Source organism: Rana temporaria, chromosome 1 (assembly GCF_905171775.1).
Source record: "Rana temporaria chromosome 1, aRanTem1.1, whole genome shotgun sequence".
Lineage (NCBI taxonomy): Eukaryota > Metazoa > Chordata > Amphibia > Anura > Ranidae > Rana > Rana temporaria.
This window is the reverse complement of record NC_053489.1, coordinates 360,690,133-360,834,311: the sequence shown is the minus strand read 5'-3', so window position 1 is coordinate 360,834,311 and position 144,179 is coordinate 360,690,133. Positions and strand designations below refer to the sequence as shown.

At 44.7% G+C, this 144,179-nt stretch overlaps 1 protein-coding gene across 1 annotated transcript; it reads left to right on the top strand.

Moving 5' to 3' along the window:
- The first annotated feature begins 80,219 nt into the window (after positions 1 to 80,219).
- Positions 80,220 to 139,031, top strand: THEG (theg spermatid protein). Its single transcript, XM_040321951.1, has 6 exons — positions 80,220 to 80,311; positions 108,298 to 108,344; positions 110,481 to 110,547; positions 111,187 to 111,313; positions 119,975 to 120,158; positions 138,624 to 139,031. Exons 1-6 carry the CDS (start codon positions 80,223 to 80,225, stop codon positions 138,869 to 138,871), a joined length of 762 nt encoding a protein of 253 aa, XP_040177885.1. The 5' UTR covers positions 80,220 to 80,222; the 3' UTR covers positions 138,872 to 139,031.
- Positions 139,032 to 144,179: the final 5,148 nt, after the last annotated feature.

The following is a 144,179-nucleotide window of genomic DNA, read 5'->3' as shown; positions in this document are numbered from 1 at the left end:
TTTATTATTAATTTTTCATTTTTTTTATTTTTCATTTTTTTTCTTTCTTTAAAAAAAATTGAATTCATTTTTTTGTTATTTTTTTTATTTATTTTTTATTTTTAATTTTTTTTATATTATTCATTTTTTTTACTAGTGTTTCATCTATTTTAGGTGGAAAAATTGTTAGGTTTAGTACACCTGAAAAGGGTCATTAGCAACTGTCTAGGTGGTCGTTGAATTATGTCCTCAAATAGCAGCTGGCTACATTTTGTCTAAGACAAGAGATGGTAGGAAGCCATTTTAGCTGCTGGAATTGTGTTGTGTTTTTCTTTTGTTTGTTTTTCTTTTCATTCAGTTGGAAAGAATTCCAATATTTTGGGATTTATCCACCTGAAAGGGGGAGTAGTGCATAGATCTTACAGTACAGATAATGCATTGTTTTTTTAATGCTTAAAATTTAGAATGTTTGAGAAGCAACGTTCACATTTTTTTAATATTTTTGATTTTTTCTTGTACCATGGGGATCCATTTTAGAATGGGTTCATCCTAGAGGAATTAGGGTGTTTTGATAGTTTGTTCAGAAGTCAGGAACACTAAATTCCTGTGTTATGAGATAATATGGATAAGAATTTGATCCCGCTCTTGTGTTTAACTTCCAGAATCTTGGTGGAGCAAAATTGGAGGAACAGAGATGAAAGATGTTCATCTGCTTGGCAGTTCGTCTGTGCCATAACAGACCGAAAATTTGTTCTGATAAACGTTCAGGAGAGAAAAGTTTCAGATTAATACTTGAAATATAAGGTTTCTTTTTCTTATGGACAATTTTTGCGCTAATACTGAATCTGAAAGACTTTGCCCAACAACGAGGCGCGTGAAACATTTTGCCAAAGTCTCTCCTGTCATTTATGGATGCAAACGGACTATGAATACAAATGCAATGGGTTGGAGGTTGGGGAAGGAATATAACATATCCAATCCTTCAGAACAAGAGATGTAAAATATTTTTTTTTTATTATGGGAGGAGGAATTGAAAGAAGGATTTTTTTTTTAACCACTTGTCCACCGGGCCTATTTTGGCACTTCTCTCCTTCATGTAAAAATCACATATTTTTTTTGCTAGAAAATTAATCAGAACCCCCAAACATTATATATATTTTTTTTAGCAGACAACCTAGGAAATAAAATGGCGGTTATTGCAACTTTTTTTCTCGCACGGTATTTGCGCAATAATTTTTCAAACGCCTTTTGTTGGGAAAAAACGGTTTCATGAATTAAAAAATAACAAAACAGTAAAGTTAGCCCAATTTTTTTGTATAATGTGAAAGATGATGTTACGCCGAGTAAATAGATACCTAACATGTCATGCTTTAAAATTTCGCACAATCATGGAATGGCGCCAAACTTCGGTACTTAAAAATCTCCATAGGTGACGCTTTAACATTTTTTAGAGGTTACTATTTTCGAGTTACAGAGGAGGTCTAGTGCTAAAATTGTTGCACACGCTCTAACGCACGCGACGATACCTCACATGTGGGGATTAAATGGCGTTTACATATGCGTGCGTGTTCGCTTCTGCGCGCAAGATATTGGGGACAGGGGCGTTTTGAAAAAAATATATATTTTATTTTTATTTTACTTAATTTTTTTTATTTTTAAAAAAAAATTTGATCACTTTTATTCATATTACAAGGAATGTAAACATCCCTTGTAATAGGAATCAGTGTGACAGGTCCTCTTTATGGAGAGATGTGGGGTCAATAAGACCCCACATCTCTCCTCCAGGCTTACAAGCATGAAATTGGTGAAAAAAAATCACTGATCAAATGCCGACAGCCGCGATTGCGGCTTTGTTTACTTCCGGGTACCGGGAGTTAAGTCATAACGTCGCGCCCGGGCCTCCGACGGTCATAGAGATGACTGGTGACCATCTGGTCACCAGTCATCTCTATGCTTTCCAGGCAGCGCCTGACCGATTCACTCTCTGGGCCCCCGATGGCACGGGAGAGCCCGGAGAAGCACCGGATGGCGGCGGGAGGGGGGGACGTCCCCTCCCACTGCCTATAAGAACGATCAAGCGGTGGAACCGCCGCTTTAATTGTTCTTATCGTGCACTGAATCGGCGGCTGAAGACGGTGATATCTGAATGATGCCTGTAGCTGCAGGCATTCAGATATCACCGCACAAAGTCGAGGACGTGGACAAGTGGTTAATGTGTGACATGTATTGACATAACTGAATATGGTGCAGGTACCTAGGAGTCTGGCACCTATGCATAATAAGGTGTCTGTTGGCCTGACTAGAAGGTACCAGATGACACACCAATAGGGTGAAAACGTCCTCGTAGGGGCGATGTCTCAATCTTAGCAGTCCTATAGAGAAGCTCTTGGTTACTGGACATGTGGGAGATACACCTAATTGATGTCTTACCTGAGAGGTTGAAACCCTGCATGGGTAATGGCAGTGCAATAAACGCTGGCTACCAGGGTATAGTATGCCGTCACCACATGGCGCTTCAGCATCTTGCAGTGGTTGATAGAATCCTAGTACCCTATATGTGCTGAATATACTCTGAATCAAGTGCGGTATATTAGTAGCATGCTCCCAGAGATGTGCAGGGCACTTATCTCTGAGAGTAACCAGAAGAGGAGGGATGTATTCAGCACTATATTGGGGGGAATAGGATCCAGTGTAAAGTGGCTCAAGATTTTGTCAACCAGGGTGAGAGGTTGGTAGAGAGTGTGAGATGGTGTAGGACAGACATATGTCATTGGCTCTGGCGTGCACGCAGCAGCAGGTGGAGTTATTGACCAGCATCAAGCTGATTGTACAGTCTCTCTATAAGGGGCAGTGGCCAGTGGCGGAACTACCGCCATAGCGACCCACGCGGACGCTATGGGGCCCGCAGCCGAGTGGGGCCCGGTAGGACCGCTGATAGGCTACAGTGCAGAATTAAAAAAAAAAAAAAAAAAGTTTATTCTAAATCCCCCCCCCCTGCTCAGCCACTCCCGCTAGCTGGGGGGGGGGTGTATTGTTCCTATTTCTCAGGCCCCTCCTCTCTGATTTTTTCTGGTGTTGGGACTCGGGAGTAGAGGGACTTTTTTTCCAGTTTCGGGCGCATGTGCAGTGCATCCCGCGCCCGCTCTGCTGCTTACAGTTCCGGCCACCAGCCTGCAGCTGCCCATTTCCTTCCCTGGCGGAGTGATCTTGCTCCCCTTAGCTTAGATTGCGAGTGAGAGGCTGTGAGGTGCGCGGAGGTGGCAGGCAGCTGACAAATTCCTGAAGCAGAGGGGAAGCTGAAATTCGTGGCTGCTTCAGCACAGGAGTGCTTGGAGGTGGGTTAGTGGCGACACAGAAGGGGGAGCATGTTTGTCTGCACCCCATGAAGGTTCCTATTCAGGCTTATTCCTTATTCAGCACTGAAGTATAGGGTGACACTGACAACTGTTTCTCAATTGTGCTCCTTCTGACACATAAGTCACAGACATCAGGACGCCAGTACAAATGACATACAGGCATAGGCGTGCGCATGGGGTGTGCCTGGGCACACCCTAATGCCCAGGCACATCCATCACACCCCAGGACATTTTTCTGCCAGCAGAATCTCTATTTCGGCACCTCTGATTAATAACAATGGCTGAGCTGCTACTCTGCAATTGGGACCATCGTTTCATTGGCTGTGTAACTCTTGTGAATGCAGCCACTGATCGCGGAGTGAGCAAGCAGGTGGCCGCATTTTCCGATGCTACTTCTATAGTTCCGGCTACAGCATCCCTGATAGCTGAATATCACTCCGCTGCCTGCTGTCAGGGATGTTGTAGCTGAAACTGCAGAAGTAGCATCAGCGCTGGATTAACCCCCTGATTTTGTCATCTGATCTTTCTTATCTAAAGCAGTCCTGCCAGCTCCCACCATGGGGCTTCCGCAGCCCAGCACTGTACTTTGTCTGCAGCTGAGAAAACCATTCCAGGATCGTCCCAGGCAGAGGCAGGGGATGTAACTTTTTCCTCCCTGCTCTGCCTCCGAGTGCCCCGCCTCCCGACTTCCTCCCTGCAGTGAGGTTCGAGTCTGCCAACAATGAAGGAGACCTGCCAGGACATGGGACTCAGGAGATGTCACTGGTAAGGAGAGAGGGGGGAACAGCAGTGGCGTCACTAGGGTTGGTGTCACCCGGTGCGGTAAAACATGGTGTCACCCCCCTCTGTCTAGGCTGCCCAGCACCAAGCAGGCAGCGCACAGGCACGGGGCGCACCCCAAACCAGCCCCTGCAAATGATAGTATAGGGCAGTATAGTGGCTGGTTAGGGTATTATAGAGTGGTATAGTGGCAGGTTGGTGTAGTGGGGTGGTATAGGACAGGTTAAGGTGGTATAGGGCATGTTGGGGTGATATAGGGTAGTTTTGGGTGGTATAGGGCAAGTTAGGGTTGCATAGGGCAGGTCGGGGTGGTATAGGGCAAGTTAGGGTGGCATTGGGCAAATTAGGATGGCATGGGAAAGGTTGGGGTGGTACAGGGCAAGTTAGGGTGGCATTGGGCAGGTTGGGGTGGTATAGGGCAAGTTATGGTGGCATAGGGCAGATTGGGGTAGTACAGGGCAAGTTAGGGTGGCATGGGAAAGTTTGGGGTGGTACAGGGCAGGCTGGGGTTGTACAGGGCAGGCTGTGGTGGCACAGGGCAGGCTGGGTGGTACAGGGCAGGCTGGGGTGGTACAGGGCAGGCTGGGGTGATATAGGGCTGTTTGGGGTGGTACAAGGCAGGCTGGGGTGGCACAGAGCAGGCTGGGGTGGTACAGGGCAGGCTGGGGTGAGAGAGGTCAGGCTGAGAGAGAGAGATGGGGCTGAGAGAGAGAGAGAGAGAGAGAGAGAGAGAGAGGGGGTGGGGATGAGAGAGAGAGGTGAGACAGAGAGAGGTGAGGCTGAGAGAGAGGTGAGGCTGAGTGAGAGAGGTGAGGGAGAAAGAGAGAGGTGATGCAGAGTGAGAGATGAGGCAGAGAGAGAAAGAGAGAGGTGAGGCTGAGAGAGAGAGAGTAGTGGATAGAGAGAGGGCTGAGAGAGAGAGAGAGGGTAGTGGACAGAGAGGGGGCTGAGTTAGAGGGGCTCAGAGAAAGAGGATAGTGGACAGAGAGGGGGGCTGAGTGAGAGGGGCTCAGAGAGAGGACAGTGGACAGAGAGGGGGGCTGAGTGAGAGAGGTTGGGCTGAGAGAGAGGGGGGCTGAGAGAAAGGGTAGTGGTCAGAAGGTGGATCTGAGAGAGAGGGGGGCTGAGAAAGATGTGGGGCTGAGAGAGAGGGTGGTGGACAGAGAGGGGGCTGAGAGAGAGAGGTGGGGCTGAGAGAGAGGGTAGTGGACAGAGAGTGGGGCTGAGAGAGAGAGGGGGGGGCTCAGAGAGAGGGTAGTGGACAGGGAGGTGGATCTGAGAGAGAGGGGGGCTGAGAGAGATGTGGGGCTGAGAGAGAGGGTGGTGGACAGAGAGGGGGCTGAGAGAGAGAGGTGGGGCTAAGAGAGAGGGTAGTGAACAGAGAGTGGGGCTGAGAGAGAGAGAGGGGGGGCTCAGAGAGAGGGTAGTGGTCAGAAAGTGGATCTGAGAGAGATGTGGGGCTGAGAGAGAGAGGTGGGGGCTAAGAGAAAGGACGGCTGAGAGAGAGAGAGGACGGCTGAGAGAGAGAGAGAGAGGACGGCTGAGAGAGAGAGAGAGAGAGAGGACGGCTGAGAGAGAGAGAGAGAGAGAGAGAGAGGACGGCTGAGAGAGAGAGAGAGGACGGCTGAGAGAGAGAGAGAGAGAGGACGGCTGAGAGAGAGAGAGAGAGGACGGCTGAGAGAGAGAGAGAGGACGGCTGAGAGAGAGAGAGAGAGAGGATGGCTGAGAGAGAGAGAGAGGACGGCTGAGAGAGAGAGAGAGAGGACGGCTGAGAGAGAGAGAGAGAGAGAGAGAGAGAGAGGACGGCTGAGAGAGAGAGAGAGAGAGAGAGAGAGAGAGAGAGGACGGGAGAGAGAGAGAGAGAGGACGGCTGAGAGAGAGAGAGAGAGAGAGAGAGAGAGAGGACGGGAGAGAGAGAGAGAGAGAGAGAGAGGACGGCTGAGAGAGAGAGAGAGAGAGAGAGGACGGGAGAGAGAGAGAGAGAGGATGGCTGAGAGAGAGAGAGAGAGGATGGCTGAGAGAGAGAGAGAGGACGGCTGAGAGAGAGAGAGAGAGAGAGAGAGAGGACGGCTGAGAGAGAGAGAGAGAGAGAGAGAGAGAGGACGGGAGAGAGAGAGAGAGAGAGAGAGAGAGGACGGCTGAGAGAGAGAGAGAGAGGACGGGAGAGAGAGAGAGAGAGAGAGAGAGGACGGCTGAGAGAGAGAGAGAGAGAGGACGGGAGAGAGAGAGAGAGAGGATGGCTGAGAGAGAGAGAGAGAGGATGGCTGAGAGAGAGAGAGAGGACGGCTGAGAGAGAGAGAGAGAGAGAGAGAGAGGACGGCTGAGAGAGAGAGAGAGAGAGAGAGAGGACGGCTGAGAGAGAGAGAGAGAGGACGGTATCTGAGGATAGGTCTGTGTCCATGTATGATGCCAAGTACCTTCTTGATCTGGGAGGTGCTCTGTTGCTTCTTACAGCAGCTCCCTGGCATTACATTAGTGTCACTGGTCTGACTCTGGCTGCACCAGGGGTTGGTGCAGTAGCTACAATAATAGCCCCCAGCATAGATGGTCAGTGGCATTAGGCTATTTTAAATCCTGCAGCATGAAGGGGCTTATTAACCCTGGACACTAATTCAGCACAAGGGGGTTAAATAACACTGCCATTGATCATTAATGCAGTGGTGGCCAGTGTTAATTTACCCTTTTGTGCTTTATTAGTGGTTAGTGTTATTTAACCACTTTGTATTAGAGCATGAATGGGTTAATTAACACTGGCCACTAATGCAGCACAAAGGGGTTTATTAACTGCTACTGGTTACTAATGCATTTGAGATCAATGGTAGTGTTCATTAAGACCTCATACTGAATTAGAGGCCAGTGTCAGTACATTAACCCCTTCATGCTACACATTACTAGCTAATGGCAGTGTTAGTTAATTGAAACCCACTGACAAAACCCACCACAGTTCTCAAGACAGTAACCAGTCCAGTCAGTGCAACATTACACATACATTCTGCTCTGTATGTCACTGCTCACTTACCTGATAACAGCAACATGCAGCTCCCTCGCGGTGCCTCTCTCTTCCTGTCCCAGCCTCTGAATGACATCATGACAGAGGCGGGGACTAGAAATGATCTGTCCAGTGGAGTTCACTCCTGATAGAGAAGTGTCTGAAATAGATGTCTACTAGTGCCGAGTGTAGGAGGCACACAGGGAGCGTTCCTGCACTCAGCACCCTGTTGCAGCTCTGCAAGTGCTCTTCAGGGTCTGACTTCAGCAGTGATTTGTGTACCGATGTACATGATGTTAAACTGCCATCGGGCAGACATAAGCCGGCACACTCTCATCTCTTCACGCCCCTCCTGTCCTGCTCTTGGTGTTACCCTCTGGTGGGTGCGTCCCGTTTTGTTTTTTTCCTTTAATGTTTTTATTTTTTTTTTAGCTGACATGCCTAGCAGTGCTGGGCATGTCAGCTAAAAAAAAAAAAAATTTTTTTTTTTTTTTTTTTTTTTAAAACGGGATGGTGTCACCCCTCTAGCGGGTGTCACCCGGTGCGGGCCGCACCCCCCGCACCCCCCTAGCAACGCCTCTGGGGAACAGACTCTGGCAGTGTGTGTGCGGATGGCACTATAGCAGGCAGGCAGGGAGGGAGAGAGAGGGGATGCCCTCTCCTGCAGTGCAAGTCACACTGTGTGTGTGTGTGTGTGTGTGTGTGTGTGTGTGTGTGTGTGGAGGACCAGGAAAACTGCTGAGAAATGGGAGTCCAGCCTACTATGCTGGGATTTGTAGTTCCATTGAGGGAGGGCAATATACACACATAGAAAGTGTATCATGGACTAATGGGACTTGCAGCAAACTTTTAAAGTTTATTGTCTCTATATCTGTGGCACGCATCTTGCACCATTATGTGTATTTGTCCAGGCGTTGTGTTAGGAAAGCGAATGAATTTTCGCTTTCCTAACACTGAACCGCCTCTCAGTCAATCAGGTGCTCAGGTCTGTTACCTGTCACCTGATTGGCTGAAACGACAGGCGCTGTGATTGGATGCCTATCAGGCATCCAATCATAGCAGAGGACAGGAGAAGGCATCGAGGAGCGTGGAGGAAACCTCTGCCCCACGAGACAAGGTAAGTGCTGGGTGGGGGATGCAGACTGGCAGCATTTGATGGGCACAGTAGTGGCAATTGATGGGTACAGTGGCTGTGTTTGATGGGCACAGTGGCTGCGCTTGATGGCACCGTGACGGCAATTGATGGGCACAGTAGCTGTGTTTAATGGGCACAGTGGCTGCATTTGATGGCACCGTAATGACAATTGATGGGCACAGTAGCTGCGTTTGATGGGCACAGTGGCTGCGCTTGATGGCACCGTGACGGCAATTGATGGGCACAGTAGCTGCATTTGATGGGCACAGTGGCTTCAATTTGATGGGTTTTCTTTTCAGTTTGTTCGCAACCCCCAAAAATTTTGAGCACCAGCCGTCACTGCCCCCTTCTAGAAATACTTATTGTCTGGTTTAAAGGGGAACTCTGCAGACTCTGGGGTAAAAGGGAACTCTGATGTAAGTGGGATCTCAGTGGACTCTGTGGTAACCAGAGACCCCCTCACATCAGAGCCCCCCCCCCTTTACATCACAGTCTGAAGAGCTCCCTTTTGTGTCAGAGCCCCCCCTTACAGTGTATATAAAGGGGGACTTTGATGAAAGTGGGGACTCTGGAAATCCTGATATAAGAGGAAATGCTGGGGACTCTAGTGACCTAAGACCCCCTTATATGACAGTTCCCCTTTACACCACAGTCCACAGCATTCTTTACATCAGGTTTACCGGTCTAAAGGGGAACTCTGGGGACTCTGATGTAAAAGGGGAAACTGTGAGATAAGATGTAACACTATTGATTCTGGTGTAAGGAGGAATGCTGTGGACTCTGATGTAATGGAGGACTCAGATTTGAGGGGGGAACTGTGACATATGTAGCGATACGCAAACAAATCGCTCTTCATAGAGCATTTTAGAGGTGGCAAGGAGGTGTTGTATCGCCTCCACACCACCTGCTTTAACCCCCTGAACTCCACACTGCACACAGTTGCGGGGAGCTTGCAAAGTGCCGGCATTCACTTGACTGGGTCAAAGTCAACGGGTGCTACACCTGCTGAAAGCAAAAAGGGGTATAATTGCAGCTGCTGCATTTGCCTCTACAGCTAAAAGGTGGTAGCGGTTGAGGGGTGGTAAAAGAATGGCTCAGCATATACATACATACATATATGCGTATATATATATACATATATATATATACATACACATATATATATATATATATATATATATATATATAAATATATATACACACACGTGTGTTTGAGCTTTGGGGTGCACACCCTAATGCAATAGGCTGCGCACGCCTATGCATACAGGTGACGCTGGAGTGAGTGTATGTAGACAGAAATGTGACTGAATAAGCATGGAGGAGATCAGAAGCACCAAGATTTAACAAAGGATGAAAATGGAAAATATATAGCAATTGTTAATGCAAACTAAATGCTATCCAATGATAAAAAATAATCAAAGACAAGAATTGATGGAAGCACCAACCCACTGCCAAATTGCTGGTTTATATGAGAAATAGACACTTTCTGTCACTAATGGCATTTAAAGCGGGGGTTCACCCTATAAAAAAATTCTAACACTACATCCAGCCCAGTTCTGCAAATAAAATTACACTGACCTTTTTTTTCCGTAGTGTTAGAAATTTTTTATAGGGTGAACCCCCGCTTTAAGCAATTCTGACTTTACAACTGCCACTTCTCAGCGCTGATGAAGAGAGACTACTGCAGTCCCCGAAATGCGTTTGCTTTCCTTCATTGACTGCTGAGTCTAATAAAGACCGTTCTGGACACTTACTAGTGGGCTGGCACGTCTGTCATTTCTAATCTTTGAAGATTTATAAAAGGACCACCTGTAGGGCCACTGTATGGATGCAGAGCTGCCTGCTAAACCCTCAAACTAAACCTACGAACAAATACTAAGATCCATCTCCACTAACGCTGCTTCTACACCTAATAAAACGTCATTCAGCTGTAAGAGTATAGAAATTGTTTAATTTCCCCAATTCTTGCCTAACAAGCTTGTCTTAAGCTGGCCATACATTATACAACTTTCTTGATCAATTTCCTTTAGATTTACCTTCAACTATGTAGTGCAAGGGTCTATTTGGTTGCACACAAATTGAGAGTCTTTGATAAGATTATTATATCGTTTTGGTAAATCTTAAGGAATATTGTACAAGGAAATTGTATAATGTATGGCCAGCCTTAACCTATAAAGTGATACTGTTTTATACTGTGGCAGGTTAGCTCCCCTGAACGAATCACCATAGCTTTACGTCGGGCCGCTTTAAGTGCTGTAGCGGGCACGGGGCACGCGCCCCGTGGCACAACCGCTGGAGCCAATGCTCGTGGCTGCCACCTGCGATGCTCGCTGGCCACCCGTGACTGCTCCTGACAGAGACAGAATGGAGATCTGTCAATATAAATAGAGAGATCTCCATTCTGTCAGGGGAGAAGAGACAGATCTCCTGTTTTTACTGTTGAGGAACTCCTCCTTCAGGCAGTCCCAGCCCCCCACAGTTAGAAACACTCCCTAGGCAAAACAGTTAACCCCTTGATTGCCCCCTAGTGTTGACCTCTTCCTTGCCTGTGACATTTATACAGTAATCAGTGGTTCCAAAAAAGTGTCCAATCTGTCTGACGCAATGTCGCAGTCCCGCTAAAAATCACAGATCACCGAATTACTAGTAAGAAAAAAAAATTATGAAAAAAATGCCATAAATCTATTCCCTATGCTAAAACCTTTGCGCAAACCAATCAATATACGCTTATTGCAATTGAGGAAGAAATTCGATTTTTTGTGAGGATATTTATTATAGCAAAAATTAAAAAATATTGCTTGTTTTTTCAAAATTTACGCTTTTTTTAGGTTTACTGCGCAAAAAATAAAAACCACAGAGGTGATCAAATACCACCAAAATAAATCTCTATTTGTGGGAAAAAAAGGACATTTTGTTTGGGTACAATGTCACCACGACGCAATTCTCAGTGCCGTATCGCAAAAAATGGCCTGGTCATGAAGGGGGCAAATAACCAATATGGTTATTAAAATTTTTGTTTTGCTGTTCAAAATTAATATAAGCTGTTGCTTGGGTACTGTGCCACATGAGTGTAGTAATGTGTTGTTCAATGGCATTAGTTCATTTTTTTTTTGGAGGGGGGGCCCCATACAACATTTTGCTATGGGGCCCTGTGATTTCTAGTTACGCCCCTGGCAGTGGCCTGATGAGTTAGCATCACCGCTCAGTAAGACTTTGCAAAACAGGTCGCTTACACTAATCCAAAGTGGTAGTCGAAGGCCTGGATGGGCTGTACTGGTTTGGATTGTGAGGTTGTGCTGTATGATCCATGTACAGAAGTGCAGACTCGGCCTGTATATTTTGTGGTGTCAATGGGCTTACTGACTGGGGATTCTATCTTGTTGCATTTGTGGCTAAGTGACCCACATGTGCTCAGAGAGTATGGAAGCTGGGGGCAGGTTTATATTTCCCTCTGTTGAAAGCACGACCACGATGTCATCTGCATACCAAGTCAATACACGGTACTCTGTGTTCTGGATGGAGAGATCATTGCTGGGAAGGAAGCACCTGGGTATTATTTGGGACGTAGACAGGTGTTTCTTTGTCCTTAAGGATACCGATGTGACGTTAGTCATGAAACAAGGGTATTTCTTGAACCTAACAGTAGGTAGAGGTGCAGGATATACCCTGGGCATGGTCACTGGAATTCAATGGAATGGAATTTTGTGTTTTTTTGTCATTGTTTAAGATTTATATGTGTTGTTAGACTCAAAACTTATATAGGAAGCTCTCCTGCTTATCTATGCAAGTTGAGGGACGAATTGATGGTAGGTTCTCTTCGTACAAATTAGAGACTTTGCTGCCAATTTAGATCCCTGAGGTACCGCAGACAGGCCAAGTTGCAGTAGGAAAAACCACTGTGAGCAAGCCTGCATAATCCTGACCCGTATTTACAGTGAAGAGTTATAAGAGGTTGGGAGCGGGATATGTAATTTGATGGTTCATATATATATATATATATATATATGTGTATATATATATATATATATATATATGTATATATATATATATATATGTAGATATTATGGTAATGGGTTGATTAATGTCATGGTGTAGTGTGATAAAAGTGTATTTTAGGCTAGTAAGATGGGCAAGAAAGGCCCTCCTTGAGACTCTGTATCTGAAAGCTGGTTAATATGCTGCTTTGCGTGTGTGCTGGTGAATGTTGAGTGAATGGACACCCCTTGCCTGTACTGCACCCCTTCATGAAGATGTCAGAAAAAAGAAGAAGAAGATACAGAATGGTGACATGGAAGCCGTCAAGGAATAATTATGTTGGTGTGTCACCCAGTAGCAAAGCGACACGTCTTGGGAAACACAGCACGTTGAGACCGTTATGGACTGTTCTATAGGAGCTGGTTCTGAAGCCTATGTTAAGTGGCGTGACACAGTAAAACCATTATGGACTTTTCCATAGGAGCCGGTTCTGATTCCTATGTTGAGAGGCACAACACGGTAAAACCATTATGGGCTCTTCCACAGGAGCTGTTTCTGAAACACATGTTGGAAGACAGTTATGGACTGTTCCATAGGAGCTGTTTCTGAGATGCATGTGGAAAAACGCAATACGTTAAGACAGTTAAAGACTGTTCCAGAGGTACTGGTTCGGAAACACATGTTGGAAGTTAGTTATGGACTGTGCCATAAGAGCTGTTTCTGAGGCGCATGTTGAAGAACGCAACACATTAAAACAGTTGAGGACTGTTCGGACCATATGGACTGTTCGATGGGAGCCATGGCTGAAGAAGGGTGATATGCGCCCTTCAGGCGCAAAGCGGCATATGTTGGAGAACAATCAAAATAGTATGGGCCAAAAAGTTCCACAGATCTGGTTTTACAACAAAATGAAACCTGATCCCATGGTTTCTTTAAAGGCACAGCAGGGGGCCTGGCTCAGATGTTTAAGACAATACCCTACAAGCCAGCTGAAGGAAGACTGCCCTATGAACAAAGATTGGTCCAAAGGCAAATGGGAGGGAGTTTGAATGAGTAATGAGTGAGGTTTTGCAAAAGGGTTTTAAAAGACAGAGCTCAGCCTATTCTCTTCAAGGCAAGCCTACCATGAGGCTGTGTCTACGTCATCCTGGGACTCTGCATCTGGCGGCCATATTGGGCCTAGCCATGTGGCCAAGGCCTTCTCTATTTAACCAGTGAGGGTCACAGATAGGAGTGTTAAGTATTTATCATTATTATTATTGTTGATAAAGATTGTATCTGATATCTGTCGTTAGAATGTGATATTCCTACTTTGAAGGAATTAAATGTAACTGTTTTACTCAAATGCGTCTGTCTTTATAACTAGCATTATAGCCTAAAGCCTAATACACTCTGGTCATATATATTAGCAAACAAGGGACTCATACACTTTAATACAGATGCAATAGTTATATAGTATAGGTTACAATATAGATATATATAGCTGTAATCATGTAGGACTTACGCCGACGTATCTTCTGATACGCCGCTTAAGTTCTCGGATTGCGCCGTCGTATCTGTGTGCCTAATTCTCAATACAAGATATGCCTGAATTTTGGGTTGATCCGACCGACGTAAGTCTCCTACGTCGTCGTATCTTGGGCGCATATTTACGCTGGCCGCAAGGGGCGCTTCCATTGATTTACGCGTTGAATATGCAAATGACCGAGATACGCCGATTCACGAACGTACTTGCGCCCGTCGCTGTAATCTACGCCGTTTATGTAAGGCGTACGTCCGGCGTATAGTTATTCCACCTAAAGCAGGTGTAAGTTATGTTAGGGTATGGACGCCGGAACAGCCGTCGTATTTTACATTGTTTACGTAAGTGGTACGTGAATGGGGCTGGGCGTATGTTACGTTCACGTCGTTGCGCCGTTCGTTCGGCCCTTCATTTACATGGGGTCACGTTTCATTTTAATAGATCACACCCACTACCTCCCTACTTTGAATTAGGCGGGCTTACGCCGGCCAATTTACGTTACGCTGGCGCAACGTAGGGGGCGAGTGCTTTGTGAATACTGCTCTTGCCTCTCAAAGTTACCTCGGCGTAGCGCATATGAGATGCGCTACGCCGGCACAAAGATGCGCCGCTCTACCTGAATCCGGGTTAATTATATATATATATTATTGAATGATTTTACATCATTAAGTATTAGGGGAGGGGGCTGCTGCACATAGAAGGTTTTTTACCTTTACACATAGAATGCATGAAAGTAAAAATCCTTAAGTGTTTACAAATACTTTAACCTAATCATCCAATGGATACAGTAATCTGCTTTAGTAAACTTGAACTATGCCATCTTGTGCAATTAACTAGGTATTTCTGTCTGCATTAAATATGTCCCAAACTACAGGGTTGAGGAACTTGCGAGGTTAGGGGATAAGCATTAACTAGCAAGCCCAATAGGGGTAGCGCTACACAACCTTCCCTCTTTTTATGCTACATAAAATATAAGATGTTATTGTCAAATAACATACATTTTTCTATTAAAAAAAATGTACTTTATCAAGAAAAAAATGGACATTGCACACATCAGTTTTCAAAGAATCAATCAAAAACAGGCTTCATATAGAGAGACTTAAACTAGACACTTCACCTCAAAAATTAAAGTGTTGCTAAACCCAGGACCCTGCATTCACTAAATCTGGTCTCCTACAGTACACAGAACATAGAAATGCAATGGTTTTAGTAAATATAAACTGCTATATGCCTTTTCTCATCAGCAGTTAAAACAGTCCTGTGACTTTCATCAGTTTCCAGCAGAGCACTGGTCAAAGCTTGTAGCAGGAGATTTTATTTTCCCCTGATTGTCCTATTAGGATGCAGGACCTCTGATCCTCTGTCTGGAGTGTGCTGATCACATGTACCCTCCCAAGAAAAAAAGATTATTTTTTTTGGGCAATACACACCAAACTGAGCAGGTGTACCTTGCCCCCAAGGCTATGTTCTATCAGTATATGGTTTGGGGACTGTGATAGAAAGGGAGAATCAGAGAAGACGGGCTCAAACAGCCTTTTCACACAATGCAGAGGATTAACTCCTTAGGTTCCACAGTAAGTATAACAAGCATGCTTTACTGCAGGGATATGCAATTAGCGGACCTCCAGCTGTTGCAAAACTACAAGTCCCATCATGCCTCTGCCTCTGGGTGTCATGCTTGTGGCTGTCAGAGTCCTGCTATGCCTCATGGGATTTGTAGTTCTGCAACAGCTGGAGGTCCGCTAATTGCCTATCCCTGCTTTACTGCATATACAGACTGATTTTACCGTTGTGGGTTTAGTAACACTTTCACGGGACATTTGACCTAGATTGCATTGTAACTCTTAACTGCTAAATCCACTTGCTTTCTTTTTTGCATGCCTGAGGGGCTTGTAGAGTACTGAGGCTCACAATTTCCTTTAACAGTAAAAACCAACTATACACCTCCCCCTTCACAAATGACCAAATGACAAGTCTTTATTTTGGAGTTCAATTGCCATAGCAGCCCATTTATTTAAAATAAATAAAAAAATACAACATTGAAAAGAAACACAATCAATTACATAAAATACAGTCAATGCATAACAAATAAACATCAGATATTTCGGGTGCTCCCCATATAAAATGTATCACAATTACACAGCAAGATATATATCACCCTTTAAGCGTTACTAGTAGCAGACATTTTTCAATCTATTTTCATTCCTGTCTTCAATTTTTTACTACTTCCTTCATGCCTGACATGGCAATAATCACAACTTCCACATATTCTAACTTCAAATCTTCCTGCTTTCTGTTTACTGTCCTTCACAAATGGATTTTTTACTAGGACATTTTTCAAAAGGACATCATGTCTGTATGTAATTCTTTGATATTTCCAGCAAATTTACCAGTTTCCAGATTCATAGAAAGAAATTGGTATTGTTCTCTGCACTGCCACTCTTACATGTTCCTAAAAATTCAACCTCAGAAATCCTTTATTTATATTTGCTTTATTGTTTTGAAACAATATCTCCTGAGAACTATCTTTCTCTCTTAAATCTTCATAAAACTTTTCGTTTTGTAGCCCTATTATTGAAACCTCTTTTTTGTTTTTGAGCCTAAATCTTCCATGTCAGAACAATTTCTATGGGCTCATAGTTACTAAGTGACCGGTGTTCCCTCGATCAATAGTTTTGGATTAAAGCTATTTGTGGATAAGATGCAGTAATACACAGATGGGGTTTCCCTTACTCTAGTGATAGATAGAAATAATGATCAGTTTCATATATATGGATCAACTATAATTAATTAAGACCGTGTCCAAAAATGTGAGTGGCAAGTAATCAGATGGTGCAAATATTTATCTAAAGTGTTGTATGTAAACAAAAAACAAAAAAGTGTATATCCATATATATGAAACTTAAAAACTTAATAAAAAAGTATACAGTTAAAAAGAAGGAGCTCCAATGCTCCAGCTGGATGTGTCGGATGTGACGTGTTGTGTACCAAGTAAGTCCTACTTACGCGTTTCGTCATACGGACGTCATCTGAGGCGCCTTAATAAATATTAATAAATACCCATATGCTTAAGTGGATTCACGCTATGAGGGTTCATGTTTTGCATTAACCTTATGTGGATACCTGATTGCATGAAAAACTGCACCTTGGAGATGGTAGGAAAACAAACGTTTTTTTTTCACATCCCGTACTCGCTGAAGGGATCAAACTCTTCCTAAGACATCTGAACGCTTGGACCACATCAACGAATAAGAGGATATCCCAGCAAGGGGGACACTGAGATCTGACTACAACGCTCTCTACCCCTGCAGGGGTGAGGCGCTCTTGTAAATGCGGACACAGAAGGGAAGCACAGAAAAATGAGGGGAGCACAGAAAAGTTACATTAATTACGCAGCACAGAATCACTTTATAGACTGTCACTTTTGGATTAAACACATATCACTTTCTGGATTATGGACATGTATTTATTAATGAATTATATGTTTGAATTATGAATTTATGCATATGTTTTTAAGTTTCATATATATGGATATACACTTTTTTGGTTTTTGTTTACATACGACTTTAGATAAATATTTGCACTTGTTAGAGCATTCAGCGAGTTTAGCACCAGCTGATTACTTACCACTCACATTTTTGCACATGGTCCTAATTAATTATAGTTGATCATTATTTATTTATCACTAGAGTAAGGACAAACTCATCTGTGTATTACTCTTGAACAGCGCCATTTCCCTTTCTTTGAGTAAAAATTTTCTTGGATTTCACCTAGGTGGGATTTTTTATATAGGGAGGCAGCAGTTCACCTACATCTTAAGCGCGGAATGGCCTAGGCTATAAGAAGATTGCCAAGACCCTGAAACTGAGCTGCAGCACGGTGGCCAAAACCATGCAGCGGTTTAGCAGGACAGGTTCCACTCAGAACAGGCCTCGCCATGGTCGGTCAAAGAAGTTGAGTGCATGTGCTCAGTGTCATATCCAGTCTTTGGGAAATAGACGTATAAGTGCTGCCAGCATTGCTGGTGGGGTGGGGAGGGTCAGCCTGTCAGTGCTCAGAAACACAACTTCCACAAAGAAGTTGTGTTTTCCCTCTCCCTTCCCCGTTTGTGTGGATTTCACAGGGGATGCATGAGGACTCCATCACTGCAGCAAATCCATCAACAAGACGGTTCATTGGCCGCCGCCATAAGGTACCATTATAGTGGTGAGCAAGCTGATTGTCTACCATCTATGCAAAGGAGATTTTTAATTGTTTTTTTTAAATAAAAAATCATCTTTTGGCAACAATAAATCAATAAATGGTTCTTCTTATTGATTTTTGCCTGCTTATCTGTCCGTGCAAGACTGGCTCGAATAGCGCTTTTCCTTATGGTTGCCATTGACTGTATGCCTATGTACCAATATATCATTAATGTACCTCAGTTGCAGACAAATAAAATATTTCTTTGAACAAGCAAACAAACACTCTTGCACATAAGTGTGATGTCCAGGTGGTCTATTACTCAAGGTATGATTTCTTTGGCTTTGCTGTCCTCCAGGATAGGGGATATCCTAATAGACACAGAAAAAGTTAAAGGGGTTGTAAAGGTAATTTCTTTCCCCTAAATAGCTTCCTTTACCTTAGTGCAGTCCTCCTTCACTTATCTCATCCTTCGATTTTGCTTTTAAATGTCCTTATTTCTTCTGAGAAATCCTCACTTCCTGTTCTTCTGTCTGTAACTACACACCGTAATGCAAGGCTTTCTCCCTGGTGTGGAGAAAGCCTCTTGAGGGGGGAGGGGGCGAGCAGGAGTGTCAGGACGCCCACTAACACACAGCTCCTTTCTCTATCTGCAAAGTAGAGAGTGTCCTGACTTGCCTGCTCGCCCCCTCCCTCCTCAAGAGGTTTTCTCCACACCAGGGAGAAAGCCTTGCATTACAATGTGTAGTTACAGACAGAAGAACAGGAAGTGAGGATTTCTCAGAAGAAATAAGGACATTTAAAAGCAAAATCGAAGGATGAGGTAAGTGAAGGAGGACTGCACCAAGGTAAAGGAAGCTATTTAGGGAAATTATGTTTTACCTTTACAACCCCTTTAAGAAAGGAGGGTGTATCAGCCTAGCGCATTATCCAGCAGCAGCCCTGATGTCTTCTCCTTTGCCATCTGGAAAATGTCGGTTTCAGGACTGATTGCCAAGAATAGGTGGCTTATAATTTATAAGTTATAAAAGCTATATTTCTCCACATGTTTGTAAGTAGTTTTTAACTTAATTTGTATTAATAACTTTACTTGGGATAATGCAATAGGCTGGTGTGCCCTCTTTTCTTTACTTTAGTGGTTAATGATTCTTAAGCTATGCAAACAAAACAACCATATGGAAACGCTGTAAAAAGGGATCAAGTCTAATGTGGACAAGGATTACAAGGCAATCAAATAATTCAAAAGTCAATTTATTATTGCCATAAAATAATTTATTAAAAACAAAACAATCCTCTGTTGCATAGATGGTACAATGACACTCAGCTTGCTTGGCAATATGATAGTACCTTTACCGGCGTGCAGCACGCCAAATGACAAGAGGGTATGCTGCAGTAGATGAAATCCTTGTGGATTCTCTGTACTATGCCCGCGGTGGAAGCGAGGGGGAAACTCCTCCAGATGGATGATGGGGAGGAAGCCAAATAGAACTGATAGATGCCCGGTAAATCCGCCGGTGAATCACCCGACGGGCAAAGAGAGCGTGCTCCGATGTAAACCAGGGCTTCCCGGGCGTGAAGTCAGACGACACCAGGAAGTGTAGTCCAAAACGAGGCTTGGAGCCAAGGATGGCAATAGGCTCAAACAAACCGGAATCGAGGCTAGGCTGAAGGCTGGGCTGGCGGCTCAAAATGCAAGACAAGTGGAGGGTGGCAGGACGATGGAATGTAGAAGATGTTTAGGCTCGATTCTGGTTTGTTTGAGCCTATTGCCATCCTTGGCTCCAAGCCTCATTTTGGACTACACTTCCTGGTGTCGTCTGACGTCACGCCCAGGAAACCCTGGTTTACATCGGAGCACGCTCTCATTGCCGGTTGGGTGATTCACGGGCGGATTTACCGGGCATCTATCAGTTCTATTTGGCTTCCTCCCCATCATCCATCTGGAGGAGTTTCCCCCTCGCTTCCACCGCGGGCATAGTACAGAGGATCCACAAGATTTTCATCTACTGCAGCATACCCTCCTGTCATTTGGCATGCTGCACGCTGGCAAAGGTACTTTCATATTGCCAAGCAAGCTGAGTGTCATTGTACCATCTATGCAACGAAGGATTGTTTTGTTTTTAACAAATGATTTTATGGCAATAATAAATTGACTTTTGAATTATTTGATTTCCTTGTAATCCTTGTCCACATTAGACTTGACCCTTTTTTACAGCGCTTTTCATATGGTTGCTTTGTTTGCATATGTTGTTATCACATCTCTCCTGATGTGTTCTCCCATATAGCTGCTGATTGGGGTTTGGCAGGACTTTTTAGCATCTCTCCCATTGCTACATATATTACTGTCTTCTGGTGCCAGACTTTTTATGTTGTTTTTAATGATTCTTAAGCTGGCTATACACTATACCATTTTTATACCATTTTCTTGTACAACTTTCCTTTAGTTTTTTCAAAACCATATAATTTGAGGTCACACCTAAACACTTTCAATTTGTATACAATCAGGTGGGCCCTTGCACTACATAGTTGAAGGTAAATCTAAAGGAAATTGAACAACAAAAGTTGTATAATGTGTATCCAGCTTTACTCTGAATAGTTTAAGTCTATCAGTGGTGTAACCTAACTTTCAGTGTTAGGAGTGGACCCTTACTTTTAAATGTATTTATAAATTATATAGGGTCTGGGATTAAAAGTACAATTTCAGTTATTGCAGATGACACTAAGCTATGCAGTGGAATAGCATCCTTACAGGATGTCTCCAACTTACAAGCCAACCTCAAAGTACTGTTTAATTGGGCAACTGTGTGGCAAATTAGGTTTATTGTTTATAAATGTAGAGTTATGCACTTGGCAGCTAAAAATATGCATGTATCGTACATACTAGGGGGAGTACAACTGGCTTTGGTAGATCATAAGCTTAATAATGGCATGACCATAAACAGCAGGGAGATACTGGGACTTGAAAGTACCAATACTTAATAGCATGCAGTGCAGTGCCAAGCGGCGGTTTTATAACTAAGCAAAACCCTTTCTTGTATTAAAAGTGGTATGGACTGCAGAGAGAGTTTGCTCCTGTACAAATCATTAGTAAGACCTCATCTGGAATATGCAGTTCAAGTGACACTATAGGTTCGCATTTTTTTATTTTAAAATAACAAACATGTCAAGCTTACCGCCACTGTGCAGTTCATTTTGCACAGAGTGGCCCCCGATCCTCGACTTCTGGGGTCCCACGGCGGCTCTCGCGGCTCCTCCCCACAATAGATAACCCCCTCTGGGAAGCTCTCTCCTGAGGGGGTTACCTTGTGGGCACACTCCTGTGCCCCCCGGCGCCCGCGTCATTGGATTTGATTGACAGCAGTGGGAGCCAATGGCTGCGCTGCTATCAATTTATCCAATCAACGCCAGGACTCAGTTGAGAAGAGGACACTGGGGACACGCCGAGCAGGTGAGGCATAAGATGCATTAAGGTGAAAAAACATGAATCTTTACAACCCCTTTCAGTTTAGGGCACAAGTTCTAAAAAAGGATATGGGAAAACTAGAGAAGGGCAACCAAACTGATAAGAGGCATTGAGGAGGTCAGCTATGAGTAAAGATTAGCTAAACTGAATGTATGCTCTCTTGAGAAAAGGAGATTTGGGGTAAGGGGGGGGGGTGTTGATCAACATGTATAAATACAGAAGTGGTCCATATAGTAAACTTGGTGTACAGTTATTCACTTTAAGGTCATCACAGAGGACAAGGGGCATTCTTAATGTCTGGAGGAAAAGAGATTTAATCTTCGAATTCGGAAAGGCTTCTTTACAGCAAGAGATGTGAAAATATGAAATAAACTCCTCGGTTGATTGTTTTTAAAAAAAGGCCTGGCTTCTTTCCTAAATGCACAAAATATAACTGTATGCTAATATGTATAGGTAAAGTTGATCCAGGGAATATCCAATTGCCTCTTGGGGGATCAGGAAGGAATTTTGTTCCCCTGCTGGAGAAAATTGGATCATGCTTTGTTGTTTTTTTTGTTTACTTTCCTCTTGATCAACTGTGTTTTTTTTGTTTTGTTTTCTCTGTTGGTGTAACTGGATGGTGTAACTTGTGTCTTTTTTTAACCAGATCATTTATGTAACTAAAGAGGGCACCTGGATCACCCTGACCTTTAACTGTAGGTCCTGTGATGAGGGAATGGAAGCTACCATTGTGGACAAAGAGAAGGATGGAGGTGTAGTGGGATATCTGCCCCATCTTAGTCCCCCTTACAAGATGATAGATGTTGGTTACAACTGTAAGTAAATAGATATATCATTTATGAACACTCGTAGGCTGCCAGTTGATAACCAATAATCAGAATATGTGCTTGTGTTCTGAGCAGATATGACAGCTACAGAATGTTACACCTGTGTGTGGCAATCCACGCTGAAGAATTCAATAGTGTATCAAATGTGAACTTAGATGTCAAAAAAATCATTGTGCAGTTACAGTAAAGCGTAGAAAATTCCTTTTTTTGTGTGGACATTCCATTATTCTCTAATATTATGGCCTCGGGCCAGGGATGTTGTGAACGGGCCTATGGCTAGGGGTATAACACTATATGGTGGAAGGTTAATCCAACCATGGGTGGTCCTATACAAGAAAAGGAAGGGACTTGCACAGTTTGGTGCCAATATCTGCCCCATCTTAGTCCCCCTTACAAGATGATAGATGTTGGTTACAACTGTAAGTGAATAGATATATCATTTATGAACACTCGTAGGCTGCTAGTTGATAACCAATAATCAGTGTAATGGCAGTGGCACTTATCGTTATCCTGATGTGTGTGTGTGTGCGTACAGTAGAACCTTGGTTTGAGAGTAATTTGGTTTGAGAGCGTTTTGGAAGACAAGCTAAATTTTTTAATACATTTTGACTTGATATACAAGTGATGTCTTGATATACAAGTAGTGGCATGTCACAGGCTTCTCTAAGTGTAGTAATATGGTTACATTTAATGAAGGTACAACATTTAGCAATATATTGCTACACTTAATAGTGTCTCTCTTCTCTTTTGACACTCTGTAGCTCCTGTTGGATTTGCTAATAATCCCGTTGTGGAGGTTTCCATTTGTGGATGGACATTTTATGGTTACACAACTTATCATATTGCTATATTCTTTTTATATGGACTATAAACTGAAGGGCCTATAAATAAATGGTCGTGGAACAAATAATTTGAGTTTCCATTATTTCTTATGGGGAAATTCGCTTTGATATACAAGTGCTTTGGATTACAAGCATGTTTCTGGAATAAATTATGCTCGCAATCCAAGGTTTTACTGTACATATGTGTAAACCTATATATTGCTTACTGCAAAAGTAAAAAGTGTTCTATGCATGGAGTAGGCCCAATTTTCATTCAATCCTTGTCCTCCATTGCGGGAAGTGATCTTACAACTTCTATGAATATAACTAGGGGAGGACTGAAGGTTTCAACAAGCATGCCAGTTACCGGCACAAGGAACATTTTCATTCATTGTACTCTATGTATCATCCCTGGTGTAAATTAAAAAAAAAATCACTTGACTTAAAGGATCACTAAAGGAAAAAAAAATGTGTGCTAAAATGACTGTTTACATGGTATAGAGACAGAATAGTTAAATGATTCCTTTTAAAAACGATTGAAAAGCAATTCAATTCAATCATATATTGTACCTTGGTTTCTACTTTCGTTTCTCTGCTCTTCACTTCCTGCTTCTCTGCACTGTTCATGTGACCATAGTGCTTAGAACTACATTTCCCAGTATCCTTTGTATCATTCACACCTCCTTGCTGTTTGGGAGAAGTACAGTGTTCACATGCACACTTGTAGTCTCCAGGAGGGGGCGAGCACTTTAGTCCACACACCAGGAATCCCCTCGCTCTGCCATGCTTTTCTCACACAGACAACCAGGAAGTGGGGAGAACAAAAAAGCCATACAAGAACATCTGTGCTAAAACGAACAATGAGGGCATGAAAACAGCACTGCACTAAGGTAAAGGAAGCTATTTAGCTAATACATTTTTTCCTTTAGTGACCCTTTAAAGTAGAATTATAAGCAAATATTTTCATTTTGAATAGAGCAAGGGAGGATTATAACCCCTGTCAGATGTTTTTTTTCACCATCTGTGTTCCATTGCAGAGATTTTCCTTCACTTCCTGTCCCATAACCAAGCAAGAAGTGAAAGGAAATCCCTGCAAATTAAGGGAATTCCTTGGGGACCCCCAGGTCATTGGAACTATTGTCCTCATTGGAAGATTTACACTGTAAATGATCATTTTAACAGGACAAATAGAGAGGGTGAATCTCCCTAATGGGGGCACAGACAGCAATAAAAACTGACAAGTGTTCTAATCCCTCTCCATTCTATCGAAAACAAACAAAAAAAAAAGATTATTTTGCCAATAGTTCCATGAGCATGCTGCTGTTCCTCCCTCTCTCAGTGAGAAAGCAGCTGTGCGGTCTACTACAGAAGGCTGATATCAGGACATACTTGCTGCTAAAATATATGCAATAATTATTAAATTAATACATAGCCAGGTTGCATTGTTTTTCATTATTTGTCAGATGTTCACCTTAAAACAGATGTGATAGGGATGAAGGAGAGTACAATAATAAAACCTGATGGCACTGGGTTTGAGATTGCATACAGAATGTTATGCATACTGTACTGTCTTCATAAGTGAAATTCTAGCTCCTTTCTTTATGTGAAGTCATGTCCTATAGACTGTTGCCACCTTATGGTTTACGGGTATATTGCATATATTGCTCTGCCACAAAAAGAGAATCACTAAGGTTTTAAACATCCGTACCAAGACATATTCATCAATGTGTTAGGAATACCCATCTAGATTTAGCCAAAGTAAATATAATGTGACCAATCACAGCTGATGCCAGCGGTAACCAGGAAGTGCAGGTAATCGTCATTCCTCAGTTCACGCTGCCAGTGACAGCCAATCAGCAACTCTACTGTCAGGGGGGGGGGGGTGAGCTAATAATCAATGCATTGATTATCAGTGCAGCCCCCATAAGGCCGTGTACAGACGACCAAACATGTACGATGAAAGCGGTCCGCCGGACCGTTTTCACCGTACATGTCTGGCTGGGGATTTCTGTACGATGGCTGTACTAACCATCGTACAGAAATCCGCACGTAAACAATACGCGGGGCGTGTCCGCGGTGTCGCCGCGACGATGACGCGGCGACGTGGGCGGGCCTGCCAGTTAAATGCTTCCACTAATGCGTCAAAGTCATTCGACGCATGTGAGGGATGGCGGGCGCTCGGACATGTACGGTAGGTCTGTACAGACGACCGAACATGTCCGAGCGGGCAGGATTCCAGCGGACTGTTTTAAAACAAGTCCAGGAATATTTGTCCGCTGGGAAAAGGCCCGGCGGGCAAATGTTTGCTGGAATCTTTCACGCTCGGGCCTACACACGACCGAACATGTCTGCTGAAACTGGCCCGCGGACCAGTTTCAGCAGACATGTTTGATCGTGTGTACGGGGCCTAAGAGGTGCCCATCACAGCGGCCAATCAGTGCCCATCAGATGCCAGTCAGTTCCCATCAAAATGCCAATCAGTGCCCATCAGTAAAGCCTGTCAGTACCTCCATCAGTGCTGCCTTTCAGTGCCCTCTATTAGTGCCTATCAGTGCCGCCTACCAGTGCCCATCAGTGCTGCATATCAGTGCTGCCTATCGGTGCCCTTCAAATCTATATATTAGTGCCTCCTCATCAGTGCCCATCATTGCCCGTTATAAAATTTTATGTAGCGCCCCCTTGCTTTCAGTATGGGCACTACGCTAAAGTTAGTGGGGAATGGGAGAGTTATTTTGCTCCCATTCACAATTTGTTTAAATTGTGACTTCTGTCGTTTTAGAAATGTCCACTGGGTCAGTCTGTATTGCAGGGATGTGATACCATCCCTGGCCGGCAGTTAGCACCAGAGGGGTTCTGGCAGAGCAAGTTCTCCCCAGCAGCCAATTAGAGGAGCTTTTCTCTCGCGGGGCATGCTGGAGAGGGGTATATCTGTGACAGGGGTCATGTGTTCTAAAATCTTCGCTGAGTCCCCGTTCCAGGTGCGGCATCCACCTTCAGGGTGCGCGCATCCATGGACCCCGCCGGCGTGGCCCACCTGGCCAAAGTTGCAGACTACTTGGAACCTCATCCGGAGGTACAAGGGGACCCCAGTGACTTACTGGGTTCCCGGTTCTATTGAAAGGATCCCAGGCTGGGTGCCATTCGATTGGGGAGTCGGTTTGAGGAGGAACCGGAGGCAGGTTGTCCAACAGAGCCTGAACAAACCAATTGGGGATCTGGTGACCAGAGTACTGACAGGTATGCTTGCTGTCATCTGGTAACCAATGCAGAAAACTACTGGGAGGATTAGCTCCATTTATCCATCTAGCTCAGTTATTGTAATTGGCCTGTGGCAGAGGCCCTAGAGCCAGGTCTGTGAGAGAGGCCTGTTCCTCCCAGAAATCCTAAGTGACATCTTGGCTGCCAGGCTCTTGAGAGGGGTCTGTCCGGGGGCACTTTACCCACTCTATTTGGAGTGGCGACGAGTTACAACTTGGTACTATACAGAGCAGTACTGACTGCTACATTCAATATCCAGGCCTGATACTGCAAGGTTTTTTCTCTTTCTCTTCATAAACTTTATGTTGATGTTGGCCGTGTTGGCCTGGAGAATAAGGCATTGGAAAAAAACCTTTATTCACTGTCTGGACATTCGCTCACTGTTCTGACTCACTGCTATCACCCCTAGACATACTGCAGGGTAACTTAATACGCCGATCCCAAAACAAATCAGCGGCTCCTGCGGGGGTAACACTACACGTGGGGGCTCATCAAGGATTCGGCTGTTACCATTATCAACAACAGAAGTGAGTGATTATTTACTAAAGAGCGAAGAGTGTCCGGTGTTGTGTACTTGAACTTGTCCGGCAACGAGGGAGTTAACCTCGCATTGCTAAGCTTGGGCGTACGTGCGGCATAGCACGCGCCTACAACGTGTCCGGACAAGTTCTTCCAGGTGGGAGGAGTCACCCTCCCCTGCGTGAGATGTATAGTGTGATTTCGCGCCAAAGAGAGAAGGAGAACCGCATGGTGATGTCCGCCTTCCGACTACCGGGCGTTGCCGCCCAGAGATTGAGGCCCCCGACCACTTCACCGGGGGTCTCCAGCGCATTTATGCCGTCTGGGGTGCCTGTGACTGATACAGGCGTTCGCCTGTCTACCCAGGGACAGTTCGTCCTTCTGTCTACTGGAGGAACGGAGATGTTGGGCCTAACCTGTCCCCATTGCGGGGATCTGTCTGTGAAGATCCAACCCTTTGCCCGATGCCAGCGATGTCGGCCTACTTGTTTGTGGCCATCTCACCCACCCAGGCTCCGAAGGAGTATCGGGTGAACTTTATCACCGCCACCCTTACCGCGGAGGAGGAAGTCGTATGGTCGGAGCCCTCCCTGTCGGTGATAATCGTGGAACCAGAAGTCTGGGACCCCAATGTGATTTCAGTATCGTCCACCCTGACCCTACCTTCGGCTACCTCGCCACCTTCCTCATTGGAGGTAAGCCTTGGGGAAAACCCGGACTTAGAAGGTGTCCTATCCAGTGTGACAAGCTCATCGGACGTGCTTGTCAGGGCGAGACCATTTCGGAGACAACTGCAACTTCCACAGCAGTCTCCGTGTTGCGTGCCCCTACCGGAGAAGGATCCACTCCAGCCTCCCGCAGCTGCGGTCGAGGCCTACTTGCCCAGTGTCCCTCAGACTGGCCGGGAGACTCCGCAACAGCCAAACCCTGCGGTTCTTTGTCAGCAGAGGAGTGGCGTCTAACGGACTTTAACCTACTGCCAGATGATCCTATGATTGATGACTGTGACCATCTCCCGGAGCCGCAGAGCTCCAAAGAAATCCAGTACTTCTGATGGTACTCAAGGGGAGAAGAAACGCTCCGGCCGGAGTACACCGAGCGGGTCCCGACAGCCGTCCGTGGATGTCCCGCGTCTGACCTGGGGAGTTGGTGAGTCAAGTTTTGTGTCTGTCACTGCACTCACTACCCCCGTGCCCCTTGTGGCTCCTGCTTTGAAAAGGGCACCGGATGCTTTGGTGTTGCCGGGACGGGGAGACCCGCAGATCCTGCCTAAGTTGGCTCACTTGCAGTGCGTGGTGGCCCGGAGGGTCGCCACTGAATACGGGTATGAATACCCATATGTGCCGCCCCCTCTCCTTTACCAGATTGATCAGGAGCGGGAGGCTTGGTGCCAGGAGGCTGTCTGGTCATACTTAAAGGCACCTCATGTCTTTGTGGGTGCCGATGCAAGGCTGCCCCACCTAAAGGCCAGATTTGAAAAATGCTATCAAGATTGGAGTTGGGGTCGACACATTTACCGAGATCGGGTGGTATTGAGGTACCCCGGACAAAAAGATCAGACCTTCACCGTGCAATCTACTACCCCAAGAGGAGTCACCGTTTGGTTGCCTGACCCTTGTTTTATTACATGTAAGAAACATGCGGACTTTGCATTGTTTACTAACTCTGCAGAAGTTTTGGACGAGCACTCCCGGTTTCCCCTTTCCCCCCTGCACCTCCAGAACCCCATAAACTTCTGTGCAGAACTCTTGGGAGGGGCTGGGTTCAGTCAGAGTGGGGACCTTTGCCGACTTTAATTGCAGCAAGGAAAAATAAAAAAATGTCCATCTTTCGTGTCACTTCCATTTTGCAGTTATTTATTTTCCTCTGAAATTTGGACTGCCGCAGTACCAGCACGCTGAGCACTAGGGGCAGTGTTCTGCACCACTACTTTAAAGAAAAGGAAACTGTAAAGTTTTATTGTTTTAAAATTTCTTGCATAGAAAAGAGTATTTCTCTCACAGCACTTACACCTTAGGACTCCTTGGGAGGGAAGGAGGTTTTGTGCTCGGGCTCGAGTGCACAGCCTCACTCACTTATACATATATATTGGAGATTATTTGATAGTGCATATTGTACATTTTTTTGTATGCTTTTATAATTTTCCTATACAGGATTTCTTCTGGACCCACCTACTATCAACACTGCAGAGAATGGGCAGCTAGATAGATAGGGTTGTGTATGTTGTATGTCTTATGCCATTTTAGAATGTTGTAATACAATGTGTGAATTCTGTTCTCCCTTCTTTTCCTCCTTTTTCTATTTTTTTAGCAGGTATCAGGTCAGCATTCGGGCTTGAATGCTTTGGGACACTGGGGACAGTGTCAATGCAAGTGGGGGGAGTATGTAGCGCCCCCTTGCTTTCAGCATGGGCACTACAATAAAGTTAGTGGGGAATGGGAGAGTTATTTTGCTCCCATTCACAATTTGTTTAAATTGTGACTTCTGTCGTTTCAGAAATGTCCACTGGGTCAGTCTGTATTCCAGGGATGTGATACCATCCCTGGCCGGCAGTTGGCGCCAGAGGGGTTCTGGCAGAGCAAGTTCTCCCCAGCAGCCAATTAGAGGAGCTTTTCCCTCGCGGGGCATGCTGGGGAGGGGTATATCTGTGACAGGGGTCATGTGTTCTAAAATCTTTGCGGGGTCCCCATTCCAGGTGCGGCATCCACCTTCAGGGTGCGCGCATCCATGGACCCCGCCGGCGCAGCCCACCTGGCCAAAGTTGCAGACTACTTGGATTGACTTTTTCAATTACATTTTTACTGAGGACATGCTTGCCTCAATTGTGGCCCAGTGCGACCTTTATGCAGAACAATATATATTTAGTAACCCAAAGTCCTATTATGCCCGTCCCTTCGAGTGGAAAGCCCTAACAGTGGAGGAGTTTAAAACATTTTTGGGCCTCGTATTCTGTATGGGACTAAACCATAAAAACCAAGGCCCAGATTCACGCAGGAGATACGACGGCGTATCTCCAGATACGCAGTCGTATCTCTGAGTCTGAGGCGTCGTATCTTGGCGCCTGATTCAAAGAATCAGATACGCCAGAATTTCACTAAGATACGACCAGCGTAAGTCTCCTACGCCGTCGTATCTTAACTGCATTTTTACGCTGGCCGATAGGGGCGTGTACGCTGATTTACGCCTAGAATATGTAAATCAGCTAGATACGCCTATTCACGAACGTACGCCCGGCCGTCGCAGTACAGATATGCCGTTTACGTTAGGCTTTTTCCGGCGTAAAGTTGTCCCTGCTATATGTGGCGCAGCCAATGTTAAGTATGGACGTTGGGCCAACGTAGAATTTTCTGTTGATTACGTTGTTTGCGTAAGTCGTTCGCGAATAGGGCTGTGCGTCATTTACGTTCACGTCGAAAGCAATGGCTTTTTCCGGGTTAATTTGGAGCATGCGCACTGGGATACTTTCACGGACGGTGCATGCGCCGTTCGTAAAAAGTGTCATTTACGTGGGGTCACAATAAATTAACATAAAACACGCCCACATGTTCCACATTTGAATAAGGTGGGCTAACGCCGGCCCCTGAACTTTGCTTTGTGAATACTGCACTTGCCTGTCAAAGTTGTGGAGGCGTAGCGTAAATAGGATACGTTACGCCCGCTCACAAATACGCGCTCCCTACGTGAATCTGGGCCCAAGTACGTTCATATTGGTCATCCCGCCCCATCTACCACATGCCCATCTTTTCCTCAACAATGCCCAGGGCCAGATATCAAATGATCATGAGATTCCTACACTACAATGACAATACCCAGTGCCCTCCCCGAAATGACCCAAATGTTGATAAACTTTATAAAATTCGGCCACTACTTAGTTATTTTTCCGAAATTTCCCCCAGTTGTTTACAACGGACCAACACATATGCGTGGATGAGTCCCTTATAAAGTTTTCTGTCAGGCTGGGCATAAAACAATTTATTCCCACCAAAAGGGCCCGCTATGGGGTGAAGCTCTATAAATTGTGTGACCGAGCCACAGGGTATACGTATGCCTTCAATGTATACGAAGGAAAGGACAGCCAGCTACACCCCCCTAATTGCCCAGACTACATAGGAAGCAGCGGGAAAATTGTTTGGGAACTCCTAAACCCACTCATGGAGAAAGGCTATCACTTGTATGTGGACAATTTGTATACAAGTTTGCCCCTGTTCCGAAACCTTTTTAGAAAGAACACACCAGCATGCGGCACCGTACGGACGAACAGGAAGGGCTTTCCTCAAAGCCTCGTCACCAAGAAATTAAGAAAAGGGGAGACGGCAAGTTTACGTAATGAGGAAGTTCTGGCTGTGAAGTGGAGGGACAAAAGGGACGTGTACGTGCTTTCTACCATCCACAACAATACATTTGTTGAGATCAGCAGGAGGAATGGGCGAATCCAAAAACCAACATGTATTCAAGAATACAATAAGTTCATGGGGGGTGTCGACTTGAACGACCAAATGCTGGAACCCTACCTTTCCACAAGAAGATCATACCAATGGTATAAGAAAGATTAAATGTATTTGTTTAATTTGGCCTAATGTGCAATACTTATGTAATATATCGAAAAATCCACTCCAAGACCCAAATCCTACCTTTTCTACCAGGAGGAAATCACCACTGCCTTTTTATACCCCAGCACCCCACCAGTAAACATTCGATCCGATGTGGTTAGCCGACTCTACGAGCGCCACTTTCCAGATGAAGTCCCTCCCAGACCAACAGGCCAAAGATGCCGGGTGTGCTCCAGAGGAGGAGTGAGAAGAGACACTACTTTTTATTGTGCCCAATGCCCTTCCCAACCAGGCCTCTGCGTAGTTGGCTGTTTCCGCCGTTACCATACCTCACTAAATTATTAGTCACTTCCTGCCATTTACCTTCACACCCCTTATGCCTCTGCTTGCTCTGTAACTGACCCTGGCTTGTTATTTGACCACGCTTCTGCCTACCCATTCTGTTTATACCTCTGCCTGATCTGGAATTGACCCTGGACTGTTATTTGACCACGCTTATGCCTACCGATTCTGTTTATACCTCTGCCTGATCTAGAACTGACCCTGGACTGTTATTTGACCACGCTTATGCCTACCGATTCTGTTTATACCTCTGCCTGATCTGGAACTGACCTTGGACCGTTTGACCATTCTTTTTGCCTGCCTCTTGGACTGATATTTTACCCTGCCAGTGGACTAGTGGGATTCAGAGCACAGGGGTCTCACATATGTGAGGGGCTCCAGAATTGTTTTTCTGGATGAAGAAAACAATTGTTTTTGCTTTCTCATCCTAGATTAGGGTCTGGTTGACCAGGGGGCTTCAAAGAGATTTGGGTGGGAGAAGCCTCTACCCCTGTCCCCATTCTGTCCTGAACGAGGCCCTACTTCTGCCTGCTGCCTGTAGGACCTATGCCATCATGCCTCTGCCTGTCGCATGAACTGAACACACCACATGGACCTGCCTACTACCAGGACCAATATGGCACTGCTGACAATCTCTGCCTGCACTGACCCTGGACTGTATATGGACAGTATCCCTGCCTGCTGCCTGTACTGACTATGGACAATATCCCTGCCTGTTGCCTGGACAATTGCGTTTGCTTTTGCTGACCAAGTCCCTGCCTGCTGCCTGGACCAGTGCTATCGTCCTGTGCACAACTGCGCTACTAAAACCACAGGTACATTTTTTGTTTACCCTTTGCTTAGCAAAATGTATTTTGGGGTGTAATTCTTGGCATGTGCATGCTTTGTGTACCTAGAACACCTGTTGGTGTTCCTTGCATGTTGGGCCTCTGTATGTGGCCAGGCTGTGAAAAAGTCCCACACATGTGGTATCGCCATACCCAGGAGGAGTAGCAGAATGTATTTTGGGGTGTGATTTTTGCTATGTACATGCTATGTGTTGGCAATGTCTTATAAATGGACAACTTTGCATAAGAAAATTGCGTTTTCATTTTTTTCCCACATTTTCCAAAAACTTCTGAAAAAAATGAATCGTTCAAAAGACTCATTATGCCTCATAGATTATACGTTGGGGTGTAAGCTTTCCAAAATGGGGTCACTTTGTGGGCGTTTCCATTGTCCTGGTGCTCCAGGGCCTTCAAAAGTGTAATAGGTAGTCAACAAGTTAGATGTGTAATTTATGCTCCTAGAACACCTGATGGTGCTCCCTGCATATTGGGCCTCTGTATGTGGCCAGGCTGTGAAAAAGTCCCACACATGTGGTATTGCCATACTCAGGAGGAGTAGCAGAATGTATTTTCGGGTGTCATTTGTGGTATACACATGCCATGTGAGAGAAATAACCTATTACAATGCCAATTTTGTGAGGGGGGGGGGGGAATATTCATTTTGCAAAGAATTGTGGGAAAAAATTACAACATCAAAAACCTCATAATGCATCTTACTAAATACCTTGGAATGTCTACTTTCTAAAAATGGGTCATTTGGGGGGTCTTTGTACTTTCCTGGCGTGTTCGGGTCGCAAGAAATGAGATAGGCCACCGGTACAACAGGTGTGATCATTTTTTTATGATTTGCACCATAGCTTGTAGACTCTCTAAGGCTCCATTCACACCTAGGCGTTTTTATGCCCGACGCCCGACGCTATTGCAGCCTGCAATACGCTGGAGGGTTGATTTAACATTGTCAGCTATGGAGATGGTTCACATCTCCACGCCGAACGCCGTACGCCTGAAGCTCAAAACAAGTCCCGGACCCTTTTTTTCAGGCGGCTTTCGGCGTTCAGCATAGCCGACAATGTTTCAATCACCCCTCCGGCGTATTGTAGGCTAAAAAACGTTGCAAGTCACGGGACAAAACGCTGCAATTTGTCGCGGCAAATAACGGTACAATACGCCGCGTTAAGTGTGTGAATGCAGCCTAACTTTCACAAAGAGCAAATAATATCCACTAATTTGGGTTATTTTTACCAAAGATATGTAGCAGTATAAATTGTGGCCAAAATTTATAGCGCAAAAAAATAAAAAGTCCAGAGGTGATCAAATACCACCAAAAGAAAGCTCTGTTTGTATGAAAAAAAGGACAAAAAATTCATTTGGGTACAATGTTGTATGACTGAGTAATTGACATTCAAAATGTGAGAGCGCTGAAAGCTGAAAATTGGTCCGGGCACGAAGGGGGTTTAAGTGCCCAGTAAGCAAGTGGTTAAACCTTGTGTCAAATATGATTCATCATGCACTATTGTTTACTAGTTAACAATTCAGCTATAACAAGTTACATAAAAGTAAGAGACTGACTATTAAGCATGACCTTGTATACCAGGGTAAAGCTAAGGGCAACAAAAACAAACAAACAGTCAGCATTGATTTTGCCTGTAAAGGAAATTGCACACTGTTCATTCTCACTGGGAGCATAAACTTGTTCTAAAAAAAAGGACCATAGAGTATATTATCCTCTATTACCAATTTTTTCTATTGTTCTTTTTGCCCCTAGGCGGCCCTTCCCTGCCAGCAATCTTCTGGGACACAACACAGGTCCCAGAAGATTGCTGGCCAATAGCAGAGCTCAGCGCGACTCGTGCATGCACAGTGCACGCCCGGCCGTGAAGCTGTCATGGCCGGGTGTCCACAGCAGATATGACGGCACCAAGGAGAGGGGGGGAGAGGAGCGGGGCTCCATGCGGCCGCATCGTTGAACCATAGGACAGGTGAGTGTCGGTTTATTAAAAGTCAGCAGCTATGCTTTTTGTAGCTGCTGACTTTTAATCAACTAAAAAATGGCTGGAACTCAGCTTTAAGTGAGACAGAAACATTGGTGTAGGAAGCCTAAAACTGGGTGAGGAACAGTCAAACTCTGCTACTAAAGTGAGGTTGTGGAAGACAGTTTAATGTCACAGGTCATACACCATGGCAAGACTCAGCACAGCAACAAGACACAAGGTAGTTTTACTGCATCTGCAAGGTCTCTCTCATGCAAAGATTTCAAAGCAAACTGATGTGCTGTTTAAGCTGTTTTAAAGAGGCCCAAAAAACAGGCAACACTGAGGACCAAGGAAACTTAAATAAGCAAATAAAAGACACATCATGCTTACTTCTCTTCAATATGTCCAGTAGTGCCATCAGTACAGAGTTGGCAGAAACCAGTGGGACCCAGTTACACCCATCTACTGTCTGAAGAAGTCTGGCCAGAAGTGGTCTTCATGGTAATTTATTAATGGAATTGCACCCAAAAAGCCATACTTCTGACATGGAAACAAGGTTAAGTGAGGCCTCGTACACACGGTCGATCCAAACCGATGAGAATGGTCCGACGGTACGTTTTCATCCGTTCACCGCTAAAGTGGCCTGATAGTCTGATGTGCGTACACACCATCAGTTCAAAAAACGTTCGGGTCAGAACACGGTGACGTAAAACACACAACGTGCTGAAAAAAACAAAGTTCAATGCTTCCAAGCATGCGTCGACTTGATTCTGAGCATGCGCGGGTTTTGAACCGATGCTTTTGTGTACTAACCATCGGTTTGGACCTATCGGGCAGCAGTCCATCGGTTCGATTTTAAAGCAAGTTCTAAAATTTTTGCCCGAAGGACAACGGACCAATGGGCCATACACACGGTCGGTTTGGACCGATGAAACTGGACTTCAGGCCGTTTTCATCGGTTTGGACCGACCGTGTGTACGCGGCCTGACTCAACCATGCATGAAGACCATTGGGTCTGGTATGAATATTAAAGGGAACCCCGAACCAAAATAAAAACATTTTTTAGTGGGGTCCCCCCAAATTCCATAACCAGACCTTTCAAGTCTGGTACAGATATTAAGGGCAACCCTGCGCCAATTAAAAAAAAATGGCGTAGGGGTCCCCCTCAAAATCCATACCAGACCCTTTTTCGAGCAAGCAACCTGGCAGGCGGCAGAAAAATAGGAGGGACGAGAGAGCGCCCCCCCCTTCTGAACCATACAAAGGGCTACATGCTCTCAACATGGGGAGTATGCTTTGGGGTCTGACCCCCAAAGCACCTTGTCCCCATGTTGATGAGGACAAGGGCCTCATCCCCACAACCCTTGCCCGGTGGCTGTGGGGATCTGCGGGCAGGGGGCTTATCAGAATCTGGAAGCCCCCTTTAACAAGGGGACCCCCAGATCCCACCCCCCCATGTTTATTGGTAACAGGTACATTGTACCCCTACTATTTCACAAAAAAAAATCATAAATGGTAAAAAAGACAGGAGACACGTTGGGAAAAGTCCTTTATTAAAAAATATAAAAATAAAAAAGTCCTGTGATGTAAATCCATCTCGCGCCACCCACCCAAAAGAGAAAAAAGTTGCAACAGTTCCACCTCCATGGGAGGCGGCCGCCGAGTGATGCTTCTCCCGACGGTGACAGCTGTTATATAGCTGAGGACAGGGCCACCCGGTGATGTAAATGGGTGACCCCGCCCCCCTCTGATGCCATGAGGAAACCCCTGTGATGTCAGAGGTGGGTGGGGTCACCCTTTTACGTCACCCAGTGGCCCCGCCCTCAGCTATATAACAGCTATCACGGCGAGATAATTGTCACTCGGCAGCCGCCACCCATGGTGGCGGAACTGTTGCGGCTTTTTGTTTGTTTTCAGTCGTCAGCGGCGTGGATTTACATTGCTGGGCATTTTTATTTTTTAATTCTTTAATAAAGGACTTGTCCCAAGCTGTCTCTTGTCTTTTTTTAAATTTTTTACACTTTTTTGGTGAAATGGTAGGGGTACAATGTACACGTTACCAATTCACATAGGGAGGGGCCGGAATCTGGGTGTTCCCTTGTTAAAGGGGGCTTCCAGATTCCGATAAGCCCCCCGCCTGCAAACCCAACAACCACCGAGCCAAGGTGCTTTGGGGGTCAGACCCCAAAACATCCTCCCCATGTTAAGGGCATGTGGCCTGGTACGGTTCAGGATGGGGGGTGCTCTCTCGTCGGATAAGGGTCTGGTATGGATTTTTGGGGGACCCCTACGCCATTTTTTTTATTTGGCGCAGTGTTCCCTTTAATATCCATACCAGACCTGAAGGGCCTGGTGTGGAATTTGGGGGGACCTCCACACAATTTTTTTTTAATTTTGGTTCGGGGTTCCCCTTAACCACTTAAGGACAGAAGGTGTTTTTCAGATTCGGTGTTTACAAGACTAAAACAGTTTTTTTGCTAGAAAATTACTTAAAACCCCCAAACATTATATATATTTTTTTCTAACACCCTAGAGAATAAAATGACGGTCATCGCAATACATTTTGTAACACCGTATTTGCGCAGCGGTCTTACAAGCGCACTTTTTTGGGAAAAAATTCACTTTTTTGAATTAAAAAATAAGACAACAATAAATTTGGCCCAATTTTTTTTATATATTGTGAAAGATAATGTTACGCCGAGTAAAATGATACCCAACATGTCACGCTTTAAAATTGCGCCCGCTAGTGGCATGGCGTCAATCTTTTACCCTTAAAAATCTCGATAGGCGACGTTTAAAAAATTCTATAGGTTGCATTTTTTGAGCTACAGAGTAGCTCTAGGGCTATAATTATTGCTCTCGCTCTAACGATCGCGGCGATACCTCACTTGTGTGGTTTGAATACCGTTTTCATATGCGGACGCTACTCGCGTATGCGTTTGCTTCTGCGCGCGAGCTCGTCGGAACGGGGCGCTTTAAAAAAAAAATTTTTTGTTTTCTTATTTCTTTTTATTGATTTTATTATTTTTTACACTGAAATAAAAAAATAAAAAAAAATTATCACTTTTATTCCTATTACAAGGAATGTAAACATCCCTTGTAATAGAAAAAAGCATGACAGGTCCTCTTAAATATGAGATCTGGGGTCAAAAAGACCTCAGATCTCATATTTAGACTTAAAAGTAAAAAAAAAAAAAAAAAAAGGAAAATTTGTCATTTAAAAAAATGACAACAAAAAAATTGTCTCTTTAAGAGGCTGGGCGGGACTGACGTTTTGACGTCACTTCCGCCCAGCAGAGCTATGAGGACGGGTGAGGGCCATCTTGCCCTCACTCAAGTCCTCACACACGAGCTGGCAGCATCCGATCTCCTCCGCCGCTACCGACGGCTCCGGTAAGCGGCGGAGGGCGTGGAAGAGCGCGCGGCGAATCCGCCATGGAGACCGCCGTTATCGTTTACACGGCCGCCCACTGTAAAGATGGATACCTCAGTTGTGGCAGCAGCTGCTGCCGTTACTGAGATATCCATCTTTAAAAACAGGACGTACATATACAGTGGGCGGTCGGTAAGTGGTTAATATTCATACCAGACCCAAAAGGCCTGGTAATGGACTGGGGAGAACCCATGCTGTTTTTTTCAATGAGATTTATCTGTATTGCCCCGACCCGAAAATTTATTACAGCGGCAATCAGTTTTAAATTACTTTTTTACCTTTAGAAAAGGTCATTTTCCTGTGGGACTGTTCTAAACACTGAAAAAATGTGCCACTTTACAGTCATACTATAGACACTTTTATTGTTTCACTTTAAGCATTATTAAAATCACTGCTCCTTATTTTGCATTGAGGCTAGGTTCACACCTATGCGAATTGAGTGCGGTTTAAACCGCATCTAATTCGCAGGACATTTCAAAATACATTGTTTTCAATGAGGCTGGTTCACATATGTGCGATGCATTCGCACTGCGTATTGCCTCCAAACCGCATGCGGTTTTTATGTCTTGCGGTGCGGCTCAGGTGCGAATTCAGTCCCATTATCTTCTATGGGTACGCATCTAATTCGCACATGTGTTCAGTTCTCTGCAGGAGTTTCTCTCATTCAGCTCAATACAATTCTCCCCCACTCTCCTCTCACCCGGAAGTTCTCCCAGGTCTCCAAATTCGCACCTGATCTGCAGCTAAACCGCAGTTGATCTGCAGAACACCCTCTAGAGAAATCTGCAACGACAACGCAGCTCAAAAAAGCAACGCACTAGTGTGATTCCGGCCTGATACATGTCCCCTGGGGTAGGACCCAGGTCCTCAAACACTTTTTATGACAATATCATGCATCTAAGCCTTTAAAATTAGCACTTTTTATTTTTCATGTTAATCTCCCATAGACATTTAAACGGTGTTCCACGGCTTTCGAATTTGCCGTGAACACCGCATAATGTTCACTATTCAGCGAACAGGCGAACACACATGTTCGAATTGAACTTATGTTCGACTCGAACATAAGGCTCATCCCTAATGGAGACCTAGGAACTGGGGTGCAGAAAAATGGCAGCAGGTGCTCTGGACTGATGAGTCAAAATATTAACTATTTGGCTGTAGCAGGAGGCAGTTTGTTCGCGAGAGGGCTAAGCCATACAATAGTTGTACAAAGTGTTTGCAGGCAACAGTGAAGCATGGAGGATATTCTTTGCAGGTATGGGGCTGCATTTCTGCAAATGGAGTTGGAGATTTGAGGCAGCCTACATCCACAGAATGTCTGTGGTTAGTTCTCAAAGATGTTTGGAACAACCTAGCTGCCAACTTCCTTCAAAAACTGTGTGCAAATGTACCTAGAAGAATTGATGCTGTTTTCAAGGCCATCTTGTTAATTGATGAAAAAAAGCTTTCTTGATCATACATCACGGGACTCAGAGCCTTAATTACTTAATGGGTTATGTAGTCACTAGAGGTGATTGGACACTGGCAAACCCAATTAAAATTTAGTTCCTCCCCTATATAACCCTCACAAATGGAGAGTACCTCAGTTTTTTCGCCAGTGTTTAAGGTGGTTGGTCACGTTCAACATGTGCTAAGAAGAAAAATGCTCTTTTGATGGTCTGGCTGCGGAGACCTAGGAGCTATAACCAGATCCATACCTCGGGCCGATATCAAAAGCCTAATATGGTTTGTACCCGGGCCTTGTGTAAAGAAGAAACAAGGTTTGCCTGTAATGTCTCTCTGCAGAGTTCTGGGCTCTGGGATCCAGACTTTAATGCACTAATGCATCTGTGGCACGAAAAGTTTCTTGAAGAGTCTTCTACATGTCCATGTATGCGTTTTTTTTTTAATGGAACCCTTGATAAACCTGAAGGTTGACACAACTTGCCCACCGTGATGGGTGAAAGCTGCAACTACTTTTAGTAGCTTTCCTGCGGCGTGGATAAGGTAAGAAGAGGATCATTTTATTTGATATTATCTTCTGTGAGTAGGATGTCTTTCCTGGTATTCACCACTGGAGGGAGTAAGTGCAAACCTGGTGTTTCTTACATAAGCCACCCAGGATGCAAGCTCAGTGAAGTCGGTCAAATTTAAACACCACTCACCTCCTTCCGTTGCAGGCTCTGCCACAATAAAGCACACAGGGGTCCACAATGATGCCCCCAGTAATTTCTCCCCCTTTTCCTCGTCTCCTGGGCGGCGCAATGACAGCGGGGAGCGTGCCTTAGCTGTCTAAAGTGAGACATGGATAGTGGGAGGGCCGTCGTTGCTAGTGCCCGTGCACAAACGCGGGACACCTGTGTGCAGGTGCCAAGAGGCTGGTTTCAAAAGCCCAGCACGCCAGAGCCTTCTGTAAGCGGCATGGACACAGAGATGTGGGCTGTAAGCATCCCTGTGGATTGAACCAGGCAAACCTAGACTCCTACTAGGCATCAGGTTGTGCAGTGAGCTGATATTTTTTGTGTATTGTAAGACTATAGCACAACAGTGATTGCATTTGTATTTGTGGATAGTACCTTTGCTTTGCAGTAAGGACTATGTCCCGAGAAAAAGGCCAAGGGCTAGTAAAAGGGGCACCAGAAAATCCCTGTGTATGGCTAAGGATTCTGAGCTTGCTTGCAGTTTACCATCCCCCTCTGTCAGCCTGATAGCAGCCTCACAGGATGAGCCCCTGTCTGGTTTTGCAGCTTCTCCTATGCTACTATTATCACAACCTCCTTTAAAGGTATCAGAAAACGGGGTAGATCCCCTTTATCTGCTCTGGCTCTCTCATCAGATGAGCCTTCTAAGGGTGAAAAATCCCTCTCTGGAGATGAGGATCATGGGCAGAGGACTCAGAGGATGAGAGGATTCCTGCTACTTCTCAGTCGCTAAAGATGCAGGTGCAATATTATGCAGAGATAGTGCGTGCCACTTACAAATTGCCTCCTGTTGAAGCTTCTAGGCCCTTTGTTTCCTCTTTGGGATCTTGGAAATCCCTGCAGGCTGAATGCGCCTTTCCAGTTCATCCCTTGCTGGATAAACTGATGTATGATGACTGGGTTCACCCAGATAAACTGTTCTCTCCTCCTAGGCAGTTTTCCATCCTCTATCCTATGGAGGAAGGTTTCACAAAGAAATGGGGGGTACCTGCTATTGATGCAGCTATTTCTTGTGCAAACAAAAACCTGACCTGTCCTATAGACAATGCACAGGGTTTTAATGATGCCAACTGATAAAAAGCTGGAGTCCCTATTAAAAGCCTCCTCTTCCATGGCTGGGGCTGCAGTACAACCTGCAGTTGCAGCCATTGGTGTATGTCAGTTCCTCAAGGAACAAATGAAGCAGATGATTAACCTCCTCCCTACAGAGGAGATTGAGATTTATGAGGACCTTAAGCCCTGGTTCACACTGGGTACGATTTGGAACAATTTGAGATGCGATTTGACATGTCAAATCGCATCTCAAATCGGCGGCAATTGTCGGCAATGGCACTTGCCTAATCAGTGCGACGCCGCATCTGCGATTTCAAAAAGTAGTTCCTGTACTACTTTTTGCGATTTCGGGCCGCGATTTACAATAAATTGCGGCCGAAATCGCGGCAAAATCGCAGCCGCGAAATCGCGTAAAATCGCGCATTTTAGCGCGATTTTGAATTCGCAGCAGTGTGAACCTAGGCTTAAAGGAGTTGTAAAGGAATTTTTTTTTTGCCTAAAATGAATGTCTGCAAGGTAGACAGAATAGTGTAATGATTCTGTTAAAAAACAAGTAAATACCTATTAAATTCCTTCATCTATATCACCTCTGGCGGTCTAGTTTCTGTTCTCTCATTCACTTCCTGGTTTGCGGGGCTCGTTCATGTAAGAACTACATTTCCCAGTATGCATTGCGGCATGCCCAGTAATTCACACCTCCTTGAAGTCTCTAACACGTAGAGAGCGTCCTGCCGCACAGATGTAGTTCCCAGGAGGGGGTGAGCACATCACTGACCACCGCAGTAAAGCCTCCCTTCACGGTGGTCAGTAAAATCAGATAAGCAGGAAGTGAACAGAATAGAGAAGAAATAGAGCAACTTCTGAGCAAAAACGAACAATGAGGAAGTGAAAAGAGGAATGTCTGCAGGTAAAGGATGCTTATTATGAAAACATTTTTTTTCCTTTACAACCCCTTTAAGGCCTTGTGTTTTGCGATTGATGTGATTATGGACTCTTTTCAACAAGCATCCCGCTTGAATCTCCTGCAGGTACACATGCGCAGGTCCCTTTGGTTAAAACATTGGGAGGCCGAGGTTTCTTGCAAGAAATACTTGGCAGCGTTCCCCTTTGGGTGAGAATGACTGTTTGGGGATGACCTGGATAAATACATCCAAAAGATTACCGGAGTCAAGTCTACTCTATTGTCGGTTAAGAAGAAGAGTAAGCGTCCCTCATTTAAACGTACTCTTTCTCCAACCCCTGGAACCTCATTCTCCAGGCAGTGGCAACGGCCTCCCCAGTTTAACACTAGGGGAAAAGCCCAGAGCCAAGTCCAAGGGCAGAAAAAGACTTGGGGTTCAAAGTCTAAACAGACCCCCAAAACTTCCCTATGAAGGGATGCCCCCGCTCAGCCAAGTGGGGGAAGGCTGCTGCAATTTGCAAACAAAGCAGAACGAAGTTCAGGACAAGTGGGTCATCTCCACAGTGTTCTCAGGCTACAACCTGGAATTCAGAGAACTTCCGCCACCCCGTTTTCTGAGATCAAGAGTTGCCAAAGATCTAGAAAAAAGAAGGCCTTTGCTGTTGGCCTTGGAACACCTGTTGTCCCAAAGGGTAAACTTGGAGTTAGCCCCAGAAGATTAGGGGTCAGGATTCTATTCAAACCTTTTTACGGTTCCAAAACCAAACGGGAATGTCAGACCTATCCTAGATCTAAAAAGCCTGAATTGGTTCCTGAACATTCGCTCCTTGTCTGTCTGTCTGTTCATTTGTTTCCACCTTAAGGGAGGAGAATTCCTGGCATCAATAGACATCAAAGATGCATATCTACATGTGCCAATATTCCCCGTTTACCAAATGTTTCTAAGGTTTGCGGTAGATCAGTGTCAATTTCAGTTTGTGGTCCTTCCTTTCAGGCTGGTGTAACGGCGCTCGTCGCCGTATTGCGTTCCACGTTGGTCACCGCTGTTTCCACATGCACCTGTCTGCTGCCCATAAATGCTTCCAGTCCACATTCAAACAGCGTTCTATTATTGTCAGCCGTAGCCGGCCATGCTACAAAACTGCTGGTACCATCTATCCCTGAGCTGGAAACCATGCCACGCCGGATCCCCTAGCTGGATCCACGCTGCCATGCATGCTGCCATTGCTGGGGACACCCTAAGATATCTTCCTCCAGGAGACGCTGCACTACAGAATCCCATTGCTGCTACGATACTCTGCATATTGGACAACACTCATCCTCTGCAAACGGATAAGTAGCATCACTACGTTACTTATACTGCTCTATAATTCACATATAGCCTTTACAAAGTACTGTATTTAAATCTGGCTTATTTAATACTATCCTGCTGCTTGGGATTACTTAGTGTGCCTTCAGCTGATCGCTGTGGAATATCTCAAAGAGACATACTCTCTCAAATCAATTAAGTTAAAGTTGCCTATGTTAAGTAAATTGCTAATTGCATACAGTATTTTATATGCTACGTGCTTGACATTCGTTGTTACTTGTATACGGTGCTTCTGCCCTAAAATACTGAACATGTTCATTATACTTTTTTTAGCTAAGGATAGAAGGTGTGTTATACCTCTTCCCTTAGTAGCTCAATGCATTCCTGTATGTGAGTGATATGATGTAGAGAACCCCCAAACTTATTCTCTGATAGAGTGACGCCTGGGGTCCAGTACTGATAATCACTTGGCATACTGAAGTTCATTATGTAGCAGAGACAATCCGCGCTAACCCTTCAGCAACGTGCACTGGTGCAAAAAATGTTAAACCAAAAAGGGATGATAAAAAAATAAAAATGTAAATAAGTGAAAAAATATATAACAGGTGCTGCACCTAAATACAAAAAAGCCTAATACTGGGCTTGAGCAAATATGAAAACAAAGAGAAAAAAGTGCGCTACCATAAAAACAATTAGGAAAATTATAAATGAAAAAGTAAACTATTATTGCATGAGTGTCCTTATTTCAGTATCACAAAAGGATGTAATATGAAAAAATTTAGTCCTAATTAATAACATCAAAACGTTGGCTCAAATGGGATTTCAATCCTCGATGGGATGACTGTTGAAATGCAGACAGCTTATGACCAGGAAAAACTCCATGCATCAATAAATAGATAGATAGCCGCTTACCAGATTCGTCGGACCCCCAAAGGGATCAGAAAGGCTCATAAACTGGGATATCCTCGACTGGATCCGAACCGGATGCTTCGCCGTCCTCTCCTCTGATTGGGAAACCAGGACCAAATCTGCCGTGATATCCGAACGATTCTTCCACTGTGCAGGCAGCCTCACCAAGTGGTATAGGAACGTGTAGGTTTAAAGGTAGAAAAAATACTTCATGGTGCAGTATGTCATAAAAAGGGGTTGCTCTTTATTCCATTAATAGATTCAATGAAAACTGGCATCTAAAACTGCACTGATACAAAGTATCAAGGTAAACTTGAAAACATGTGCTGACAAAAACAAACACAGCCTCGGCTCAGACCGATCAGCTGTAGGCGTGGTAAAGTCAGTGACTCTGGCTCCAGAGAACTTTACCTTTAAAACATACACATTCCTATACCAGTTGTGGTTCACTCTCGTTCACCGGAGTTTGTGACAGCTGGCTACAGCACCTCGAGTGTTCACAAAAATACTGGCCCCGGCCCTAGCAAGGCTAAGGGCACGAGGCATAGCAGTAACAGCCTACCCGGACGATCTGTTGATCATAGATCAGTCCGCCGCACGTTTGGGCCACAATGTGCACAACACAGTGGAATATTTAGAGTACCTAGGCTAGGTCCTCAATCTGCAGAAATCTTCTTTGCAGCCTCTAAAAAGGCTGGAGTACTTGGGCATGATTATAGACACGTCCCTAAGCAAGGTATTTCTTCCCAAGCCAAAGGCAAAAGCCATAGGAAACTTGGTCCTAGTGATAAAGGCAAAAAGAAGGCCTTCCATCCGGCTATGCATGAGATTATTGGAAAAGATGGTAGCCTCATTCGAGGCTGTATCTTACGCCCAGTTTCACTCAAGACCGTTACAGGGCAGAATTCTGTCAGCTTGGAACAAAGATGTTTAGGCCCTGGATCTTCCTATGATCTTATCTCCAATGGTTTGCCAGAGCCTCAATTGGTGGTTGCTCCCCCAAAATCTGTCAGAAGGAAAATCCTTTACTCCGGTTACCTGGAAAGTGGTGACCACAGATGCCAGCCTTCTAAAAGAAGCATCTGCCCAGGGGAAGTGGCCCGGGGCCGAAAAGCTCCTACCCATCAACATTCTGGAGATTTGGGCAATTAATTTGGACCTCAAAGCTTGGTCTTACAGACTGCAAGGTTGGCCTGTTCGGATTCAGTCCGACAATGCTACGGCCGTGGCCTATATCAATCACTAAGGAGGCACCAGAAGTCTGGATGCCCAAAAAGAGGTGAATCACATCCTGGCCTGGGCAGAAAGGCATATTCCTCGTCTATCTGCGGTCTTCATTCCAGGGGTAGAAAATTGGCAGGCAGATTTTTTAAGCCGCCAGCAGCTGAGTTCAGGAGAATGGTCTCTACACCCCGACATGTTTCAAATCATGTCAGAAATGGGGTACCCCAGATGTGGACCTGCTGGCTTCCAGGGTCAACGCAAAGCTGGACAGATTTGTGTCAAGAACAAGAGATCCCTGTGCTCAAGGGTCAGATGCCCTGACAATCTCATGGGATCAGTATTCCCTGATCTATGCGTTCCCTCTGGTTCTGCTTCTCCCACGATTCCTTCAGAGAGTCAAGAAGGAAGGAAAGTCTGTGATTTTGGTCGCCCCAGCTTGGCCCAGGAGACCCTGGTACGTGGAAATCGTAAGGATGGCAGTAGGAAGACCCTGGGTTCTCCCACTATGCTCAGACCTACTGTTGCAGGGTCCAATATTCCATCCTGCCTTACAAAGTCTAAATTTGACAGTTTGGCTGTTGAAACCCACATTCTGAGGAAACGTGGGCTCTCAGGGCCAGTCCTATCCACTCTGGTTAATGCTAGGAAGCCGGTCTCCAGGCTCATCTATTACAGAATCTGGAAGGCTTATGTTTCCTGGTGTGAACCCAGAAGATGGCATCCTAGGAAGTATGCCATTAATAGGATTCTTGCCTTTCTTCAGTTGGGCTTAAATATGAAGTTGGCCTTGAGCACTATCAAGGGCCAAATCTCGGCCTTGTCGGTATTTTTTCAAACCGCTTGCCTCTCATTCCCTAGTCAGGGCCTTTGTTCAGGGTGCACTGCATTTGAATCTGCCGGTTAAGTCTCCCGTGTACGTAGCACAATCCTGAACCCTGCACTCTGTACCTAGCACAAATTTGAACCCTGTATTGTGTATGCAGTGCACTCCTGAAACCTGAACTCTGCACTCTGTGCTTAGTGCACTACCCAGCCCTGTACATAGCACACTGCTTAACTCTGCACTCTGTACGTAGTGCATTCCTGAACCTTGCACTCTGTGCAGTGCGTACCTTAACTCTGCAATCTGTACATAGCACAGCACACCGCTGCAGTCTGCACTTTGTACGTAGCACACTCCTCAACTCTGCACTCTGTTCGCAGTGCACTGCTCAAACCCTGCACTTCATATGTAATGCGTCATTCAACTCTACACTCTAAATAGCGCCCCCCGGAACTCTGAACAATAAATTGCTGAACCCTGTCCCTGAACCCTGTATGTAGGGCATTCCTGAACTCAGCATTCTGTATGTAGCACATGGGGGGTTAATTATGTTGATGGCTAGTGGTGCATTGGGGGCGTGATAGAATGTATGCACCTATTTTCTGAGTAAAAAAGCCCTGTAGCCTTAGGCCTCATTTGCAATTGTATTTGTAACTGCTCCCCCTTCTACTGCATGCACTTGAAGACAGAGCTGCATTTTGTTTTAAAGCAGGGTCAGGGGTGTGGTCGAGGGCGGCCAGGGATGGGGTCGAGAGGGCCCCATCAGGTCGGCTGTACGGGGCTCCGTGATTTCTAACAGCAGCCCTGGGTGCTTGACAGGTAAAAGGAATGTATGCCAGGTGCCTCATTTTGATTCCTATGTTTACAGGGCTTGAAATGGTAAATTTGTATAGTGGCTGCAGCATTAATTGTTACATGATGAAAACAACTAAATATTGAGACATTCTTATCAGATTGCTGGCTGTGTCCCAGCAACATGTGTAAAAACATAACACAGTTACTCTGGTAGCAATATTTTCCATGAAGAAATAAAATAAATATTATTTTCATGCACTGGAAAGAAAATGCAGTTTTACTAACTATACTAGTGTATAGTATGTGTCATAAAGCCTTTCTCAAAAACACAATTTGCCCCCTAGCACAGTGCACATTTATTTATATTGTCACACTGATGTTTTATATTATTAAAGAACTTCAATCAGGCTAATACAATTATTGTCCTTTTGCAATACAGTTAATATTTCACTGGTGTCATTATTTATTGGTCATTCAGAAATATGCTCAAGTCACTTTTGGCTGGTCTATAGCTGGTTTGTTAGCTCTTATTAAGGAATTCGTTGATATACGGCTGAATTAAGAATTTATTCAACCATGCAAAGGTTATATGTTTGACAGACACATACCCTGTATGTATGCAAAGTTGTACACATAATAGGACACCAGTAATATAAACTGCTGCTGCCATGTTTTTGTCAGTGTAGGATATTGTTCAGTAAGAACTAGATGACAGATTCCACGCAGGCTAAATACATTTTGGCTAAATTTGTTTTAATGAAGTAATTTGCTAAGATCTTATTGCTGATAATTGAACTAAATGAAATATACAAATACATGTATTTTTTATGAATGCAATAAAGTTGATCTCCAGTCAAAAATGAAAAACTACTATTTAGTTCCCTACCCCTTGCTAACTGGGTGTCAGCAGTGCGTTAGGCCTCATATACACTGCTGCTGGTAAACGGACGTTTAGAAGCAGTCGGGCATTTTTTTTCAACTGCTCCTGAACTCATCTCTGTTATCTTATCAGTACATGTACACAGGGTTGTTTATAGTCGTTTCTAGGCAGTTGAGTTTAGAGGCTTTTTTAGGAAAGCAAAATAATGAGTTCAGACGCTGAATTTAAATGCATTTTCATCGCCAAACTTGTCTAAACGCGGTAACCTGCATTTAGCCGCCGTTCGTTTACATGCGTTTTTAGTTTTTGCCTATTTTTGCAGTTTTTTTTTTTTAGAAACACTGTGCCTTGGCAGCTGCTGGTCTCTTCCCAGCATCCTGGCTTTGGCTGAGCTGTACCCTTCCCGTCTGACTGTCAACCTACAGAGTGATTGATGTAGACACAGCCTCTGGGTGGAGACCAAATCTGTTGTAAGCCCACCAAGCCCTCAGTGTCATGCTTGTGATAGTGTTTGCAACACATGCTTCAAGCTCCATGTTTGCCTCTCTTGCACTCATGTCTTGGCCTTTACCATCTCATGTTCAGTCAGAGTGTATTAGAGTCGGGAGGACTAAGTGCTAGACAAGACCTTATTGTGTTGTGTTATACTACAGGTCAGTCTCTATGATCCACAGCTCTCAGCCAATGGGCTTCAGTCTCATCAGGCCCTTATAAGGGATTGTACTTCCTGTTTAAGCCAGTCTAGACTACACACAGTTCCTGGCAGAGCAGAGCAAAACACAGTCAGAGAAGCAGTGCAGGCCAGAAGCCTCCAGTTCAGGAGAAAATACAGCAAAGAGTGGAGTATCCCTAAACATTACAGAACCAGTACTTCAGCTCATTTATCGGATCAATCCGTTATTCCGGCGAAAAGCCTCAAGTCTACAGACACTTCAGTAAGTGTATCTATTTTTCAGCCTAGTTAAGCATAGGCCCTGAAGTACTAATCCGGCTTTTGCAGCCGAGTATATATATGATCAGCTAAGCTCAAGCATTATCAGCCGTGTGATCCTCTAGAGACTGCCTGCAGAATGACACTCTGTTTAAACGCTGTGAAGATTTTGACACCTGCCTTCATGCCAGTAAAGCCTTCGTTGTTTTAACCCCTGTTGTGGACTGTGTTATTACCATCCTAACTAGCGGGGATACGGAGGCCCCCGGAGCTGTAGTTTCCCGGGGTATTCCAAGACTACAGTGGCGTCACGTGACATAGAGGGTTAATACCATCTGGCCCTCACTAAGGGTTAATACCACCTGACCCTGGGCTCCTAGCCCCAAGAACCAAGTAGCTAACCATCAAGCGCATGTGTGTGGCCGTGGGGCTCACCCTCCCCGGTCACCACACTCTGAACATTGCCTGCCCTAAACCCAGACTGCCATTGGAACACATTGCCTGTCTGTGCCTGTTTGCTGTTCATAGCCTGCACCTGCCCTTATGTGGTAGCAAGGCCCTATAGCATTGTGTATAAGACCTGGGGACAACCGAGTACCAGTAGGCCTGCTTGCCTTATAGGAAAGAGGGATGCTATAGGTGAAGAACACAGAGCCAGCTATAGTGCCTGACTATGAAGTAAGCATGACATTGGGTTACCTGCTTGTTTATTCTAGGAAAATGGTAAGCTGGCCATGCACGAGTAGATATTCGTATAGAAATTCACAGTACATTCGGCAACTTGACAAATATAGTTCAAAAGTACTTTGCTTTTAATTTGATTTTGGAATGAATGGACTTTATCAAAATGAAAACCACATTCACTTTTAAAAATGTGTTTGAGAAAAGTTTTCCATTTGTCCCCTCTGAATTTTCCCATCACTGTGGTCAAAAACAATGACTATTAGTCACAATGACTAAGCACTAACATTTGTGCAAAATGCATATACCTCTTTGTCCCCTGCTCCATCTGTCAACCACAAGTCATATGAAGCTTCAATAAAAGGATTTTTGGAAGTGCAGCCATCCGGAATTATTTCTTCACATCTTCAAGGATGTGGTCGGAAACTTGATGTCCTCATTTAATACAGGACTGTACAAGGATTTGAAAGCTAGCATACTGTATTTCCACTTCTTTCCCACAGCTTTAAAGTTGGCAAGTTCTGTTTGAGCCCACCATAAACTTTTACAGTGCAGCCAACTAATTCTGCTTGCCTGTAGAGTGGTCTGCAAGAAGTAGAAGCCTAAAGATCTCAAGATCAGTGTCATACAGGTAAGTGTTATTTGCCTCATTGCAATTAGCTCCTTCTCATCCAAAGGTCTTTATGCTGCGCACATTCACACACACAACTTAAAAAAAACACAGATTCCATCTCTTTAGGTATTGTTATTCACATCAATTGATTTCCAATGGCTTCCAACCTAAACATTTTCTAGTCATGTGGCTAAAATAACAATACTAAGTTCTTGAATCCGCCACTTTGCTTGTAGATCACCAATTTTTTGACAACTTTTATTTTCACATAATATTTGTTTTTCAGCATACTGAACAAATCCTTATGAGATTTAGTGATCTAAGGCCTCGTACACACAATAGGTTAACCAGAGGACAACGGTCTGTTTGACTGTTTTCATCGGTCAAAACCGATCGTGTGTAGGCCCCATAGGTTATTTAACCATAGGTTAAAAAAAAAGCCAACTTGCTTTAAATTTAACCTATGGATTCCTAACCGATAGGTCAAAACCGATCGTTAGTAGGCAAAACCATCGGTTAAAAATCCATGCATGCTCAGAATCAAGTCGACGCATGTTTGGAAGCATTGAACTTTGTTTTTTTCAGCACGTCGTTGTGTTTTACGTCACCGCGTTCTGACACGATCGGTTATTTAACCTATGGTGTGTAGGATTGACGGACCATCAGTCAGCTTCATCGGTTAACCTATGACAATGGTCCTTCAGACCGTTCTCATCGGATGGACTGATCGTGTGTACGAGGCCTAAAACATTTACTTTAGTGGTTAAAAAAAATATTTACTGCAATGAACATTTTAATTTGTATGCCTGCAGCTAAACAAAACTAGCACATGTACAGCAAAAATAGTAGTTGATCATCCCCTGCTGTTCATTTTCTCACAATAATAAAAATACATTTGCTAGTTAGTTCTATATGTACCTTCTTGACAAGCTGTGAAAAAAAAACAATTGTTAAGATGAACAAATTTTTACTAAGACAGGTCTTTGGCTGAGATCCGTGGTTTGAAATGCTGGCTCATCATAGATTCTGGCAGAGGTATAGTCATTAAACATATCTGGCGTTGAGGAAGCAGAATGCACTCATCAGTCCTTGTAAAGTCAAACTGCATAACAAAAAAGAGGAAACACAAGAAATGAGTCAAGAAAACCATTAATTTATTTAAAAAGTATGTGCATTCTACATGCAGACTTAAAAGTAATTTTGTGACCACTTTTGTCTGCGTGCCTGCATGGGTTGTGACCTAAGGTTTCTTTCCACAAACCTAAATCAAACTGGTATCTTAATTGGATGCTGCCTAAGTTTTTGTGTCTGTGTTTGAATTTAGCATGAATATTAGCCTGCAAGTTTTTTTAAACTGAAAATTAATCTATATGGCTCTACAAAATGTATTCCTGCTTAATAAATAATTAAAAGAGGGTCCAAGCATCTTCCATTTTGCTTGCCTATCTATCACTTTGGAAATTGTGAATATTTAGGGGCAATACCTATACCAGCAGTCCTGAAGACGTGAGAAAATCACGAAAAGCGTCACACAGAGGAAGCTGCTCCCGGGACTTACCAGCTGGAGTTTTTGCTTTGAAGGCATACTGATCTGAGTGAGCTGCAGACTTTTTATCTGAAGTGCATTTCTACCTTTTATACCTTGTAAGCATATACATGTTGCGGGGGAATGATTTTATAATAAATACAGTTTTACACTATGTTTTTGCCTCTCTGCTTCACTTCCATGACCGCTTATGCTGCACGCATGCACCCATTGTATTGAACCTGCACGCACTGGGAGGAGAGTATCTGATGCTATGCTGAGACCACGAGGAGAGCGACAGATGATCCCTGATTGAGAGGAGATTATAAGGCACTATACACCACTACAATTACAACTACTTACCTTGAGGGGGACAGCGTTTGAAGGAGTGTCTGGACCCATCGGGATTAACCAATAAGAACCATCCTATATTAACCACTTCCTTACTGGGCACTTAAACCCCTTCCTGACCAGAGGACTTTTTGCGATTCGGCACTGCGTCGCTTTAACTGACAATTGCGCGGTCGTGCGACGTGGCTCCCAAACAAAATTAACGTCCTTTTTTCCCCACAAATAGAGCTTTCTTTTGGTGGTATTTGATCACCTCTGCGGTTTTTATTTTTTGCGCTATAAACAAAAATAGAGCGACACTTTTGAAAAAAAAAAAAATAATTTTTTTTTACTTGTTGCTATAATAAATAGCTCAATTTTTTTTTTACGTTTTTTTTTTTATCCTCAGTCTAGGCCGATACGTATTCTACAAAAAAAACGCAATAAGCGACTGGTTTGCGCAAAAGTTATAGCGCCTACAAAATAAGGGACAGAATTATTTTTTTTTTTTTTTTTTTTACTAGTAATGGCGGCGATCTGCGATTTTTATTGGGACTGCGACGTTATGGCGGACACATTGGACACTTTTGACACATTTTTGGCGCCATTCACATTTATACTGCAATCAGTGCTATAAATATGCACTAATTACTGTATAAATGTGACTGGCAGGGAAGGGGTTAACACTAGGGGGTGAGGAAGGGGTTAAATGTGTAGCCTAATTAGTGTTCTAACTGTGGGGGAAGGGGGGTGACTGGGGGGGGGTGACCAATCTGTGTCTCTATGTACAAGAGACACAGATCCGTCTCCTCTCTCCCCTGACAGCACCGCTGTCTGCGAGAGCCGGGAATGAGAGATGATCTCATATGTAAACATATGAGATCATCTCTCATTGGCCGCACAGATCGCCTAGGAAACGGCCGCTCCGATTGGCCGTTCACGGCGATCCAAAGGACACGGCCAGCACAGCAGTTCCCCGCTGCGCACTCGGGAGCGCGCGCGGGGAACGTGCAAAGGGGCGGCCGTAAAAAGACGGCCTGTTAGAGATTGGGAGCCGCGCTGAGGCCGTACAAAGTCGTACGGCCGTCAGCTAGTGGTTAAAGAAGCATTTTGAATAAGAGACTTATTGATGGTTTTATACCAATGTGGAACTTATTGTAGATAGTGTAATTTTATTGCATTCACTGTGTGGATCATAGGATAGAGCCCCTGTGAGACCACTTTTAATAGATTCCAGCAGATTGTGAACTCTTGGTTCAGGTGGATCAAGGTATTCATATAGCGCTGTTAGTGTTTCTATGAGACTCACTTTACATTTCCTATGTAAACAGTATTTCAAAAGATAGATACAGTATCTCACAAAAGTGATTTCACCCCTCACATTTTTGTAAATATTTTATTCTATATTTTCATGTGACAACACTGAAGAAATTACACTTTGCTACAATGTAAAGTGGTGAGTGTAAAGCTTGTATAACAGTGTAAATTTGCTGTCCCCTCAAAATAACTCAACACACAGCCATTAATGTCTAAACCGCTGGAAACAAAGGTGAGTACACCCTTAGGTGAAAATTTCCTAATTGGGCCCAAAGTGTCAATATTTTGTGTGACGACCATTATTTTCCAACACTGCCTTTACTCTCTTGGGCATGGAGTTCACCAGAGCTTCACAGGTTGCCACTGGAGTCCTCTTCCACTCCTTCATGATGACATCACAGAGCTGGTGGATGTTAGGGGCCTTTCGCTCCTCCACCTTCCCTTTGAGGATGCCCCATGACCACTGTCTTTAGCAAGACAGTGGTCGTCTTGGAGGTGTGTTTGGGGTCGCTATCATGTTGGAATACTGCCCTGCGGCCCAGTCTCCGAAGGGAGGGGATCATGCTCTGCTTCAGTATTTCACAGTACATGTTAGCATTCATGATTCCCTCAATGAACTGTAGATCCCCAGTGCTGGCAGCACTCATGCAGCCACAGACCATGACACTCTCACCACCATGCTGTAGGCAAGACAGTCTTCACCTGGTTGCCGCCACACACGCTAGACACCATTTGAACTAAATACGTTTATATTGGTTCCAGTAATCCATGTCTGTAGTCTGCTTGTCTTCAGAAAACTGTGGGTTTTCTTGTGTATCATCTTTAGAAGAGGCTTCCCTCTGAGACGACAACCATGCAGACCAATCTGATGCAGTGTGCGGTGTTCAGTCTGAGCACTGACAGGCTGACCTCCCACCTCTTCAACCTCTGCAGCAATGCTGGCAGCACTCGTATGTCTATTTCCCAAAGGCAACTTCTGGATATGACAGTGAGCATGTGCACTCAACTTCTTTGGTCGACCATGGCAAGGCCTGTTCTGAGTGGAACCTTTCCTGTTAAACCGCTGTATGTTCTTGGCCACCGTGCTGATGCTCAGTTTCAGGGTCTTAGCGATCTTCTTATAGTTTAGGCCATCTTTATGTAGAGCAACAATTCATTTTTTCAGATCCTCAGAGATTTCTTTGCTATTCACACCTGAGCCCTTGTAATACTTACGAGTCACATAACACCGCGGAGGGAAAATGTCTAATTGGGCCAGATTTGGACATTTTCACTTAGGGGTGTACTCACTTTTGTTGCCAGAGGTTTAGACATTAATGGCTGTGTGTTGAGTTATTTTGAGGGAACAGCAAATTTACACTGTTATACAAGCTGTACACTCATTACTTTACATTGTAACAAAGTGCAATTTCTTGCAGTGTTGTCGCATGAAAAGATATAATAAAATATTTACAAAAATGTGAGGGGTGTACTCACTTTTGTGAGGTACTGTAATTCAAATGATCTCCAATCTTTATGATAATAAAGTACTATAATCCTGTTTCAATAAGCCCAGTGGATGTTTTTTTTTTTTTTTTTTTTTAACACATGTTAAATGTGTATTTTATATTCCAAAGAATATAAATATAGCAAGGTCCCCGGACCTCTAGAGGCCTAATGGTGACCTCCACAGTCAGGGAGAGCTGACATACTTCTTGGTAGAGTGGGTTACAAGGAATGTTGGGTGTAATACAATCTGAAGTAATGGGCGCCAGACACTTTTTGAATGCAAAGAGATTTATTGCCTCTTGAACAAGAACTGTGGGAGAGAGGGATAGGGCCAGTACACCCTTAAGTAGATGTTATGATAAGTGCTGTTCTGGTAAAGGACTGAAACATGCAAAGAAAGGAGATTTGCTTGTGGTGTGGTCGGAGGAGTGCGCTACTTGGGAATAAGAACTGCTGCTGAATTGTCTTTTGCCTTTACATGGCTGAAGGATCTTGAGATTTTCCTTCTATTGTGGATCGTTATTTTACGCGGTGGTACAAAGCAGAAAAACATACTAGTAATCCGCCGGGAGCTTGCCTCTGCATCTATGGAAGAGTATACACACTGATGTATATGGATTGCCTCCCCAATCGCGCAATCATCGCTTAGAACTGACCAAGGAGCATCCTATGATCCAGTGAGGATACCATCATTCTGCTAAGCCTTGTTTGACTCCCCTGAACAAGGGTGGTTGCAGGCTTTTCGGTAAGCCTTCATTTTTACCTGAGGTGGTGGGCTACACAAGATTTGATTGGCATCACCTACATTTCTACAGTGTTGATTTCACGGGTCACTCGCGTTTATGAACTGTTCATACATGTTTATTAAGAACGTTGCATGATCCATGAACATTGCACCAATTATTTATTCATTTGTCATTTTTTTTGTGTCACATAATTACTTATATTTGAACACTGATTTATTATCTAGCGCTACACTTTTTATTGTATATATGATAATTGGCAGACTCCAAGACTTCTATAGGTAGACAGCTATACAGTGGAAGGCCTCCAGCCGGATACCACTTCTGTATAGGTAGGACCGCAACAAATCTTGTAAGGGCTCTCACACGGGCGGCCCGTTCAGGTCCGCCTGCCAGTTTTTTTGGCGGACCTGAACAGGTGCTCTGTGCTCCTCTATGGAGCCACGGATGTCAGCGGTGACATGCCCGCTGACATCCGACCCGCTCCGCCAAACTGTGATGGAGGAAAAACCTACTTTTCCATCCTTCTGGCGGATCGGATGGGGTGAACACGGACAGACGGTCCGTGTTCATCCGATCCCCCCATAGGGGAGAGCGGAGAATAGACTGGGCGGTCCCTGCACAGTATGTGGGGACCGCCCTGTCATCCGCCGGCTCAGCGGGGATCAACGGAGCGATCCCCGCTGAGCAAGCGGAGGTTCACAGGGCGCATCATTACTGATCCGCCCCGTGTGATAGGGGCCTAACACTCACTAGCGGTAATTTTACTTACTTGGTAACACAGAATAGTTCTCCTTGCACACTACAGTCGCTCATTGTAGGTCTTCACTGACTGAGCTCTCAGTCTCTTGTTAGACTCTCAGACCCAATCACCACTAGATGCCCTGAGCTCTTCTACTTCAATTACTCAGTATCTTCCTCAAGCGCCCCCACTTCCCTGCTATGTCCCTAGCTTGACACTCACTGATGCTCCCCAAACGTCACCTCTGCTGTCCCGCTGGGTCCCTAGCTTGGCACTAAAGTTTACCTACTTCTTCACCGTTCCCGGCTGATGAGAAGGCTGCTCTGGTACTGGCTCCAGCTTACTCACAATGCTCTCTGGTAACAAGGTGGATGGTACCTTAGTGGCAACAGTTTCCCCTCTACCTCTGACCACAAATGTTTCCCACCCAGCAGAACTGTTACTTTCGGTTGGACTCCAATCCTGCAGTCCCAACCCTGCGCTGCTTTTCATGCTTCTGGATAGGCCCTCAGACAGCCTAGAAGCCAGATGTCCCTGGGATAGGCCTCAGGCTTCTGGCCTGAAAAAAAGATTTCATCTCCAAATATGGAAAGGTTTCTTCATAGTAAGAGCTGTGAAAATGTGGAACAGACTCCCTCCAGAGGTGGTTCTGGCCAGCTCAGTAGATTGCTTTAAGAAAGGTCTGGATATTTTTCTAAACATACATAATATAACTGGGTACTAACATTTTGTCACGTACCTGATGGTGATGAGCCCGAATTTCAGAGGTCGGCCTCCCTTACAGCTCCTACTCGTGGCCCCCTGATAGGATAACAGAAGGCACAGGAGTAAGGAGGGGCGCGGGTGCCTGGCAGGATCAACAGGAAGAGGCAGTGGGTCAGTCTAGTAGAAGCTTTCTTGCAGGAACTGGAATACCGGAACTGGATCAGCTCAGCAGAGAGGATAGGTCCAATAGACTGGATCAGCTTAGCAGACTGGAAACCCACACCAGACAGGATCAGCTCAGCAGAGAGGATAGGTCCAATAGACTGGATCAGCTTAGCAGACCGGATCAGCTCAGCAACTGGACTGGAACTAGGACAAACTGGAATCGTTCAGCTGGACTGGAACTAGGACAAACTGGAATCGTTCAGCTGGACTGGAACTAGGACAAACTGGAATCGTTCAGCTGGACTGGAACTAGGACAAACTGGAATCGTTCAGCTGGACTGGAACTAGGACAACTGGAATCTTTCAGCAGACTGGAGCTGACTGGATCAGCACAGAAGGTCAGACAAGCCAGGTCAGATATCGGGGCGGACAGCGAGGTACAGAGGTGCAGGCAGAAGGGTAGTCAGAACAGGCCAAGGATCAGGTGCAGGCGGATGGCTGGAATAGTCACAGGTAAGCCGGGGTCTTTCACAGGTAAGTCTCAGATCAGGTTTCAGGTACTCAACGCTGTAGAGCAGACAGCAGGGATGGTGTGTGAGGGGCCGGCTTAAATACCCCGCCTGGCTCCAATAGGCGTGTGCACCCGTGCATGCACACGCATGCGTGATCGCAGCCGCGATCGGGAACCGCAAAATCTAAGTCGCCTGTTTCTGGCAGGATCTTCATGACATTGCCCCCCCCCCCCAAGGGGCAGCCTCCGGATGCCCCTTCTGGCAAACTTCTCATGGTGAGATCTCTTAAAGGATTGTACCAGACTCTTAGCGTGGATGTTCCTCTCGGGCTCCCACGAATTTTCTTCAGGTCCGTACCCCTTCCATTTTATCAAAAACTGATTCTGGTTCCTTCTCCTTCTGTAGTCCAGGATAGCCTCCACTTCGAATTCCTCTTCTCCATCTACAATGACAGGATCAGGGGGGGGAAGTACTCCGATTTGGAAAAGGGTTGGGAATAGAAGGTTTTAACAGCGATACGTGAAATACAGGATGGACCCTTAATGAATCTGGGAGTTCTAATTCGTAAGCTACTTCGTTGATTCTCCTCCTAACTGGAAATGGCCCTAAAAATTTGGGGCCCAGCTTCTTCGAAGGACATGCCATCCTCAAATTCGTTGTGGATAACCACACCAGGTCACCAGGAGACAATATTAATTCACCTCGTCTCTTCCTGTCAAAGGTTGTTTTGTTGTGTTCCTGAGTCTTGGTCATAGTTTCCTGCAAAAGCTGGTTATTGGTAGAGAAGAAATTAATTTTCTCCTGGACCGCTGGTACTGTACATTCAGGAAGTGAATTGGGCAGAAATGAGGGATGGAAGCCAAAATTGGCGAAAAAGGGGGTTTGTTTGGTAGCGGAGTGGATGGAGTTATTGTAGGCGAATTTGGCCAATGGAAGCAGAGAAATCCAATCATCTTGTGCAAAAGAGGAAAAGCAGCGTAGATACTGTTCGAGAGTCTGATTCGTCCTCTCAGTTTGCCCATTGGTCTGGGGATGATAAGCGGAGGAAAAGGACAGTTCAATGTCCAGGGCCTTACAGAGGGACCTCCAGAATCGGGGGGTAAATTGCACCCCCCGATCTGAGACGATGTTAGCTGGTACCCCATGGAGTCTGATGATTTCCTTAATGAATGCCTGCGCTGTTTCAGAAGCTGAGGGAGTGCCTTTCATTGGAATAAAATGTGCCATCTTTGACAGACGATCAACTACCACGAAGATAGTGGTATGATCTTCTGCCGGAGGTAATTCAACGATAAAGTCTATGGATAACATTCTCCATGGTCTATCTGGGACAGACAAGGGCTTTAGAAGACCCCAAGCCTTGGTTCTATGGGTCTTGTTTCTGATACAAGTAGTGCAGGATTCAACATACTTTTTACAATCTACCCGTAACTGAGGCCACCAAAAGGTACGCTGTACCAAATCGGTGGTTTTGGTTACGCCAAAATGCCCGGCTAATGCATGGTCATGGCAAAGTTCCAAGACAGATACTCGTAGGCTTTCGGGAGTGTAGATCTTGTCTTCGTGCCAAAATACCCCATCCTTGAACTGCAGTCCTGATTCAGAAGGAGGTGTCTGTCCTGTGGAGGCTTGCTTAATTCGGGAAAGCAGATTTTCCTGAAGAAGAAGAAAGTTGCCAGGGGCAAGGATGGTATCCGGGGTAGCAATTTCTTTTGACTTGTGAAACATCCGGGACAGGGCATCAGGTTTAGTATTTTTGGAACCTGGCCGATACGTGACATGGAAGGAAAATCTGGAGAAAAAGAGCGCCCATCTGGCTTGGCGTGGCCTCAACCGCTTTGCAGATCTCAGATATTCCAGGTTCTTGTGGTCGGTAAATATTAGGATTGGATGGGCAGCTCCCTCCAGCAGGTAGCGCCACTCCTCCAGTGCAGATTTTATTGCCAATAATTCCCGATCCCCTACATCATAGTTCTTCTCTGCTGTTGAGAGTTTACGTGAGAAAAAGGCTACTGGATGAAGTTGGGCCTTGGTTCCTTGTCTTTGGGAAAGTATTGCTCCTACGGCAATTTCAGACGCGTCTACCTCAAGAACAAATGGTAGAGAGGAATCTGGGTGTCCCAAAACAGGAGCAGAGGTAAAGAGTTCCTTAAGGGCCTCAAAGGCTTCTTGGGCCTCAGGGGACCAATGGAAGCGGGTTCCCTGTTTGGTCAATTGGGTGATTGGTGCAATGATGGCCGAGAAGCCTTTGATAAACTTGCGGTAGAAGTTGGCGAAACCAACAAAACGTTTGTATTCCCTTCTTGTCTGCTGGGACTGGCCAGTCCAGGATTGCAGAAATCTTCTGGGGGTCCATCTTGATGCCTTCACTGGAGATGATTAACCCCAGAAATGGTATACTTTCCTGTTCAAATTCGCACTTTTCAGCTTTTGCATATAAACCATGTTGACGAAGACGGCCCAGTACGCTTCTGACATGCCTGCGGTGGAATTCAAGGGAAGAAGAAAAGATTAGAATATCGTCCAGGTAGACGATAACAAATAAGTCCAAAAAGTCTCGGAGGACATCGTTGATAAAATACTGAAAAGTAGCAGGTGCATTGCACAATCCAAAGGGCATCACCAAGTACTCAAAGTGCCCGAATCGAGAACGGAAGGCCGTCTTCCACTCGTCCCCATCCCTGATGCGGACTAGATTATAGGCGCCACGGAGGTCAAGTTTGGTGAAAACCGTGGCGGCCCCCAGCCTCTGGAATAACTCTGGCACCAGGGGAAGAGGATAACGGTTCTTCACAGTGATTTTGTTTAATTCCCTGTAGTCGACACAAGGTCGAAGGGTATGGTCTTTTTTCTCGACAAAGAAGATGCCTGCGCCTGCTGGAGATGTGGACGGGCGAATAAACCCCTTCTTTAGGTTTTCATCTATGTATTCCTTCAATGCCCCTTGTTCTACCTCTGTCAAGGGGAAAATCCTACCAAAAGGGATTTCGGCCCCAGGAAGCAGCTCAATAGGACAGTCGTAGGCTTGATGGGGTGGTAGAGCCTCTTCCCTTTGTTTACTGAATACGTCCAGAAAATCATGGTAGGCTTTGGGAATAGACTGGCGTATTTCGGCTTCAGATTCCAGGCATAGTAAGGTAGGTGGCCCATGAGGATCTTGGGGTCCACAGAATTGCTGGCAGTACGGTGAAGAAAAGGTAACCTCCCCTGTGGCCCAGTTGATGGCAGGGTTGTGGACTTGTAGCCAGGGCATGCCAAGGATTACAGGAAATATTGGGGAGGAGATTATGTCCATACGTAAAAGTTCATGGTGGGAACTGGAGATAACGGCAAGTATCGGAGCAGTCTCTAGAACTACAGGGCCTAATTTGATAGCAGACCCGTCAGCCAAATGAACAGAAAGTCCATGGGTCTTGGGAAGGAGAGGAATTTGGTGTTTAGCAGCAAAAGATGAGTCCATGAAACAGTTACAGGCCCCGGAGTCAATAATGGCAGGTGTTAGCAGAGTCTTTCCTGGAAGCTGGAACGACACAGAAAGGGCAAGGTGAGATGCAGGCTGGGTAATAAAGTCTGTATGGCTAGGAGACATGGAGAGACACTTACGGAGTTTTAGAGGACAGTTCCTGACATAGTGGCTGGGTCCACCGCAGTACAGACACAGATTATTTACACGACGTCGTTGACGCTCTTCAGGAGTAAGGGAAGGGCGAAGGACGCCCAGCTGCATGGGCTCAGGTGTGTCAGCTGTAGGGGCTGGTGATGCAATGGGAATGGGTACTGGGTGTAGATGACTTGGGGCCTTGGGAAGCATCCAGGTTGGACGAGAAAACCCCGTAGCTCTCTCAGCCCTTCGCTCTCTTAGGCGTCGATCGATTTGTATGGCTAAATCGATCAGCGCATTCAAAGTCTGTGGAACCCCAACTCTAGCCAGTTCATCTTTCAGAGGATCTGATAGTCCCATGCGGAACTGGTAACGAAGAGCAGCGTCGTTCCAGTCTGTATCTGCGCTCCACCGCCTAAACTCAGCGGCATAGTCCTCTGCTGCCCTGCGACCCTGCTGAAGGGTACGTAAAGCAGCTTCTGCAGTTGCTGAAAGCTGGGGGTCTTCGTAAAGCTGTGCCATAGCGTCGAAGAAGATGGTAAGGTTGGTCACGGACTCATCCTTTCGTTCTAGGAGGCGGTGGGCCCAGGTTTGGGGTTCTCCAGTTAGTAGTGAGATCACAAAGCCCACTTTGGTGACTTCCAGAGAGAAGGTTCGTGGCTGAAGGGCAAAATACAGCTCACAGGAATTACGAAAGGCCCTGAAGCTACTTCGATTTCCAGAGAACTTTTCAGGTGTGGGGACCCTGGGTTCCGGAGGAAGCATCACCACAGTTGGTGTCGATCCTGTCCCAGCAGAAGAGGTTGATGCGTGGGAAGATCCCTGGGCTCCAGTGGGGTTGGACAGAACCAGCACCTGTTCTTCTAGCTGGGTGTAGCCGTGATGAAGCTTCAGTTAAACCAGTCAGGTGCTGACACAGTTCTTCCATAGGGGAGACTCTCTGCTCGGGCTCAGACATGGCTGTCTGCTACTGTCACGTACCTGATGGTGATGAGCCCGAATTTCAGAGGTCGGCCTCCCTTACAGCTCCCACTCGTGGCCCCCTGATAGGATAACAGAAGGCACAGGAGTAAGGAGGGGCGCGGGTGCCTGGCAGGATCAACAGGAAGAGGCAGTGGGTCAGTCTAGTAGAAGCTTTCTTGCAGGAACTGGAATACCGGAACTGGATCAGCTCAGCAGAGAGGATAGGTCCAATAGACTGGATCAGCTTAGCAGACTGGAAACCCACACCAGACAGGATCAGCTCAGCAGAGAGGATAGGTCCAATAGACTGGATCAGCTTAGCAGACCGGATCAGCTCAGCAACTGGACTGGAACTAGGACAAACTGGAATCGTTCAGCTGGACTGGAACTAGGACAAACTGGAATCGTTCAGCTGGACTGGAACTAGGACAAACTGGAATCGTTCAGCTGGACTGGAACTAGGACAAACTGGAATCGTTCAGCTGGACTGGAACTAGGACAACTGGAATCTTTCAGCAGACTGGAGCTGACTGAATCAGCACAGAAGGTCAGACAAGCCGGGTCAGATATCGGGGCGGACAGCGAGGTACAGAGGTGCAGGCAGAAGGGTAGTCAGAACCGGCCAAGGATCAGGTGCAGGCGGATGGCTGGAATAGTCACAGGTAAGCCGGGGTCTTTCACAGGTAAGTCTCAGATCAGGTTTCAGGTACTCAACGCTGTAGAGCAGACAGCAGGGATGGTGTATGAGGGGCCGGCTTAAATACCCCGCCTGGCTCCAATAGGCGTGTGCACCCGTGCATGCACACGCATGCGTGATCGCAGCCGCGATCGGGAACCGCAAAATCTAAGTCGCCTGTTTCTGGCAGGATCTTCATGACACATTTATAGGTAAATTTGATCCAGGGAAAAACCGATTGCCTCTTGGGGGATCACAAAGGAATCTTTTCCCCTGCTGTAGCAAATTGGATCATTCTCTGCTGTTTTTTTTTTTGCCTTCCTCTGGATCAACTGTGGGTATATGGGATTGTACGATATTTTTTATTTTATTTAATTATTTATTTATGGTTGAACTGGATGCACTTGTGTCTTTTTTCAACCTGACTAACTATGTAACTATGTATGAGAAGAAGGTTTGATTTAAAATAGGTGAATCAGGAGATATGGCATGAAAGCTGTAAGTTGATGAACGTCTTAGAAAGAAGGGAAGAATTGGAGGGGATTGGTGGTCTGACTGTTACAGAATATGAGAGAGTGTGGAACAATATGTGTAATAGACAACTGGATAATTGGCAGAAAGATATTGCATGTATGTGTGTACAAATGGTAAGACTTTTGGATGTTACGCGTCATTTCCGTTTTTTGGTGCCGCGAGGAAGACGCAGGGTGGCAGTTGGGGTTGTGTCTCCCCACTCCGTTAATGGGCTTTGTTTTGCCCCTGTACGGTTATGGGGGGTCAGGGGGGCCCACTCCTAATGCCGTCCGGGGGTCCTTTCCGTGTTTGGGGCATTTAGGGGCGGGGGGGGTCTGCATCCAGCATCCAGCCACAGGTGGGGAGTTAGGGGGGTAACATGGTGTCAGCCTCATGCAGGTCGGGGTTGGGTTAGCAGGGTCACCTGAGCCAGTCACTGTGGATCAGCAGGTGAAGCTCAGTACTGCCCTCATGCAGCATGTGCCCATTCCTTGCACCACAGCTCCCCTCCGTGCAGAGTTTGGTGCGCATAGTACATGTTGTTCATCTGGTACAATTACATATTGCTTTTTCTTTGTCTCAGGTTCTTTATGCTGTTTTACCAATTGGTAATCTTACATTGAGCGTGTTGTATCTGGTTACCCCTTCCCGCCCAGTCCCAGCGTCCTATTTCACCCGCTTCGGTTCTAGAGGGTTTTCCCTCTTTCAGGACCAGGAAGCCTCTCTGGAAGGGGTAGTTGGGGCAGGGGGCAGTGGGTCTGTCAGCACTAATGGTGGGCAAGAGGGGAGTCAGGCGTCAGCCTCATTCAGTCTATATCTCTCTGTTTTTCATTTGCTCATCATGCATTTATTTTCTAAAAAATGGCAGCGATCATCTTGTGTTAGCTTTTCATGTCATTTACTCACACATCTATTTTATTTTTTCCTTGGGACTCTGGTAGAAGTGTGTATATGTTCTGACAATCTGTCAGAGTCTTCAAGAGGAAATGCGATACTCCTAAGAACCAAGGCCTGAGGTGTGCCTTGGCCTAGCTGGTCAGTATGCCTGAAAAGAGGGCAAAAGACACAAATTTAGGTGAAGAAGGGAAGGTAACAATCCATCAAGTGGAGTAGCGCGCGCCCGGATGGCAACAGTACGTGTCCGGTACGTATCCGCTATGACAGGAGAACCCACAAACTCCTGACTAGGTGATGAGAAGAAGCCCCTTATGAACCCGCAAAGCTACCCAGAACCCAACCAACGTCCCGTGAAAGATTGGATTGAGCCTGATGCCCGAGACGATCCAGACATGAGAATGAACTGCTTGTGAATGAGAGGATACATGGGGGGAAAGGGAGCAAGGGCTGGCCCGAGGAGCCCCTGCAAATGGTAGCCGAGAAGATCGAAATACTTCCAGCGGACACCCGTGACGTAGCCCAGTGAAATGCCCCCAACCCCTGGCCTACCCATACTTGGTACGGGGCAGTGAGAGGGTGAGTGCAAAAGGACAACTGGCAGGAGTCTGAAGTGCTGGATACCTGCTGGATGTGATGGAGTAGGCAGATAAGTCCCGTGCACTATGGCAAAGCATCGTCAAACATGGAGAGACCATGCCAGACACAGAACATTGGTCCCACCTAAATCGATTGGATCGTGCTTCAGCCTGTGATCTGGCTCGTGAACCGAGGAAAGAGGGCCAGGCTCCATCCCGAGAAAATAAGAACAATGGCATGATACAGTCATACCCAAGTGACTGACACCCCCCTACCTGGAACAGGCTGGGGATCGGAAAAAAGACTTGCCTGACGTCGCTGAGCAGTTCTCAGGTAACATCCTAGACAAGAGACCAGAGCCGCAAGTGGAATCCAGAATCATGACGACGTTTGCCCAAACCTACCACTTGAGACCCCAAGACTTTAACCCCTGAGCGGTAACCAGGGCCTCGATGCAACAGGCCGGCAACTGAAATAACAATTGATGCCTGCTTCCGACCCAGGGGTGAGCCCAGTGGCGACACGACACCTGCACCAATCAACTAGCCCTAGCAACAGGCAGGACTGACAGAAGTGAATGCAAGCATGGTTGATATCGGTATGGATGCCAATATAGCCCAACCTGAGAACACAACTGGAGAAATGACAGACAACCAGACATAAGAAACAACAACAATGCCCCTCTGTGCCTAACTAAGTATGAGAACATGAGCAGAAATGTCAAGACCACCGTGCGTAATGACCCTGATGATGACTACCCCCCTCTTTAAAGTAGTAGGAGAGCCAGAGTAACCTGCAGCAGAGACACAGGTAATTAACTGAACACTCAGGGCTAGTGTACCCACTGAGCGTGGTGGGTAGTCGTACGGGTGTAAGAATGGTATACGGGCGAGAAGATTGTGGTCAATAATCATTAACAAATGAACCTCAGTCCATATGGATCTGTAGACGTGACAGATCCCGACATGCGAAGCCTAGCTGACTAACCCAAGTACAAACATGAACAAACATACGATGAGACATGACAACCAACGAAGATGAAAAAATCTACCAGATTATGCCGTGACTGAACAACAACGCCCCTCTGAGAAATGCTGAGGCAGAAACGCCATGATCGAAATCCTGGGGCAGAAACGCAAGGACAGCAATGCCATGACAGAAATCCTGGGGCAGAACACGCTATGACAGAAATCCTGGGGCAGAACACGCTATGACAGAAATGCTGAGACTGAACACTGAGGCCTAAATGCAATGACAGAAATTGTGGGCAGACGCTGAGGCAGAAATGCCATGACAGAAATCCTGGGGCAGAAACACTATGACAGAAATCCAGTGGTAGAACGCTATGACAGAAATCCAGAGGCAGAACGCTATGACAGAAACCCTGGGGCAGAACGCTATGACAGAAACCCTGGGCAGAACTCTATGACAGAAATGCTGGGCTAAATGCAGAGACAGAAATGCTGGTGCAGGACGCTGTGACAGAAAGCGCTGGGGCAGAATGTGAGGACAGAAAGCACTGGGGCAGAACGTGATGACAGAAAACGCTGGGGCAGAACGTGACGACAGAACACGCTGGGGCAGAACGTGACGACAGAACACGCTGGGGCAGAACGTGACGACAGAACACGCTGGGGCAGAACGTGACGACAGAACACGCTGGGGCAGAACGTGACGACAGAACATGCTGAGGCAGAACGTGACGACAGAACACGCTGGGGCAGAACGTGATGACAGAAGACGCTGGGGCAGAACGTGATGACAGAACACGCTGGGGCAGAACGTGATGACAGAACACGCTGGGGCAGAACGTGACGACCGAACACGCTGAGGCAGAACGTGACGACCGAACACGCTGGGGCAGAACGTGACGACCGAACACGCTGGGGCAGAACGTGACGACAGAACACGCTGGGGCAGAACGTGATGACAGAACACGCTGGGGCCGAACGTGACGACAGAAAAATGCTGGGACAGAACGTGACAACAGAAAACGCTGGGGCAAAACGTAATGACAGAAAACGCTGGGGCAGAACATAATGACAGAAAAACACTCTGGGGCAGAACTCATAGGTTGTATTTCAGGGTTGTCATCTTTTACTAGGCGTGGTCGTTAAAGGTTTAGTGAGGAAATCAAGGTTGAAGGTAAGTTATGGTTGCTTTATGTGAAGGTAAGTTATGTTTTATGTACTGTTCTTGATCAGATATTGGTACTTTTGGTTTCGTTGCTTTGCAGTTTTTCGTCATGTGCTGCCTTCACATTTTAGGTCACATTTCGCCATTGCAGTATTAACCTATCACGTTTATAGGTGTCAGTATGTTGAGGTGATTGTTTCTAATTGGCTTTTGCGGTGGCAAGTCTCCTCACCTGTTTCTCATTCAGCATACGTTAGACCATTGGACCTGACACGCCTTCAGGTTCTGTAGGCCTGAGTGGACGTTTTTAATTTGCCTGTGGCACCGCAGGTTTCTCGGCCTCCATCTCATATGGTGAACATTTTCTTAGGCTCATAAATGCATATTTTATTTAACAAAAAAAGGGAAAGAGGTAGTTGGAGGGGTTAAAGAGCGTTGTTCCCGTGACAGAATAGGTACAGTAGGTGTGTTATTTTTGCTTATGATGGTTTGCTTGGTCATTTAGGTCTTGTCACAAGCAGCAGACATTGAAGACTTTGCCTCCATCCCTCCTTGTCCGGATAGGGGTTCTGAACATAACAGTACGCCCTCTCTAAGGACCTGGATCATCCCAAAACTGATGGCGGAGTTACGGCTTGGGGGATTTTAATACCCAGCATCAGCTCGCAAGGCATAACTTTTCAGGTTGTTTCCCAGCGCCTCAGGCCCCAATACTGAGCAGGTTACCCTATGAACTGTCGATAAGTCCCTTTTGCAGATTCATTCCACTCTGAACTCTCTGGCGACCTCCTTTCAGGAGTTGCGGGCCAGGGTTGATATTTTGGAAGTCCATCCAAGTCCAGCCTTGGTAGACCCTGCTTTTCCAGGAACATCAGTAGGTTCCAGGACCCCTATGGTTTCAAGCCCAGGGCTCCCTCCATTACTCCGGCAGATTTTATTCCCGGGAATATCAGGAAAGACATCCTAGACGGCAAAGACGGCAATTTGGTGTCTCTGTTAATTGCCACCCACTATGTGGCCGATAATAAGTCATATGCCTGCAGTGACGTTTCAGTGTTTGTTAAGACCAGGGATGTCAGGCTCAATCACAAGCTCTCTATCTTTGCGTTTGTGCTGGCTTTCAGTTTGTTTAGGGACATTATTTGCCCAGTGAGCGCCCATATGAGGGAGGAGCTGGATCTGTACCACTATGCGGAAATGGAGTTCGGGGGGACAGCATTTTATGATTATCACTGTTCCTTTTCTGCCAAAACCGCTGCTGTATTTGCTCAACATTAGGTGGTTACAGTCTGGAGCAGCATTGACACAGAATTGTTTTTCCAACATTTTGCAGAGCTAAGATCGCCGGTTTGCGTGACTTGCCAGTCTTCCTCACATACCACATACTGGTGTCCTAATATGTAACTTCCTGTTCTACCAAGTACATCCAAGGCTTTCCCTGGGTTACTTCCCGGCTCCAACTCATGCTGCTTCATTCAACAAGCTAGGTCGTCCAATTAATTTCTTAAGAAAAAAACAGATTTGCAACAACTTTAATCACGGCACATGCAACTATAGTCAGTGCCGTTTGTTGCACATGTGTGCCAGCTGTTACAGGGCTCACCCGAAGTCGGCTTGTTCTCTCAAGCAGAGTAAGCACACATGACTAAACCATATTAATGTACCATATTTGCAAGTTTGTTTGTCCTCTCATCCTTTACCCGTTTTTTGTCAGTTTTTTAATGGAGTGTTTTACAGGGGGGTTTTACGTTGAGTTTATTTCATTACCATTAAGCATGTTCGAATGTCAGAATTTGAAGTCATCAGCTGCAGACTTGGAGGAAGAGGATTTGCTGCTCCAGTCCGAACTGGATAAGGGGTTTGTTATAGGACCTTTTTCTACACCACCCTTCCAGATTTGGAGGGTCAATTACCTTGGTTTGGTAAGGGGGACATTTTCCAATAAACTATATTTAATCAATGACTTGTCCGCCCCTCATTGTTCTCATATACCTAGTTTGAACTCCTTAATTCCATCTGAAGAATTCTCAATCAAGTATGCGTCTGTGGATCAGGCTATTCAACAAATCATCAGGGTTGGGGAGGGCGCTTGGCTGTCCAAAGGAGATATAGTGGATGCTTTCAAGCACCTTCCGATTCTGCCATCACTCTGGCATTGGCATGGGATAAAGAGGGGTCTGTACTACTTCGCTACTAAGCTTACATTTGGATCCAAATGCAGCCCCTGGTTGTTTGACACCTTCGCACAGGCTCTCAGCTGGATACTCACTCATGTGGAATGCTGTCATCAAGTCATTCATTATTTGGACGGTTTCCTCCTCATCGAAAGTTCCAAACAGGTCCCCGTTGATCTACAAAAATTGGTTTCAGTTTTTTCTGCACTTAACGTCCCTTTGACGGCTAAGAAAATGGAAGGTCCAGTGACGGTACTTACTTTTACGAGGATCAAGCTTGACACTCGGCCCATGCAGGCCAGTCTGACTACAGATAAGTTAGAGAGGATCAGAGATTGTATTAATGCTTTTACATTCTCTCAAGCCTGTTCCAGAGTAGAGTTAGGCCCCTTTCACATGGACGGCTGTTCTGCCGCAGTTAAAAGCATGTTTATTTTCTGCTGAAATTCAAGACTCCAGGCACAGCGATCAGCTGCATTTGTACAGTGCGTTTAGCCGCGGCACGATATTGAACGGGATCCGACTTGGATACCTGCCAATACCAGGCACTGTGTATGGTATGAATCTTAAAGGGGGAACACCACCCGGAGCACGATGGGACTGTGACGTCATAAGAGGCCTATATAAATCGGTGCATTACAGGGAGGAAGCAACGTGTCAACATCGAAGTAGAGAAGAGGGAAGAAGATGACAGAAGACCGGGCCCCCCCCGCTGGTAAAAGAGCTGCAAAAAGACAATGGAGAAGCTCGGCAGAAGGACACCGGAGAAGAGGGAAGAAGACCGGGCCCCCCCGCTGGTAAAAGAGCTGCAAGAAGACAGCAGAGAAGCCCAGCAGAAGGAAAAAGGCACCTGAGAGCAGAAGAAGAGACCCCCGAAGTCGGAAGAAGACCCCCCGGAGCTGCCTAATAAATTACATTTTAAACCTGTGTAGTGTGTTTTTTCTACATTTGTTTTCCTCCAGGTGAATGGGTAGGGGTGCATTGTACCCCATACTCATTCACCTAGGGTGGGGGTCGTTATCTAGGGGCTCTCTTATTAAAGGGGGCTGAGAGAATATACCGCTCTGAAAACTGCTGATCCCTTAGCTTTGCTTCTGTCCCACTGAACCAAAGGGGTGCTGGCTGTGCACAGGTGCATTGGATAGAAAAGGTCCTGGACCGCCGCACTCCTTGAAACGATGTCTTTATTTAGCAAAAGAAGTTCAAAAAACAAAAAACAACCAAAAACAATTGTGAAAATTAAAAAATATATGCGCTAAAACAACTAATTCATGTGATACCTACTATAGAAATCAATGTGATTGAATCCATTCACGATATAATGGTTAAGTGTTAACCCCACAACCACAAAAAATGAGTGATAAACCAGGTAAACTAAAAAAAGCATAATTTGCAGAACTGGTTACTCATATTATCTGTCCCTGTGATTAACGATTTAACCAAAAACAATGCAGTCAAAAAGAAGAAGTGGACAAAAGGAAAAAAGGTGGCTGACATGTTTCACATCTCTTGATGCTTACTCGTAGCTAGTGAACAATGACAAAAACTGTGTTTAAATGAAAGAGGGGAAAGAGGTGAGTGGGGCGTTTCACCAATTAACCCACAAGTGATGTTTAGTCAAAAGAACACTTTAATGAACCCTGATGTGTCACACATGGGGTACTATCGTATGTGGAATAGAATGAATACATAAGTAAAAATCTTTCTCTTACTAATGATAAGACATAATAGAAAAGACAAAAGAAAAACCCCATGTGTGAAACACATATATATCATAACCGATGTGGTGAAAATAAATATTTTTAAAAAAAAAATGTGTTTGTATACTGTGACATAAAGTGTTGTGAAATAAACATATATAAATGAAAATTGGTGCAATCGACTCATGTTAATGGTCTAAATGATCATTGGTAAATATCAAGTATAGAACTTATTAAAACTGCAACATTTAATATATGTAAGTAAAACACAAAAATATAAAAATATGGTATTTAATTAAAATAGTATATATGTGATTATGATACTATGCGCTATACCCTGTCATTCTGGTTTTGAATGCCATTTTGGAGCATTTATATACCTCATAGTACTTTACAAAAAAGATTATTAAAGGGGGCTCCCGGATTCCGATAAGCTCCCCGCCCACAGACCCCGACAACCAACAGCCAGGGTTGTCGGGAAGAGGCCCTTGTCCCCATCAACACGGGGACATGGTGCTTTGGGGTGGGGGGCCGCAGGGCGCCCTCCTGCCCCAAAGCACCTCCCCCCCATGTTGAGGGCCTGGTACAGTTCAGAAGGGGGGGCAACTCGCTCGTCCCCACCCCTTTCCTGACCGACTGGGCTGCGCACTCGGATAAAGGTCTGGTATGGATCTTGGGGGGACCCCCACACCGTTTTTTTGGCGTACGGGGTTCCCCTTGAAATCCATACCAGACCCAAGAGCCTGGTATGCTCTTGGAGGGGGAACCCATGCCGGTTTTTTATTTAAAATTTGGCGTGGAGTACCCCTTCAAGATTCATACCAAACGCAGCTGACATGTGCACTGCGATTACCTGCGGTTATGTGCCGATGGCTGCGCCAGATCGCACCTGGACGCATTCAATTCTATTTTGTCTATTCACACCAAACCGCAGGTAATGAAACCGCAGTGTGTGAAGGGTGTCATAGGAAAGCATTGTGTGCTTCTAGCTGCGGTAGAATCCGCAGCTAAAAGCACCATTCTATCCATCCATGTGAAAGGGGCCTAACAGTCATTGTTGGGCATGTTAAATTTTGCCATGAGGATCATCCCCCAGGGTACACTGGAATGGGATTGCTATGTTTATCCCCTCAGGTCATGACTGATGCAGCAGCCACCATAGGCTGTGCTGCTATTCTTGGCACTCACTGGCTAGCAGGGCCTTGGCCTGATGAGATCTTGGCGATTCCAGGGTTTGCAGAGACCTCAGCATTATTTGAGATTTATCCCATAGTGTCGGCGGCCCAGTCGTGGGGTAGTTTCTGGTCAGGTTAAAACGGTTGTTTTTTCCACGGATAATCAAGCTACCGCAGAGATTGTCAATAAAGACAGATCCAGGTCTTTGCTCATTAAGTCCTTTGTTCGTAGATTGATTTGGCTGTCCCTTCAGTTCCATTTCCACATACACTGTAGGTTCATAAGTGGTGCAGAGAATACAGTAGCAGATGCTCTGCCTCGTCTTAATTACCTGTTATTTTTCCGACAGGTTCCAGATGCAAAGGCATGTGCCACACCGTCCCTGCATTTCTCGCTACTGACGTTGAACTAGATTCCCACTGGGTCGACACTGCAGCCTTGATTGACAAGTCATTATTATCGGTTGACACCAGGAAGGCATACAACATGGCCTGGAATACCTTCCAGGTTTTCAAGTGCCAGTATCCTAGCTTTGATTGCCACAACATCCGGTATATTCTTGCTTTTGTTGCTTACTGCCACTCACAGCTTAAGCTATTTTATGGCACTATCAAGACTCCTCTGGCAGGAATCCAGCATTTGTTGTCCTTGCAGGAACCAAATTAGCCATCCATTTTTGCAGCTCATCCCGTCAAGGCCATCCTTAAGGGGATTCAGAGGAGTAGTCCTCCTTCCACGATTAGCAGACACCCCATCAAGGGGCATATTTTCCAGGGCATATACGATTTGCTGGCCAGGTCTTCTTTCGGCCAGCTGCCCAGCCTGGTCTTCAAGGCGGCTATATACCGTATCTGGCTTTCTATGGATTCCTCAGACTGGGTGAGTTCACTCATACTGGGATGAGATCCCGGACTCTCTTGATCAGCCAATTAGTTAGGTACCCAGATCATTACCGGTTGCACTCGTCTCAAAAAAGGCCCACATCAAAGAACTTTTGGAATAACGCTGAGACACAGCAGCACCCTGCACATGCGTAGCTCTGCGTTGTGATGCAGTCGGTGTGCTGCCTAAGCTTAAGAGCTGGCCCCTGGATGGCATCCTGCCTCGTTGGAGATGTGCCTGTGCCTCCTCCTCCTCCTCCTCTCTCCTATCAGGCACCCACAAGTCAGTAACCTCATTATCCCCTCCCTTCTCATCACTGTAGAAAACCTGGCAGTATGATGCAGCTGGGGGAACATGACTGCCAGATTGCTGTCCATCTTGGGCACCCCCTCTCTCTGGGCTCACATTACTGCCTTCCTCTATCTGTATACCATCATCGGAGCCTTCAAAATGCTGCATATCCTCATCCAGCATGTACCCAACACTGTGGTCAAACAGTTCGGGGGACTCCTCAGGAGGACATGGTGGGGCTAGGAAAGGAGTGACTGATGCCATTGAGCAGAGGGAAGAAGACGCCTTGGCAGCTGCTTTGCCAGACAAAGTACCCTGAGCCTGGGTGAGAGAGGATGAGGAGGATATGGACGGCTTGGTCATCCACTCTACCAAGTCTTCGGCATGTTGCGGCTCAACACGGCCAGCTTCTGAAAAAAAGGATGAGCGTGTCCCACGGCCACGTGCTGATGAGGATTCACTGTGTCCACGACCAGCACTGTTGCCTCTAGACGCAGAGCCTGCTTGCCCTCTTTTATCGGTTTGTGACTCTCTGCCTCTCCTTGTTGTCCTTCCAGACATACTAATGGCCTGCAAAGGACAAAGGCAGTACACACACCACGTAGCTTTAGGTTCACACTGCAGAAGACACAGGCAGTACACACTATGTAGCTTTAGGTGCAAACTACAGATGACAAGGGCAGTACACACCAAGTAGCTTTAGGTGCAAACTGCAGAGGACACGGGCAGTACACACCACGTAGCTTTAGGTGCAAACTGCAGAGGACACGGGCAGTAAACACCAAGTAGCTTTAGGTGCAAACTGTAGAGGACACAGTCAGTACACACCACGTAGCTTTAGGTGCACACTGCAGAGGACACAGGCAGTACACACTACGTATCTTTAGGTGCACACTGCAGAGGACACAGGCAGTACACACTATGTAACTTTAGGTGCAATCTGCAGAGGACACGGGCAGTACACACCAAGTAGCTTTAGGTGCAAACTGTAGAGGATACGGGCAGTACACACCACGTAGCTTTAGGTGCACACTGCAGATTACACAGGCAGTACACACTACGTAGCTTTAGGTGCAAACTGCAGAGGACACGGGCAGTACACACCAAGTAGCTTTAGGTTCAAACCGCAGAGGACACGGGCAGTACACACCACGTAGCTTTAGGTGCAAACTGCAGAGGACACGGGCAGTACACACACCATGTAGCTTTAGGTGCACACTGCAGAGGACACAGGCAGTACACACTACGTAGCTTTAGGTGCAATCTGCAGAGGACACGGGCAGTACACACCAAGTAGCTTTAGGTGCAAAGTGCAGAGGACAAAGGCATTACACACACCAAGTAGCTTTAGGTGCACACTGCAGAGGACACAGGCAGTACATACTACGTAGCTTTAGGTGCAAACTGCAGAGGACACAGGCAGTGCACACCAAGTAGCTTTAGGTGAAAACTGCAGAGGACACAGGCAGTACACACCACATAGCTTTAGGTGCACACTGCAGAGGACACGGGCAGTACACACCAAGTAGTTTTAGGTGCAAACTGCAGAGGACAAAGGCAGTACACACACCACGTAGCTTTAGGTGCACACTGCAGAGGACACAGGCAGTACACACTACGTAGCTTTAGGTGCAAACTGCAGAGGACATGGGCAGTACACACCAAGTAGCTTTAGGTGCAAACTGTAGAGGACACAGGCAGTACACACCACGTAGCTTTAGGTGCACACTGCAGAGGACACAGGCAGTACACACTACGTAGCTTTAGGTGCACACTGCAAAGGACACAGGCAGTACACACTACGTAGCTTTAGGTGCAAACTGCAGAGGACACGGGCAGTACACACCAAGTAGCTTTAGGTGCAAACTGCAGAGGACACGGGCAGTAAACACCAAGTAGCTTTAGGTGCAAACTGCAGAGGACACGGGCAGTATACACCACATGTAAAGCAATGGTGAATTTGCGCTTCCCTAAAAAAATGTGCTATGATAAAACAAAGAACAAGAAATGGTGATAATAAAGGAATATAATTAGGTTGGGCAGGGCAACACCTGCTAATTAGCTTCAACTTATTCAGTGAAGATGATGTGAATTTATGTATAAAAACATAAGTGTGTGTGTATAGAGAAAACTTGGTAAGTATTGGGACAGAGGAAAACTCTGAATAGGTGCTGCAAACTAAGTATTGCTGGAATAAACAGCAATAGAAGGAGTGATATTAGGTGACAAATAGTGTATAGCGCAACCCCCAAAAAAAAAAATATATATATATTTTTATTTTTTTTTGGGGGGTTGCGCTATACACTATTTGTCACCTAATATCAGTACACACCACGTAGCTTTAGGTGCAAACTGCAGAGGACAAAGGCAGTACACACACCAAGTAGCTTTAGGTGCAAACTGTAGAGGACACGGGCAGTACACACCACGTAGCTTTAGGTGCACACTGCAGAGGACACAGGCAGTAAACACTACGTAGCTTTAGGTGCACACTGCAGAGGACGCGGGCAGTACACACCACGTAGCTTTAGGTGCAAACTGCAGAGGACAAAGGCAGTACACACACCACGTAGCTTTAGGTGCACACTGCAGAGGACACAGGCAGTACACCACGTGAGAATACTGCAGATAGCACAATCACCTGCCTGCCAGTAAATTAGGAAGAGCTGATCTAGCTAAACTATACAGAGTATAAATATATATACAACACCTGGGATGCATATATATCCTCTACACACTGTAACTTTAACTGACTAGCCTGCCTGCTCTATCTACCTAGAAAAAATGACACTCTCTCTCTGTCTCTAACCACCGCCGCAACACACTACACAAGGCTGACCTGCAGACGGCCTTTTATAGTGTGGGGCGTGTACTAAACCCCCTGAGCCATAATTGGCCAAAGCCACCCTGGCTTTGGCCAATTATGGCTCTCCGTTTTTTGCGCGCTGTGATTGGTCAAGCATGCGGGTCATAGTGCATGCTTGGCCAATCATCAGCCAGCAATGCACTGCGATGCCGCAGTGAATTATGGGCCGTGACACGCCACTCAAATTTGGCGCGAACGGCCCGTAACGTTCGTAATTCGATGAACGGTCGAACATACGATGTTCGAGTCGAACATAGGTTCGACTCGAACACGAAGCTCATCCCTACTTGTCAGCTTCTTTTATTACTGTCCCCCCGACCCCCACTTGTCAGCTTCATGTATTTTTGTTCCTCCAACCTCCACTTGTCAGCCAGCTTCATGTATTACTGTCCCCCCAACCCTCACTTGTCAGCTTCATGTATTTCTATCCCCCTAACCTCCCCTTGTCAGCTTCAGGTATTACTGTCCCCCCGACCCCCATTTGTCAGCTTCATGTATTACTGTCCCCCACTTGTCGGCATCATGTTTTACTATCCCCTAGGGCCTCAGAGCCCCAACACCTTCTCCAACTCCAATCCAATTCCATTTCCTCTCTTCACCTTCTAAGCTGGACTGGTGAGTGCCAGTGGTGGTCCACTGGTCTGGGTCGGGGCCCCTCAGACAGTAGAAGTTGGGCACTGCGCTGCGAGCAGCTAGCCATGGATTTGAGCCAGCCAGCCTAGTCAGCACTGTAGAATACCGCTGGGCCGGAGAAGGAAGTGGGACTCACGGGGTGGAGACTGGAGACAGAGTGAAGAAGGTCAGTGAGTCCCTGGCTGCAAGTCATTCTGTCTGGGCGCCACAGCCGGAGAAGGAGAGGAGGTGGGTAGACTCAGAACGCAGCACTAGGCGCAGTCCTCACTCCTCTCAGCCTCACTCTGAGGCCCCGTACACACGGCCGAGGAACTCGACGTGCCAAACACATCGAGTTCCTCGGCCAGTTCAGCCCTGAAGCCGCCGAGGAGCTCGGCGGGCCGAGAGCTCCCATAGAACAACGAGGAAATAGAGAACATGTTCTCTATTTCCTCGTCGAGCTCCTCGGCGGCTTCCTCGGCGAAATTGTACACACGGCCGGGTTTCTCGGCAGAATTCAGCCAGAAACTTGGTCGGAAGCTGAATTCTGCCGAGGAAACTGGTCGTGTGTACGGGGCCTAAGACTCTGATTATGATGTCACTGGTTGCTAGACATCAGGCAGGGAAGCCCTAGCAAACAGTTCCGGCAACCAGCTAGTAGGGTGGCTATGTGTCCTCATTTCATTCTGGGACACTGTATTGTCCCGGAATGAAGATGTCCGGGACACAGGACATATGTGTGAATTGTGGGATACTCCCGGATACCCTGCAGTAGGATGCAGCTGCTAACGGTTACATTGTTTCTCCTGTGGAAAAAGTGCAGGAATGCCGTTCCCATGCGTTCCTGCAGGACTCAAGCCCTGTCTTTGGCTGTTTTGATTGGCCAGTATGGAATTATATAGAAGAATGCGAACAGGCAAGAAGGTTTATTTTATTGCAGAGGAGACCTTTCATGTCTTTTTTTTGTGTTAAATTGCCTGCCTGCTCATAAGTTTTTAAATGTTGCCTTTAGTTCCACTTTAAGATTTTGTTTTCATTCATCCCCATACACACATTGGTCTTCTGAAATCTGTCTGGTTGCTACAGCATACTGGACATATTTGTCCTCTGCTTTTAAATATAAGAACGCTAAGCACAAAAGTTTCTTGTGGCAGAGTATATACTAATTGGGGTTGATTTACTAAAAGGCAAATAGATGGCACACTTTCCAAGTGCAGTTGCTCCACAGCTTAGTAACAGAGGTAAAGGGAAAATGAGGGAAAATAAAAAAAAACATTATTTTGCTTTGCACATGATTGGATGGTGGAAGTCAGAGCTTCCCTTCATTTACCAAACTCTGGAACCATCACGCTTGCAAAGTGCACGGACTATTTGTATTTAGTAAATCTACCCTATTGCTAACAGTGTGTAAACGTATTCCATTGTGTCTGCAGTGCATTTGAAAACATGAGCTAAGACCAAACCACACAAGTCACGGCAACCAAAGAGCAATTAACTGTTTGTAGTGCAAGCTAAAAAAAAAAACTTACTACATTTATCATTAAGTTTAAGCTGTATGTCCAAAAAATCTTTGCACCTTCTTAAAAAAATCGTATTTTTGTCGCAAATTTTATACCCACATCTTTTTTCTTGCAAAGGAACATGCATATCAAAACTGTCACAAATCCAGCCTATGTTCCTAATCATAAGTATATATAAATAGATTTGTAACAATGTACAAAGTATGTCTTCTTATACAGTTTTCACCTAAAAGTCAATTCTGTTACCATATTTTGCTTGTCATGCCTATCCTGCTTTGTCACATGACACCCTGGTGCTCTCCATGTGACATTTATTAGTTCCCCTGGAAACCAGAGCATACTCAGTCTCTTAGCAACAGAAAAAGTAGGGAGAAGGCTAGACTCGGAACATGAGAACATCCAGGCACTGATGAATAGGGTAAGTTCTTGCACCATAAACATTGAGTACTTAGTATATACCGTAGTTTATTTATGCAAATTGGTATTATGTGCACTATGTTTTTCTCTTTAGATACTGCCATGGCAAGCTCACTAGATGTCTGTCTGGCAAGTACATAGAGCATTGACAGATAAGGAAGTTACTGTGTAAATACAATTATTGAATGTCACAGACAGCTGAACAAACAAAACAGGGTGATCTACATTGAGTTTAGTACATATACATAAACTTTTCATTGTAATGTAAAATTAGGCACTACAAGGTCACATTCTTATTTTTTTTATTTTTTTTTGTTTCTTCATGTGCGTACATTTAAAATTCATCTTCAAGTCAAAGCTCACACATGGTGTGTGTCTCTTTAATAAATCAGTAAGCGTTCTGATGCCATGGTGGAGATGGTTTGCAGAGTTTAGACTTGAGGCTGAAGTCAAAATTTGAATGCCGAGCAGACCCCGGTTGGGGAGCCCAGGAGATTTAGAAAGACAATAGGAAAGGAGCCTACTTCCCATTGCCTGAGTATTATGCTGCTTTAATAACTTCACTGTAGAATAATCATCACCTTACAAAGTAATTATTTTTAGCTATAGAGTATAGGATATGTTACAAAGCAGATCAGTTCCCCTAAGTGGCTCCTTATACCATTGTATAGGATTTATAATGTCACATTAACTTTCTCTGTTTCTTCTAACTGGTTCTACCACTTGTCTTTCAGATTCAGCATGTGTGCAGCTCAAGGCTCTAGGTCTGTAGAATAATTATCACCTTACAAAGTAATTATTTTTTAGCTATAGAGCATGAGTCTTCAAACTATGGCCCTCCAGTTGTTCAGGAACTACAATTCCCATCATGCCTAGTCATGTCTGTGAATGTCAGTGCATTACAAGGCCTCATGGGATGTGTAGTTCTACAACAGCTGGAGGGCCGTAGTTTGAGGATCCCTGCTATAGAGTATAGGATATGTTACAAAGCAGATCAGTTCCCCTAAGTGGCTCCTAATACCATTGTATAGGATTTATAATGTCACATTAACCCTTTCTCTGTTTCTTCTAACTGGTTCTACCACTTGTCTTTCAGATTCAGCATGTGTGCAGCTCAAGGCTCTAGGTCTGTAGAATAATTATCACCTTACAAAGTAATTATTTTTTAGCTATAGAGCATGAGTCTTCAAACTATGGCCCTCCAGTTGTTCAGGAACTACAATTCCCATCATGCCTAGTCATGTCTGTGAATGTCAGTGCATTACAAGGCCTCATGGGATGTGTAGTTCTACAACAGCTGGAGGGCCGTAGTTTGAGGATCCCTGCTATAGAGTATAGGATATGTTACAAAGCAGATCAGTTCCCCTAAGTGGCTCCTAATACCATTGTATAGGATTTATAATGTCACATTAACCCTTTCTCTGTTTCTTCTAACTGGTTCTACCACTTGTCTTTCAGATTCAGCATGTGTGCAGCTCAAAGCTCTAGGTCTGTAGAAAGTAGCCTGGACATTCTTGCTCGACCAAAGGCAAATTTCCTGAAATACCAAGACAAGTGAGTGATAGACAATTAAGTTTTACTAAATTATATGTGTATATATATATATATATATATATATATATATATATATATATATAGGTCGCAGCCATAAGGTCGCCATTACTAGTTAAAAAATAATTATTAATAAAAATGCCATTTAACTATCCCCTATTTTGTAGACGCTATAACTTTTGTGCAAACCAAGCAATAAACCCTTTTTGTGTTTTTTTTATACCAAAAATATGTAGAAAAATACGTATCGGCCTAAACTGCGAAAAAAAAATGTTTTATATATTTTTGGGGGATATTTATTATAGCAAAAAGTAAAAAAATATATATATATTTTTTTAAATTGTCGCTCTATTTTTGTTTATAGCGCAAAAAATAAAAACCACAGAGGAGATCAAATACCACCAAAAGAAAGCTCTATTTGTGGGAAAAAAGGACGTCAATTTTGTTTGGGTGCCACGTCGCACAACCGCGCAATTGTCAGTTAAAGCGACGCAGTGCCGAATCTCAAAAAGTGGCATGGTCTTTGCACACGCTGGTGGAAAGGCGACAAATTACAGTACTTAAGAATCTTCATAGGCATTACTTTAAAGATTTACAGATAAGATAACAGATAACAGAAGATATCTAGTGCTAAAATAATTTATCTCGCTCTAACGATCGCGCTGATACCTCACATGTGTAATTTGAACACCATTTACATATTTGGGCACAACTTGCATATATACTTGCTTCTAGTGTGCGAGCTCGGAGGGACGGGGCGCTTTAATTATTATTATTTTTTTCTTTGTACCTTACTTTTTATTTTTACACTGTGCCTTTTTAAAAAAAAAATGTCATCACTTTTATTCCTATTACAAGGAATGTAAACATCCCTTGTAATAAAAATAAGCAGGACAGGGCCTCTTTAATGTGAGATCTGGGGTAAAAATTATTTTTTTATGTTTCCACATAAAAAAATGGGCCTTTAAAGGCCGGAGGGCAGAAGTGACGTTTGACGTTGCTCTGGTCCCCCAAGGGCTTAGAATCGAGTGGGGGCCATCTTGCCCTCTCTCGACTTCCTGGCCATCACTCCACTGGATCGGATTGTTTCCGCCGCTGCTGATCTCTCTGTTAAGCGGCAGAAAAGACCGGGAAGTGGCGGGAGGGGGCACCTCTCCCGCTGCCCATAAAAGTAATTAGCCACTGTCCCATATATGTGGAAAAGGATCGCCCACTTTGTAAAAATATACTTGGATTATGGCAGCTAGCTGTTGATATAACCCTTTTATTTAACGTCAAAGTAGCGACGTAAATACACGTTGGGCGGTTCGGAAGATGTCTATAGGTATTCGAACAAACTTTTGTATTAAAATTTTCATCAGTTTGTTTTATGACTTGATTAACGTCATTTGAAAGTATTTTGTAAACATTTGCTTTTTACATTTTTGGAATGAATGATCTTTTCCAAATGAAAATAGCTTACGCTGTTAGAAATTCGATCATTCAAGAAAAATTATCCAGCTTGCTCCTTCACATTTTCTCATTACTGTGATCAAACACGAGCCACAATTTTACCCCACTAACAATTGGGAAATTGGGAAAATTTTCAAACAAAATTCTACTAGCATACGGTCAGCTTTAGACCCTGCAAGCCTGCTTCTATGTAAAGTATCTGAGCAGTTTGGTGAGGAGGTGTGTGCGATTCACCTGAAATATGTGACATGGATCGAAATTCAATGCAAGTTGGTTGTATTGTTCTGCTGGAAAATTTGCTCTCGGTCAGCACCACTGGCTATAGCCGACGGTGCTGATCAGTGTATCCTGACAGCAGGGAAATCTCCCCGCTGTCAAAATACAAAGACCCAGCAGGAGGGATTCCTCCTTCCACATCGAGTGTGTATATGGGGGAATTAATTAATTTTCTTTTGTTCAACCCATTGGGTCAAAAAATGACTGGTGTATAGCCAGCCTTACAGGAACAATATTATGCATGTGAATTGTGTGACTCAAATCACCAAATGACTGTTTGCTGTTATCAGTGTGTAACTGTGTGATGATTGTGTGTAGCCATGAATGGCCACAGGACGATTTTAGGGTGATTTCAGTCGCAGAGCTTGTTGCTAAATTCTAGATTGGGTTACTTGCATTTCCCAGAGTTTTGTGTTTTTACAGAATATTGTATTTTTGAACATTACACTACTTGACTACACCTTCTCTGCAATGTTTTGGCTGCCCATTCATTTCTTGTTTGTTTCCCTAACAGATCCAAGTATTTTAACCCCGATTGTTTCAGAATTGTTCTTTGTGCCATTCAGCACTAATCACATTTAAAACCTACACTGTTAAATATAAATACCAGCCATTGGATTGACAATAACAGTTATTATTTGTTGCCAGGTACTTATTATTTCTTATTATTTGTCATTTAATTACAGCTTATTAATTGCAGATCCCCTAAAGAGCGTGATAAGGTTGTAATTACAGGTGACCCTTACTAACAAGCATTTGAAATGCCAGAATACTGGGAAAACCTGTAATTACTGTGTCATTCTCTTGTATACCCATTCTACATCAACCCCCACCTTGTTCTCAGCAAACACAGGAGCTCTCAAATTGCTGTCAGCACTGGTCACCAATAAGCAACAAAGTAACTTTTAGAAGCAGACAATAGCATGTGTTCACTCCATTTATTATAGATGCAGCCTGGAGTAAGTTAAAGGAGATCTATGGTCAAAGTACACACTTTAATTTTTTATAAAATCATCATTGCAATAGCAATACAAACAATTGTTATATTTGACAATCCAATATAAGTTTATTTGAAAAATCTATTTTTGTGTTGTGCGTTGTACCTGTCTGCTTGTCATCTCTTTCCACAACTTCCTGGACCCCCTGCATGCTTTACAGCTTCTCCTCTGCTGTTAAGCTTCCATTTGTAAGAACTATATATCCCATGGTACCTTGCTGCCTTCAAGCAGTGATTTCTAGGGGCGTAGATACACTTTTATATGTATCTACGGTGAAATCATTATCCGCTGCAGCTAGCAGGGTACCATGGGATTTGTAGTCCTTGGAAATTGAACATAAAGCAAATGAATGACCTAGAGTAGAAGCTGTAAAGCATGTAGGGAATCCAGAACATTGTGGAACGAGATGGCCAGGAGATTGGCAGTACTCACAACAATATGAAAAGAGATTTTTCAAGTAAATTTAATATTAGATTGTCAAAATTAGCTATTGTTTGTATTACTCCATTTCTAAAACATCTTGTAGGATCTTCAAACCATTAATATTATTGTTCTAGCGCAGTTATATGTATTTTTTCTGTTGTTGTTTTAAAAGAGAAGTATGTTGTTGTTGTTTTCCCCTTTTATACTTACCTAGGTGGATGCAGCATGGGACCGATATTTCATCTGTCCCCCGGCGTCTCTACACTGAGAACTGAGCCATTGAACACAGCCAATGGCTTAGTTCTCACAGATCCCAGAGAGGAGAGCTGCTGACTGTCAGCAGCTCTCCTCTATGCTCCTCCCTTAACTGGAGCGCTAAGCTATGGAGGGGCAGAGATCGGCCATCTATGTCTCTCAGCGGCTCTCTGAGAGGCTGAGACAGGCATCAGTCCAGGCACCTGGCGGTTCCAGACTTTATTGTTGTGATGATGTGGTGCCTGGACTGATTCCATTGATGCCAGCAGAGAGCGGTTTTCAGACCGCTGTCTGCATGAAAACGGGTCACAGGAGTACAAAACCCATGGGAGAAGCCCAGCCAAATGAGCTCAGTCTGGACTTTGCCTTTAAACAACATCAGGTTATTGTTGTGCTGTATTATGCCTATGCCTAGTGGCGGTTTAGAGCCACTACAATGTATTTGCTTATGTGATTTGGTATCTTCCTCTCCCCCTCGTTCTTGTTTAGCACTAGTTAGTTCAGTTTTATCTAGCCCCCCCCCCCTGTTTCTTCCATGTTCCCTCAATCAGTGTTAGTATTTCACAGAGAAGGGACTTTGGAAAGTCATTGTTCTCTTACACTTCAAAAAACTGGTAAACATCTTCAGTGCTACAGTTATCTGAAGGAAAATTGCATTGGATGCATTTTCTATGTCTTATTGAAGAGTTAAACTGCCTGTGGGTGGCACCAAGTCAGCAGGTGACCATACTGTCTGGACAGACTGGGTCTAAGGAGGTATGCCAATTCATAAATTGGCATTTGAAACAGAACATAAGATCTTGACTAATACACCAGCAAACCTCCACCAGGTGTAGCAAAAAGTGTGAAGATGTTAGGGGAGGACAAATCCCATTCTTGCCTTTTTTTAGGTTTTTGAACCACTGTGTGTTTTTTATCATTTTCTTTTACATATATTTACAAATATTTTGTATACAAAGTGGTGCTATTACTGTACCAACTTCAAAAATAATTACCTAACAAAAATTGGAGTTAATTAAGACCATCTGTAAGTAGGTGTACACAGACAGGCAGAATGCCTGTCCCTGTATGCTTTGTATGAATCAGGTGGCATATTTGCTGCCACTACCCCCTACACACCTATCACTGGTTTTAAGAATGCTATCTGCTTCACAGACAACAGCCTCCTAGCAACCAATGATGTTAAGAGTAGGTGGAGCCTGATGGGGTAGCTGAGACACTAGTTCCCCCTCAGGTCCTCTCTCTTCTTGTAATTGACAGAAGGCATTGTGTGCATTTTACTTTACAGTCAATAGCAGGCTGTCTACTGTCTATAGATCCACCCGCTCTCAATCACAAGGGGAACAAACTTGATGGGGAATTAGTGTCACAACTTTCCCATCAGGCTTGGCCCACCACAGTGGCCTGGATGGAGCCCAGCTGAAGTTGCTTTTTACCTGTCTATACCAAGGCTTATGTTGGTGTGCAGCATTCAGACTTTTTCCTTTTTTCAGCATGTACATTGAGCTGGGACGGGCTCTTTCCATGCTGGTACCCTTTCAGTGAGAGTCACCGGAGATTATTGGAATGGAGACTTAGAGCGGCACCCAAAGTTTTTGTTTTATGGTCAAAATTCATGTTCTATTACAAATATAAAGTGTAGTTAAAACATGACCCTGTGTGCACAGGAGAATCTTTTTTCTGCATGTAGCAAGGGAAGCAGTGCTAATGCCTTGTACACACGATTGGAATTTCCGATGGAAAATGTCAGACGGAATTTTTTCATCGGATATTCCGACCATTCCGTGTGCCCCATCGGAAATTCCGATGGACTTTGAAAGAACATGTTCTCTCTTTTTTTTTTCCGATGAAATTCCATTCATCTGTATGGAACTCCGATGGAGAAAAAAACACGCATGCTCAGAATCAAGTCGACGCATGCTTGGAAGCATTGAACATCATTTTTCTCGGCTCGTCGTAGTGTTGTACGTCACCGTGTTTTGGACGGTCGAAATTTGGTGTGACAGTGTGTATGCAAGACGGCTTGAACGGAATTCTGTCAGAAAAATCCATCGGAGTTTATCCCAACGGAAATTCCGATCGTGTGTACAGGGCATTAGACTTCGCTGAGCTCCAAATGAGATTTACTTTATATACTGTACATGGGGAATATACCTTTATTGCACCAAGCTGTTCTTGGCAGCAGAGTACACAGACAATCATTTTTAGTGAACCTTACATGTCATTTAAAAAGGCCGTATCTTATTTTTTGTCCTGGGGGGGGGGGGGGGTTCAGTACGGTTGTCTATTAAGTCATAGGGTGCAATCTAAGCAAGTGCAAAGTGAGAGCGCTGCCTATCACAATATGGTGCCCTTTGATCCAGCTCAGTAAGGTTAGTGAGGCTCAGTAAGAGCCGGTTCACACTGGGGCAGCACGACTTGCCGAGCGACTCGGCAAGGCAATCTGCCCACGACTTCAGACTTCTGTATTGAAGTCAATGCAAGTCGCCCTGAAGTCGTCCCAAAGTAGTACAGCAACCTTTTTCTAAGTCGGAGCGACTTGAGTCGCTCCTATTAGAACGGTTCCATAGTACAGAGCGGAGCGCAACTTGTCAGGCGACTAAGACGAGTCGCCCCTGTGTGAACTGGCTCTAAGGTTTGCTATTATGGTGCAAAGGGTGCATTTTGTGTCATACAGAGCTTTCTTTGATTTTGTTACCCTTTACAGATAAAAAAAATTGTGAATGAACTGCTTACCACAGGGTGGTGCCTTTTGTATTATAATAGCCAACCTTAACGGGCAAGTGCAAAGGTCACCATCATCTTGTGGAAGGCAGCACACTCTGGCTGCAGTACAAGTGGAAAAGTTACAGCAGCACCCCACCATTGTAGCTAACAGCGCTCTTACTAGGTAAGTAAAGATGGTAATCATCATCAGAAGCTAGAAAGCGTGAACCCGATCCACAAGGGACCAGAAGCATAACAATCCCAATCAGCAGATTTAATAACAGCAATTTATTAAAGTGTTACTAAATCCACAACAGTAAAATCAGTCTGTATATGCGGCCTAGCATGCTTGTTATACTCACTATGGAACTTAAGGGGTTAATCCTCTGCATTGTGTAAAAGAGACGTTTTATCCTGTATGCATAGATCCTCCCCCTCCTGCACTGTCTATCTGGTGTATGCCAGCTAACACAGGCAGGGTAGCTAACCTGCACATGCTCAGTTGTGTCTTTTATGCTGGAGAGAACAGTTCCTTGTTCTCAGAGATAGCCAGGTCACATGATATTGACATCACACATGTGGGCGTGTATACAGCCGCAGTGGAAATCTCCTCCTTCCTGAACTCTCAGCAATGGAGAAACTCTGCAGTTTATCATGTAACCGTTGTATACAGATCCTCCAAAAAGGCTAATTAATGGAAATATTTTAATGTAAAATTAAGATTTATAAGCTGTGGGCACTGTGGGGGGGTCGGGTAGATGAACTATTTTCATATTACTGGGTTTAGTAACACTTTAAAGTTAGTGTTACAATTGCACAGTGGGGGGGGGGGGGGGGGGGCGGGGGGATTGGAAGGTGAGATTGGGAGAGGAGGGAGGTGATAGGTAGAAGGTAAGGGGAAAATCTCGAGATACGCCGCATAAGTGCAAATATGCGCCGTCGTATCTGTGCGCCGTGCCCACAAAACTAGATACGCCTGAAAATAGGCTTCATCCGACCGACGTAACTTGTCTACACTGGCGTATCGTGGGCGCATATTTACGCTGGACGCATGTGGCGCTCCCATTGATTTTGTATTCAAATATGCAAATGAGGGAGATACGGCGATTCATGAACGTTCGTGCGCCCGGCGCAGGCTACGCGCGGTGCGCGTAAGTTCTATGTCCAGCCTAAAGTTATTCCCCATAAAACAGGTGTAACTCAGCACCAGACGTGCACAGGTCAGCTGAACGTTACGGACAAGCTGAGCAACCACACTTGCAGTACAACACATCTGTATGCCAACATGCCAGGCAGGGCCGCCATCAGGAATTATAGGGCCCCTTACACAGCTTCAGGCATGGGCCTGGGGGGGTGCTGCCGCGAATTGAGAAGAATTGAGAAAGAAGAAATAAAGAAAAATATATATAAAAAAAGGAACTAAAAAGAATAAAAAATGAAATAAAAAAATATCAAAAACATTTTTTTTTCTAAAAAATTTAAAAAAGGGGGCTTGCCTTCTGGGGTCCTGTGCTCACACACACCACATCCACCTCACATTGGTTTAGCCCAAGTCCACAACACGGGACTTGGAAGCAGCAATGCCACGCCAAGGCCCCAATGATGTTGCTGTCCATTCATACCACATTCACACGGCCGTGGGGATAACCTCTCCCTGACGATCCATGGTGACAAGCCTTGCTGGCAGGAATGTCACCCACACACCAGTCACACTGTAGCCTACATCTGTGCACGACACTCCAAAAAAAAGTAACGCTCATACTCTAAGCTGCCAACGTCCAGAGAGTCATTTGCCCTCTCGTGGGCCAGGCCTTGTGCCTAGGGTTCGGCTCCTCAATAGCCGTGGGGACGACTGGAGTGGGGGGGGGGGTGGGGCATCTCGAGGAGGGTCATCCCCTGGCCTGTCACTCCTGGCAGATGTTGCCTGTATGCCCTCCAATGCCAAGGAAATGCGTGCTAGCACGCTATTAGTCTCCGCCTGCATACGCAGCTGCCTGCCGCTGGTCTGGTGCTGTAGGCGCCTGTTCAGGCGACCCTCCATCTGTATGGCGGAAGTATCGGCCTGTACAACCTCCCCCATACTCTTCACCTCCGCAAGGATCCCTGTGGCTGTGGCCTGCAGCTCCCCCATAGCCGCGGAATGCCGGTCCAGGGTGGCCTGAATGTCCCCAGATCCCTGGTCCCCAGATGGAGAGGGACCCCCTGCTACCATCTGGTGATGCATAGCATTGAGGGACTGGGTTTGGTCGCACAAACATGTGACCATGGCTGCACAGTTGGCATTTGCGCTCGACGAGCACATGTCTGAGCGTATTTATGCTCTCGGCGTAGGCGGTGTGCCGGCGTATCTTAGGGGTTATGCCGGGCATAGTTGTGAGCATGCGCAGAGGGGTACGGGACATACGTCCACGTCACGGCACATGCGCCGTTTGCGATACGCCGGACGTAAAACTGCGCCACGCTCGGACCATCATTTGCATGGGGTCACGCCCACTTATGCTGGCCTGCACCTTCGAAAATACGCTACGCTGGCTCATCTTGGTGAGCAATGGCTTGCTGAATGCAGTGCATGCCTCTCCGCGCTGCGCCGGCGTAGTGTAAAAGAGATACGCTACGGCGGCATAAATATGCGCTGATGTATGTGAATCCGGGCCTAAGTCTGTACAATTTCAGTGCAAAGTACTTTCAACTTTTTATCCTTTCAACTTTCTTCATCTAATAACAGACACTTGCATTTGGCTTCAGTGGGTGACTTTTAAAGGCTTTGAGCATCTTATTTTTTTTTTTAACCACTTCAATACCAACATGTTTATTCATTTCCAAAATATTGTAGTTAAAAAAGAGATCCCCTGGGGTGTCCACTTTCCAAAAAGGGGTCATTTTGAGGGTGTCTTTGCTGTCCTGGCATTTTTACTTTAACAGAAAGTAAAGAGGGTTTTTTTCCCCAAATATCTTTTTTTTTTTTACATTCTTAAAAATTTAAAACCCAGTGGTTATTAAACACATCAATACTGGGCACTTGTACTCCCTTCCTGCCCAGGCCAATTTTCAGCTTTCAGGACTGTCACACTTTGAATGACAATTGTGTGGCCATGCAACACTGTATAAGAAATGTTTATATTTCTTTTCACACAAAAAGAGCTTTCTTTTGGTGGTATTTAATCAAAAGGAATTTTTTTTGCTAAATAAATGAAAAAACACAGAAAAGTAAAAAAAAAAGCATTTTTCTTTGTTTCTGTTATAAAATATTGCAAATAAATAGTCTTTCTCCATAAATATAGGCCAAACTGTATTCTGCAACATTTCTTTGGCACAAATAATCCAAATCAGTGTATTTTATTTGGTCTGTAGGAAAGATACCACCTAACCTCCACCTATCCATCAGAATGCATGTACTTCCAATGTGGAGCCTCTCATAAGCTAGAGATAGGACCACAGATACCAGGGTGCCGTGATGAGGCTCTGTGGCTTACGCATGTATTTGCAAATGTGTGCAGACTAAACCCCTGTTTTAATGCATACTGTTAGATAGGTTGATTTGGTTGTCAGCGGGCTGGCTGGTGAGTAAAGCTTGGATTTTCCTTGGATTTATCTTTGGTCTTGTTTATATCAAGATATAGAGTTCACAAACTATGGCATATACTGTAACATTTCGAATGACAATTGCGCCGTCATTCAACACTGTACCCATATGAAATTTTGATAATTTTTTTCTCCACAAATAGAGCTTTCTTTTGGTGGTATTTGATCACTTCTGCCGTTTTTATTTTGTGCACTATAAACAAAAAAAGAGCAACAATTTTGAAAAAAAACCACAATTTTTTACTTTTTGCTATAATAAATATCCCATTTAAAAAATATATATATATAAATTCATCCTCAGTTTAGGTCGATATTTATTCTTCTACATATTTTTGGTAATAAGCGTATATTGATTGGTTTGCGCAAAATTTATAGCGCCTAAAAAATAGGGGATAGAGTTATGTCATTTTTATTATTATTATTTTTTTTTTTACTAGTAATGGCAGTCATCTGCGTTTTTTATCGTGACTGCTCTTGATTGTCCCATTGTAGGTGATACTTGACATCAATGTGCTTGGTCCTAGGATTGACCCTTTCTGATTGCATAAGCTTTATACATCCCTGGTTGTCTTCAAAATGAGAATTGGTTTTGACATGTCTATCCCAATGTCCACAAAAAGTTGACAAATCCATATAGCTTCTTGACAAGCGTGTGCTGCTGCAATGTACGCTACTTCAGCTGAAGATATAGAGACAGACGCTTGCTTTTGGCTAGACCAACTTATGGTTCCTTCCCCATACTGGAAGATGAATCCACTTGTGACTTTGTGGTCTGTACAGACTCCGGCCCAATCAGCATCCACATATTTGACCAGTTTTGAATTGGATGTTGCTGGTAACCGTAACTGCAACTGAATTGATCCTTTAAAGCTACTGCATAACTTTTTTTACTGCATTCCAGTCACACTGACAGGGAGCTGAAATTTTCCTGCATAGTATGCCCACTGCTGCGGCTGTGTCTGGTCTTGTCATAGTGGCAACATATAGCAGCTTACCGATTGCTCTGCGATACATGTCATTGTTGGGTAGCAAGTTTTCTGCTTCATTGCTCTTTTGATAGTCTGGTTCCATAGGAGTTTTCACTTCCTTTGCATCTTGCATATGGAATTGTTCCAAGATAATTTCCATCTTCTTCTCTCTCTATACCCAGAGTCTTGAATACCAAGATAGTAGCTAATGTTCTCTAGCTCTTTTATTTCAAAATTTTCTTTAAGCTTGTAAAATATCTGATTGTAACCCCCTTGTTTAAAACAAGTTATAATGTAATCAACATAGATAATGATGTACGTAAATCCACCTGTCTTCTTGATTCTTGGAGTAAGGACAGGGGTCTGCTTTACTTCTTGAGAATCCCTCTCAGGTAAGTACTTTGTTCACTTTCTCATTCCACGTCCCCTTTTTTTAAATAACACATACTTACCTCCTCGGTGCAAGGATTTCTGTTCTGGCTCCTCCCTGCATCGAGTACCCCCTCTGAGACCCGCATTCCAAGGAGGCATACGTGCAGTCGCGCTCCTGAGACCATTGACAAAGACTGCAGGACTCGGCCCCGCCCCCCTTGTCACTGGAATTGATTGACAGCAGTGAGAGTCAATGGCTGCTGCTGCTATCAATCTATCCAATAAGGACCGGAGACAGCGGTGAAAAACCTTGTGGGTTTACAAACCCTTTAAGACCATAGATGCTCTTCTGAAGTTTACACACAAGGTTGTCTCCTTGCTCAAACCCTGGTAGTTGCTCCATGTAGAGATCTTACGTAATGTCTCCATATAGGAAAGCAGTTTTAGGGCCCTTTCACACCTGCGGACAGTATGTCCGTATTTCATCCATCCGTTTTCGGAAGAAATACGGACATACATGTATCCCTATGGGATTGCGGATGTCAGCGCATGAACATCCGCTGACAACCGATCTCATCAGTCCGCTCCCCGCTATGGTCCATTTCTGCAGACGGATGAAAATCCTATTTTTCTATCCGTCATCGACTCGGATGAACACGGACAGATGGTCCATGTTCATCCGATCCCCCCATAGAGGAGAGCGGAGATCTGACAGGGTAGGACCTGTCATCTGCTGGCTCAGTGGGGATCAACAGAGCGATCCCTCCTGAGCAAGAGGATGATAAAGGTACGTATCCTCACGGGATCCGTACATGTGAAAGGGCCCTTAAAGCGGGGGTTCACCCTAAAAAAAAAAAAAAAAAATTCTACCATGCCATCCAGCATACTAGCGCGAGCTACAGTATGCCTTTATTTTTATTTTTTTTCGCCGTACTCACAGTTTAATCCCTTAGTTAAGTTTCAGAGTAGGCGTTCCTATGCAGAGGTGAACATGATTGACGGCCAGCTATGGCGCGTCACGCTTCCCGAAAATAGCCGAAATAGGACTTGGCTCTTCACGGCGCCTGCGCAGTCAGCTCCTAGTCTGTGCGCAGGCGCCATATAGCGCCGTGAAGAGCCGAGTCCTACTCCGGCTATTTTCGGGAAGCGTGACGCGCCATAGCCGGCCGTCAAGCATGTTCCCCTCTGCATAGGAACGCCCATTCCCCGCGGGGAGTCTGAAACTTAACTAAGGGATTAAACTGTGAGTACGGCGCAAAAAATAAATAAATAAAGGCATACTGTAGCTCACGCTAGTATGCTGGATGGCATGGTAGAAACTTGTTTTTTAGGGTGAACCTCCTCTTTAACGTCTAGTTTTTTGACTTGCATGCCGCAATGCTAAGAAGCGCTCTGATGGAAGAGTGTTTTACAACGGGAGCAAATGTTTCATCATAATCTTCACCAAATTGTCTGGCTTTGTATTTGTGGATATTCCCTTCTGCGTCTGGTTTTATTTTAAGAGTCCACTTACTTCTTATAGTTTTGCAGTTAGGAGGGAGCTCTGTGAGTGTCTAGGTTTGATTTTCTTGAAGTGACTTTAATTCTTCTTCTGCTGCCTTTCTCCATCATATTGGCTTCATATTTTGGTAGTTTATCTATGTCTTCCCAGGATGTTGGTTCAAGTATGCTGTGTGCTTTGACAGTGTATGACAGCTTGCGGGGTGGTATCCCCTTTATAGTCCGAGTGGATCTTCTGACTTCAGGCAGTTCAGCAGGAACTGGTGGGGAACATGATTTAGGCATTGTGAGTGCCACCTCTTGTTCTGATTCCTGCACAGGTTGGCTTTGGTTGACCTATTCTGGTTTGCTTGGCATATTCAAATCACAGCTTTCAGAGATTGGTGTTTCTGATGATGGGCTCGCATCAAAATAAACACTATGGCTTATTGTCACTTTGTAAGTCTTTGGGTGTAGGATTCTGTAACCCTTAGTTTTCTCACTGTAGCCTACTAGAATGCACTCTATGGCTCTGTGCTCCAGCTTGGATCGCTTTTGACTTGGAATATAGGCATATGCTTTAAATTCCAAAGCTAGGCTTTGATCCATGCCACATTTCAAATGGAGTGCTTTTATGGGCTCTTGAGGGTAGTTTATTCTGTAGGTAGGTTGTAGTCATGACTGCTTCTCCCCAGTACTTGTGATGTGGGTTGGCACCCGACAGCATGCACCTGGCTATTTCTATAAGAGTGTGATTTTTCCTTTTTGCTACACCATTTTGTTCAGGAGTTTATGGTGTGGTTGTCTGGTGTACCATACCTTGTCTCTTCAGATATGAGGCCACTTCTTTGCTTATGTATTCTCCCCGAATGCCGGTAAGTATTGTTCCTGGTTTCCGTTGGAATTTGTTGCTAGCTATGGCAACAAACTGTTGAAGTTTCACTGATGTTTCATTCTTGTGTTTCATCAGATAAGTGGTTGTGTACCTGGAATAGTCATCAGTAAAAGTCAGTAGATATCTGTTCCCACCTGACGTGGGAGTTTTTATTGGACCACATACATCACTGTGTATGAGCTGCAGGGGGTGGGTAGTTTTTCTTTGAGAAGCCTGTGGAAAGGGAGCATATGTGTGGCTTTTGCTTCAATACAGCATTTGCATTTCATGAGCACTTTGCAAAGCATTTTTGTCAAATCTTCTGCTAAGCCTCTATGTCCTGTATAGCGTCTGGACTTCTGTGCCCCAGCAGTCTGTGCAATAAGTGAATACATTTGCTGTGTAGGCCACTAGAGACTATATTGGCTTGCTGGTCTGTGGTGATGAGCGTCTGTGGTGATGAGCCTGTATAAGTGATCATCCAGTTTTCCTTTTGCAAGGAATCTCTTATTGTTGAGAATTGTGCATTCATCACCCTGGAACTTAACTGTGAGACCGTTGTTTGCAGGGCTTTTCACTAATAGAAGGCTACCTTCTAGTTCTGGAACATACAGCACATTCTTTACAAGGATACTCTGCTTGCCTTGTGGTGTAATGCAGTTCAGAAAGTCCTGGCCTTTACCTTCTGAGGTGATGCTTTTCCCGTTTGCTAGAAAAACAATGGCCCGGATTCACAAAGACTTAAGCAGACGTATCTAATGATACGCCCCATAAGTCCACGGATGCGCCATCGTATCTATGCAGTTGATTCTGCAAAGGAGATACGCCTGAATTTTGGCTCCATCCGACCGACGTAAGTCTCCTACGCTGTCGTATCTTGGGCGCATATTTACGCTGGCCGCTAGGGGTGCTTCCATTGATTTACGTGTCGAATATGTAAATTACTTAGATACGCCGATTCACGAACGTACTTGTGCCCGTCGCGTTTACGTAAGGCGTACGTCCGGCGTAAAGTTATTCCACACAATAGCTGGTCTAAGTCATGTTAGGGTATGGACTTTGGGAAAAGCAGTCGTATTTTACGTCGTTTACGTAAGTCGTACGTGAATGGGGCTGGGCGTAGGTTACGTTCACGTCTTACACATTGAGCCGTCGTATCTTAGGGAGTATATAAGACGTGATTCTGAGCATGCATGCGCCGTTCGTTCGGCCCTTCATTTACATGGGGACACGATTAATTTAAATGTATCACGCCCACTTCCTTCCTACTTTGAATTAGGCGGGCTTACGCCGGCCAATTTACGCTACGCCGACGTAACTTACAGAGCAAGTGCTTTGAGAATACTGTTCTTGCCTCTCTATGTTACGTCGGCGTAGCGCAAATGAGATGCGCTACGCCGATCTAAGATACGCCGCTCTACCTGAATCCGGCTATTTGTCTTTTAGACTATAATCAATGTTTGTGAAGAAGGTCCCATCACTAGTCAAGGTGCCACTCCATGATGTGTCTTCAGTTTCCTTTTTGATTGCTTTCCAGATAGAACAGTCCTTTTTTAATTGACTGGTCCTTTTACAGCAAAAACAGGTTCTGCTTTCTTTGTGCCTTTGTACATCTTAAGTTCTTTGTCATCATGGTGCGTATTTTCTTTCCTTCTGTCATATTCATCAATTAATTTTCCTTTGACATATTCCAGTGGCAGCTCCTGTTCGGGTCTGGTTTCTAAAGTGTTAATAAAAGTAGTATATGTCTCTGGAACGCAGCAGAGGAGCAGGGCAACAATATGGTTATCTTTGATGTCCTCTCCGATGGTGCACAGCTGCTCTATGATCTCTAGCATAACTTTCAGGTGGTCACGCATATGCTGGCCTTCTTCTAGTCTCATCTTATATAGCTTTCTTAGTAGAAAAAGCTAGCTGTCTAGACTTGAACGCTCATGCAGTTTTTGTAATGAAGTCCACATACCTTTGGCCGTTTTCTCTGTTCTTATGTGGATAAGCTGGTCATCTTCCACTAATAAGCTTATAGGTGCCCTTGCCTGTCTTTCCTATCTCTTCGTTTATGCATCTGTCTGTATTCAGCACTTTCCACAAGTCATCCTTATCTTAAATAATTTCTAGTTTGAACTTCCACAACTGGTAATTGGCATTGTTCAGCTTTGCAATTGCAAACTTCACATCTGAATCACTCGCCATGTTTCAGCAGCTTGCATACAGTACTCACTGATTTGCAGAATTCTTTCCAGTGCCTGGGTACTGCTGGGTTATCCTCTCCAATGCCTCTGGGTGCTGCTGGGTGCCTGGGACCCATAAACCGTTGTCAGAGTATTTTAAAAAAATGCAATGGAAGCTTGTTGTTTGCAGCAATAGCTTTGCTTTTATGGAAAAATCTCATACCATATGATACAGCATGTCTTTATCATGGAACAGGTACTGAATACAAACAAGTTCACTGAACATAGATAGACAGTACATACTGTCATATCATAGAATACATGAACTATACACTATAATACTACAGCGCCACCTGCTGCATAGATAGGTATAATGCATACAGTATTTTCAATTTATTAGCAACCATGCCGTTGTTCATTCCAACACCTGGAAGTGTGTCTGATATGAATATTCTGTCAGGAAGCTGTGGCTCTTGAACAGAGCAATATCAGGGGCTGTGGGCAGGGGGACATATATTAGTTCTATTCTTTTGCAGTTGGCAAAATGTATTATGTCACATGCTTCTCTAAAATGATAAATTGTGTACAAGCTTTAATTAAAGCAGTATTAAACCCAAAAGCAAACATTTATCATATTGAAGCTTAACAATTCTTAGATGTGCTGGCTGAATTACCCTAACCGGCCACTTTATTAGGTACACCTGTCCAAGTGCTTGGTAACGCCTCATTTACACTACAGCTGCGGCAGTTGGGCGTTTTTTTCCCAGCTCTGGTCCTCTCGCAACATCAGGAGCATTTCCTCACACATGCTTATGATGGGATCCATAGTGAAAACAACGGTTTAAGGTTATATTTAAAAAAACGCTTCTCAAATACTCATAACTGCTGCTGAACTTGCATACATTTAGTATGTAAAAGCAGTAAAACTGACGGTTTTCACTGTCGGTTTCCAGCTGTTAAGTTTCCAGTGTTCAGAAAAGTTTTTTCAACTGTCCTGTGAACATGAGCCCCAACACAAATTGCTAATCAGTCAATCACATGGCAGCAACTCAATGCATTTAATCATCTAGATGTGGCAAAGACAACTTGTTGAAGTTCAAACCGAGCATCAGCATAGAGAAGAAAGGGGATTTAAGTGACTTTGAACATGGCATGGTTGTTGGTGGCAGATGGGCTGGTCTGAGTATTTCACAAACTGCTTATCTACTTGGATTTTTATACAAAACCTTTCTAGGGTTTATAGAGAATGGTCCGAAAAAGAGAAAATATCCAGTGAGTGTCAGTTGCGTGGAGGAAAATGCCTTTTTGATGTCAGAGGTCAGATGTTAATGGGTAGACTAATTTGAGATGATAGAAAAGCAATAATAACTCAAATAACCACAGGACCTTGAAGCAGATGGGCTACAGAAGCAGAAGACCACACCGGGTGCCACTCCTGACAGCTAAGAACAGGAAACTGAGGCTACAATTCGCACAGGCTCACCAAACATGGACAGAAGATTTGAAAAACGTTGCCTGGTCTTATGAGTCTCAATTTCAGCTGCAACATGCAGATGGTAGGGTCAGAATTTAGAGTAAACAACACAGAATTATGGATCCATCCTGCCTTGTATTAATGGTTCAGGCTGCTGGTGGTGGTGTAATAGTGTGGGGGATATTTTCTTGCCACACTTTGGGCCCCTTAGTACCATTTGAGGATCGTTAAGATGTCACGGCCTACTTGAGTATTGTTGCTGAGTGCTGACCATGTCCATCCCTTTATGACTACAGTGTGCCCATCTTCTGGCCTCTTCCAGCAGGATAATGCACCATGTCACCAAGCTCATTTCCTCTCACTACTGGTTTATTGAACATGACGATGAGTTCACTGTACTCCAATCAGGGCCGATCCGCCCTATAGGCTCACTATGCAAGCCGCTTAGGGCCCCGCAAAGCTGCGGAGGGCCCCCCAAATTAATTACTAGAGGCCCTGCCTGGTGAGAAGTCATTTTCAGCCCCTCACCATGCTTCTCAACTTGAAGAGGTAAGAAGTCAGCACCCCCCGCTTCTCAATTTAATGTATGATGTCATTTCCGACAGCAGAACACCCCCATCGGCAGTGACATGTCATTTTTGGCAGCCCCCCCGCTTCTAAACTTTAATGTGACATGTCATTTTGCTTAGGGCCCCAGGGAGGTCAGGATCGGCACTCACTCCAATGCCCTCCAGTCACCAGATCTCAATCCAATAGAGTACCTTTGGGATGTGGTGGAATGGGAGATTCTCATCATGAATCTGTAGCAACTGCATGATGCTATCATGTCAATATGGACCTAAAACTGAGTTTTCAACACATTGTTGAATCTATATTACAAGAAAATAAAAGGATCACTAAAGTAAAAAATATTTTTTGCTGAAATGACTGTTTACAGGGTATAGAGACATAAAAGTTAACTGATTCCTTTTAAAAATGATTAAAAATAGATTAAATTCAATCATATAATTGTGCCTCTAGTTTCACTTTTGCTCTTAAACTGGTTTCATGTTTCTGTGAAGTAAAGAGACCCACAGAACAAAAACAAACAAATCCAGGGCAGTGTTTTGTTTTTAAAATGAATCTGATTGGTTCTGAGGAGTTTTAGACACACAGCTTGGACCACAGTGAGAAGCTCCCATGAGATTTTTCATAAGGAGCCAGACAAGCAGGAAGTGTGGAGATCACAGCAGAATTACAGCAACTTCAAAGCAAAAACGAACAATGAGGACATGAAACCAGTACTGCAGTAAGGTAAAGGAAGCTATTTAGCTAAAAAAAAAATGTCCTTTAGTGATCCTTTAAGGCAGTTCTGAAGGCAAAAATGGGTCCAACACGGTACGAGCAATGTGTACCTAATAAAGTGGCCAGTAAGTGTAGTTTTCTTTTTTAGACTTTTTTTAGACTTTTCCAGATGTATCAGTTACAGTGATGAGAGGTGTGTTGCTGGCCAGATCACCAGGGGAACAAAGAGGGAAAAGCCTAAGAAAGGGGTTTAATACCACTGTAACCACTTCCATACCAGCCCTATTCTGGCAACTCCTCTCCTACATGTAAAAAACATTATTTGTTTGTTTGAAAATTTCTCAGAGCCCCCAAATTTTTCAAACACATTTAAAAAAAAATAACTGTTTCATGAATTTAAAAAAACGAAACAGTAAAGTTAGCTCATCATGTGAATGATAATGTTACGGCGAGTAAATAGATACCCAACATGTCACGCTTTAAAATTGCGCACACTCATGGAATGGCGCCAAACTTCTGTACTTTAAAACCTCCTTAGGCGATGCTTTCAATTTTTTTACAGGTTAACAGTTTAGAGTTACAAAGGCGGTCTAGTGCTAGAATTGTTTCTCGCACTTCAACGCAAGCGGCGATACCTCACATGCGTTTACATACGTGGGTGGGACTTACGTGTGTGTTTGCTTCTGAGCATGAGCTACCGGGACAGGGGCGTTTTAAAAAAAAATATTTATATATTTTTTTTTTTACGCTTTTTTTTTTTTTTACTTTTATTCCTATTACAAGGAATGTAAACATCCCTTGTAATAAGAATGGTTCTTGACAGGTCCTCCTTATTGAGAGATGCGGTGTCAATAAGACCCCACATCTCCCCTCGCTGCTTTGTTTACAATCGCGGCCCGGACGTCACGTCATAACATCGCACCCGGGCTTCCGAGGGTCATAGAGATGACTGGTGACCATCTGGTGCACGGAATCACCGGCTGAAAATAAGGATATCTGAATGATGCCTGTAGCTGCAGGCATCATTCAGATATCCCCACTGAAAGTCAAGGACGTCATATGACAGCCTTGGGCTGGAAGTGGTTAAGTAAATTTCATGTAAAGTTTTTATAAAAACAAAGGCCTTAAACGTATTTCTTAATGAAAAAATGCATACAGTAAGGATATGTAGCAAAATAATAAAACAGTGAAACTAGTATGCATCTCCTTTTTGTTTGTTTTTTTGTTTTTTGTTTTTTAAAGACCAAGTGAGATTTTTTTTTTATGTTGTTTAAAAAATCTATGCCCTTGGTTTTGGAACATCCTCACAGATATGAAATACTTTTGTATTTATATTCCCCACATGGCATCAGGAACATTTTAAACATAAAGCAGTAATACATAATGCATCAAATCAATAGTTATTAGTTAATAATTACTATACATGGGGTTAGTTATTTTACTGCTCTGCCATAGAATATCAAACTGTACTAGACAGACAGACCTTTGAATTTTTTTCTAAAACTAAGTTGCAGCACGTGTCTTATCATTTTTCATACTAAAGGCATTCCGTGACCATGTGTGACCTATGAACCATACAACACTTAATTAATATAAGAATCAGAATGACCTTACAAATGGCTCCCTAACCTTTTTTTCCTTTAGGCTGGGTTCACACTGGAACACGCAGCGACTCACAGTAGGGGTCCGGTGCGTCTCCATTCACCGTTTCAGGTCTAATTTTAGCCCATATTTTGGTCTGAAATCGGATCTGAAACAGACCAAAAGACGCACAGGACTCCTGTGCAATTTTCACCGGAGCCGCTGTGTGAACCGGCCCCATAGCGAGCTTGTTACAATCTCCTGCTATGCAAATTGAATGTTGGCAAATCCGCATCTAATTCATAATAGTGTGAACCCAGGCTAAAATGTACAGAGACTTTGGGCTCAGTTCACAAAGTTAACGCACTCAAATAAGGAATTTTTTTTTTAAATAATTAATTATTTTCAGCTGAATCCAATGTCACTTGGCTAAAAAGAAAGATCCTTGTGTTAAAGCCTTGTGAATAAAGCCTGTTGGCCTACTGTACTTGGGTTTTTTTAGGGCTTGTTTACATTTGCTTCAACTTTAGCATACAATAATGCGCCTGTCGATTCAACATGCTTCTTTGATGCTTCTTTGAAGCTTCAGTGATGCTTTGATGGTGCTTCAGTGATGCTTTTTTTTAAGCTTTAATGGAGCTTTGCAAATGCCCTGTGTATGTTGATTTTCTATTTAGTGTAAACAAGCCCTTACTGTCTGATAGCTCCTTAATTTTGTGAGAGCTGAGATATAATTTTTTTTTTACCACTAAGCTATTTAAACAGTTAAAAACGTGGGGGGGGGGGGGTATGTGCACTACCAAAACAGCTAAAATTGAATACAGAATAGAAAGCAACCAGCACAATCTGTTTGATTCACAAATAAAAGCATTAAAAAGGTCCACATGCGGCGCTAGAAAAATAAAACAGTCCTTAATAAAGAAAGGGAAAGATGAAATCCCAGCACCAGCTTCAGTGTGTAATATTAGCAATCCATACCACAGTGACAATCAAATCTCCTTACCAGAAGGTGGTGGTAACAAGCATATACCAAGAGCTAATCAACAGCTCCCACTGAAATCACTTGATAAAAGGCTCACGCCGTAGCAGCTTGTCGGAAAGGCTTGCATCAAACACCAATAATCAACTCTCAGGATAGGAAAGTGGGCTAGGACTTCAGGTAACCTGGCTCACTCGTGTAATCGCTCTCAATCATGAAGTCGATGTCACCAATAAAATAATAATGATGCAGCACATAGTGAAGCCCGTATGAAATTGTTAAAATGATTGATTTTGACTGTACTTGCATTACAATAGCGTGTATATATTCATGAACCGTCGCGGCTCTCAGTGTTCTTGTGTCTCCTAGTCCCAACTGATGCGTTTCGTCCAATGGGATATCGTCAGAGGTGTGGCCTTCCTACACAAACACGCCAATTTATGTAAATTCCAGTTATCGGGGTCTGCCTGAAATCATCCACTGAAACTCATCACGTGACCGTGATTGCACTCCATTCGACTAAAACAGGAAATAAACATACCCGGAGGTGGAAAACAAGAGACGCCCACAATCTCATATGTGCTCACACTCCCGCAGATAATTATAATGGGATACTATTTCACATTGCTGGAGGATGCCCAATATTAATTAAATATATTACTGAAAAAGATAATACATTACTAAATATATATATATACATTCCTAAAAATACTCAATATGAACCATAAAGAGAGCATCCAGCAGGTGAAAAAACCCCACCAAATGGACATTAATAGAACTACAACCAACTCTATATGTAAAAAAGCATATTAAAACATACTAATTTACAGTGAGAAACTAAATTAAAACGGATGTGCCATGAAAAAAAAATAATTAAAAGCCAGCAGCTACAAATACTGCAGCTGCTGACTTTTAATATTAGGACACTTACCTGTCCTGGAGTCCAGCGCCATCCGCAGCAGAGGACGAGCGATCGCTTGTCACTCTGCTGCTCCCCCCGCCATCCTCGGTGAGGGAACCAGGAAGTGAAGCGCTCCGGCTTCACTGCCCGGTTCCCTACGGTGCATGCGCGAGTCACGCTGCGCCTGCCGATTGGCTCCCGCTGTGTACTGGGAGCCGAGTGTTCCCAGCACACAACGGGGGGGGGGGGCGGTGGGAGGTGATGCAATGCCCGCAGTCTGCCCGAGACTGTTGTGGCCGGAAGTGGGTGCAAATACCTGTCTTTAGACAGGTATCTGCACCCCCCTCCCCCTGAAAGGTGTCAAATGTGACACCGGAGGGGGGAGGGTTCCGATCAGCGTGAGTTCCACTTTAGGGTGGAGCTCTGCTTTAAACATTTACTAAACCGTTAATAATAAAACAATTTATGTCCCAGTTCACATTTAATCCAAAGAGAATGTAACATTTTATATCATAAATCCAGTGGTTCTCCATACATGAAATCTCCTTTCTAACAAAACTCCCCCTCCAATGGGGGGTGATGCTATCAATAGCAATAAAGGTAGTACCCGCTGGATTTTTATTGTAGTATTCCAGATAGTTTTTCGAAAAACTATGTTTGGGAAATCCCTTTTTTTGTTGGTTATGTTGGCTACATGTTTATTGATCCTGACATTTATGGCCCTGATAATGCAGCCAACATATTATAGGCCACAACAGGACAGATCAACCTGTAGACAACATTCTGAGACGTACACTTGATAAAAGTTTTAATGTCATACACTCTAGAGGTTACATGGGATCTAAATTGGCACATTTTCCCTGAGATAGAGTGGAAGGATAGCTACATTACATCTACTGCCAATGTTGCTTCTCTTTATACCATTATATCTCATCATCATAATGGATTTGAAGCGGTAGAATTATTTCTGAAAAAAGATACCAACCTATTATACACTCAGAGAGATTTTGTATTTGATCTACTCAGGTTTTCCATGTCACACAATGACTTTTAGCTTGCTATGGCTTCCACTGCTGTCAAACTCAGTTAACCTCCCTGGCGGTATGATTCTGTCTGGAATTACGTACCAAAAGCGGTACATTTATTTTGCAAGGAAATTGGTGTTTTATACTGTAGGCCTGTAATTTTTAGAAATAACTCACTTAAAACTCACCAAGCAAGAGTCTTGTAGGCATCCCGGGTATGATTTTTTTTTTTAAAACAAAATTATAAATTATAATATAATAAATAATTATAAATAATTATAACAAATAATAATATAATTATAATAAAAATTATTTAATAATGTAATCAACTCAAAATCACTGAAATTTGCAGTTGCAGAATTATCGCTGTCATTATTTTTTTTTTTTTATGACGAATTTCCCCGCAAATCGCTATCGCACAATTCTGCAAGTGATTATAATTTATTATCGCTGTTTTCTAGCTGATCTAAAACCATTTTTGACATAAAGGGACACTTTTGGACAATCTACAGTTTGCAGGCAGAAAGAACAGTTTTTATTATATAAAAGTACATGTAGGGCACTGGGCAGACCACTAGGGACAAGGGGGGTGTGTATTTTTTACATACAGTACTGTAATCTATAAGATTACAGTATACTGTATGTAATGTGTTTGTTTACTTTTTTGAATTTGGCGCCGTTCTCCGTCCCCGTGCGTCGTAACGTCACAGGGAACGGAGATCGGCGTCACACGGGGACTGTGAATCGAGCGAGGAGGTCCCGCTCGCTCACACAGCGGGGTGGCATCGCTGGATCCAGGGACAAGGTGAGTAAACCAAGCCTGTGGATCCAGCGAAAGGTAAGCCCGTCCAGCCCGAGCGTGACTCGGGTTTGCCGATCCTAACATGTAAAACCAACCCCGAGTCGCGCTCGGGTTTACCGTCAGGGGGGTTAATCAATCAGGAGAGAGAGGGGGCGGGGCCAAACCGCAGCTCCATGTCTGAATGGATAGACGGAGCTGCAACCTGGCTTGGGTGCCCAAGCCAGGTTGCAGCTCCATCTATCCATTCAGACATGGAGCTGCGGTTTGGCCCCGCCCCCTCTCTCTCCTGATTGATTAACTGAGTTTGACAGCAGTGGAAGCCAATGACGCTGCTGTGTCTCAGTCAATCATGAGGGAGAGCCCTGGGTGGCCGATTCACTTGTGGACATCGCTGGATAGAGATGGGGCTCAGGTAAGTATTGGGGGGTCGGGGGGGGGGGGCTACATAGAAGTGCAGCAGCTGAAAGCTGAAAATTGGTCTGGGCAGGAGGGGGGTTTAAGTGCCCAGTAAGCAAGTGGTTAAAATGACCCTGCAGCTGGCCTACGCCGCTGTGTTATCTGTAGTATTTTTAATCTTGTAGCAAAACACCTGCTGGAGTCTCCAGTACATTTTAGCTATATCTCCCTCAATAAAAAATGTTGTGCTGCTGGCCAATTTTACACTACAGTATCATCAGGGGTCTCTTAATTCGTATATGAGAGCTTGGTAGAATTTGAAAGTGGCAGTACAGTTTTGCAGCGAGAATAGGGATGGCCACAGCGAACTACTGAACATTTTCTATTTGTCAGTCATAACAAGCCTATGCTAGGCTTGATGACAAAGTATGGGGTTTTCTCAAAAATTGTGCAAGTTTAATGAATATTGCTAGTAATGATTGTAATATGTGTGTTTATTACTTTTCTTGCTGCCTTTCACCGCCTAATTGTAAAATTCCCTAAAATTTGGACCTAAGAGAAAAATATCTAAAATAACATTTGACCACGAGAGTTAACATTTATCAATAGAGACTAGCCGAACACTATAGGCTAAGAACGTTCAACCAGCAACAGAAATAATATGAGGGAGACTCCTGCATTGTGTACAGTATATGGAGAATATTGTGTGAACAGCTGACCAAATGGGTGTTAGGCCGAATGAACCTCTCCAGCGGCAGTGTGAAGTGAAACATTTAGCAATGGTGTTATTACTACTGCTAAATGTGACAGCTTTGTCCTGTTTGCTTATCAAGAGCATTTTGGCCAGCATCAGAGCAACATCTTACTGCATGTGGCTACAGGGGGAGCGACTCCATAGTAACACACAGGCATCAGTTTTAACCTCCCTGGCGGTATGATTATGTCTGGAATTTTGTACCAAAAGCGGTACAATTATTTTGCATGGAAATTTGGCATTTTACATTGTAGGTCTGCAGTTCTTAGTAATAACTCACTTAAATGTGTCCAAACAAGAGTCTAGTAGACATCTCGGGTATGATAAAGTTTGAAAAACAAAATCATGAATCATAATATAATATAATAACTATAAATAATTATAACAAATAATTATGTAATTATAATAAAAATTATTCAATAATGTAATAAAATCAAAAACACTGAAATTTGCTCAGTTGCAGAATTGTCGCTGTCATTACTTTTATTGTTTGATGAAGAATTTCCCCACAAATTGCTATCGCTCAATTCTGCAAGTGATTCTAATTTATTATCGCTGTTTTCTAGCTGCTCTAAAACCATTTTTGACATAAAGGGACACTTTTGGTCGCTATGGACAATCTCCAGTTTGCAGGCAGAATGAACAGTTTTTATTATATAAAAGTACATGTAGGACACTGGGCAGACCACTAGGGACAAAGGCGGTGTGTATTTTTTACATACAGTACTGTAATGTGTAATATTACAGTATACTGTATGTAATGTGTTTGTTTGCTTTTTTGAATTTGGCGCCGTTCTCCGCCCCCGTGCGTCGTTACATCGCAGGGAACGGAGATCGGCGGCACAGGAGGACACTGTGTGAATCGAGCGAGGACGCCGCTCGCTCACACAGCGGGGATGCATCGCAGGATCCAGGGACAAGGTAAGTAACTTGTGCCTGTGGATGCTGCGAGGCGGCCCAGAGTCTGGCTCGGGGATATCACTTTTGGTATTGAAATCTTACCCCGAGCCAGACTCGGGAATACCGCCAAGGAGGTTAAAGATCCTGTCACTGACAATAAATGGCTGATTTACTAAAGGCAAATAGACTGTGCACTCTGCAAAAGAAGTTGCTCCAGAGCTTAGTAAATGTGAAAAAAACTCTGCTGACTTTTAATATCCAATCATTATTTTTTGGTATATTTTTAAATAGTTTTTGTTTTTTTCCTTGCATGTGATTAGGTATTCTTTGCAAAGTGAAGCTTTACCTCATCTACTAAGCTCTGGAGCAACTGCACTTTGCAAAGTCTATTTGCTTTTAGTAAATCAACCCCTATTATCAACAAGCCTTAAAAAGTCCCACAATCAGTGAAAAAGGGACCATTATACATATTATATTTTAATAAAATTCATCCTAATCACACCTCAATATTAATTGAGTTGAGTTGAGAGGTATCTTGATATAGTGCCGTCATACCCCGAGGGTCCCAACGTGCTTGACTAGGGCCAATTTAGACGGGAGACTTATGCCGCGTACACACGATCGGTCAAACCGATGAGAACGGTCTGATGGACTGTTTTCATCGGACCAAACCGATCGTGTGTGGGCCCCATCGGTTATTTAACCATCGGTTAAAAAAAAGGGAACTTGTTTTAAATGTAACCGATGGATACCTAACCGATAGAAAAAAAACGATCATTAGTAGGCACGACCATCGGTTAAAAATCCACGCATGCTGAGAATCAAGTCGACGCATGCTTGAAAGCATTGGACTTCCTTTTTTTCAGCATGTCGTTGTGTTTTACGTCACCGCGTTCTGACACGATCAGATTTTTAACCGATGGTGTGTAGGCACATCAGACCATCAGTCAGCTTCATCGGTTAACCGATGAAAACGGTCCATCAGACCGTTCTCATCGGTTTGACCGATCGTGTGTACGCGGCATTAGCTTACCAGCATGTCTTTGGAGCGTGGGGGGGAAACCAGAGTACCCGGAGGAAACCCACGCAGGCACAGGGAGAACATGCAAACTCCAGGCAGATGGTGTCGTGGCTGGGATTCAAACCAGCGACCGTTGTTTGCTTCAAGGTGAATGTGCTAACCACTATACCACTGTGCTGGCTCAGTAATACCTCAACAATAGATGAAGGTTTTAGACTGGATATCAGAGTCTTCAGACAGAGTAGGTGCAGCTCAAATAAATTGTGTTCTAAAATTGGCATAATGATGTTTGTGACTTACAGAAGTTATGTTTACTTCTTTCAACCAAGAAAGTCAGCAAAATACACTATATTACCAAAAGTATTGGGGCACCTGCCTTATCACGCACATGAACTTTAATGGCATCCCTGTCTTAGTCCATAGGGTTCAATATTGAGTTGACCCACTCTGTACAGCTATTACAGCTTCAACTCTTTGGGAAAGGCTGTCCACAAGGTTAAGGAGTGTGTCTATGGGAATGTTTGACCATTCTTCCAGAAACGCATTTGTGAAGTCAGGCACTGATGTGGATGAGAAGGCCTGGCTCGCAGTCTCCGCTCTAATTCATCCCAAAGGTGTTCTATCGGGTTGAGGTCAGGACTCTGTGCAGGCCAGTCAAGTTCCTCCTCGCCAAACTCGCTCATCCATGTCTTTATGCACCTGGCTTTGTGCACTGGTCCAAATCATTTGTTGAAAGGGGGGTTATGGTGTAGGGTTTTTTCTCAGGGCTTGGCCCCTTAGTTTCAGTAAGGAGAACTTTTAAGACAGTTTGGGGATGGCCCCTTCCTGTTCCAACATGACTGCGCACCAGTGCACAAAGCAAGGTTCATAAAGACATGGATGGGCGAGTTTGGGGTGGAGGAACTTGACTGGCCTTCACAGAGTCCTGACCTTAACCCAATAGAACACCTTTGGGATGAAGTAGAGCAAAGACTGCGAGCCAGGCATTCTCGACCAACATCAGTGCCTGACCTCACAAATATGCTTCTGGAAGAATGGTCAAACATTCCCATAGACACACTCCTAAACCTTGTGGACAGCCTTCCCAGAAGAATTGAAGCTGTTATAACTGCAAAAGGTGGGCCAATTCAATATTGAAGCCTACGGGCTAAGACTGGGATGCCATTAAAGTTCATGTGCGTGTAAAGGCAGGCGTCCCGATACTTTTGGTAATATAGTATATGTATTTCAGTCAGGAATATACAGACTTTTACATGTCATTATATATTTGACTGTTTCAAATACACAGAAGAATATTTGTTTATTTTTCCTTCCAGGCCATCTGTTTACTGGCAAGACAAGCCAAAAATGTCTCCTACTTGTGGTAAGTCAAGTGTTTGTTATCCTCTCCATTATCCATCTCTAGCTCCATGTTATCCACTTGCATCCCTCTAGGAAGTGCATCCTTCTGCACATGCACAAAAACGGAATATAAAAGGGTTTTATGTCATTATAGCTAGATACATATCCTAAGCACATTGAGGCTGACTTGCTAACGAAATAGAGGCCATTTGCTTAACAAAGTACGTGTCCACTGAGATTAGAATGGAGATGAGCTTGGGCATCCTCCAAAATCATGTCTAGCCAAACTCACACACGTTCTTTTTTTACTCCAGTGAGCTAAAGGATGTGTCCACAGCTCATTGGAGTATTGACATCACCCTGGCTACCCAATGAAGATGGCCAAAGACCAGCATGCTGGCCTCAGAGAGGGATAGGGAGCATTGAAGGAGAGGTAAGTTTAGCTCAGATTTAAGTGTTATGTCTGTGTTATAGTGTGGCCCTAGCAGGGCTTTAGTTACACATTATCCTGATGTAGCGCTCTGGGGTTTAGTCAGGGATGCTCCTGACACATTTACTTGCCAGAAGTAGTTAACCATGGCCAGTTGCTAGAGATCCATTGATTTTGGCCTTGTTGAACTTTTCTCTTCTACTACTAGTTGGCTGGGCACTTGGTAGTACTAGATATGAGAAGGGCAACCCAAGGTCAAGTTATGAGTATATGGGATATCTCAGCCAATGAGCAGGGGTTTTCTTTAATCCCTTGGCCTGCTGGGAGAACCTATATATTCGGGTGAGGTCAGGTGATCTGTGTTCTGTACCACCTGGATGGCTGTCTGGGTGGACGTGGGTCCTATGCCTCCAGCTGCTAGGCCTGAGATTGGGCCTGTCCCGGGGATATCCAGCTGCTAGGCTGTGTGAGGGCCAATTCAGAAGTAAGAGGGCAGCGCAGGGTTGGGGATGTGGCTTGCAGTCCAACCAGAAGTGATGGTTCTGCCGGCCAGAGAACCTGTCAGTGGTCGGAGGTAGAAGGGAAGCTGTCATCACAAACACCTTTACCAGTGACAACAGTGGTAACTGAAGCAAGTACCGGAGCAGCATTCTCCCCAAATGGTGGATAAATGGGAAACTTCAGGCAGTGATCAATTCAGGGACCCAACCAGCGGATCAAGCCAGGGACCGAGCTGCTTAGCAGGGGTGAAGCTTGAGAAGTATCTGGGTTGCCAAGCTAGGGACCCAGCAGGGAAGAGTGGGTGACGCTTGAGGGAGATACCACCGCAAAGCTTTGAGGAGCTCCAGGGATTCAGTCAGTGAATCAGAGGGTCCAGTGAGAGACCGGGAGCTCAAGGTGCTGATGAACTACATGTGGAATATGTAGTGGAGAAAGGAGGACTATAACAATTTGTGTTAGGAACTGTTAAAAACTGTTGCCATAAGAGACAGCATTACTGCATGTGCAGATGTGGTGCCGTACTGGGGGAGTATTCCTGTATGGCTATCCTCCTATTGAAGTCTCGGAGTCTGCCAATTGAAATTGCAACTGCTTAAGGGTGTCCTGGCCCTAACCCCCCCCCCCCCCCCCCCCCTCAAAATACAAAAAGGATTGTTAAAAGAAATTAAAAAAAACATAGACACACCAGCATAATGGCCTTTTTTTGCAAGCTTTCATCATCACTTTTTAGAATGCTAGTTGCAGTAATTATAGAGGGAAAGCATGTTGTTTGATTTATACTCACTATTTTATGTTGTGCAACTGTACAGACCAATAAACAAGAAGAAGGAGAGTTGCTATCATATGACTAAACTACAGTGAGTAGTTTGACTCTTCTAAATATCCCCTGCACCCCCTTCCCCTTTTCCTGAATTTAGCCACAAATGGCCAGAAATGCTAAGATGGTTGAATACCAGTTTGCCTTTTTTAGCCTTGCTGACCTAGGCACTGGCCCACAAGTGCCATTATAGTAAATACAGCCCAAATGTATACATGCACCATGCACACTCTGAAGTTTTTCTGCTATTACCTACATTTTGTTGTCTAAATTAAAATACATTTAAAGATTTGGGCAGCAGCCTGTACATAGCAGATGTGTTGACAGAAGTGATGACTAGCAACGCTGTAAATATGTATTTCCACTAAAAGACAACATGCCAATCTCCTTTTATTATTTGTTTTCAACAGGTCTGACGGCAAGACAGGAGGAGCTGGCAAAGCACAGAACAGTGAGCGATATCTATATAGATGACAGGTAATATGAACAGCTGTGGGAGCTGGATAATATATTTAGGACAGTGTGGCTAATATACTAAGGCTGGATTCACACCTATGTATGCAGTTTTAGTGCTTTTTGCAGATTTGCACTACAGTCCATTTAACATGGTTTCCTATGGAACACGTTCTGTAGTGCAAATCTGCAAAAAGCACAAACAATCCATAGGTGTGAATCCAGCCTAAAGGAGTTGGGAATCTTCACTCAATAAGTTGTAAAAGATTGACTTTAATTATTGAATTGTGTGAAAAGCAAGTTCCTGTGTTTTTTATTTTTATTTTGGCTGAACATGATTGGGTATTCAGAATGTGCAAAGCTAAAATTTATTGAGTAAAAATTCCAAACTATTTTGGTAAATTTTTGTCAATGTGTAAAATAGCTATAGCTGCGTTACAAAGGAGACATTGTAGTACTTTATGACTGAGAGACTGGGTGATTGTTAGAAAATGTGTGTATTGAATATTCCTCGGATCAATAGAGATAAGTACGGTATGCATCATCTTTTACTGCATTTGAGTAGCTTGCTTGACATTCATTGAATGGTGGATGAGCATGTTGCTAGGAATGGAGATCTCTGGAAACAAATTAATACTCTTATTGTAATTTTTTTTTTTACAGACCATCTCCTATTTGGCTTGTTACCCCAAAAGCACTGCAAGCTGTCCCTTCTCCACGAGTGGAGAGACTTGCAGAGCCAAAGAGTGTTAGTCAGTACTGGATGGAAGACCGATCTGTATACAGTATTGTAAGTGCATCATGGTGTACTAGCATTTTAAGAAATATAGGCTCGATTCTCAAAACTTTATCACCAGGATAAGAATCTTTATTTGAGTTTTGACTGTACAGCTGTAACATGAACCTTATCCTAGTATTTTTAGCTTTGTGACCCCTATATGCAGGGCTGAATTTCTAACACCAGACACTGCAGGCCCACAACTTTTGGCTCCAGAAGAAACACCCCTCTGCCAGGATCACATCTTTTATTCAGGACATTCCCTGGTATTTCAGGGTCAAAACAAATCTTAACCAGCCTAGCGGTATTCCCAAGTCTGACTTGGGGTTAGATTTTTGTGCTAGGATCGGTAACCCCGAGTCAGACTCGGGCTCGCCTCGCTGGATCCACAGGCAGTGTTTACTTACCTTGTCCCTGGATCCAGCGATGCCACCGCGCTGTGTGAGCGAGCGGGACCTCGCTCGATTCACACAGCGTCCTCCTGTGCCGCCGATCTCCGTTCCCTGCGATGTTACGACGCACGGGAGCGGAGAACGGCGCCAAATTCAAAAACGTAAACAAACACCTTACATACAGTATACTGTAATCTTATAGATTACAGTACTGTATTAAAAAATACACACCCCCCTTGTCCCTAGTGATCTGCCCAGTGCCCTACATGTTCTTTTGTATAATAAAAACTGTTCTTTCTGCCTGCAAACTGTAGATTGTCCATAGCAACCAAAAGTGTCCCTTTATGTCAAAAATGGTTTTAGAGCAGCTAGAAAACAGCGATAATAAATTATAATCACTTGCAGAATTGTGCGATAGCGATTTGTGGGGAAATTCGTCATAAAAAATAAAGTAATGACAGCAAAAATTCTGCAACTGAGCAAATTTCAGTGATTTTTAGTTGATTACATTATTGAATAATTTTTATTATAATTATATTATTATTTGTTATAATTATTTATAATTATTTATTATATTATAATTTATAATTTTGTTTTTAAAAAAATGTCATACCCGGGATGCCTACTAGACTCTTGTTTGGTCAGATTTAAGTGAGTTATTCCTAAGAATTACAGGCCTACAGTATAAAACGCCAAATTTCCTTGAAAATAATGGTACCGCTTTCAGCACCTTTTTTCTGAAAGAATCATGGCCAAACCCAATTTTTCTTTTTTGACACGTGTTAGTATCACTGTACATATCTACAAGAATTAGGAGATCACCAGGATAACTACCCAGGGACCCTGCAATGATGGACAATAATGGCCACAGAACGGAGACATAAATAAAAAAAGTATTTTATTATCAAATAGATTAATTAATGTACTGTATCTATTTTTTAAGGCAAAGAAAAGTATCCCACTAGGGGGAAAAGCATTCACATACAAAATGTATATTATTCCATACAATAGTATAGATTGATGCAGTTCATCTGATCAGTCATTGTTTTGCCACAAACTTGGCTTCTTCAGGACCCAGACAATGACAGATTTAAGGGTTACCTTGAAAAATGCATTGTTAATAGCATGCTTGCATGATTACATGATTTGAATATATACACTAGAATGCATCATGTGCTCATACCAATGTGACCCAGGAAAGGACAATCCAGCCCAAACACCTGGGGCAGGCATAGAAGTACTCAACAATCAAAATAGCACTGAAGATGTAAAAGGACAGCCGTCCTGAGTAAAGAAATGTATCATATAAATAAAGATCTAAATTGCAAAATATATGTATACATATGGTGAGCAGGAGAGTGAACAATCGACTTACTGCACTATGCTTAAGGGTGACTTTGATCCAAGTTCATATACACATGGTGAGCAAGCATGTGTATATGAACTTGCATCGAAGTTGCACCAAAGTCATGCCAAGTCACCTGGAAAGTTGTGTGACTTTCAGGTTGCGGCTGTGTGAACTGGGCCTAAGATGTTGGTTTACTAAAACTGCAGCATTCAGAATCTGGTGCAGCTGTGCATAGTAACCAATCAGTTTCTAACTTCAGCTTGTTTAATCAAGCTTTGGCAATAAAACCTAAAGGTGATTGGTTTCTATGTACAACTGCACCAGATTCTGAGTGCATCAGTTTTAGTAAATGTCCCCCTTACTGAAACTAACTCTAACTGGCACACTGTGGTTGATTTATTAAACCCGGAGAGTGCAAAATCTGGTGCAGTTCTGCATAAAAACCAAACAGCTTTCTTTTTTTTAAACAAGATAAAAAAGATAAAAGATAATTGGCTACCATGCACAGCTGCACCAGATTTTGGACTCTCCAGTTTTAATTGTATCAAGGTCTTTTACATCTTTTGGTCTAATGAGAACCTCTAAGGTCAAAGATAGCCGACATCCTTCAATATGTAGTGGGTTGTGAGGCATAGTAGATGCAACGATGGTGAAAGTCATTGGGCGGCAGACACTTCTTGGATGTAAAAGAGGTTTCATTTCTTTTAACCGTCCTTTTTATATATTTTGAGGGAAAGAGGGTTAGGGGCAGGACAACCTTAGATACAGTAGTTGCAAACTCAATTGACAGACTTGGAGACTTCAATAGGAGAATAGCCGTGCAGGGAAAGGCCCCAGTAAGGCGCCACTTCTGCACGTGCAGGGTTGCTGTCTCCTGTGGTAACAGTCCTTTAACAGTTTCTAACTCAAACATATCAGCTCTTTCCGCTCCACTACAACTGCTCCTTGTAGTTCTTCAATACCGAGCTCCTGGTCTCTCACTAGTCCCTCTGATTCACTGCCTAGGAGACCCTTGAGCTCCTCCAAGGTTGACAGTAGTATCTCCCTCAAGCGTCACCCACGTTTTTCTGCTGGGTCCCTAGCTTGGCACTTCAGATACTCCTCAAGCTTCACCCCTACTAACCGTCGTGGTCCGTGGCTTGTCACATAAGGCTGTTCTGCAAGCGTCTCCTCCGCTGGTTGGGTCCCTGACTTGATTACCTGAAGTTTCTCGATTCTCCACTGTGCCCTTCGGGGAGAATATGGTTCCGGCAGTGGCTTCAGTTACTTACTTTGGTCCCTGGTAAAGGCAATTGGTCCCTTAGTGGTGACCGCTTTTCTTCTACCTCCGACCACTAACAGGTTCTCCGGCCAGCAGAACCATCACTTTTGGTTGGACTGCAAGTCGCAGTCCCAACCCTGCGCTTCCCTCTTACTTCTGGATAGGCCCTCACACAGCCTGGCAGCCAGATGCCCGGGGATAGGCCCAGTATCCAGCCCAGAAGCCTGGGGCAGACGACTCACGTCCACCCAGACAGCAGTCTGAGTGGCACAGAACACAGATCACCTGACCTTACCCAAATATATAGGCTCTCCCAGCAGGCCAAGGGATTAAAAAAAAAACCTGCCCATTGGCTGGGACACCCACATACTCATAACCTGACCTTGGGTTGCCCTTCTCGTAACTAGTACCACCAAGTACCCAGCCACCTAGTGGTAGAAGAGAAAAGTGCAACAAGGCCAAGCTTAGGGAGAAATCAATAGATCCCTATCAATTGACCAAGATAACTACTCTTGGCAAATAAATTTGTGAGGAGCTCCATGACTAAACTCCAGGGTGCTACATAGTAATTCAACCCCACTGCCACTAACACTCACTGTAATGTTTTAACACCAAGCATAGGCAGACAGCAAGGAGCTTAAACATGAGCCTGGTGTTTATTCAGCAGCATCAATATTACCCATATCACAGCTCCCCACCCCCATAATACATGACTAAAACTGTTAACTGTTTCCTAACATGCATATGGAACTAGGCATAACAATTGAACTTGAAGTATAACATAAAGCATACACATCATTACATCTTCCCTCTCAAGTATTAAACAATTAATATATGACAATGTCCCTTCATATTTTTGGTTTAATAGCTTGACCATAGCGAGAGAAAGTAACTGCTGGCTCATGGTGTCCTCATTAGACTCAATATCCATATTTAGAACTTCTGTGCCATCATGGGCTTGTTCTTTATCTCCATTGTCATCCGGTTTCTCTACTGATGTATCCGCAGCAGTGTCTGGATGAAGATGATGCCTGTTTCGTCTCAGTTTCTGTCTACACTTGTTATCAATTATATATGATTTTGGTGAATTGGCTTCTTTGATAATTCAAGCAGGTTCCCATGTATTTCCAGTGACTCTGTGTCGCACAGCTTGCCCAGCAGAAAGTGGACAAAGGGATTTAGTAGATTTATCAAAATACAGTTTTTGCCTTTTCATATTTATGATCCTCTGAGCTGTAACTCGCTCCTGTGGAATAGACTGAGGCCGCAATTTCTGTGGTGCAATAGGCACTGTGGTCCTCAGTGTTCTACTCATTAGCAGCTGTGCAGGTGAGCATAAACCTTCAATAGGTGTTGCACAATAGTTTAACAGTCCTAGGTACACATCCTGCCCTGATGATTGCGCTTTCAGTATAATGGATTTCGCTATGCCAACATACTTCTCTGCTAGACCTTTGGCCGGTGGGTGATAGGGACTTGTGGGTTTGTGCCTGATTCCACATTCACACAGGAAGTACTGGAACTCAGAACATGAGAATTGTGGGCTATTATCAGACGCAAGTTCTTCACACACTCCATATGACTGTTGATGCTTTTAAATTTCTCAGCTGCACTAGCTCAAAGTATTTGCTGTAGTAATATATTACTATCAGGTAATAGTTGTCCTCAAAATGAAAAATATCTGTAGCCAGTCTCTGCCAAGCCTGTGAAGGAGCATTCCACGGTGTAAGAGGTTCTATTGCATTGTGTTTTCGAAATGTCTTGGAGGTTTCACACTTCTTCACAAGTGTCTCAATATCAAAGTCCAAATTAGGCCAGTAGACCAACTTCCGTGCTCTGCGCTTACACAGAGTGATGCCCAAATGTCCCTGGTGGATTTGTTCCAGTACTTCTGCCTGCTGTGTCTTAGGAATGAGAATATGGTCACCCATAAATATGATATCCGAATGAATGTATAGCTCATCTTTCATATGCCAGAATGCCTGTAGTTCAGGACACAACTTCTTTCGTTTTTCTGGCCAGCCATTGCACTTGACATGAGTTAGTTTTTCTAGAACTTTATCCTGTTTGGTGTCTTGTCTTATATTCTCCAGTCGTACATCCGATATTGGAATGTTCACTAGTACTGTATGTACCTGTTCTTCCAACTCAGGTTCATCCCGTGCTTCATGTCCTTCTAGAAACACCCTAGACAGGGTATCTGCCATGGGAATTTCCTTTCCAGGCTTGTACTTTACTGTGAGATCATACTGTTGTAACTTCATACCAATCCGCTGCAGACGTGGAGGTGTAGAAGCTAGGGGTTTCTGTAGGATGTACTGCAATGACTTGTGGTTACGTTTCCACAACTACCAGGCGACCATATATGTACTGGTGAAATTTCTCACATCCATTCACAATAGCCAGCATGTCTTTCTCAATTTGGGCATAATTGGCTTGCGTTGTGGTCAGTGCTCGTGAGGCATATGCCACAGGATGTCCTTGTTGAGTCAGTACAGCACCTAACCCAAACTGGGATGCATCCACTTGAAGTACAGTGTCACAGTTTTTAGTCAAAATATTATTTTCCATGTTTACATCCCAACACCAAGCAGCATCCTTCTGTAGCAGTGTACGTAGCAGTGTTATCTGTTGAGCAAGGCCCTGAGAGAATTTGGATAGATAGTTGAAAATGCCTAGTGATGTCTCCCACTCCTTTCTGGAGGTTGGGGCCGTCATGTTAGTACGTGTCCAAAATATGTAACTTCTTCTACCCCAATTTGCATTTTGTTTGGATTGAGTGTAAGATTCTTCTCACGACACCGATTAGGCAAATCAGTAAGGTTTTTGTCATGTTCCATTTGATCCTCTCCATAGACCAGAAAATCATCAACTATTACTTCAACACCCTGTAGACCAGCGATCAATTTGTGTTATTTCTTTTGAAATATTTCCTGTGCAGATGATATACCTAAAGGTACCCTTGTGAAGCATCATTGACCCAAAGGGGAGTTGAAAGTGGTCAAGTAACTGCTGCCTTCATCAAGATGCAATTGCCAGTAACCAGAATGGGCGTCTAGTACACTAAATACTGTTGCTCCTGCTAGCTTGTGCGCTATATCCTCTATGGTGGGGAGTTTGTAGTGTTCTCTCATTATGACTTTGTTCAAATCACGTGGGTCAATGCATGTACGAATTGCACCTGTGTTCTTCTCCACCACAACCATAGAACTGACCCATTCTGGTGGTTCTTTGACCTTTTTTACTACTCCCAACTTTTCCATCCTAGTGAGTACTTGTCTGACTTTATCCACAAGAGTTAAAGGTATTCTCCTTGGGGCATGAATAAAAGGCTGTGCCCCCTCTTTCATACATATGCGGCTTACACCCGGGAGGCACCCCAGGCCCTTGAATAGATCACAGTACTCACGTATAATGTCTGCCTCTGTCAGACCTCTGTGCCCTCTGTGCCCACCATCCACAGTTATTATGATCTTCACAAGTCCAATCTCTTTACCTGTTCTGAGACCTAGCAAGGCTGGGGCTTGTGTTTCTGTGTTTCTATCACAAACAATTGTAAAACCTTTTCAGATCCCTTGTAAGAACATTTTGTATGACAGCGACCCATTACTTTCAGCTTTTCACCCCCATATCCTATTAGTTTTGGTAGGTCCTGAGTCTCTAAGGGGGATTCATTACTAAGGTGTTCCAGGTATATGTGGCTTGTCGTACAATTTACTTGTGCTCCTGTATCTATTTTGAATGTGATTGAAGTTTTGTTAGCCTCTATCTGTAATGTTACAGTTGCTTCATCTGCAGACTGATATGTTTTTTGTACTGCTGCCAGATATATTGGGGTGCAGTTTGAGTCTGACCCTGCATTGTCATCATTGTCCTCTATGGCGTGTACAGAACGTGTTTTTGAACTTCCAGTTTGTGAAGACAGTTTACACACCCTGGCAAAATATTCTCTTTTCTTGCATCTATTGCATATCTGTCCCCTTCCCATACAGACACCATTTTTATGGTGCATGATTCCACAATATCCACACGCTGCTTGTGTGTTACTTGTCCCAGTGTAATGGGTGCCCTTTATTCCTTTGTGTGTTCTTTCTTGCCCATATCTGCTGCTGTGATTTGCTATAGCATTAATCTGGGGCTGTGTTCCTTCCAGTACCTGCATGTCCTTTGACATTTCAAATGCTCGGGCAATCCTTATGGCATTCTCAAGATTTAAGTCTTCTTCCTGCAGCAGCTTTTCCTGAACTTTCTTAAACTTGATGCCCATCAGAATGCAGTTTTTTATCATATCTCCAGCATAATAGAAAGCACAATCTTTGGCAAGTATGTATCAGGTATGTAGGTCAGTGTATGTTTTAGGTAGGTAGGTCAGTGTATGTGTCAGGTAGGTGGGTCAGTTTGTGTCAGGTAGGTGGGTCAGTGTATGGGTCAGGTAGGTAGGTCAGTGTATGGGTCAGGTAGGTCGGCGTGTTAGGTAGGTGGGTCAGTTTGTGTCAGGTAGGTAGAAGGGTACAAGGGGGTGGAGTTGGGGTCGAGCTGAGGGGTGGAGTTGGGGTGGAGCCAATGGGTGGCAAAATTAGGTTTCACCTAGGGTGTCAAAAATCCTTGCACCAGCCCTGCCCCCAGATCACATGACTAAAACAATTAACTGTTTCCTAACATGCATAAGGAGCTAGGCATAACAATTGAACTTGAAGTATAACATAAAGCATGCACATTATTACACTCACTAAACTAGATCAAGCCCCCTCACTAAAGGAGAAGTCTGTTGTTTCTTTTCCTTATAGAGGAAAAACAACACAGGGAAGGGCTATAGAATGAATAAACACTATGATAGACAATCACAGAGATTATGTGATTGAGAGCATAGGTGTGCGCAGTCTATTGCATTAGGGTGTGCACCCCAAAAGTCAAATACACATGGCTTTCTCTGCAACCTCAGCTGCACGGGCAGTGAATAAATGAGAAGTGTTCTGCGCCGAGTGGCTTCCTGTTCATTCACAAACAGAAGCATAGTAAACACAGTTTACTATGCTTCGGGTATGAATGGCCACAGTGCGCAAGTGTTTTCATTTAGAAAAGGAAAGGGCTGGTAAATTGAATTTTTTTTCTAACCTGTTCCCATGCCCTTCATCCTAAAACATTCCCCACAGCATCTGGGGGGAGAGGAGGGAAGCCAGCAGGAGAGCAGGGCCAACAAGAGGGGAGGGGAAGCCTGGGCAGTAGGGGAAAATCGCCACATAGTGATTAGGGTGTGCCCAGGAACTCCTGGCACAACCCCTACGCACGCCTATGATTGAGAGCCTGTTCTTCTGGTTTATTAGTATGAGACCCGAAGTTGTTACTGATAGCTTGGTCTCAGTGCTGGGAGTTTGTAATTGAGCACAAGCAGAGGGACACATACTGCATATCTGGTGCCCAGGAATAAAGCCCACTAGATGTCGCATTTACGTTATGCGGTCATAAAGGCTTAACATATTGTGATAATGTGTAAATAGCCTTACATAAAATGACTATTCTAACTAATGGTGAAAACTAATATGTGATCAATACTGGGGAAATCTGCCTTTTTGCCTCTGCTGGCCTAATAGTAAATCCAACCCTGATTACAAGTTATATTGTAAATTTAGAATAATCACTTGCAGCCATTGGTGATTGCATATTTGTTACAGGTAACTGAAGAAGCTAAGAGAGCATCTGCTAGTGCACGCATTGTTCAGCTAGCCAAGCCAAGGAACCATACAGGCAATGGGATACCCAGCAGACCAGCGAGTAATCAAGATGAAGAAAAAGACAAAGAAAGCCCCAGATCTAATAAAACTGTGACTGCTTCAGCTAGAACAGAAGAGTTAGCAGGTAATATATGTATCAATACTATATCTATATAAATATAAATAAATTCATGACAGCAATAATTGGGCCATGGAATTAATGTTCCTTTTTCTTAAACACACATTTGTTACATGCATTTTTTATTTAATAGGAAATATTTCAGTTAAAGCCCATCTCCAAGGAAAGGAAAAATTCTCCCCCATACCGCAAGGGTTAAATGCTTGGAGGGCTGCAGAAAGCTGTTTTACTTACCCAATCCTTTGCTTCTTCAGCAGATTGCACTCTCCTCCCCTACGCTCTAGCAGTGGGATGTCCCTCAGACCCGGTTCACACTGGGGCGACTCGTCAGGTGACACAGCCGCCTGACAAGTCGCGTCCCATTGTAGTGAATGGAACCGTTCTAATAGGAGCGACGCAAGTCGCTCCGACTTAGAAAAAGATTCCTGTGCTACTTTGGGGGCGATTTGGGGCGACTTGCATTGACTTCAATACTGATGTCATTTTGCAAGTTGCCTCTCAAGACACCTTGAGATCGCCTTGCCGAATCGCCTCCAAAGTCGGGTCGCCTGTGTGTGAACCGGCTCTAAGTGTCCTCACAATCGATGCAGGGTTATAGGCCATGCATTGGACAGTTGACTTAAAGGTGAAGTACAGCCAAAGCTCATTTGGCTGTACTTCTCTTGTGGATCACAGGAGTACAGTTTGTTGTAAAAAAAATTACGTTTTTTTTAATGTCATTAAAAACGATCGTGTGTGGGCTCCAGAGCATTTTTCACGATTTGTAAAAAATGGCCATTAAAAATTTTGAACATGCACTAATTTTTCACAACGTTTTTAACGTTGTCATTTTTAACGTTGTAAAAAATGGTCGTGAGTGGGCTTTAACGACGTGAAAAAAACGTGCATGCTCAGAAGCAAATTATGAAACGGGAGCGCTCGTTCTGGTAAAACTAGCGTTCGTAATGGAGTAAGCTAGAGCATTTTTTTTCACGATCATGTGTAGGCAAGGCCGTTTTAACGATCGGGTTGAAAAAAATGTTTTTTCTAGACCATTAAAAATGTAATTTTTTACAACCCGAAAAACATTCGTGTGTATGCGGCATTAGTCTTTAACCCTCCTAGCGGTATTCCCGAGTCTGGCTCGGGGTAAGATTTTTATACCAAAATCGGTAACCCCGAGCCAGGCTCGCCTCGCTGCAGCCACAGACAAAGTTACTTACCTTGTCTCTGGATCCAGCGATGCCACCGCGCTGTGTGAGCGAGCGGGACCTCGCTCGATTCACACAGTGTCCTCCTGTGCCGCCGATCTCTGTTCCCTGCGACATTACGACGCATGGGGGCGGAGAACGGCGCCAAATTCAAAAAGGTAAACAAACACCTTACATACAGTATACTGTAATCTTATAGATTACAGTACTGTATATAAAAAATACACACCCCCTTGTCCCTAGTGGTCTGCCCAGTGCCCTACATGTTCTTTTATATAATAAAAACTGTAGATTGTCCAAAAGTGTCCCTTTATGTCAAAAATGGTTTTAGAGCAGCTAAAAAACAGCGATAATAAATTATAATCACTTGCAGAATTTAGCGATAGCGATTTGTGGGGAATTTCGACATAAAAAAATTTAAGTGAGTTATTCCTAAGAATTACCGGCCTACAGTATAAAACGCCAAATTTCAGCACCTTTTTTCTGAAATAATCATACTGCCAGGGAGGTTAAGTGAAGCCAAACTAAAGAGAGGGTACTTACCTTTGCAATGCTAGTGCCAGCATCTTATTCTGTGTGCCGGGTTTCGGCCATCTTCATTGATCACCGCAAGATAAGCTGACTTCTGCGCATGCACAGTATCTAGTCATCCAGGAACACAGCATAGGCTTGGCTAATGTAGGATAAGCTGTGCATGCGCAAGCTCAGTTTGCAGTCCAGGGATTACTGTGAGGAGGGAGAAACATATGTTTTATTGCAGATAGACATAGCATGTCTCTTCTGCAGTAAAATTCCTTCCTGCTCACAGTATATTATAGCTAAACTTTAGTTCTGCTTTAAGTCTTGACCATGGGTTACATGCTGCTACCTTCAGGTGAGGACACTGGCAAACAAAGTTGTTAGGACAGTACATGTAACCCCTTCCACCCCCAGCAACCCTCAGTTTTTTTGCTAGTGTCCTTAGGTGAAAGATAACCTATATTGGCCTATATTTTCATAATTACTGGAAGACACACTGTAGAGGTATATGCTTTTAGGTAGATTCACAAAGAGTTAGGCCGGCTTATCTACAGATAAGCCGACCTAACTCTGAATCTAAGCCGACCTATGTTTAAGTGTATTCTCTAACAGAGATACACTTAAACATATCTAAGATAGGACGGCTTGCGCCGTCCTATCTTAGATTGCAATGTTCTGGCTTACCGCTAGGTGGCGCTTACATTGCGGCCGGCCTAGATTATGTAAATGAGGGGATACGCCGATTCCCGACGATTTACGAGCGTACGCCGGGCCTACACCGTCGAGTTACGTCGTTTCCGTAAGGGATAGGCCGCCTAAATTTAGAGCTATGCTCTAGTGGACTAACTATTGTTAAGTATGGTCGCCGTTCCCGCCGCGAGGTTCGAATTTTTAGCGTCGTTTGCGTAAGTCGTCCGCGAATCGGGAGTTACGTTGTTTACGTCCGCATCGAAATCAATAGGGCCGTACGGCGTACTTAGCCGCAATGCGCCCTGGGAAATGTAGTCGCCCGGCGCATGCGCAGTACGCAAAAACGTCGAAAAACGTGAGGTCAAGCCTCATTTCAATACTACACGCCCCCCTCCCAGTCATTTGAATTAGGCGCGCTTACGCCCGCTCGTTTTAGGCTACGCCGCCGAAAATTTTAAGGTAAGTGGTTTGAGAATCACTTCTAACCTAAATAATTTACGGCGGTGTAGCCTAAAAAGAGTAGGCTAGGCCGTCCTAATTTTAGGCGCCCCTACGTGAATCTACCCATGTGTTCATATTTTTATGTCTGAGGTTTACACCCACTCTATAAGAGCCTGTGTTCTGTACTGTACCATTAAAAAAAATTTTACTTACCTGTAAAATGCTTTTCTTGGAGTAGAGTACAGAACATAGGCCACCCTCACTATTGCCATTGTGTGTTTCTCTGCTTGCTGGCAAAAATTAGCATTGCTGGGACTGGAAGGGATTATTTGGGCTGTGCTTTGTCATCTGAAGGTGGCAGTACAGGGCCGATCTGAGACGGGGTGCACTGCACCCAGGCGCCAGAGGGGAGGGGGCGCCAAAGTGTCAGGAGCACCGAGTGTGTTGCCAATGAATCATCATTGCTGCTTTCCCGCAGCAGCTGCCCCTGGTGGTGAGCACCTCTCTCTCTCTCAGCCCCCTCTCTGTCCACCACCCTCTCTTTCAGCCCCCCCTCTCTCAGATCCACCTTCTGACCACTACCCTTTCAGCCCCACATCTATCTCAGCCCCCCTCTCTCTCAGCCCAACCTCTCTCACTCAGCCCCCCTCTCTGACCACTAACTTTTCTTAGCCCCCCCTCTCTCTCAGCCCCCCTCTGTCAACTACCCTCTCTCTGAGCCCCTCTCTCTCTCAGCCCCACCTCTCTCTCAGCCCCCTCTCTGTCCACTACCCTATCTCTCAGCCCCACATCTCTCTCAGCCCCTCTCTCTGTCCACTACCCTCTCTCTGAGCCCCTCTCTCTCATCCACACCTCTCTCTCTCAGCCGTCTCTCTGAGCCCCTCTCTCTCAGCCCCCTCTCTGTCCACTACCCTCTCTCTCAGCCCCACCTCTCTCTCAGCCTCACCTCTCTCAGCCCCCCTCTATCTCAGCCACATTTATTTCTCTCTCTCAGCCCCCCTCTGTCTCAGCCACATTTCTCTCTCAGCCTCATCTCTCTCTCTCTCCCAGCCTCACCTCTCTCTCAGCCCCACCTCTCTCTCAGCCCCACCTCTCTCTCTCTCAGCCCCCACCTCTCTCTCTCTCTCAGCCCCCACCTCTCTCTCTCTCAGCCCCCACCTCGCTCTCTCTCTCAGCCCCCACCTCGCTCTCTCTCAGCCCCCAATTCGCTCTCTCTCTCAGCCCCCACCTCGCTCTCTCTCTCTCTCAGCCCCCTCTCTTTCCACTACCCTCTCTCTCAGCCCCCTCTCTGAGTCCCTCTCTCTCTCAGCCCCTCTCTCTGTCTACTACCCTCTCTCTGAGCCCCTCTCTCTCTGTCCACTACCCTCTCTTTCAGCGCCACCTCTCTCTCAGCCTCACCTCTCTCAGCCCCCCTCTGTCTCCGCCATATTTCTCTCTCAGACTCATTTTTATCTTTCTCTCTCAGCCTCATCTCTCTCTCAGCCTCATCACTCTCTCAGCCTCACCTCTCTCTCTCAGCCTCACCTCTCTCTCTCTCATCCTCACCTCTCTCTCTCTCTCAGCCCCACCTCTCTCACTCTTTCAGTCCCATCTCTCTCTCTTTCTCTCTCAGCCCCCACCTCTCTCTCTCTCAGCCCCCACCTCTCTCTCTCTCAGCCCCCACCTCTCTCTCTCTCTCCCTCTCAGCCCCCACCTCTCTCTCTCAGCCCCCACCTCTCTCTCTCTCTCTCTCAGACCCCTCTCTCTCTCTCTCAGCCCCCTCCCCTTTCTCTCTCAGCCCCCACCTCTCTCTCTCAGCCCCCACCTCTCTCTCTCAGCCCCCACCTCTCTCTCTCTCTCTCTCTCAGCCCCCACCTCTCTCTCTCAGCCCCCACCTCTCTCTCTCTTTCAGCCCCACCTCTCTCTTTCAGTCCCATCTCTCTCTCTTTCTCTCTCTCAGCCCCCACCTCTCTCTCTCTCAGCCCCCAACCCTCTCTCTCAGCCCCCACCCCTCTATCTCTCTCTCTCAGCCCGCACCCCTCTATCTCTCTCTCTCAGCCCCCACCTCTCTATCTCTCTCTCTCAGCCCCCACCTCTCTCTCTTAGCCCCCACCTCTCTCTCTCTCTACCTGACAGTTTAGGGTGGCCATATCACCGCGGCCCTGGCGTTGCGGCCTACCTGGCCAGGGCGTGAGTGCCACGCTGTGTTCCTTGTCTCGGGGCCATGTTGGTCCGGAACATTTGAACAGGACTCAGTGCTCGACTGGGTCCCCACTTTTGAAGATCCCAAGCAAGATAGCTGTTCGGTGGGGAGTCCATCTGAGGAACGCCAATGAGAGGCTGGCGATCCAAAAGGATTCCGACAAACCACCGGGGATCGAGGTAGCTGGACACTGAAGGATTGACTCCTCTTTCAGTCAGTACCTGGGCGACGTTAAGAAGAAGATCTAGACGTAACTTTACTTAGGAGGGTTATCTCCGTATCTGCAATCAGAGAGGGCCTGTGGCAGAGATGTCTCCCTGACGTTCATTCGGGAGGGTCTGTGGCAGAGACTTTGTCCTGAAGAGGTTCGAGCAAAACTTCGGCTGATAGGTCAGTGAGAGAGGCCTATCCGGGTACGCTAAGCCCACTCAAGCAGGAGTGGTGCAGAAAGTGTTACGCATGGGAGCAGGACTGTTCCTAATACTACGCCTAAATCTGCTGTTCTCCCTTCAATCTCTGTCCTTTTCATCACCAGTTCATTGTTTTTGCCCGGCTGGGTAATAAAGAGCACATAAAAAGACATTTCTTTGTGGACATTCCTTTACTACTGCTATATGCACCATTCACTCCTAGGCATTCGGAAGGAGCCATGAGGTAAATGTGCCATCCCATTCAATCATCAACAGCTCCTTCGGGGGTACCGCTACACTCTATTATGTATATATATCTTAAAAAGCATTGAAATGATTACACATTACATTTAAATGCTTTCATGAAAAAGACTAGTTATGAAATACAATACTATAACATTTTGTACAATTAGCCATCTATATGGGTGAAGTTAATCATGCATCAGTGTGTTCCTTGTATGCAGACCTGCTGAAGTCAATATCAGCAGAGGCGTCCCTAGGGGGGGGCCAGAGGGGGCCCTGACCCCCCCAACATCATGCTGTGCCCCACCATGTGCCCCCCCAAAAAAAATATTTTTTTTTTTTTTTTTTTTTTTTGCAATTTTTGTATTTTGCTCCCCGAGAGGGAGAGCATCCCCAGTCAGCTCTGCGGGGGATTCCTCCCCCTCCCTCTGCTCGCCGACACTGCATAATGCAAGCGCTCACACAACCAGATATTCTAGCCTGGACCGTGTTTAAGTGTGTGCACTGCAGACTGCAGTACACTGTAATCACTGAACTACATTATCTCCATCCCTTCTCTCCCCCATCTGTCTCCCTCCCCCTCTCCTGTTCTTTCAAAACATTCACAATTTACTTTCACTTTCAGTTAGGCAGATAATATACGGTGCAAATTTCTTTCCTGCATCCACAGATTGCAGGAAAGAAACTTGTATGATTCCCCCATCAACAGACAGTGGTGACGGGAATATCCCTCCTGCCCAGCAATTATATTCTCCCGACAAACAGTGATTATCACCAGTGACTATACAGCAACCACTAGTGATAATCATAAGAGAATCTGCTCATTAATGGTTCAAATCTCAGCCAGTTTCTGCTGAACCAGCTGAGATTTAAACTGTCTATGGCTGGTCTTAGCTCTTAGGCAGCCCATACATTGATTAGCACTGTGGAGTGTCGGCTTCCTGGCGGGATCGGGCATGTGGGATTTCAAACACACCCGAGCCCATCTCTATTGGTTGTAGACAGTTGAGCTCCCTGCAGGTTGCTTAGCAGCAGTGGACCCTTCTCTGACAAGCTGATCGGGATGCAATCCAGGTGATGCTCTTAGTCAAATCCTAGTCATAAATATCAGTGATTTTATTGATCAAAGCCCACACTTTACAGGCATAGAGCCCGCACTTTACAGGCATAGAAGCCAAACACTTTACAGGCATAGAGCCCACACTTTACAGGCACAGAGCCCACACTTTACAGGAATAGAGCCCACACTTTACAGGCACAGAGCCCACACTTTACAGGCCTAGAGCCCACACTTTACAGGCCTAGAGCCCACACTTTACAGGCATAGAGCCCACACTTTACAGGCATAGAGCCCACACTTTACAGGCATAGAGCCCACACTTTACAGGCATAGAGCCCACACTTTACAGGCATAGAGCCCACACTTTACAGGCATAGAGCCCACACGGCTGCTGATCATACGGTTGATTATATTTATGTGGTTGTACTCTTGATGCTAATAAATACTGTGTTTATTAGATCTGACTGGGAGCATCACCTGGATCACATGCCGATCAGCTTGTCAACAGTGAAGGTTATACAGCATTACTGCTGCTAGGTGACCAGCTGGGGGCTCAGCTCTCTATAACCAATAGTGCCAGCCTTCCCCTGCATGCACCCATAATGTCACCAGCACTAGGTCCTAATAGACTGCCGCCGCTGCCAAGGAGACAGACGCCAGACCAGCGCTGTAAATAGCAGGGACAGAACAGCTGGGGATCCCCACTGTGGCAGAACACCAGGGCCCGGTGGCAAGACAACCTTTGCAACCCTGATAGTTCTCCCACTGCTTTGTACCCTTATATTTTCTTGGTGTGCTGGTGACATATATCTCTTGTTTTCTGCCACCCTGGGGGGCCCCAGTATAGTAGCAAGGGAGCTCACTGCAGAACATGTGAAAGGGCCCATAGTGGGATCGTAGTAAAGGGCCCCAGGAGATTATATATATATATATATATATATATATATATATATATATATATATATATATATATAATTGCATTTTATAGTTGGCCCCCCTACTTTTGTCCCTGTCCCCCCATGTGCCCCCCCTAAATATGAAAGCTGGAGACGCCACTGAATATCAGCCCAGTGAATCATTTCATTTGAATCACTCTACGCAATCACACAAGCATGAAAAAGTTATTTGTGCATGTTGGAAAGCTGCTGCAGATATGACCCTTATGTAGCGACCCCTTTACTTTCAGTAAGGGCACTACGCTAAAGTTAGTGGGGGAATGAGAGAGGTAAGTTGCTCTCATTCCTAATTGTGTTAAATTTGTCTGTCGCCAAATCTGGATTGTTCTGTGGGTCAGTCTGCGTTCTAGGGATGCGGTACCATCCCTGGGCGGCAGGTGCCGCCAGAGAGGTCCAGGCGGAGCCGCTTCTTCCCAGCAGCCTATTGGAGAAGTTTTCCCTTGCGGGGCATGCTGGGGGGGAGTATTTCTGTGGCGGATGCCATTGTTCTGGGTTCTTCGCGGGTTCCTGGTTCCAGGTGCGGCACCCACCTTTAGGGTGTGCGCACATCGTGGGCCCCACCACTATGGCCTACCTGGCCTGGGGTCGCGCGCTATGCGGAGTTCCAGACTCTGGGCCTGGAGCGACTGATGCTGCCAAGGGGCCCCAGTGACTTACTGCGTCCCCTTTCTATTGAGGAGATCCCAGGCTGTATGCCGTTCGGTGGGGGATTGGCTTGAGGAGAACCCGGAGGCAGGTTATCCAAGAGGGCTTGAACGAACCATCGGGGATCTGGTGACCGGAACATTGACAGGTACACTTGCACTGTTAACCGGTGACCCTAGCACAATTTACTGGGAGGATTAGCTCAACCATTTAGCTCATCTAAGTTCTAGGCCTGTGGCAGAGGCCCCACTAGAGCCAGGTCTGTGGCAGAGACCTGTTCCTCCCAGCAACCTTAAAGTGGCACTTCAGCTGCCAGGCCTGTGGCAGGGGTCTGTCCGGAGGCACTTCACCCACTCTGGCTGGAGTGGCGACGAACTGTACTATTATTGACTGCTCTCGATTGCTTTCCTTCTATCCAAGCCTGATACCGCAAAGTTCCTTTACTTCATCAACCTTTTCTGTCTACCTCAAGTTGATGTTGGTCGTGTTGGGCTAAGAAATAAAGCATTCAGGAAACCTTTTCTTTGAACTGGACATTCGCTTATTGCTCTACTCACTACCTTCACCCCTAGACAACACATAGAGGTAACTTAATACGCCAATCCCAAAACAACCAGCGGCTCCTGAGGGGGTAGCGCTACACTTACTAGATGTATGACTGAACCCTTCCTATTTTAATGTAAAACAGGAGCACAGAAACTGGAAATTACAAAAAAAGCCATGTAGTGTAGCATCCAGTTTTTTAGTTTAGATCAGATTTAAAGGGAATCCCTACTTACGTTTACTTTAAATCTGCTCTGGGTAAAGAAAAACATCTAGTACGTCTGGATCATGTGGCTTACTGTTAGTACTGGTGCTTTGCAGTGGTGTAGACATTTTATTTCCAGTGGTGGTCACTCAAATTATAAGGTTTGGAGGCACCATTTGACACCTAGAATAAGGAGGCACACTGTCACAAATTATGGTGAGCGAGAGTGAACCACAACTGCGGTTAAGGAAAGATTTCAATAAACGTGAATGAGCACAACTGCATTAAAGATTCCAATGCACTTCTCTATGCAAGTGATTATTAGTACCGGACCCCAGGCATCACTCCAATCAGAGAACAGGAGTTTGGGGGTTCTCTATGTCATATCAAAGGAGTGCATTGGGCTACTAAGAGAGGAGGTATTACAACATACCTTCCAACCTTAGCCAAAAAAGGTATAACGAACATGTTCAGTATTTTAGGGCGGAAACCCGTATACAAGTAACAATGAATGTCAAGCACGTAGCATATAAAAATACTGTATGCAATTAGCATTAACTTGAGAGAGGCAATTGAAACTTAAATGGTTTAAGAGTATATGTCCGTTTAAGATTCTCCACAACTGTTTCAAGAAGGCACGTTAAGTAATCCCAAGCTGCACGGTAGTAAAAGTAAAGGCAGATTCAAATACAGTACTTAGTAATGCTATATAATTGATACGGGTAATTTTAGAGTAATAAATGTGTAGCGCCTGTGTACTTTTCAGTACAGGTGCTATACTAAATTTAGTTGGGGCATGAGAGAGTTACCTTGCTCTCATCCGTGTTGTTTTACTAAATTGGGTTCTGTCAGTTCTGGGCTGTCCTGTGGGTCGTTCTGTACTCTAGAGGTGTAGTTACGCCTCTGGACGACAGGTGGCACCAGAGGGGTCCAGGCGGAGCCGATTTTCCCCAGCATCCAATTGGAGGAGTGTTTCCCTTGCGGGGCATGCTGGGGGAGGGTATTTCTGTGGCAGACGCCATTTTCCGGGGTTCCTTCGCGGGTTCCTGGTTCCAGGTGCGGCACCTACCTTCAGGGTGTGCGCACATCACGGGCCCCACCACTATGGCCTACCTGGCTGGGGCGCACGTGCTACGCAGAGTTCCTGACTCTGGGCCCTCATGGCTCAGAGCAACTAAAGCTACAGAGGGGCCCCAGTGACTTACTGGGTCCCCACTTTACAAGAGAAGGATCCCAAGCTGGATGTGCTGTTCTGTGGGGAGTCGGTCTGAGGTAAGCCTGGAGGCAGGTGAGCCAGTGGGGCTTAGGCGAACCATCGGGTATCTGGGTACTGATCGCTGACGGGTTGTCTGCTGCGGGCTGTCAGTTAGTGCCCCCAAAATTACTGACTGAGAGGATTCGCTCTACGTTCATGTTCCTTAGTACTGGGCCTGTGGCAGAGACCCTTTATTAAACCAAATTCTATTGGAGCCGGGTCAGTGGCAGAGACTTGTTCCTACTCAGCAATCCTTAGTGACTTTCTGGCTGCCGGGCCTGTGAGGGGGACCTTTCCGGGGGCGCTATGCCCACTCCGGCTGGAGTTAGCGACGAGACAGGCATGTTCATTGGAGGCAGGACTGCTTCTGCTGTCCACAGCCTGTATATGCAGGGTTTACTCTTTTTCGCCGGTCAACTCTGTCTGCCTCGAGTTGGACCAGAGATAGAGCATTGAGAAAACGTCAACCAACGGTCTGGAAATTCTGTTACTGCTCTCGTTAGCGTCGTCACCCCTGGACACATCGCAGAGGTAACTTAGATAAGCCGATCCCAAATCTGATCAGCGGCTCCTCCGGGGGTAGCGCTACAAATGTAACATAGTAATGATACTTATCCGTTTGCAGAGGATGAGTTCTCCAGTAAGCAGAGTATTGCAGCAGCAATGGGATTCTGTCATGGAGGGTCTCCTGATGCGGGATATCTTAGGGTGTCCCCAGCCACAGCAGTAAGATGGGCAGCGTGGATGGAGGAAATGGATAACTGAGAGGCATCATGATAATTGACAATTATTTTTAACTGTTTATTTTTGCACCTTTTTGTCTCTCAATATTAATTAGTTTTTTCCATTAGTGCAATACACATTTATCCATTCAAATATATATTTCTGTCATCAGAAATTATATATGTTTTATCTATGGCCATGTGATATGGATATCGTTCCCATTTTCATATGACCTTTTTATGGAATTTTATTCCTATTTCAATCATACTTGGTCGCTGTTTGATTAAATAGTAGCTTGGTGTGATCTTGATGATATTCCCTTCAGTGGGATAAGTCCAGATGACGACATATCATTATATTTTAACCCCTTTTTTATTGTTTCCATTTAATGCACTTGATGTCATTGGCGTCCTATTTTAATTCTATTCTCTTTAATATTCACTTTGTTATTTACATTTTTTCGCCATTAACATATTTAGCTTGGTTTCCCTATTTAGTGGTTTTGAGCTTGTAGGATTTAGGACAAGTTCTCTGAACCTTGACTCTTTGTGCAGCTGCTCGGTTTTCTCATTATTTATAAGCTTCTATTTTTCTTAATTCATTGCGGTTATCTGGAGAGCTAATGCTCCATGGATATAACCGTTATGTGTCCTGACTATGGACGTCGAGAAAATGGCGGAACTCTTATTTCCGGTTTTGCGGTATATACACTGTGACCCGACGACCAATCAGGTTCCCCTGATGAAGTCACGTGACACGTGACGTAACGCCGTAGGGATTCGGGATTACATGTCACAATCGCAAGCCGGAGACCAACAGACAGACGTAAGACGGCGCTGTGGACGCCACGTCCCCTATTTGTTTTATGCGCTTGTTGTTTTATCCTATGTAAGAGTCCACTTTTACATCAATCAATAAATTTCCCCATTTATTTTACTTACTTCACCATTGGAGCATCCCTTTGTTCTCTCTCTCTCTCTCTCTCTCTCCCTTGTGGCGAGCATTTAGTATTGGTAAAAGAAAGTGCGCTTATCTAATATATTAAGTGAAAGCTGCAAACTCAAAATGTTTATACAAACAAATGGTAATATAGGTAAAAGATGGAGTTGCGCTAAAAAATTGTGTCTTATGCAGATCACCAGTGAAAAAATAATAACAAAAGAGGAAGTCCAATAAACGATCTAAAGGATTCTTCAGATGTGCATAAAAATGTAAAAAAATAATATGGTAAACAGTTCAGTGTAGAGACAGCTTTTGAGAACGTGTTCCAGCAAAGAAATGTAGAAAAACCAAAATCGTCCAGGATGCCTGGTGTTGCAGACCCTTACCAGAGTTAATGATCCGAAGGATCAATACGAGCAGATAGCCATACACCTGGGCTAGACAGGAAACGGATCCACAGCCAGACACAGACACCCGATGATCCAGCAATAGTGAACAAAGAAAGAAAAACTCCAATAGTGTAATATTGTATGGTATATAGGTAAATAACAACCCCAAGTGACTGGCAAACGGACAGTGTGACATAAACCTCCACCTCAGAACACACTGGTCCTTACCAGATTCATGTGAATAAAGAGCAAAGAAATCGTGGAAGATGACTATGCAGCTGCTTTCTTTGCTCTTTATTCACATGAATCTGGTAAGGACCAGTGTGTTCTGAGGTGGAGGTTTATGTCACACTGTCCGTTTGCCAGTCACTTGGGGTTGTTATTTACCTATATACCATACAATATTACACTATTGGAGTTTTTCTTTCTTTGTTCACTATTGCTGGATCATCGGGTGTCTGTGTCTGGCTGTGGATCCGTTTCCTGTCTAGCCCAGGTGTATGGCTATCCGCTCGTATTGATCCTTCGGATCATTAACTCTGGTAAGGGTCTGCAACACCAGGCATCCTGGACGATTTTGTTTTTTCTACATTTCTTTGCTGGAACACGTTCTCAAAAGCTGTCTCTACACTGAACTGTTTACCATATTATTTTTTTACATTTTTATGCACATCTGAAGAATCCTTTAGATCGTTTATTGGACTTCCTCTTTTGTTATTATTTTTTCACTGGTGATCTGCATAAGAGCATTTAGTATTATCATCACCTGCCAATCACTATTGTGAATCGAACCATCGGCAAGAGACCACTGCAGAGGATTGTATTGGGAAGCGGTTTGACATCTATTCCAGAATACGCTCATACCCAGGCTACATGCACATACCCTGCCACATTGAGGTGAGAGTTTTGGGAGACCATTTTTGGATGCCTATTCAGCGTCACTGTGATTTATTTGCAGCCATCATTTGAAGATCATCCACCTGTTACCAGCTGGTTATAGGACATTTTTTCTCTTCCTTAGGACATTGCTCTCTTTCATATATCTTTGACCCATTTGTGATTTCACAGTCACATTGTGACATATGGTTTTAGTACCTATTCATTCATTTTTTGCTCACTGGCATTGTGTTACATTTTTATCACTAGCCACCTTATGTATATTAGTTATTGGAGCTAGGATGGTTATTGTGGCATTTACTGATTCAGTTTTGCCTAAGGCCGGGTACACACGGACAAACATGTATGGTGAAAGCGGTCCGTCGGACCGTTTTCACCATACATGTCTGCCAGAGGGCTTCTGTACGATGGTTGTACACACCATCGTACAGAAGTCCGCGCGTAAACAATACGCGGGGCGTGTCCGCGGTGTCGCCGCGTCGATGACGCGGTGTCGCCGCGACAATGACGCGGCGACGTGGGCGGCCCGCCTTTAAAATGCTTCCACGCATGCGTCGAAGTCATTCGACGCATGCGAGGGACGGCGGGCGCCTGGACATGTACGGTAGGTCTGTACTGACGACCGTACATGTCCGAGCGGGCTGAATTCCAGCGGGCTGTTTTAAAACAAGTCCAGGAATATTTGTCTGCTGGGAAAAGGCCCGGCGGGCAAATGTTTGCTGGAATTCGGCCCGCTCGCGCCCACACACGACCAAACATGTCTGCTGAAACTGGCCTGCGGGCCAGTTTCAGCAGACATGTTTGGTCGTGAGTATGGGGCCTAAGTGTTAGCGCTTATCACTATTTTTCTTCATTCCATATTGTGCTGCTCGTTTTAGTTGAGGGAATATTGCCAGAAGTGGGTATGTAGCGTGGTCTGGCTACGGTCGACAATAATAGGACCCCGTTTGGATGGAGAGTGGAAGCCTTTATAGGCAGCAGACAGATGCATATGGAATCAATGATGATGATACGGCACACTTATGCATTCCACGGTGGAGCGCACATGGTGCCGGGCGATGGCGTCATCGCGTGGTCGCCGTATGCGTTCCAGCGTGGAACGCAATATGGCGACGAAAGAGCGCCTGTTACACACACATGACGAGTTGCAGTGAATTGTCTAACATTGAGAGGACCTTAACCTAAGTACAGAGTACAGGAATAATGAATGCAGAGGTCAGGATAGGGTAACACACAGAGTGCCGTAGTCAGATGTGAGTAATGTACATAGTACAGTGCAAGGGTCTGGAGTAGGGTTGTCCCGATACCACTTTTTTAGGACTGAGTACAAGTACCGATACTTTTTTTCAAGTAGTCGCCGATACCGAATACCGATACTTTTTTTAAATGTGTCCCCAAATGCAGCCATGTCCCCCCACAGAATCACAGATGCAGCCATGTCCCTCTAGCCATGTCCCCCCACAGATGCAGCCATGTCCCCCCCATTATCCAGCCATGTCCCCCCCATTATCCAGCCATGTCTCCCCCCATTATCCAGCCATGTCTCCCCCCATTATCCAGCCATGTCTCCCCCCATTATCCAGCCATGTCTCCCCCCCATTATCCAGCCATGTCTCCCCCCCCCATTATCCAGCCATGTCTCCCCCCATTATGCAGCCATGTCTCCCCCCATTATGCAGCCATGTCTCCCCCCCATAGCCCGCCATGTCTCCCCCCATTATGCAGCCATGTCTCCCCCCCATATCCCGCTTACCTGCATCCCCGCTACCGCCGACTGTGCAGTGCAGGCCCAAGACATTGTGCTGCCTGGGACCAAGAATGAAATGCTGTCCCCCCCCCTCTGCTGACACAGAGGGGGCCGACGGGGGGTTGCTGACACAGAGGGGGCCGACGGGGGGTTGCTGACACAGAGGGGGCCGACGGGGGGTTGCTGACACAGAGGGGGCCGACGGGGGGTTGCTGACACAGAGGGGGCCGACGGGGGTTGCTGACACAGAGGGGGCCGACGGGGGTTGCTGACACAGAGGGGGCCGATGGGGGTTGCTGACACAGAGGGGGCCGACGGGGGTTGCTGACACAGATGGGGCTGACATAATAAAAAAAAGTGTATATATATATAATATATATATATATATATATATATATTTCTGTTACCTCCATCCATGAGAGCTCTTATCTTTGAACTGTTGTGCGGCACCACCAGCTATTTCAGATATATCAATTTAAAAATGTTATTGCAAGCAAATTATAGCTGTTTTATGATAAAACAGCTATAATTTGCTTGCAATAACATTTATAATTTATATAACTGAAATAGCTGGTGGTGCCGCACAACAGTTCAAAGATAAGAGCTCTCATGGATGGAGGTAACATAAATACTTTTATGCTGGTTATTACCTTCCTTAAACAAAGTGCCCTACCTTTCCTGTGGCAGAGGCACTGGCGGGCAAAATATGGTATCCGATGATGGTACAGTAGTTGTAGCACGCAGTAGGCTGGCTCTGAGCTGTTCTTCCGAGAGTCACTGACTCCACCCCCCGGGAGCAGGGAGTTGAGCATGTAGCCGGCGGCGCCGTGAACTACAACTCCCATAACCCCTAGCGGCGACCATCTCACGCGACGTCACCTGACAGACTGACGTGAGTCAGGATTTCATCGCTGCTTCGGCGGCGGCCAGACACTCCAGTACAGACACAGGCAGCGGAACGGGCTGGCAGGGGTGTCAGAATGCGGCTCCCCTAAATGTGTAATACGCGCCGGGAACATTACAGCTTAGAATAGCTGTAATGATTGGCGCCACGCATAGTCACTCCCCTCGCTCGGGATTGGACAGTTCACCCGAGCAAGGGGGAGTGTCTATGCGCGGCGCCAATCATTACAGCTATTCAAAGCTGTAATGTTCCCGGCGCGTATTACACAGTCGGCGGTAGCGGGGATGCGGCGAACGGCGGCGGGAATGCAGCGTGACGGTGACGGCGGCGGCAGAGCGCGGGGGGGGGAGTATTCTATTTGGGTATCGGGGGTATTTGCGGGAGTACGAGTACTCCCGCAAATACTCGGAATCGGTCCCGATACCGATACTAGTATCGGTATCGGGACAACCCTAGTCTGGAGTATATAATGCACATAGTGCATGGGTAAGGAGTATGTAATGTACATAGTACAGGAGTCAGGTGTATGTAATGTACATAATGCAGGGGTCAGATATATGTAATTTACAAAGTGTAGAGTTCAGGAGTAAGTAATGCACTGGGTCAGGCGTATCTAAGATACACAGTGCAGGATTCAGAAATATATACAGAGTACAACCTAACCCACAGCCTATAATTTATATCACCACCACCCCTTTGTGCACTACACAGCAGTACACTTATTGTATATACACATAGACATATACACACACACACACTGTATACTCATATACTGTATTCACATATATACAATCACAATATATGGGCGCACACAAAATCACTTGCCCTTTTGGTGACATAGCTGGCTGGCACTTTAGGTGCTCCTACTGGCAGGAAGATGTGAGGGTGCCGAGGAGGAGCAGCATGTAGGGCCGTGTCCTGTTTAAGGATGCCCTCCTCATACAGTATCTCACAAAAGTGAGTACACCCCTCACATTTTTGTAAATATTTTATCATATCTTTTCATGTGACAACACAGAAGAAATGACACTTTACCACAATGTAAAGTAGTGAGTGTACAGCTTGTTTAACAGTGTAAATTTGCTGTCCCCTCAAAATAACTCAACACACTGCCATTAATGTCTAAACCGCTGGCAGCAAAAGTGAGTACACTCCTAAGTGAAAATGTCTAAATTGGGCCCAATTAGCCATTTTCCCTCCCCAGTGACATGACTCGTTAGTGATACAAGGTCTGAGGTGTTAATGGGGAGCAGGTGTGTTAAATTTGGTGTTATCGCTCTCCTTCTCTCATACTGGTCACTGGAAGTTCAACATGGCAACTCATGGCAAAGAACTCTCTATGGATCTGAAAAAAATAATTGTTGCTCTACATAAAGATGGCCTAGGCTATAAGAAGATTGCCAAGACCCTGAAACTGAGCTGCAGGGTGGCCAAGACCATACAGTGGTTTAACAGGACAGGTTCCATTCAGAACAGGCCTCGCCATGGAAGTTGAGTGCATGTGCTCAGCATAATATCCAGAGGTTGTCTTTGGGAAATAGATGTATAAGTGCTGCCAGCATTGCTTCAGAGGTTGAAGGGGTGGGGGGTCAGCCTATCAGTGCTAAGACCATACGCCGCACACTGCATTAAATTGGTCTGCATGGCTGTTGTCCAAGAAAGAAGCCTCTTCTAAAGATGATGCACAAGAAGAACCATGCCCTGTGTACTGATGAGACCAAGATAAAATTATTTGGTTCAGATGGTGTCAAGCATGTGTGGTGGAAACCAGGTGAGGAGTACAAAGACAAGTGTCTCTTGCTTACAGTCAACCATGGTGGTGGGAGTGCCATGGTCTGGGGCTGCATGAGTGTTGCCGGAACTGGGGAGCTACAGTTCATTTAGGGAAACATGAATGCCAACGTACTGTGACATACTGAAGCAGAGCATGATCCCCTCCCTTCAGGGACTGGGCCACAGGGCAGTATTTCAACATGATAACGACCCCAAACACACCTCCAAGACAACCACTGCCTTGCTAAAGAAGCCGAGGGTAGAGGTAATGGACTGGCGAAGCATGTCTCCAGACCTAAACCCTATTGAGCACTTGTGGGGCATCCTCAAAGGGAAGGTGGAGGAGCACAAGGTCTCTAACATCCACCAGCTCCGTGATGTCATCATGGCAGCCTGTGAAATTTTGGTGAACTCCATGCCCAAGAAGGTTGAGGCAGTGCTGGAAAATAATGGTGTCTGTCACATGGGGAAAAAGAGAGGATCCTCAAACCTGTGTAAGCTCCAAGTACGTGAATAGAGCAGCGTGGGAGCAGAAGTAAAGTAAGTATAAGCAACTTCTTGGGCTGCTGAAACTTGCTGGGGCAAAGCACAGTTTCATTTAGGGATCATCTTCTTTATATTTACTGAAACCTTTCTCAGGGTAAGGATTTTATGGAAAAATAAAAGCAAGTTGGTAGAATACAATTCTTTGATAAAATATATTTAAAAAACAAACAAACACTGTAAACATTTGTTGAAATAGCTTCTTTTTTTCCAGTGCCCAAAGGAGAACACTCCCAGTACCAACATGATCTCTCAGTCATACGTCATGTTTCTGCATCTGCCCTCCAAGCTCAAGCCTCAGACAGAGTCTGCCAGCTTTCAAAACCAAAAACTCGAAAGTCTCTTTTTGAGGGATATGATCCCTACCGAATTTCACCTGCAGCTAAGCATGCTGAGGCCTCTTCGCGTATTGTTGAGCTCTGCACCCCCCCAGCTCGCAGGCAACGTCAAAAGAAAATCTAAAACATTTACTCTGTTGTCTCAAAAGCAGTTCATAGTTCTTGTTTGCTGGTTGTCCACATGAAAGTTGCATGTAAAATATTGTGAACTGAAATTTGGCAAATTGTCAAAATTAAATATCCACCTAAAAGTCTGGAAATGAATTCGTAATACAGCGCTTAAAGTTTAAGTAAACCCCCCTATTGTTTTCAGCCATGGAAGCTGCCATCTTTGCCTTGGTGTAATCTATAACTGCCATGATGCTGCACATGTAATCAGTTATGACACCAGCCATTGGATGGTTTGACAGTTTGGTTGAGAGCACAACCAATGGAAGTGTTACATTTTCGGCACGTGCTGCAAATGAAACTGTTTTTTGAAACTGGTAAATGGATGGGTTTACTTCCGCTTTAAGCAATTTGGAAGTACCATAGATTTCTGACATGGGAATGAAAATGTACTACTGGAAAAAACAGTTGAGCAATGTACGTGATGCTTTTTAGTAAATTATACTAAGGCGTCATTTACACTTGAAGATGGAGGCGGGGCATAAAAATGGGTTTATTGCTCTCTTTAAGTTTCAAAGGCACATGCCACATACAAAATTATCACTGTTGTGTTCAGTGGGTAGTACTGCCGCTGAAAGTAACCCATTCAAGTAAATGAGGCACACCACACCACGATTGCAGCCTGTTGCTGTGGCATTTATAGGGTTAAGACAGGTGGTGAAGAGGCGACATATCACCTCCTCATCATCTGACACCCCTAAAATGCAATCCACAACATATGGCTGGGGGGGGCAAGTACTGCCACATATGTAACCCTATCATTACAGTTAATTTTTCAAAAAAATGCATATATTTGCCAGTACACCAAGGACCCTTAAATGCCATCCAAAGGTTTTTATTGCAGAAAGAACACACCACAAGAGCAATAGCAATGTTTCGGAGCCTCACAGGACCCCTGCAAGGCTCCAAAACATTGTACTTGCTCTTGTGATGGGGATCCTTGGTGTGCTGTCTAATATGTGCATTTATCTGTGATGTTTCCACGAACCAGCTGGTAGTCACTAAAGCACCCACTATCAATATCTTGTTTCCAGGAACATGTGTGAGGGGGATATAGACAAGAAGTTCATTTTTCAGGACAAGCTTTTAGACATCTACCCAATTCTTTTGGGTTTATGTGTACTAATACTTTAGCTACAAGGATTCATATTCGTTTGGATTTAAAAAGGAATTTTCACTTTACAAATAGAATTTTCACGTATCTTAGTGAATGAGTTAAAACAAAGTGCAAAAATAGACATGTACAGACCAGAAAAATGTGTTTAATTTCATATATTATTTATGTTACTAATTTTGTTTAGTTGGTTCCTTTTAGAATTTCTTTAGTTTCCTTTCATTTAATTTTATTTCATTTGGCTGATACATTTTCTAGCGAATTCCAAATTTTCGGAACGATTTGAATTTGGATTGGTCGAAAAATGATGAACCAATTTGAATTCTGTGTGAAGAAAAGCTGGTTGTTAAGGAGTGGGCCAGGAAGCTGGCTGCCATGCCCTTAGCAACCAAAGGCTCATCAGCTATCAGTGGGCTTCCCAGCTGACAAATGTAAACAAAAAAATGTCGGCAATAGAAAATTCAGAAAAATGGACAGGGGGCTTATCGGAATATAGAAGCCCCCTTTAACAACAACAAAAAAAAACCCAGACCCTCCCCAATGTGAATGAGCACAAACATACATAGGGTACATAGTAATTACACCCAAAAAGTATAAAAAGTGAATAAAGACAGTACACAGGTTTTTGACAGTTCCTTTATTAAAAAAATCAAAAACACTGTCCCCCAATGTAGATCCATTGGCTATCACGCCACTCACCGGACCCGAAACATCGAAAAAAAAAAAAACTCCAGCCTCGTGGAAGGCTCCCCACCGACAGCCTACTCCTCTGTCTGACATTTCTCAAATAGCTAAGGGGCGGAGTCACCCTTGTGACATCACCGACCGAGGCAAGTTGAGTCAATGACATCACAAGGGGCAGAGTGTCACCCGCTGACATTATCTGGTGAATCCACCCCTTAGCTATTCAAGAAATGTCAGACAGAGGGACAGGCAGTCTGTGGAGAGCCTCCAACGAGGCTGGAGGTGTTATTTATTTATTTTTTCTGGGTACAGCAGTGCGGTGGCGGCGGGTGGTGTGATTGACGCAGGATCTGCATTGGGGGACATTATTTATTTATTTTTTAATAAAGGAATTGTCAAAAACTTGTGTACTGTCTTTATACTACTGTATGTACCCCATACTTATTCATATGGGGGAGCAGGATCTGGGGGCTCCCAGACTCCGATAAGCCCCCCACCCACAGACCCCACAACTGCAGCCCAGGGTTGTGGGGAAGAGGCCCTTGTCCCCATCGTTACTAATTCATTCAGAGATTTGGATACATCAGAATCTCCAAATAACCAAAAATTCTGCCGAATTTACATTTCGATCGAAACGAATTACACATGTCACATATATTACACAAAAACAAAATGAAAAAACATGGGTTAGGTCAGGAAAACTTTACCTCATTCAATAAGCTAAGTGCATTTTCATATATCTTATGAAGCTGTGCTGACTTCAATCATCAAATCATATGCAAGCAAAAGTCTTGTGCAGTACTAGAGGCTAGTAGTTTGTAGGAACTAGTAGGAACTGATGGGTTGTGATGGGTTTTCCTACACATATTGGCAGTACCGCTGAAAAAAAAAACTTAAAAAAAACTGCATAAACAAATGCTTCCTTGTACATCTCCAGAAATAAATTGAATGTGATACATTAATGACTCTTCAGTTTGTGGGTGGGGCCACATTCACTTATCTAAGACTCACACAGCCTTATCTATCCAGGTCTTGATAAAGTCCTTTTTCCCAAATGGAAAAGTTATCTTCCCTGAATGAAACAGCTTTTTGTACCAATGATTGACAAGTGGAGAGGAATTCTTCAAAACGTTTTTCACCAGACCTCCCACTTTGGTTAAAAAAAAAAGGAGGCTGGAAGATATTCTAAGGACATCAGTGCAAAAACACTAGAGAAGTGTGGAGACTACAGTTGGGGTTGGTGCTATCTGGCTGCAACCCCCAGAGTTTGGTTGCTGATGGACTCTATAGGACTTCGGTATTAGCTGTCAGCTGTAACTTCACACCCCAGCAGCAAGCTAGGAAGTCTTCCATTCTAGCAGTGCATAGATATGGGAGGTATCAGAGTCTGTCCACATGTCTAAGACCTATCTAACACTTTTAGAACACTTGCCCTTTTCTGACCAAGTTTCTCCTATCCCACAACTTCAGTATGTATTATAGTGGAGCCTTCTTAAAACAAAAGATCCAAAAAAATAGGGGGTTTAATTTCCCATTTTAGGATAGTGGGTGGATAAATTCATTTACCCTACTGGCCCAACCATACTACATCCAGAATCATTGGTTTACAACACAGATACAACCTAAAATTATTAAGCCATTTCTTGCAAACTGCATAGAGCTATTTCAGATTAGCTGAAACAGATCTTAGCAGTTCAGAATAAATGGAATGGCGTGATTTGCATGACTCCACCCATGATCCTAAAATGTTCAATAAACTACTTATATTTTGGATTTGTGGTAGACGTGAAACATGCTCACACCTCCCAGTGCCCCCCCTCTGCATATTTCATGGCAGAAGGCCTTGGCCTTGTCTCTTCTGACAAACTACAATGCTGATTAGGAAGTTTTTGTTTGAGTAGGCCTGGAGGCTGTAAATTGCAATCCCCTCCCCCTATGCAGCGTACACGGATATCAAATCCAATTTTGCTTTATATCTTATAACTGTGGAACCATTTTAAGCAAAGGGCCCATCTACTCTCCCAGCACCATCAGTTGCTATCCTTCCTTTGCCACATCCCCCCACACTCCTTTATGACCTGGTCGAAATTGAACCTTACTCGTTTGTACCAACTAGCAGGCCCTACTGGGCTTCGGGCCCTTTCCATAATACATGAATAGGGTTGAGCGATTTGTATTACTCGTGTGACCTAGAAGCCATCACAGCCATGCCTACTAATGGTATGGCTGTGATTGGCCAGTGCAGCATGTGACCCAGCAGTGTTTCCTCCAGTGTTTGCAGTGTTTCCTTCAGTGCTTGCAGTGTTTCCTTCATATCTGTACGTGTGAGATAAACACTTTAGCTAGTGTTCTTCTATTGTTCTATTCAAAAAACACCAATTTCATGCAAACTTTTTTATTTTGCAGTGTTTGCAGTGTTTCCTCCAGTGCTTGCAGTGTTTCCTCCATATCTGTACGTGTGAGATAAACACTTTAGCTAGTGTTCTTCTATTGTTCTATTCAAAAAACACCCAGTTTGGTGCAAAAAATAAATTTTGCAGTGTTTCCTCCATATCTATACGTGTGAGATAAACACTTTAGCTAGTGTTCTTCTATTGTTCTATTCAAACAACCCCCATTTAGGGCAAAAAATAATAATTTGCAGTGTTTCCTCCAGTGTTTCCTCCATATCTGTACGTGTGAGATAAACACTTTAGCTAGTGTTCTTCTATTGTTGTATTCAAACAACACCCAATTAGGGCAAAAACAAATATTTTGCAGTGTTTCCTCCAGTGTTTGCAGTGTTTCCTCCATATCTGTACGTGTGAGATAAACACTTTAGCTAGTGTTCTTCTATTGTTCTATTCAAAAAACACCCATTTAGGGCAAAACAAATTATTTTGCAGTGTTTCCTCCAGTGTTTCCTCCATATCTGTACGTGTGAGATAAACACTTTAGTTAGTGTTCTTCTATTGTTCTATTGAAAAAAACACCCATTTAGGGCAAACTTTTTTATTTTGCAGTGTTTCCTCCAGTGTTTGCAGTGTTTCCTCCAGTGTTTGCAGTGTTTCCTCCATATCTGTACGTGTGAGATAAACACTTTAGCTAGTGTTCTTCTATTGTTCTATTAAAAAAAACACCCATTTAGGGCAAAAAAAAATAATTTCGCAGTGTTTCCTCCAGTGTTTGCAGTGTTTCCTCCAGTGTTTGCAGTGTTTCCTCCAGTGCTTGCAGTGTTTCCTCCATATCTGTACGTGTGAGATAAACACTTTAGCTACTGTTCTTCTATTGTGCTATTCAAAAAACACCCATTTAGGGCAAATAATTTTTTGTTGGTGCGTTTCCTGCATATCTGTACGTGTGAGATACACACTTTAGATACTGTTTTCTATTGTGCTATTCCAAAAAAATATATATTTAGGGCAAAAATTTGGGTCCTTATTGACTTCAATAGGGTTCGGGTTCGGGGTCAAGTTCGGGTCCCGAA

What these genes read in the sequence shown, in the direction of transcription:
- THEG (XM_040321951.1), top strand. Translation starts at nt 80,223, where the DNA reads ATGTGTGCAGCTCAAAGCTCTAGGTCTGTAGAAAGTAGCCTGGACATT. An exon ending in GATATCTATATAGATGACAG is followed by an intron (nt 110,548 to 111,186) that starts GTAATATGAACA and finishes TTTTTTTTACAG; the next exon opens with ACCATCTCCTATTTGGCTTG. An exon ending in ACCGATCTGTATACAGTATT is followed by an intron (nt 111,314 to 119,974) that starts GTAAGTGCATCA and finishes TATTTGTTACAG; the next exon opens with GTAACTGAAGAAGCTAAGAG.